This window comes from Pogoniulus pusillus, chromosome 6 (genome assembly GCF_015220805.1).
Source record: "Pogoniulus pusillus isolate bPogPus1 chromosome 6, bPogPus1.pri, whole genome shotgun sequence".
NCBI classification, from domain to species: Eukaryota; Metazoa; Chordata; class Aves; order Piciformes; family Lybiidae; genus Pogoniulus; species Pogoniulus pusillus.
Window position 1 is genome coordinate 5,319,942 of NC_087269.1, and position 144,179 is coordinate 5,464,120.

At 43.6% G+C, this 144,179-nt stretch overlaps 1 protein-coding gene and 1 long non-coding RNA gene across 5 annotated transcripts; one reads left to right on the top strand and one right to left on the bottom strand.

Annotated features, from left to right (window-relative positions):
• Positions 1–36,607: 36,607 nt before the first annotated feature.
• LOC135175890 (uncharacterized) lies at positions 36,608–62,183 on the bottom strand. The gene is made up of 4 exons (XR_010302489.1): positions 62,128–62,183; positions 56,464–56,597; positions 37,429–37,473; positions 36,608–36,861 (listed from the first exon to the last, which is right to left on the bottom strand). It is a non-coding gene; the product is annotated as an uncharacterized LOC135175890 (long non-coding RNA).
• On the top strand, positions 56,205–101,196 carry RAB11FIP2 (RAB11 family interacting protein 2). 4 transcript variants are annotated; one of them, XM_064144287.1, is made up of 6 exons: positions 56,205–56,774; positions 73,159–73,253; positions 73,521–73,601; positions 74,953–75,412; positions 89,966–90,011; positions 95,481–101,196. In XM_064144287.1, exons 1-6 carry the CDS (start codon positions 56,422–56,424, stop codon positions 95,706–95,708), a joined length of 1,263 nt encoding a protein of 420 aa, XP_064000357.1. In that variant the 5' UTR covers positions 56,205–56,421; the 3' UTR covers positions 95,709–101,196. The 4 variants fall into 4 exon arrangements, with proteins under 4 accessions (XP_064000357.1, XP_064000355.1, XP_064000354.1 ...); XM_064144285.1 differs by having other exon boundaries at positions 56,211–56,774; positions 73,159–73,601; positions 95,481–95,709; positions 95,954–101,196; XM_064144284.1 differs by having other exon boundaries at positions 56,211–56,774; positions 73,159–73,601.
• The last annotated feature ends 42,983 nt before the right edge of the window (positions 101,197–144,179 follow it).

The following is a 144,179-nucleotide window of genomic DNA, read 5'->3' on the forward strand; positions in this document are numbered from 1 at the left end:
TGCTTCTTGTCCTATTCCAGGGAGCAAGTGACCAGAGCCTCACTCACTCACCCCTCCTGATCCCCAGCCCTTAAATATTTATAAACATTAATTAGATCCTCTCCAAGTCTTCTCTTCTCCGGACTAAACAACTCCATGTTCCTCAGCCTCTCCTCACCAGGAAGAGACCTAATTATCCTTGTAGTCCTCTACTGCACCTTCTCCAACAGATCCCTGTTCCTCTTAAACTGGGGAGCCCAAAACTGAATGCAGTACTCAAGATGCCTAAGCTACAGGTGCCTAGACCTGATGCTTCCTTCATATGTTCCTCCTGTGTTCATTTGATACATGGTTTGCATGTTTCTCTTGGAAGCTAGTATCAGGTTCTCAATAGGAATGTTGTGTTTTCTGTTACTGCTTCTGTTCTCTGTTCAGTAAAGAACATTTCTGCAAGAGTTTTAGCTAAGAGAAAACTTGTTCTGGACTGGGATTTTTGATTCTGATGGTTTTCTTTGACTTCTGATTTACCTTTAAGGATCACAGAACACTGGAACAGGCTGCCCAGAGAGGTTGTGGAGTCTCCTTCTCTGGAGACTTTCAAGGCCTGTCTGGATGCATTACTCAGTGACCAGAGCTAGGTTGTATGGTCCTGCTCTGGCAGAGGGGTTGGACTCGATGATCTCTATGAGGTTCCTTCCAACCCCTGACATCCTGTGACCTACTCATCTGCTCAAAGCAGATTGTTACTGCACAATTCAAACCCAAGCATTTTCTTCAAGAGTATCAGCTTGAAGTTGTGCAGTTTTGTGGCTGAGCACATCCACCCCAAAGACTCAAAGTCTACAGAACTGAGGCCTTCTTTGAAGGAAAGGAGAATTCTCTGAGTCAGGACTGCAGGCTCTGGCTGACACCTGACTTGCATTTACAGCAGAAGCAGCACTGCTGAAGGTGGTGTAAAGGGTCCTTACAGAAACTGCGGATTTAAAGCCACTGTAGCAGCAGTGAGAGTGGGGGTTGCAAAAATCCAAGTGGAATGGTTCCTCTCTGACCTGACATGGATTGTATGGTCGTGCTCTGGCGGGGGGGGGGGGTGGGGGGGTGGGTGTGGGTGTGGACTTGATGATCTCTTTGGGTCCCTTCTAAACCCTAATGTCCTGTGATCCTGTGATCTTCATGCAGCGCAAGGAATGTGGTGACAATCAGTACGGTAGCAGGACCAGCTGCACTCTCCATCTTGGAGCTTCAAACCACAGTGTTTCTGTGGTCAGCACTCAAGGAGTTTTCTGGCTCCAACCCCAGGAGGATTCAGTGCCCAGTTCCAAACTGCTCTCATTTCTTTTCCAGGCTGGAGAAGCTCAGCACCCTGCCACCTTTGCCTGCCAGGGTCTGACAGACCATATCCTGGGCAGCTGTCACAAAGCCAGTGAGGTTTTGCTTCAGGGGATGGACTCAGCGCTTAGAGAAAACTAATTGTAAAGCAGTGCTCTCCCTGCATGTTGATCCCACTGAAAGGCCTTCTCTGATAATCTCAATAGCCCTAACTTCTTTAGACATTCCAGGAGGATTTTGTGTCTCAGTCTAGACACACTTCATCCCTCTTTTTTGAGAGAGAAAGCCTTTTGAAACTGCGGGAGCTCCTTTGTTTTCCTATTCTGAAGGCCTTCGGTGCCTGTGAACTAAGTAGGATAGGCTAGGATGAAGATGAAGTCTTCAAAGATCACTGTTCCCCTAGAAGTTTTCTTAAGGTGCAGGCTGCATATCTGGAGTTCTTAGTCTCTTTCTGCTTCTCCTTTCTTAGAGTTGCCTATTAAAGTCAATCAAAGCCTGCGCTCTCGAGTTCTAGCTTTGCCTCAGCCTCTCTGACCCACTGCGAAAGTTCCCTCCTCCTCCTCCTCCTCCTCCTCCTGCACTTTCCTACAAATATTCCTTTTATTGTGCAAATTAGCCACGTAACCTCTGTACGGTGTTTAAAGCATTAGCCAGAGTCAAGACTAGAAAGGCACAATCACGTCTGTTTCCGTTTCCCCGTGCGAACTCCTCCAGTCAAGACTCAATCTCGGAGGGTATAAATACATTCTTCTGGGATTCTGAGTATTCCTGACGTCAAACTGAACGAGACCTGATTATAATTATTTGTTGGGGTGTTTTTTTTTTTCCTCTCTGCTCACACAAGTGGTCACATATGGAAGACAAAAGGTACTGTTTTAAAGGCAGAGTTAAGTAAGCCATCGCCTGGAGCCGGCGAGCACTGACAGCCACCGGGGCTGGGTCCACCCTTGCGCTGGGGGTCACTTGGCAATGAGTAAGTCAGCAGCGTCTGAGAGGCAACAGCAACGCAATCTGCTCTCTTATTTTCTTACCTTTCCACACGGTCCTCCTGAAAAAATACATCCCTGACTGTGACTCATCACATCTGCATGAAGTTATGAAAAAGTAAGCCTTGTTAACCTGCTGTTTGAAAACCAGAACACTTTTATCAGTTCATATAATTGCTAACCCCTTATTCACTGTTCAACACTGAAGGGTTCTTTGGCTCCTAAGATCCCACTAATTGCTGACAGATTTGATTTCTCTGTGACAGCAGGAGTCCTGTTTCTGGCCTTTACATCAAGTAATTGCTTTATTTTTCTCCCTCTGCTCTGAAAAACGGAATTCCCTTCTCCCCTGCTTGAACCTCTGTAATGACTTCTTTCTATGTTATTAAATCCCTGCCATTTAAATCACATTTAGAGATGTTTTGAATAACTGATTCCAATTACTAAGGCTTTTACTAAGGAGCAGCTGAAAACGCAAGTCATTACTTGCCCACAGACAAGCAGCTACACCTTGCAGCAAAGTCTCTGGTGGACTGTATTTTATTCCTGCTCAGTAAGGTGCAATTTATACTCGCAGGAGGCGGGTGTTCAACAAATATACAGCTGCTGGAGTCCTCCTCACTTGTCGCTTGTGCGAAGGAGAGACATGGTTTGATATTTATTTTACAAACAGCCCTTATTCCTTAAAGAAATCATCTGCTCCTTCCTGCAGCAGCTCAGGAAGTCTGCTTGGAACAACAGTGGAGATGAGCAGTTGACCGACAAATGACCCACGTGAGGTTACCATCCCGAGATCTAATAAAACAGCATGGCAGGGTAAAAGGAAACAGGACTACAGGTCGTGCATTCCTCCCCTGAAGTATGATCAGCTTCTGTTGTTCTTAAGGTTGTTTTTACACAGGTCACGATTCCTTGACTGTACCAAGAACTTCCTGGCAATAACAGTTTACTTCGGTTACTAATCATACTTGCAGTCATTAGCACCTTTGTAGAAACAAAAAGAGATGTGCCAGGAGATGATTATTTGACAAATTACTCCGGGGCCTCAGCGTAAGAGCTTTGCTGATACCATCAGCATTGAGCCATTATAAAAGCAAAAGAATGAAATGAAGCAACTTCCAAACTGTTTATGAAAAACACTTCCCTGTCAGCCGAAGGGGACTGACATCTAAGCAGCCAGCATGAGCTGTCTTCATGAGCACAAGCTCAGGTCTTTTTACATACAGTTACTACCATGGCACTTGTAAACAGCTAATAATAAATGGGGATAATTAATAATAATCAAGGAACTCGCAGTTGTTTCTAATTCAAGGGGTTTTAGTGGTGCAAGTGCTGCAAACTGAGCTCTTGCTGCATCTCTACTGGAAGTCGCTGCTTCGTGTCCTGGGAGTCTGTGTGCAGCTCCCAGCTTGTGCTGGTGCCTTGGAATCTGTACAAGAAATAAATAACCCCTTCTGTACTTATATATTAACTTTCTGGTACTTCCTTTAGTCTAGCCCTGATAATTAGCCCTGCTAATACATGCTAAGGCTCCGGTTCACTTTTGACCAGCAGAGTAAAACAACTGCCAGGTGGAATAAAAGGTATGCTGATAAAAGCACAGCCTGACCGCTAAGCTTGCATCAGTGGTCAGGACTTCTGCCAGCACAGCTAAGCTGTAATAAGGATCTCTCCATTCTCCAACCCTGACAACACAGAAACCAGCAGAACTTCTTGGGGTTTAGACTCCTAGGCTGTTTATGGTCAGTGAGACCAAACTTAGCCCTCGGTGTGCAGATTGTTTTCATGTACCACTACTCTGCTTAATAAGTAGATATATTCAGTATTTCTATTGTGTTTATTCTGAAAGGTTATTTGGTGTAGCATAAGGAGCTCTTATATTTGGTTGGAAGTATACCCTGCTTCTTCATACTGCCTGAAGGTGTAAGCAGAACAGTATCTGTACATCCACTTGCAGTCACTGCTCTGTTTTCGTAGAATCAGAGAACTGTTTGTCCAGACAGATAACTATTCACTAAGGTCCAGCCTCACTGGCACTGAACTCATAGAATCACAGAATCAACCAGGTTGGAAGAGACCTCCAAGATCATCCAGTCCAACCTAGTACCCAGTCCTATCCAGTCAACTAGACCATGGCACTAAGTGCCTCAGCCAGGCTTTTCTTGAACACCTTCAGGGACAGCAGCTCCACCATCTCCCTGGGCAGCCTATTCCAATGCCAATCACTCTCTCTGCCAACAACTTCCTCCTAACATCCAGCCTAGACCTCCCTTGGCACAACTTGAGACTGTGTCCCCTTGTCCTATTGCTGTTTGCCTGGCAGAAGAGACTAACCCCCACCTGGCTACAGCCTCCCTTCAGGCAGTTGTAGAGAGCAATGAGCATTTTCCCATTGGCTTCTTCAGAAAGCAATATAGACCCAGAACACCACTGCCAATACTAATATTGCCTCAAAAAAAAACCCCAAACCCAAAACAAAACCCAACCAAAGAACAAACTCCACTTCATGCATATAAAATTATAGTTAATGAGCAAACTAAAGCAGGTGAGTTCATTTGGTATTCAGAGATAAGCTTCCTAAATGTGTAAATTAAAGCAAAACTAAAATGGTGATGAGTATAAATGTTTTCCATTCTTCTGTGCTGATATTATTCACTTCCTATGCACAGAAATAACAGGAGATGGGAAATAGCTGCTGTTGTTTTAAAACACACCCAGGGCAGCATCAATAAAACCAACAGTTCTGATGCTCATCTTGTCACTGTGAGCACAGACCAATCTACCTTGCAACACTTATGTGGTCAGTGGGCTGGAAGACCTCAGCCCCAGGCTGATGAAGGGACTCACCTGCACATACTGAGCAGAGACTTGAGAAGGAAGGGCTGGCTCAGGGCTGAGCATTCTGCTCTTCATGTCTTTGAATCAACCCCATTACTGTTTCTAATTCCAGACGCTGAAGAGAATAATCTCTGAGTTTGATCTGTTCTTTCTAACCTGGCATCCAAAGCGGTCTCAGTAGCTTCCCTCCTGTCGATATCATGAGTCAGCACTTCCAGAGGGCTGTTCAACCGCTTTCTATGTGGGAAATTTCAGCAGGCTAAAATTTTCCTGCCCTTCCTGTGCAACATGTTGGAAGTCAGCAGACTGGAAACCAGCGCTGGAGCTCAGCAGCAGCAGCAGCAGCAGCAGCGTGAGGGGTGCCCGAGTTCTGCAGGATGCCAGCATGGAGCACTGGCAGTTCAGTGCTGGAACCAGTTATGTAGCTGTACCTTGGGGTACCTGAAATTAGGCCCATAAGGGCAGGCTCTCCAAAATGTTTTAGAAAAGAGCAGCAACATTATCAAAAGAGCCAGGATGTCAAACTTCACTTTTGAAAGTCTCCCCAGGAATCCCATCTATCTGCCTTTTTAGTCACTTTGAAGGTTGGTGATTAAATCCATACTTACAGTGTGATTCTCCCACACATGGGGAGCAATGGGAGCTTTGTCATCACCACTAATGGGGACGGCATTGCAAGGAATGAAATATGCAAGAGTATGCGAAGGGGTGGGGGGAAATAGGCTTGAAAATCATCAAATGAAAAGAGCCAGCCGAGTTTTTAATTACTGAAAACGATAGAAACACTTGGCCCTTTTCAAAACGCTGGGGTTAAAAAGTGCCTGCAGTTGGTTGTTTGTTTCTTTTGGAAATGACTTGCAACAAGCAAGAGATATAAATCAAGCTATGGTTTTGCTTTTCTTTTCTTTCGCAGCCGCAACTTAAACAACCAAACAGCAGGGCAGCTCCTCGGCAGCTCCGCTGCTCCCGCAGCGCCTGGGAACGGCTGGCGCAGGGCAGGCAGCGCTGCTCAGCCCTTAGCGGGCAGGAGGGGCTGCCAGCCTTGCCATCATGGGCTGCTCATCACACGCTGGCTGCCCTCCTGGTCAGGGGCCCAGCAGAGCCTCCTGAAGGGGATGATTCCCCTTGGCTATCTTCTTGAGACCTTTCCCCCCTTGGCTATCTTCTTGAGACCTTTCTCCCCTTGGCTATCTTGAGACCTTTCCCCCCTTGGCTATCTTCTTGAGACCTTTCCCCCCTTGGCTATCTTCTTGAAACCTTTCCCCCCTTGGCTATCTTCTTGAGACCTTTCCCCCCTTGGCTATCTTCTTGAGACCTTTCCCCCCTTGGCTATCTTCTTGAAACCTTTCCCCCCTTGGCTATCTTCTTGAGATCTTTCCCCCCTTGGCTATCTTCTTGAGACCTTTCCCCCCTTGGCTATCTTCTTGAAACCTTTCCCCCCTTGGCTATCTTCTTGAGACCTTTCCCCCCTTGGCTATCTTCTTGAGACCTTTCCCCCCTTGGCTATCTTCTTGAGACCTTTCTCCCCTTGGCTATCTTCTTGAAACCTTTCCCCCCTTGGCTATCTTCTTGAGATCTTTCTCCCCTTGGCTATCTTCTTGAGACCTTTCCCCCCTTGGCTATCTTCTTGAGACCTTTCTCCCCTTGGCTATCTTCTTGAGACCTTTCCCCCCTTGGCTATCTTCTTGAGACCTTTCCCCCCTTGGTTTAAACAGGAGTGGTGCTGAAAGCTGAAAGATAGTCCAGATTTGGTGATCATAAATGCATGGCCACATAAAAAATGTGTATTTTATATACACATCGTTTACACAGTTGGGGGTTTTATTTACAAATATCGTGATAAATATATATACAGATTATAGATAGGTAGAGAGAGGGCAGATGACCTCTGCTTTAGCAGGGGGTTGGACTTGATGACCTCTGGAGGTCCTTTCAAACCCCTGTGATTATTTTGGGTGAATTTCCTACTCCAGTGTAGCAACTCCACAGGGCTTGGTACCAGGTCAGGTTCCCAAACCTTCTTCTACTTCCATATCTCACTCCATCTTCTCTCTCCCCTAGCCCACAGAGGGATCAGATTTTTACCTGCTCCTCTCTCTTTTGGTGTGGAAGCCCACAGTGCCCCCTCATCCTTAGGAAAGGAAGTTCACAGACCATCCCCAAACATGATCAAAGCAGCTTCCTTGGGTACCAGTGGCATGGCAGCTGTGCTGAGTGGGAGGCTGATGTAAGCCAATTGCTGCATAGGCACTTTGCTGGTGTCATGGACAATATGTTCTAAGTTGTCTTGCCTCTACTAGCTACAGGGTCTGTCACAGTCTGGTTACGTCCCTGAGCAGCTCATTCCAGTCCCTGAATACTCTCTCCAAGAAAAACTTTTTCCTAATGTCCAGTCTAAACCTCCCCAGCCTCAGCTTGAGGCCATTCCCAATTCTGTCTCCAATTACCTGTGAGAAGAGCCCAGCAGCAGCCTCTCCACAATGTCCCTTTAGATAGCTGCAGACAGTAATGAGGTCTCCCCTCAGCCTACTCTTTTTCACACTATCCATCCCCAGCTCCCTCAGTCACTCCTCACAAGATTTATTCTCCAGGCCCTTCCCCAGCTTCATTGCCCTCCTCTGGACCCACTCCAGCACCTCCACATCTCCCTTGTATTGAGGTGCCCAAAACTGAACACAACACCCGAGGTGTGGCCTCACCAGAGCCGAGTACCATGGGACAATCACCTCCCTGCTCCTGCTGGCCACAGCATTTTTAACCCAAGCCACAGTGCAATCAGTTGAGAATGTGAGGAGAGGAAGGAGACACTACCATTTCTGTGTTAACTGAAGAGAGGTGGAAGTTGTTTCTTGATAGAAAGAGATTCAGGGGAGTGAAAGGAGTAAAAAGAATTCAGTGGAAATGCCAGTGGATATTTGCATTTCCCTTGGCTTTGCTTCAACCAAGGCATGAGGCTCTTGTGATAAATTTAGTCATTTGCTGGAGGAGACCAAGCAGCTGGGGACTCATTGTGCTAGTTTGAAGCTAGCTAGAATGTTTTGGTGAGAAGAATTAGATTACAGGCTGTGAAAAGAAAACAATGGTGATGTCTACTTCACTCATAGGCTTGCTGAGATGTATAAGAACAAGAATGTAAATACAGATAACAGAAACTCTCTCTGTCTGGGCTTTGGGCTGCATCTCTCTCTGTCTAACCTAACCTGCCATGTCTGTGATTAATCCACCTGCTTCCTAACCCCCCCATGGCCAACCCTCCATACTACCTTAAATGTGAGGCAAGATCTTGGGTAAGGTTGAGGGGTAGGGGGAAGGTGGAAGGGTCCCTCCTGGGGACTCAGCTTTCTGGCAGGGCTGTTGTGTTTCTGTATTACCCTTTTAACTTGTATGTTTCTGTATGTAACTGTACAGATTGTAAATATCTGCTTGTATATGGAATCATAGAATCAACCAGGTTGGAAGAGAACTCCAAGATCAGCCAGTCCAACCTAGCACCCAGCCCCATCCAGCCAACTAGATCATGGCACTAAGTGCCTCATCCAGGCTTTTCCTGAACACCTCCAGGGACAGTGCCTCCACCACCTCGCTGGGCAGTCCATTCCAATGGCAAATCACTCTCTCTGGGAAGAACTTCCTCCTAACATCCAACCTATATTGAGCTAACTTGCAAATACAAGCTTCATTCAATTTCCAGAGCTGGCTGAGTCTAGTCTGAGCGATTTTCCAAAGTGTGGGGGGGCAGGGAACACCCAAACCATCACACTCTTCTGCTGCAGCTCCACCCTACCACACATGGGAATGGGAGCTCAGCCTTGCTGTGCGAGATGTTACACATCCTTAAGGTGGTGGTGTGCACCTGTACTGGACTGTGAGTCACCTGCCCCAGGAACAACTTCTTCTTTCTTCTGCAGTCTCACCCATGCAGTCACAGCTGCCTCAAAAGAGGGTTTGTGTGGGGGGTGGGTTTTTTTCTTGCCTGAAACATTTGACTAAATCACACTCACAGATATTTCCATTTTTTCATTCACGTGACACCTGAGCTTTATTTACTTTTGAAATAAGTCATCTCATTAAGAGAATTCATTATCCATTATTACTGTCATGTCATTCTCCTAATAAAAAGAATGACTGTAGAAGCATTCAGTGGCTTAGCTGGTAGCATAGTGAGCTATTATGCTGCAAACCTGCATTCGAGCTGTACATTGGTATGCCAAGGCTGGCAGAGACTGGGAGCATCAGTGAGGTAAGAGTCTTAATCTCTGAGGGGAGGATTATATTGTGCTGCACTGCAAATACCTCCTACTGCTAGCAGGATAATACTTCAGATGGAGCTATAAATTGTCCAACAAATACAGACAGGTGTCGGGAAGAGGGTGAAAAAAACCCCAACCCAAGCCCTGCAATGTTCCACCATTATCTCCAGATAAGAGGTGGAAGAACTGCAATCATTGTTTCTCCATTTAATTTGCCAGCCTGGCATGGCCAGGCACTTTAAAGTGAAGTGCACTGACAGCAGTTGAGTCTCCTCTTCCTACAACTGTTATTTGGTTTTGCTGGCTGACTGAATGCTGGTTGCAGATACATATGGTAGGAAATGATCATGGGTGAGGCACCCCAGCCATGCTGTCCCCTCCTCTCTGCATGAGCTCTCTACCCTACAGTGCTGTGGCACATCTGACCTAGCTAGACTATGCTTTGCAACATTTTCCTGCTCAGGAGAGCTGATAGCATCCATTACTGTCTGTGGCATGGTGAATCATGGAATCACAGGATTGGAAGGGACCTCTCTGCAAATTGTGATATCATATAGTGCACCTAACCAGGAATACAGCAGATTTCCAGAACTGCAAAAAAGTTAAATCAAAACTGAGGGATCTCTCTCTAGCTGCTCCAGAATCATAGAATTATCAGGGCTGGAAGAGACCTCAAGGATCATCTATCTCCAGCCTGCCTGACATGGGCAGGGCACCTCACACTAGATCAGGTTGCTTAGATCCCCATCCAGCCTGGCCTTAAACACCTCCAGGGATGAGGCTTCCACCACCTCCCTGGGTTTCACCAGACTACAGGTTGACCTGCTGATCACTGCAAATTGATTTCATCAGATGGAGACAATCTTTTTTATCAGGAACCTGTTTTGATAGGTCAAGTTAAAAAACATCTTTAAACTAAGGAAGACATTTATTGAGGTGAAGGTGGTCAGACTCAAGGGTAGGATGCCCAGAGAGGTGCTACATGGCCCATCCCTGGAAGCATTTGAGGTCACATTGAACTTGGCTCACTCAAGTGATCTGATCTAGTTAAAGATGTCCCTGCTGACCAAGAGTGGGGTGGACTAGATGATCTTTTAAGGTCCCTTTCAACCCAAACCATTTTTTGATTCCATGATTCTTTGTTTCCATGTCTGCATCTTCCTTTCCAGAACTTAGCTTTTTTCTCTTGCCCTTTTGCTGTTCCCCACAGAAATGCCTGTTTTAATTTGTGAGGAAGTTAAACAGTTCTCATCAGAGATGCAAAGACAAGAGAAAAAAAAAATGTTCAAACTGGCAGAGGGGAGATTTCAACTGGATGTTAGGAAGAAGTTCTTTCCAGTGAGGGTGGTGAGACATTGGCACAGGTTGCCCAGGGAGATGCTCAGGACCAGGTTGGATGAAGCCTTGAGAAACCTGTTCTAGTGGGAGGTGTCCCTGCCTATGGCAGGGGGTTGGAACTGGATGATCTGTGAGGTCCCTTCCAACCTAAACCATTCTATGATTCTGTGACTCTATCTACTCACCTGCTCAAAGAAGCTTGTTGCTGCACAACTCAAACCCAAGCATTTTCTCCAAGAGTGTCAGCTTGAAGTTGTGCAGTTTTGTGGCTGAGCACATCCACCCCAAAGACTCAAAGCCTACAGAAGAACTGAGACCTTCTCTGAAGGAAAGAGGAACTTTCTGAGACAGGACTGCAGGCTCTGGCTGACACCTGACTCACATCTGCAACAGAAGAAGCACTGCTGAAGGTGGTGTAAAGGCTCCTTACAGAGACTGTGAATTTAAAGCCACTGTAGCAGAAGTGAGAGTGGAGGTTGCAAACATCTAGGTGGAACCATCTGCCTCTGGTCACCCTGCTGCCAAGTGAGAACAGCTCAGAACCAGCTGAAGATCACAGAATCATAGAATGGTTTAGGTTGGAACTGACCTCAAAGATCATCTAGTTCCAACCCCCTGCCATAGGCAGGGACACCTCCCACTAGAACAGGTCACTCAAGGCATCAGGACATGAAAATTCACAGGGAAAGCCAACCAAAGGCTGCTTTGCCAACGCTGCAACAAACCACCCATCAAAGACCATCCAGTTCCAACCCCATGCCATAGGCAGGGACACCTCCTACTAGAACAGGTCGCTCAAGGCATCAGGACATGAAAATTCACAGAGAAAGCCATCCAAAGGCTGCTTTGCCAATGCTGCAACAAACCACCCATCAAAGACCATCCAGTTCCAACCCCATGCCATAGGCAGGGACACCTCCTACTGGAACAGGTCGCTCAAGGCATCAGGACATGAAAATTCACAGGGAAAGCCAACCAAAGGCTGCTTTACCAACACTGCAACAAACCACCCAGTGCATCCCTGTCCTTCAGCTGGTTTCCAGCAATCTTTGGAAGAGTTTTTATCTTGCTGCCATTCTGATTTAAGAGACAGTGTTCCTTAAACCCCTCTAACAGCCAAGTGAACGTCAAAAGATGATTTTTTTTTCCATCAGCCTCTGCTTTTTATAAAAACATATCAATTTAATAACTTGGTTTAAAGAAAACCAGAATGATCATGTTAAAATGCTGCCAAATTTATCAACTTTGGCAGCCCCACATACTGAGATGAACAGGCAAATCTATTTAATAAGAAATACAATACATTTTCTCCCTGCATTCATGGAAATGAAAAGACACATCTGTCCCAGATTTCTTTGAAGGGACAGAATGGCTGCTGGTAAGTAGAAAGCACTGCCTTTCTGCTGGCTTACCTCAAGAGAAACTTACAGCTACACTGCAGCAGTATCAAAATTCAGACTGTAATCAGTTCAAGTAGAATGAGATCAAACGTTTCTGTCCACATTAACTCTTTGATGTCGTGATTCAAAATGCAAGGAAGTTTATGTCAGTTCTTGCTGTTCTCAAAGCTAGAAATAAAGGAATCTGTGAGGTCTGTGATGTGGGGTTTGTACAGCCCCAAAAGAATGTGTGGTCAGCACTGAATCCTGGAATCACAGAGCCTCAGAGGTTGGAAAGGGCTTTCAGAGATCATCCAGTCCAGGTGGGTTTGGAAAGTCTCCAGAGAAGGAGACTCCACAACCTCTCTGGGCAGCCTGTTCCAGGGCTCTGTCACCCTTACTCGAAGGAAATTTCTCCTCATGTTGAGATGAAACCTTCTCTGTTCCAGTTTGTAGCTGTTGCTTCTTGTCTTATTGCTGCTGATCACAAAAAAGAGCTTGGCCCCAGCCATTTGACACCCACCCCTCAGATATTTGTGCACATTGATCAGATCTCCTCTCAGTCTTCTCTCCTCCACACTAAACAGCCCCAGGGCTCTCAGTCTCTCTCCACAGGGGAGATGCTCAAGTCTCCCAGTCATCCTCGTGGCTCAAACATCCTCGTGGCTGGGATGCACCTGTGCAGTCCCAGCAGTATGAAAAAGCTCTAAAGTGCTGATTTTGGAGTCAGCCAATGTGATATTTGGCAGAGAGTTTGCTTTAGACAAAATGGGAGGTACCAGCCTAGATCTCACTGCCGCTGCTTTTGCCAACCTCCCTTTTGCTACTTCCCCACTTCTTAAGCTGCATCCTGATGGGGACTGAATCTTCCTTACTCCACCTTTTCTTAATACTAAAGTAGATTCATATTAGAGCATGAGGCCAATTTGATTTAGGGTGGGTGGGAGTTGGTATTTTTTACAAGCATTCAGCACCAAGCCTTCTATTCATTTTCTGTAGCACAACATCCAGTTTGCAGCTGTTGCTCCTTGTCTTGTTGCTGTGCACCACCAAAAAGACGTTGGCCACAGCCACTTGACACTCACCTCTCAGTTATTTGTGCACACTGGTCAGATTTCCTCTCAGTCATCTTTTCTCCAGACTAAAGAAGAAGGTTACCCCAGCACAGGAGACACAGAATTCCATGGATTTTGAGAGGTGCAGCTCCTACCATTGGCAAGGCCTCTCAAACTTCATAGTCCAGTAGCTGCTTAGAGACCTACCACAATATGTTAGGGGTTAAAAATTTCCCAGGTACAGTTCTGTGCAAGATGTTTGTGCAGTTAGAGCACTAAGCAACTTCAAAGGTGCTTCAGGAAAAGGATTATTCTTCTGTCATCTGACCTCAGAGGAGGGATAGTCTAATCTCAACCCAAACCAGAGCAAAAAACAATAGTTGCAGCTATAGGGAAGAAAAATGTCACATTGTTCAGATATTCAGGTGACAGCTTCAGATAGAGAAACTGTTCTCAATCACAGCAGTTAGGGTTGCTGCACAAAGTCTCCCTACACCTCCACAACAAGAGATTTGTGCAATGCCTCACATCAAATGGAAAACCCTTCCTCATGCATTTCTTCTCTCCTCCCAGACCAGGCATTTCTTCTTGATCTAAAGTCTTTGGTCCTCTCCAATTCATTTGGTCTTCTCAGAAAGTACCAAGGGGCTACCAAGGAAAAACCAGCAGGGAGTTTCCTCATTTATGAGGTTAGAATTAGATCATGCAAGCCAAAGAAGGACACAAGCAACTGTTTACTGTACTGTGTCATTCCGTCTGTGAAGGAGAGACACCATAGTTTGAAGACCTGGGCACTAAGAACCTGAGCTTTAAGAAGAGTTTAAAAAGACTAAAAGCAGAAAATGTGCCCCAATCCCTTGCTCTGATGGGGAACCTTCCTGACGAGAGCCAAGAAGGCAAAGAAGGGTCAGCAGAAGGGGCTCAAGCACCCTATTGGTACTACTTGATGAAGCCCTTGTTTGTGGGTTGATGTGACCCAGCTGCAGCTGCCTGGCAAGGTTGGGCTGTGTGTGCCCTGGCACACATTCAGCTTGTGCTGGCCCCAAAGTGCTTTTCTGCTCTAGCCTGAAACAGTTCTGCAAACAAGGCAAGTTGTATGAAGCAAAAATCACTCAATGCCAGTATAAGCTGTGTTGCCCTGAAAGCTTTTGCCAGTGTGAAGTGTTCTTAAGAACTGCAAAAACAACTTCCCCCCCCAAGTGTCACACCCTTGGCTGGCATTGGCAGGTGTGCAGATGTTTCAGAGATATATTTGGCCCAGGTCTGTTTTTGCTGGACAAGGCTGCAGCAGTGTAATTAAGAAGGTTCTGTTAATAAGAAATGTCATGTGTATTAAGATATTTAACCACGCCAATTAACGGGAAGCTGCCAGACTGGTGTTACCCTGAGCAAAGACCATAGGCTAAGTGGCAAGTCCAGGGGACTGTGGGAAAATGAGAACCTTTCTTCTGATGGATGTGCAAAGTAAAGGGAACAATAATGCAGCAGCAATCCTAGCTTGGTGAAGACCACCTCTGAGATATAGAAGGTCACTTAGCAGGGTCTAGAAGACAGTGAAAGCAGGAAAGGAAAGAGAACTGAGTTGGTGCTGAAGCAAGTCCAGCTCTCCAGATTCCCAAAGGCTATTCCTTTGCTAATGGAAGTCATTTTTGTCCCTGACACAGAGGCAGTGTACTGCCTGTCTACTGAGAAGCACCTGGAGGGATTTAACCTGCCACAGAGAAATGAAGACATCCATGAGAGAGTCCCAGAGGAAAAATTAGTGGCCCTGAATATCTGTCTACACCTAACTGAAGGGACATTGCAGAGAGGCTGCTGCTGGGCTCTTCTCTCAGGTAATTGGAGACAGAACAAGGGGAAATAGCCTCAAGCTGAGACTGAGGAGGTTTAGATTGGACATTAGGAAAAAGTTTTTCACAGAGAGAGTGGTCAGGGACTGGAATGAGCTGCCCAGGGAGGTGGTGGAGTCACCCACCCTGGACATGTTTAAGGGTCTTTTGGATGTAGTGCTTAGGGCTATGGTTTAAGGTGAATATTTTAGAGTAGGGTTCTAGGTTGGACTTGGTGATCCTGAGGCCTTTTCCAGTTTGGATGTTTCTGTGATTCTATGATCCCTGCCTGGGACAAAGACTCATATCCTACGAGGGATAGGCAGGGCCAGACTCTGCTTCTGCCCCAGCAGCCTGAATACAACCCCTTGAAAACTAAAATTTGAAAGTAATTGCCTGACTGAGGAAGAGACCTCCAAGATCATCCACTCCAACCTAGCACCCAGCCCTATCCAGTCATCTAGACCATGGCACCAAATGCCTCATCCAGTCTTTTCTTGAACACCTCCAGGGTCAGTGCCTGCACCACCTCCCTGGGCAGCCCATTCCAATGCCAATCACTCTCTCTGACAACAACTTCCTCCTAACATCCAGCCTATACTTCCCCTGGCACAACTTGAGACTATCAAACAGCACAAGCAGGACCTACCATAATCCAACTACATCTCAGCTGTATATAAAAAGCCACAGCTTGCTTTGTGTGGAGCTGCCTGGTTTTCAGAGCTTTGCTAGCACTGGAGCCCAGCTTTGCTGGCACAGACTCCACTCAAGTGACCTCCTGCCTCCTCCCCAGCTGCCATATAGGCAGGGACTAAACAGTTGTGATTCAGAATGGATCATTTTCCCCACTGCATTTGCCAGTTGAAGGTTGGAGAAGGGAGGATTTAAATGTATTTTAGCACCAGTTCAGCCTGCACATTTCTCCATAATTGCCTGCAGGTTGGGAGGACATTTGGACCCCGAACAGACAAAGCTCATGAGTGTTTCCAAGTTAAGAGCATAGAAGTCAGTAGGATTACTCACTGGAATGAGAGCTCAAAGGAGTAAGGGATGTAAGGCATGTAGAGAGGGATCATGTATTTTGTAAGGAAAACTGCTATTGCAGGAAGCAATGGACAAACTCTCATGGACACAGCTTCTAAGTGTGATCCCTGTCTAAGGCTTTCCTCTCTGGTGCAGATGAGTTTCTTGGTTCACACTTTCTGTTGCACTGAAACACCTCAGGGCCAGTTTCCATCCACTGTCAGGCACTTGGCTGCAGTGCCTTTTCCCACAGCTTCATCACTGAGATCCAAACTGCTCTCTGGAGGTACTTATCTGGTTTTTTTCTTTCCCAGGGCTCCTGAGGCACCTCCTGAATTACGTGCCCATAATTCAGGGGGATTTAGGACACCTGACGTGTCATGTAATGTTACACAATTACATCCCAGATCCTGGCTTTCAACATCTAAAATCCAGCAAACCTAGGTGAGGTGATTTCAGGTTGAGTTTCTTTTGTGCTTCCATTATGCCTTTTTGGACAACATAAAGCAAATCTGGGAGGAAAAAAAAAGAAAAAGAAAGTAAAAAAAAAATAACAATAATAATAATAAAAAATCTGGCTCTGAATTCTGTGTCTGCTCAAGCTTCTAATCCACCTCCACATAATCTGTTCTATCACACAGCCCTTGGTGTAGGTGTGTAGTTCAGATCTGATGATTGAACACCATTATGTGAACACCCACACAGCACCAGCAGACAGAGGCGATGATGCAGCTCTGCCCTCTGCACAGCCGTCGAGCTCCAGCATCCTCCCTGCCCACCTCCCCACACCCTTTCATCCCATCTGTGCTCTCTTCTTTAGCACGCTCCAGTGCCAGGGAAGCAGGTTCTACACTGGTGCCTGTGCTCCACTCCCTGCTCTCAATCTACCCAGCAAGATGGAAGAAGAGATGCTCATTTGCATTTGACGTCAGCAGCACAGCAGGATCCCAGCTCTTGCAGGTGAGAGTGGAAAATGTGATGTGGTGTGTTTCTCCTTGTGCAGAACCATGAGCTCACAGTTAGTTTGTGTGAAGTTGAGTAAGAGAAGAGGGCAGGCATAAGGAATTCAATTGTGTGCTCTCCAGATATACCACTGCATTTGAAGCCCCAACACAAGAGGGACATGGAACTGTTAGAGCAAGTCTAGAGGAGGCCATGAAGATGCTCAGAGGGCTGCAGCAGCTCTGCTATGAGGACAGGCTGAGAGAGTTGGGGCTCTGCAGCCTGGAGAAGAGAAGGCTTCCAGGAGACCTTGGAGTGACCTTCCAGTATCTGAAGGGGGCTAGAGGAGGTTTGGGAAGGAACTATTGACAAGGTCTTGTAATGACAGGATGAAGAGTAATGAGTTCAAACTGGCAGAGGGGAGGTTTAAACTGGATGTCAGGAAGAAGTTCTTTACAGTGAGAGTGGTGAGACACTGGCACAGGTTGCCCAGGGAGGCTGTGGCTGCTCCCTCCCTAGAGCTGTTCAAGGCCAGGTTGGATGAGGCCTTGAGCAACCTGTTCTAGTGGGAGGTGTCCCTGCCTATGGTAGGGGTTCAGAACTGGATGATCTTTGAGGTCCCTTCCAACCTAAACCATTCTATGATTCTATGTGAGGTCTTCATTTAGCTCAGCTCCTGTTTGGTAGGTTTAAGCCCCACTAGAAGCTGTGTTGGCAAAACAGCTGATTTTACAATATGTGTCCAAGAGCATATTCCCATTTCTTGGCTCTAAGATAAAATCATGCCTTTTGCTTTCATGTAGCAACACTCCTAGTTCCTTTCTCCCTCAGTATACATTATTTATGCTAGAGCTGTAACTTTGAACCCAAGCATCCTCTTACACCATTTCTATTTGCCAGCCTTCACAGGAGTGAAAAAAAAAAGACTGCTGCACAAAAGCTGGTGCCTGCCAATAAAATAAGTTGTGCTACAGAAAATCAATTGAAGGCTTGCTGGTGAAAGCTTGTAAAATAATACCAACTCCCACCCACCCAAATACTAAATAAACAAATTGGCCTCATGCTCTAATATGAATCTACTTTAGTATTAAGAAAAGGTGGAGTAAGGAAGATTCAGTCCCCAGCAGGATGCAGCTTAAGAAGTGGGGAAGCAGCAAAAGGGAGGTTGGAAAAAGCAACAGCAGTGAGATCTAAGCTGGTACCTCCCATTTTGTCTAAAGCAAACTCTCTGCCAAATATCACATTGGCTGACTCCAAAATCAGCACTTTAGAGCTTTTTCATACTGCTGGGACTGCACAGGTGCATCCCAGCCACGAGGATGTTTGAGCCACGAGGATGACTGGGGGACTTGAGCATCTCCCCTGTGGAGAGAGACTGAGAGCCCTAGGGCTGTCTACTATGGAGAAGACTGAGAGGAGATCTGATCAACGTGCACAAATACCTGAGGGGTGGGGGTCAGTGGCTGCGGCCAAGCTCTTTTTGGTGATCAGCAGCAATAAGACAAAGAGCAACAGCTACAAACTGGAACAGAGAAGGTTTCATCTCAACATGAGGAGAAACTTCTTTCGAGTAAGGGTGACAGAGCCCTGGAACAGGCTGCCCAGAGAGGTTGTGGAGTCTCCTTCTCTGGAGACTTTCCAAACCCACCTGGATGCATTCCTGTGCAGACTCCTCCAGGGGATTCTGCCTTGGCAGGGCAGTTGGACTGTATGATGTCCAGAGGTCACTTCCAACCTCTAAGGTTCTGTAATCCTGTGATTCTACACTGGATCTGGATGACTTTTGAGGTCCCTTTCAACCTAAACCATTCGATGATTCTATAGGTTGCTTCTGGCTTAGTTGAGTCAAGATGACTTCTTAGGGAAGACAGAGGACCCCACATCAGGAGTCTGTGAGCACTAAGGAAAGAACAAATCAACATGTGCCATAAAGCATCTTTATTGTTACAGCACCAACCTCAGAGGTTCCTTTGTGAGCTATGGAGGTAACAACAGAGCAGTCAAGCTCCTGCCTATGCAGTTCTTAATCAGGCTGGCCTCTCATCACTGACCCCAAAATCCAAGACAGATGAAGAAAGTCTTTCTATTCACATAACATTTCCAAGAAGAAAACAAAAAGCAGTTTGTGTTGTAGGTAAACCTAGGTGGATATTAATCCTTTTAAGAGTTTCTCTTCTTAAAGTAATAACCATCCTGATTCTCAAATCCATGACTGCATCATTTAATGGTTGCAGCTCGTGCCAGCTCTCTAGATTAATAAATCAAAATGATGAAATGGTGAAATACCTTCCCACCATCAAGAAAAGAGGGAGGGAAATAAAATAGTAATAATAACTTAAAAAAGGAGGTTTAGGTTTAGGGCTCTCCCAAGCATTTGCAGTGATTAGCTTGCCAATCAATTCTTGTTGTGTAGTGAGCAGAAAAGAACTAATTATGTGTCTTATAGGTTTGGGTTTGTTGGGGTTTTTTTGCTTTTAATTTCAGAACAAAGAGCATATAATAATTGTTGGTCCTGGGAACTTAAATTTAGAACATGTTATAATCCAGAGTTCATTATGACTTGAGGGACTGGTGATAATAACAATAATAAGGCATTATGTAGTCCTAAGGAGCTTCATATCTAGAAGGTAAATACTTAAAAGCCATGGCACAACAGCAAATCCAGAGGCAGGAACAGAGATTATTATGGGTTTAGGTGAAGGAACATTATCATCCTTAGTTTTAAATAAGCTTTAAATCTGAGTGCAGGAAGAGTTTGATTGCAAAAGGGAGATTTGGTATTCAACAACACGAGAAGGACCTGCATGGCAGAGACACTTTCTACCACTTGTCTGTTGGAATTCCACAGTGGGGGAAGAAGTAATGGGATTTGAAAATCATTAAGAATCAATCAAACTGAAGTTGAAAGCTTTGATGAGGGAGCTGGGGTTGTTTAGCCTGGAGAAGAGGAGGCTCAGGGGTGACCTCATTGCTGTCTACAACTACCTGAAGGGAGGCTGTAGCCAGGTGGGGTTGGTCTCTTCTGTCAGGCAACCAGCAACAGAATGAGGGGACACAGTCTCAAGTTGTGCAAGGAGAGGTCTAGGCTGGATATTAGGAGGAAGTTCTTCACAGAGAGAGTGATTGGCATTGGAATGGGCTGCCCAGGGAGGTGGTGGAGTCACCATCCCTGAAGGTGTTCAAGCAAAGCCTGGCTGAGGCACTTAGTGCCATGGTCTAGTTGAGTGGCTAGGGCTGGATGCTAGGTTGGACTGGCTGATCTTGGAGGTCTCTTCCAACCTGGTTGATTCTATGATTCTATGATCACATAATGGAAACAGGAGGCAGACAAGTGTGTAGTGTTTTCCTTCAGTGGTCTGCCCTCAGAACAGGACAAGTGAAATTGAAGTCATTGTTTGCTGATTTTTTGTGTAGCTACAGTGTGTTGATTATCTCAGTCCAAGTCCTCATCCAGAAGGATTGCAAAAAAGTCACCACAAAACTGCCCCTCTTTTGACAAGCTACAAACCCTGAGTGGTTAAAGTTCTCAAATGACATTATTAAAGGGATGGATAGCACCTGAACCACAAGTGTACATCAATAATAACATAGTCTATGGGATATAACTCTAAGTATAGACTCTAACTATACTAAATACTACTAAATATTATATTGGTAACTAGGTGAGGGTTGCAATAGGATGTTTTGCCTCCTGAAGGGCCTTATGTCAACTATCCTGTGCTTTGCTTTCACTCTGAACAATGCAAATCTTGTCCAGGAGAAGGAGAGGAGAGATCACCTCTTGGGGCACATCCAGTTTGCCTCTTGGAAGTGGCAGTGGTTTCATAATCCTGCTGGAAATAAGATAGAGGGTTTCAACCCCAGAGCACCCTTGTTCCACTTATGTATGCTGGAGAGAGGGACTAGGGGAAGATTTGCTCTTTGAAATACAACGTTTGGTTAGAAATGGAACTGGCTTTCCTGCCTCTGAGCAGCATTTTAACTAGCTGCACTGCTGTCAATCCTCTCTTTGAGATGTCATCTCTCCACAAGTACCAGGAATCATAGAATCATAGAATCAACCAGGCTGGAAGAGACCTCCAAGATCATCCACTCCAACCTAGCACCCAGCCCTATCCAGTCAACTAGACCATGGCACTAAGTGCCTCATCCAGGCTTTGCTTGAACACCTCCAGGGATGGTGACTCCACCACCTCCCTGGGCAGCCCATTCCAATGCCAATCACTCTCTCTGCCAACAACTTCCTTCTAACATCCAGCCTAGATCTCCCCTTGCACAACTTGAGACTGTGTGCCCTTGTTCTATTGCTGGTTGCCTGGGAGAAGAGACCAACCCCACCTGGCTACAGTGTCCCTTCAGGTAGTTGTAGACAGCAATGAGGTCACCCCTGAGCCTCCTCTTCTCCAGGCTAAATAACCCCAGCTTCCTCAGCCTCTCCTCATAGGGTTTGTGTTCCAGGCCCCTCACCAGCTTTGTTGCCCTTCTCTGGACATGTTCCAGCACCTCAACATCTCTCTTGAATTAAGCAACCCAGAACTGGACACAGCACTCAAGGTGTGGCCTCACCAGTGTTGAGTACAGGAGAAGAATAACCTCCTTCATCCTACTGGCTACACTATTCCTGATCCAGGGTAGGATGCCATTGGCTTTCTTGGCCACCTAGGCACACTGCTGGGTCATCTTCAGCTACTCTCTACCACTTCCTCCAGGTCCCTTTCTTCTTAGCTGCTCTCCAGCCACTCTGACCCCAGCCTGTAGCACTGCTTGGGGTTGTTGTGGACAAAGTGTAGAACCCTGCACTTTGTCTTATTAAATCTCATAGGAGTAGCACCAAGCTCATTAGCACAAATATTCTGTTCCTATAATACTTGACATTGGCTGGAGGTTGCTTTTTTTGGCTTTAGCACTGATGAAGTGACAAAGAGTGACTGCTTGAAATGAGCTTGCTCCTGTAGCAAGGGACTCTGCAAAACCTAAGGATGGAAAAGACAAGGTGAGGAAAGCATCCCAAAGAAGCCCCTGAATTGAGGGAAAGGTACCAGCTGGATTAATGTTCAACTGCTTCATTTTGGGGTTTGCCATGAATAATTTAGTGTAATTAATAAACAGTGCCCTGCAGATAGGATCAAACAGACTTTGGGTGTGGTGCTTAATCCTTCCTGAGTTGGGGAGCAAGGCCAACAGCCTATAATGGATTTAACTAATTCTCTTAATTGCAGCTTCATTTGCCTGATCTTTCTAAATGGTATTAATCTAGTGATTTGCAGAATAAGCACATGGAAAAGACTTACCAAAATCACGTTAGGATCTCAAAGATATGTTTCTCTCCTTAGATGTGTTATTTTTTTGCAGTGGGAGATTTCACTGAGAGTGCAAATTCTCTTAATTTGGCTAAGCATCCACAGCCTTTGTTGGTAGAAAATAAGGATTTTTTCATTGGCATTAACAAATTCAACCTCTAGAATCAGCCTTGGCAGTGACAAATTCTCCATGGCTCCTAATGAGTCATTTATAGCTAAAATTATTTTGTGAAAGAGACAACTGCAGCATTTCACTCTGATTTCCACACTGGGTGCTGAAGCATTGCAGAGATTTCTGCGCCTCACAGAAGCATTCACAGCAAACACCTCCCACGTGTTGCTGACCGCGCGGGGAGACATGAAGATTATCACATTTCTTGATCAACCTTTGCCTGGACAACAACAAACCTGCACAAGAAGCCTTCAGCTCTGAGGAAATTCCAGCTAATACAAGTTATAGCTCATGTCCTCAGGTTTTCCATATCAGATCTGCCTTCTGCTCCTACCACACACCACCGCTCAGATGTTCTGTTCCCTCTCTAAGCTGAGCCCAGCAGAGCTAAAACAATTAAGGAACTCTTACACTGCAGTAGTCTACAGCCAGCAGCTTCCCTCCTTGGGCACAACGGAAGATTTCTTCCCTGACAGTGGTTTGATGGAGAAAGAAAACAAACTAATGAAAGAATCTAATCTCACGTGGGAAGGAGTGAAGCTGAGCAAACGCTGTTGCCTTGCTGTAGGTGACTGCTTCTGCTAATCTTGACTCTTGAGCCATTCTGATCCCGTTCACAAGTACTGCAGAGGCAACTTCTCCTTGCCCGAAACTCAACAACATCATTGGTGCTTTATCCATGTAAACAAATGGCAAAGGTCCCTCTGGCTCAGCAGTGAAGAACCTACCAGCAAAGACCAGTTCTACCCTGCCTTTAGCCAGTGAAAAGGATTCTTCCAGCTTTTAATTACAAGCTAAGAATAAGATACATTAATAAGCTTAATGAAAGTAACATGGACTGTCCAACCATACACAGCTCTGTTGGCTCAGTGTATGTTCAATGCTTTTCCTTTTCTTTCCTAAGGTTTGTTGCCTCCATTGCTGTGTTTTAGAATCATAGATTCATAGACTCACGGAACCATAGAATCACAGACTCATAGAATCAGACTCATAGATTCAGAGACTCATAGAACCATAGAATCACAGACTCATAGACTCATAGATTCACAGACTCATAGAACCATAGAATTATAGACTCAGAGCATCATAGAATCAGCCAGGGTTGGAAGGGATCACAAGGATTATCTAGTTCTAAATCCCCTGCCATGGGCAGAAACATCTCACACTAGATCAGGCTGTCTACAGCCACATCCAGCCTGGCCTTAAATGCCTCCAGGGATGAGGCTCCCTGGGTAGCCCATTCCAGAGTCTCTCCACCTTCATTCTTCCTAACATCCAGTCTGACTTTACCCATTTCCAGCTTTGTTCCATTTCCCCCCAGTCCTGTCACTCCCTGACATCCTAAAAAGTCCCTCCCCAGCCTTCTTGCAGGCTTCCTTAAGATACTGAAAGACCACAACAAGGTCACCTGGGAGCCTTCTCCTCTCCAGACTGAACAGCCTCAGCTGCCTCAGTCTTGCCTTGGGTTGATCTGTAAGTTACCAGGAAAGATTTTTCTTGGGGTTTTTTTGCTCTGTGTTTGTACAGCATCAGGCAGCAGTGAGCTTCCAAGGGCTCACTCTTCTACTAACAATTTTCTTCTCCTTATCAAATCATAGATACAACCCTGCTGCAAAGCTGCAGATGCTGCTGCAAGTAGCAAAAGTGCTTGCGATACCCACGGCCCTTTTGCTGCTCTTAGCTAGCCACTAACTCACTTAATTTTGTGTAGTTTAGCACATTACAAGATTGTTCAAGAGTGCCATAAATGATGTCAGGCACCATCAGAAACCACTTCAGAAAATCATAGCCTGTAGCCAGATCAAAAGGTGAACACCTGGAAACTTGCAGTTCTGGGAAAGCAGAATAAATCTTTTTTCCCCTCCTTTCTTCCCCCCACTCCCCCCTTCCCTTCTCTTCCTTTCAGAGATTTGTTTCTTTTTATTTTTTTTTTGCCTTAAAGAATTTGAAAGGTTTATTTACAGCTTTTCAAATGACCCCTAATCTATTTAGAAAAACATAGCATGGCAAATTCATCTCGGGTGTAACTCCATTTGTTGATTTAAGCAGGCTTGTGCCAGAAGGGAGCCTGGCCCAGGAGTTTCTCCGTGGAGAACAAGAAAGCATTTGAACACAACATTTAATTGGCTTCTTGAGTCCCATCACAGACAGTCCTGGCATATATTTATTAAAGGTAATTCTTTTAGTTTGCTAAGATTGTATCAGCAACTGAAACTCACAGGATTAGCTTTAAACCTTTGTCTTGCCCCCCCAAGCTTCGCTGCTCCAGGCTGATAATTTTCACAGCACCTGACAACATTTACAGAGACATTGCATTATGTAGTTTGGTGAAATCTAAGCCCATAAATAACAGGGAAAGTTGCTTATTCTGTCAGGTATCAGCCATATAATTAATCAAACAATCCATCAGGGTCAACTTTTGCAAAGCAATATAAGAAGGGATATGTGCTGGTGCTGGTGCAGAATTTAGAGCTATGCTGGGAGTCTGCTGCAAAGACACACAGAGTCTGTAAGTAATGCTAAAAGGATGTCTGCTGTAGATAATTTAATCAGAATGTTGTGGTTTATTTAAGCATACAACTGCTGATGGTCTTCTCTTGGTTAGCTATCTGCTGATTCATTGAATCTCGCACCATTAATTCTTTCATCAGCGTATAAACCCCAGAAAAAGAGTCTGGGCCACAAAGGGATCCATCAAAATTGGTTGCTGATGCTTTTCATGTGAAACAGGACAGGCTGAGAGAGATGCAGCTCTTCAGCCTGGAGAAGAGAAGGCTTTGAGGAGACCTTGGAGTGGCCTTCCAGTATCTGAAGGGGGCTACAGGAGGGCTGGGGAGGGACTATTGACAAGGTCTTGTAATGACAGGAAAAGGAGTGATGGGTTCAAACTGGCAGAGAGGAGATTTAAACTGGATGTTAGCAAGAAGTTCTTTGCAGTGAAGGTGGTGAAACACTGGCACAGGTTGCCCAGGGAGGCTGTGGATTCTCCTTCCCTGGATGTGTTCAAGGACAGGTTGGACGAGGCCTTGAGCAATCTGTTCTAGTGGGAGGTGTCCCTGCCTATGGTGGGAGGTTGGAACTGGATGCTCTTTGAGTTCCCTTCCAACCTAACTCATTCTGATTTTATTATTGTAAACACAAAATGTTTATATATATATACATATATATACATATAATCTCTATATATAATATATATAGCATATATTATATATATATATCATTATATATATATATATAGCATTAGTTTGGCTGCCTGAGCTCTCTCTGTATGTTGTACATGAAAGCAGGGCACAGAGGAAGAGTGGAAGGATGTTAGAGGAATCACAGAACCACAGAACCTTAGAGATTGGAAGGGACCTCCAGAGATCATCGAGTCCAATCACCCTGCCAAGCAGGATCACCCAGGATGGTTTGTGCAGGTGGGCTTTGAAAGTCTTCAGAGAGGGAGACTTTCAAAAGGAAAGGAGTGGAAAAAATAATAAGGAAAAGAGGCAAATCAAAAGCAAGAGAAACATGGAAAGGGGGAAATTTGGAGATGTTTTGAAAAGCAGAAATAGGCAAATGAGATTGGGAGGTAGAAATGAGGCTAAAGCATCAATGGACAATCAGCTCTCTTCTCTGTGTGGCTGTTGAGCAGACACACTAGCTTGTAGCATGGTTCTTCCCTGTCCTGTCCCAAGAAATAAGCCCTAATTAACAAAGCAGTGGTGGAAGCCCATAACAAACTGTTGAACAAGCTGGGTATGTTTTGAAAGAATTGGATGCTTTGCTTTCATTCAGAGGCTAACAATGTTGTGATTGAGTTAGAGTAAGCTGGGCTTTGGTTTTCTCAAGCACAAAAACTTCTGCACAGTCTTCATCATTTTACTGTGAATCATAGAATCATGAATCACAGAATGTCAGGGGCTGGAAGGGACCTCGAAAGATCATCTGGATCACATAGAGCAGATCATACAGGAACACATCCAGACAGTTCTTGAATATCTCCAAAGAAGGAGACTCCACAACCTCCCTGGGCAGCCTGTTCCAGTCTTCTGTCACCCTCACAGGGAAATAATTCCTCCTCAGGTTCACATGGAACCTTCTATGTCTCAGCTTCCACCCATTGCCCCTTGTGTTGTCACTGGGCATCACCCAGCAGAGCCTGGCTCCAGCCTCCTGGCACTCACCCTGCACATCTTTGTAACCATTGCTGAGGTCACCTCTCAGTCTCCTCCAAGCAGCACAGCCCCAGCTCCCTCAGGCTCTCCTCATAAGAGAGATGTTCCATTCCCTTCAGCATCTCTGTGGCTCTGCACTGGACTCTCTCAAGCCCCTTAGAGTGAATGAGCTCCCTCAGAGCTTTGTGTAGATTTGTAGAAGATTTACCATCCCTTTTTCCCCTGACTGTAATACAGCAGTGTGAGGGTTGTGCTGGCTGCACTGCTCTGCCCTTTCACCGTGGCTTTACTGATAGACTTTAACAACCTGTAAGGGAACCCCAAGACCACAGAGGGGATGTAAATGCATAGCAGGCTGAACTAATGGAGACAGCAGTGAGAGGGAGGATGAGAGAGGTTCTCCTGCCCCTCTACTCTGCTCTGCTGAGGCCTCATCTGGAGCACTGTGTCCAGTTCTGGGCCTCCCAGTTCAAGAGGGACATAGAACTGCTTGAGAGAGTCCAGCATAGAGCCACAAAAATGATGAAGGGAATGGAACATCTCTCTTACAAGAAGAGACTGAGGGAGCTGAGGCTGTGCTGCTTGGAGAAGAGGAGACTGAGAGGTGACCTCATTCATGTAAAGGTGAGTGCCAGGAGTGTGTGCAAGCAAACAGGTTTGCAGCAAAACCCTAACAAAACAGAGGCTTAATGACACATCCAAGCATGCTTTGTTTTTCCTTTCACAAAGCAGCTCCTCACTAAAGAAGCTGCCTTGGCACAGGCACATGTGCTGCTGCAAAAACCAACTGGTTTACTACTCATACTACTAATACATGTGTATTAGCAGCAAATCCATGTGCTAATAATTCAGCTGGGGTGGGGAGGGGGAAATAGATTAAAGAACAAAAAAAGACTAGTGTTCTGCAGAAGGCTGGTTCAATATATCTGAGAGGCTGAGGGAGCTGGGGTTGTGCAGCCAGGCTCAGGGGTGACCTCATTGCTGTCTACAGCTACCTGAAGGGAGGCTGTAACCAGGTGGGGGTTGGTCTCTTCTCCCAGACAACCAGCAACAGAAAAAGGGGATGCAGTCTCAAGTTGTGCAGGGGGAGGTCTAGGCTGGATGTTAGGAGGAAGTTCTTCCCAGAGTGATTGGCATTGGAATGGGCTGCCCAGGGCAGTGGTGGAGTCACCGTCCCTGGAGGTGTTGAAGCAAAGCCTGGATGAGGCACTTAGTGCCATGGTCTGGTTGACTGGATAGGGCTGGGTGCTAGGTTGGACTGGATGATCTTGGAGGTCTCTTCCAACCTGGTTGATTCTGTGATATTCTATGATATTCTATAACTTTTAATTTGTACACTGCCAGACAGGAAAAAAAGAATGGTTTGGGGTTTTGTTTTTTTTCCTCATGTGAAACAACAGCAGGAAATTTAAAATCAAGAATAGAAGCAGCATCAAACCCCAAAACTGATCTAGGGTAGGGTGTCCCTGCCCTGGCAGGGGAGGTTGGAACTAGATGATCCCTGTGGTCCCTTCCAACCCTAATTGATTCTATGATTCTAAAACAATTCCTTTGAGCTGAAGTAAATCAAATGCCCAAATTTTTGCTGCATACTAAATATGATCCAGTGCAAAGTGGGATTTTAGAGCTGCCTGAATGAGAGCAAGCTCTGTCAACAACAACAGTACTACAGATGCTATTTCAATCTGGAATTGCCAAGTCTGAAAGCCTCTGCTTTCAGTCTGGTGAGCTCTCCTGTGGAAAGCACACTCACAATCCTTCCAGTGGTTGCAGGTTACAGGCAACAAAGCTGATCTGAAGAGAAACATTTACGTGTTTGATGTTAGCTGTAAAACAAAACAGCTTTAGTCAGTTAGACCTCTTAAAACCTCTTGAATAAAGCAGGTATTTGACACTGAGCTTTTGCTTCTTTTTTACACTAGATGTATCCCCCCCCAAAAGTTCAGAGTGATAAATCTGAACAGAGAGTAATATTTCTCACTATTTGCCATACAGTTTGTAAGTCTTAGCAGTGCATAACAAATAGATGGTTTAAATATTTGTTCATCCAGGTCTTTGCTTGAACTCAAGCATAAGTTATCTAAACAGCTGAAAAAAGATTTATAGTTATGAAGAGGCCTATATGTCAAGCAAAGGTTTATGATATGTTGCATAATAAATTAGCAATAAATGGATACAGGTGACTGTGGAATTTATGGCCTTTAATGTTTTAATGCTTCACTAAAGAAAAGCCTATTATTAAGGTCCTAAAGGGTAATACAGGAATACCATCTACAAATTGTCAAATTAAATAGTTGTTGCCAGGTATTTGAACATTTTGCCTTGACCAGCAGTGGGGGTAGACAGCAAAGAAAGCTGGAAAGGAAACTGGATCGTTTCAGAAGGCTTTCATCCTGCAAAGCCTACTCCAGCAGGTCACCTCTGCTCCAACTGCACTGAAAGCAACGAGCCTGATCCTTTGCCACATCCCAGCTGAAAAGTAGCTGTAAGTATCCAAGCACTCTGTGTTTACTCACAGGGCTCTGAATTACTCCTACCAGTAAAGGCTGTAGGATTCACAGAATCACTGAATTAACCAGGTTGGAAAAGACCTCCGAGATCATCCAGTCCAACTTATCTCCTAACCCTTCTAATTAACTAAACCATAAACACCTAACTGAATCATAAACACCTCCAGGGATGGGGACTCCACCACCTCCCCTGGCAGCCCATTCCAATGCAAATCACTCTCTCTGGGAAGAACTTCCTCCTAACATCCAGCCTGAACCTGCCCTGGCCCTGGCACAGTCTTGAGACTGTGTCCTCTTGTTCTGTCCCTGGGTGCCTGGCACAAGCGACCAACCCCACCTGGCTACAACCTCTCATCAGATGGTTGTAGACAGCAATGAGGTCTGCCCTGAGCCTTCTCTTCTCCAGGCTGAGCATCCCCAGCTCCCTCAGCCTCTCCTCACAGGGCTGTGCTCCAGCCCTCTCACCAGCCTTGGTGTCCTTCTCTGGACACATTCCAGCATCTCAACATCTTTCTTAAATTGAGGGTCCCAGAACTGGACAGAGGACTCAAGGTGTGGGTTCATGCCAGTTTAATTGCTAGCTAAAAAAAAACTGTGAGTGAGCCCTTGGCTGAGACCTTTTCAAATGTTTCTGTCCATGTGAAAACTAGGTTTGACTGCAAGAAATACCAGACTGTAGGAAAGAAACAGATTCCAGTCCTGGAACAGGCTGCCATGGGGAGTTGCAGAGTCTCCCTCTCTGGAGATATTCAAGACCTGCCTGGATATGTTCCTGTGTGGTCTGGTCTAGGTGATCCTGCTCTGGCAGGGGGAGCTGGACTGGATGAACTTTGGAGGTTCCTTCTAGCCCCTGACATTCTGTGATTCCGTGACACTGTGAACCCAGGTAACACAAGAAATTGACCTAAAGCAGATTCAAGCAGATGCCAAAAACTAGCCCTTACACCTACCACAGACACCTGCAAAGCCTTTCTGCTAACATTTCTGGTGTGGTTAAACTCCATCAAAAGATAAAAACAGGGAGAAAGCTGATGAGAATCCAACCAGAGATTAAACCAAACCTTTGGGTGAAAACAGGGATGGTATTCAGAGGACTAAAGGGAGAGAAATTTATCTTTGAAGCAAATCCAGACCTAACAGTAAAGAGTTAAGATCCCAGAGCCATTTGGCAGCACCTGCCTGCTCATGAGGACCACCCCCATACCCTCCCACACCCCTGAGAGACATAACACAGACCCAGTCCAGCACTCAAAGCACAGACTGGGTCAAAATTGCTTTGTAAGATTAGGCATATCCAAGCCATTAGCACACTGTCTGCACGTTAACACATCAGCACAAAGACAGGGCAAGGGGGAGAGGGAAAGAGTTATGCAGAAGTGCTCTGCGACTGCCACTGGGGCAGTTCATCTCTAAGAGGAAACACATGTGAGCCAGCCCTGCCCCTCATGGCCTGGGACACTAATGAAAAAAGATCTTTTATTTGGAGAGCTGGGTCTTGAAACTACCAACTCACACCATTCATCTTCTTGATCTACTGCAAAGAGCTGCAGCCAGGGTCAGGGAGCAGGTTCTCTGCCATTTCTAGAGGGACAAGCAGACTGGCAGTCAACTGTAGGCCAGGTATGGCCCCCTCCATGCAGTTGCTGACTCTCAGTTCACAGATTCCCACTGGAATGGGCTGCCCAGGGAGGTGGTGGAGGCACCGTCCCTGGAGGTCTTCAAGAAAAGACTGGATGAGGCACTTGGTGCCATGGTCTAGTTGATTGGATAGGGCAGGGTGATAGGTTGGACTGGATGATCTTGGAGGTCTCTTCCAACCTGGTTAATTCTATGATTCTATGATTCACACAACCTCAGAGGTTGGAAGGGACCTTCAGAGATCATCGAGTCCAACCCACCCTGCCAAGCAGGATCCCCTAGAGTAGTCTGCACAGGAATGCATCCAGGTGGGATTGGAAAGTCCCCAGAGAAGGAGACTCCACAATCTCTCTGGGCAGCCTGTTCCAGGGCTCTGACACTCTCACTGTAAAGAAACATCACCCTTACTGTAAAGAAACATCACCCTCACTGTAAAGAATCATAGAATCACCCAATCAGGTTAGAAGAGACCTCCAAGATCATCCAGTCCAACCTATCACCCAGCCCTGTCCAAATGAAGTTTCTCCTCATGTTGAGCTGAAACTTTCTCTGTTTCAGTTTGTAGCTGTTGCTCTTTGTCTTGTTGCTGTGGACCACATTAAAGAGCTTGGCCCCAGGTGCTTGACACCCATCCCTCAGATATTTGTACACATTGATCAGATCTCCTCTCAGCCTTCTCTTCTCCAGACTAACAGCCCCAGGGCTCTCAGTCTCTCTCCATAGGAGAGATGCTTAAGTTCTCCAGTCATCCTTGTGGCTCTCTGCTGGACTGTCTCCAGCAGGTCCCTGTCTCTCTTCAACTGAGGAGCCCAAAATTGGACACAGTAATCCAGGTGTGGTCTGGTCAGGGCAGAGTAGAGGGGGAGAAGGGAAAGGGATTGGGATAGTTGTTGGGAAAGAGTTAGTATGGTAACTATCACCTGGTCACATCACCCTTGGCTCTCCTGTCAGCGGTCTGCTACAGGTGAAACACCTCAAAAAGTACCAGCAGCTTCTAAGAAATAAAAATTAGGTAATGCATTTGCACAGGGAAATGATTGAGATTGAGTTGGAAGCAGGATTAGGGCTCAGGGAAAGGTATCATTGCCTTCAGGCTGCCCTGTTCTGCTCATCAGAGGTGTCAGAGCAAAAGCTACTGCTAGGCTGGACATCTTGAGATCAGCTCCAGACACCTAGAGTCTCACATGTGACTGTGTTAAAATGGGCTGTCTAAACTCCAACCCACACCACCTCAGCTGTGCCATGACAGCAAACCCAACTCCTCTGCTCCACACTGCATACTCTTCTCCCAGCACTAACACATCTCCTGCTCCACCAAATGGTTATGCCAGCCAGATTTGGGGAATCCTTCTGGTCTAAAGCACCTTTACTAGCATCCTCTGCTGGTAAAACTAACTCTGCAGTGGGTCTGCTAGCAGTATAAGCAGGCAGTTCTGCTCAGGGGAGAATATGTCCTTACCTGGAACAGTCACTAAACGTCCATTTCACAGCAGAGCCTGGAGAGAAGGATTTTAGCCAGCTGCTGAGGCTGTCTCCAAAGATCTGTCAGTTAAGCCCTGTTGTCATACAATTAATCCCAGCCTGGCTTCAGTAAAGAAAGAAGCTCTCCACTCCAGATAGCTGGGACAAGCATTGCCTAACCCATTAGTCTTGCTCACTTCACAGTTCCTTTCCTTTCTGTCCTCTGCTGTCAGGACACCACCAGAGATGATTTTCCTTTATTCTGACAAGGCCAAGAATCTCTCCTTGGGATTGAGTTCTCTGGTTTGTTCTGTTTACCCCATTTTGGGGTGTTTTAAAAAGAGAAATTGATTAACTCCTGTCATTTCTTTCTGGGAGTTGAAGAGTTACCTTCCAGAGCACCCTCCCCTCCATATGTCTATCAGATGTGTTGGGCAGGGTGGAGGTTTCTTCCCTATGCACTATGATCCTATCTGCCCCTTAGCAATGACTGCTGCAGGTGAGTTGTAAAGCTGTCTGCTGATCAGATAAGACTCAGGTACAACCTCTCTTCTCAAGAGTCTTCTCTTGTGCTCTGTTTAGAGGGCTATGAGCTATTCCCCCACCCCGGTAAAGGCTCCTTTGTCCTGAGGGACCCTTACCAGCTACAGCAGTGTCATTTCTTATGGGAACTCTGAACAATTGCTGCATTCCCTTCTGCTGTTGTTTGCTGTTCATCACTTTCCATACAAATTCTGTACCACTGTCGAAGATCTATTATCAAACAGAGATCTTTGAATTCTTTCTCCCTCAAGCCAGGACAAACTGAGATGACTGCATGAGCAAAGGATTAGTCTAGCTTGAACAAGTGTCCCCAGCTCTTGCTCTAGGGTATAATATCACCTTTCTGTTTTCTCTGAAGTACTTCCACTCAGGAAAGACAGTCTCACAGATACGTCTTCTTTCTTCTTAGACAACAGAAGTTAGCAGATTTAGATCTAATTATGATCTCTTTTAGGTTAATAGTGGCTTTATGACTGACTTCAGCAGCTGTGATGAAGAGCCCTCATACAGAAATAGTCTGGAAAGCTCAGTTCAGAAGAAGGCTCAGCTTCAGAGGACAGGGTAAGTGAAACAACAGCTGATGTCTTCTTCTAAAGAAATAGCTACACACAAATTAAATTACATTTTCTGGTTCAAGACAACCTTGATTTAAACCACATATTTAGGCAGCATACTTCTGCAAGCCAGACACAAACATGCACTACTACCACAGGTAAGGTTCTTTGTCATAACCACAGGCTTCTAAAATAGGAGTTTCAGGCTACTCTGCCTCTATCTACCATGATAGATCTTTAAATGACACAGCTCTGTTTCTTGAGACTTCCCAATCTATGGGTATGTTAATGGAATCTACAGCAGTGTTTAAATGAGTTGTAAGGAAACAAAATTTATGGATTTCAGATGCTCCTGAGTTTCCAGAGAAGGGCCACAAGGATGATCAGAGGCATTTTCTACTACCATTTTATATAATAACCAAGTTTGGGGCCATTTCTCTTTTTATTTGTTCTTCTGACAATTTCTCTTTCTTTCTTTCTTTCTTTCTTTCTTTCTTTCTTTCTTTCTTTCTTTCTTTCTTTCTTTCTTTCTTTCTTTCTTTCTTTCTTTCTTTCTTTCTTTCTTTCTTTCTTTCTTTTCCTTTCTTTTTCTTTCTTTCTTTCTTTTTCTCTCTCCTTCCTTCCTTTTTTCCTTCTCACTTTCTTCCTTTCTTCTTTTCTTCTTTTCTTCCTTTCTTCCTCTTTTCTCTTTTCTTTTCTTTTCTTTTCTTTTCTTTTCTTTTCTTTTCTTTTTTCTTTTCTTTTCTTTTCTTTTCTTTTCTTTTCTTTTCTTTTCTTTTTCCTTCCTTCCTTCCTTCCTTCCTTCCTTCCTTCCTTCCTTCCTTCCTTCCTTCCTTCCTTCCTTCCTTCCTTCCTTCCTTCCTTCCTTCCTTCCTTCCTTCCTTCCTTCCTTCCTTCCTTCCTTCCTTCCTTCCTCTTTCTTTTCTTTCTTTCTCTCTCTCTTTCTTTCTTTCTCTCTTTCTCTCTTTCTTTCTCTTTCTATTTCTCCCTTTCTTTCTCCCTTCCTCTCTTTCTCTCTTCCTTTCTCTCCCTTCCTTTCTTTCTCTCTGATTTTTAACAGCAAAACAAAGCATTAATATGCTTTATGTAATGGTCACTGTGATGCTGGAAAGACATCTGGGACAAATTAAATCCAAGTTACTCCAAGGAGACACCTGACATAGTTCATAATTTTTGAAGTGTCACTGAGCAAACTCAGACAGCAACCTGAAGCTCACTCAGATCTTACCCTCACCATAAGCTCTTATTTCTGCTGCTTCAGCATGAGGGTCACCTACATATTTCTGTAGATTGCACACTACAAGTGCCATTGAACATCCTTCAGGTAAAGGTGAGGAATTCAGCATGAATACTTTGCTGAAACAAAGCATGAGGCAAAAATCAACTGCTAACAGTTGTTTGTCTTCTCTGAGGATGACATGATATTTTCCCCTTGCTTATTTCAACTCAAGAGGGATTCAGGAGGAAAAAAAGCAATAAAAGTGGGAGCTATGTTAATGAAACTGTTTCCCTTTTAAAGATGCAAGCACAATCTTTCACTATCATGCTTACTGCAAACTCAAACAGGCAGGATCAAAACGCAAAGTTCTTCACTCTTTCAAAAATAAACCCATTAAAATGTCTAGAACACAAAATTAAATACATTAAAATCTCTAGAATACAAAAGAAAACCATTAATATCTCCAAATCACGAAATGAAATGCATTTTAAAACTCTAGAATACAAAAGAAATGCATTAAAATCTCTAGAACACAAAATAAACACACTAAAATCTCTAGGACACAAAATGAAATGCATTAAAATCTCTAGAATACAAAATAAATACATTAAAATCTTTAGGACACAAAGGAAATGCATTAAAATCTCTAGAACACAAAATGAATGCATTAAAATCTCTAGAATACAAAATGAAATGCATTAAAATCTCTAGGACAAAAAGTGAATACATTAAAATCTCTAGGACACAAAATAAATCAATTAAAATCTCTAGGACACAAAATGAAATGCACTAAAATCTCTAGAACACAAAATAAACACACTAAAATCTCTAGGACACAAAATAATTCAATTAAAATCTCTAGGACACAAAATGAAATGCATTAAAATCTCTAGGATAAAAAGTGAATACATTAAAATCTCTAGAACACAAAATAAACACATTAAAATCTCTAGGACACAAAATAAAATGCATTAAAATCTCTAGAACACAAATTGAAGCAGAATCAAAATGCAACATTCTTCACAGTCTCAAAAATAAACACACTAAAAACTCTAGAACATGAAATAAACACACTAAAACCTCTAGAGTGCAAAATAAATGCATTAAAACCCCATGGACATAAAATAAATACATTAAAATCTTCTAGAATGCAAATTGAAGCAGGATCAAAATGCAAAGTTCTTCCTACTCTCAAAAATAAATACATCAAAGATCTCTGGGCCACCAATTTAAATGGCAGCAGACAATACCTACACCTTGATATCAATAGTGAAGTTCAAATACAAACCTGAAATTCCACCACTGGTGGAATCCAGCCCAAGACTTTTGCCTGTAGCTGCACATTATCAAACACCCCCAGCCAGGCCTGGGAGAACAAAATGACAGCAGAGAGTCACCTCTGCAGGAACTAAACCCACTGCAATTTGTCTGGCAGTGGATGTCTGGTTCTGGTTTTGTTTCTACAAGGCTGAAAAGTTAAATTGTATGTTCTTGCCCTCTGCCATTTGACAGAAGGATGCAAGCTTTGCACCGCCTGTCTTGCTGCCATGGTTAAGAGAACCTCCTGCCTTGTAAAACTCTAACTACACGTGTTTCATAAAAGCCCCTACTAAAATAACAACATCTTTCTGGAGCAAATGAATTCTGAAACGAGCATCTCTGCTTCTTCCTCCTGCAAACGGATCGAGTTACGTTTCACTGGGTAATAAAGTGTGGTACAATCCCCTGCCCCAATCTGTTTTCATCTTGTCCTGTGCAAAGCCTCAGATATACTCGCTCATTACTCACCCTAATGCACCTGCATTTGGCACGTAGTGAATGTTAACTCTCTTCTTGCAAGCTGCAGAGGTTAACTGCTCCTAACAGTCTCTTTCCTTCCTTTCTGGGCACGTTTGCAACATGAATAATAGAAACAACCAAACCAAGTGTCACAATGCCCTAGAAAGAAGGTGCTGGTCCAAACCACAGCGATGAAGTAATGGTAGCAATTTTTCTGTCCCAATCCCAGATCATCCCAATGGAACCCAGTCCATGCCTGGAAATATTCTGAAATGTTATCAGGGAAGGAATCTGCTCCTGCCAAAACGCTTGCAGAACTGAAGTTAAGCATTAATGTCATCTTTATTCACTTTATTGGTAGAGTTTGCATGACTCTGGCTGCGCACAAGAAAATAAAATGCTGCCAGAAGCAGAACTGGAGATGTTACATCACTCAATTAGCATTCCAGAGGAGGGGGGGGAGGGTGGAAAAAAATCTTTCTAAATACAAATGACCTAATTTAATGTCAACTATGAGCTAAATTGTGGTCGTTGGAGTCCTTGACGCAATCCTGCTGTAGCAAGTTAAAAATAATTCCTATTGAAAAGAGAAGATTGTTAAATATTTGTGTATGATTCCTAGGCTCTTTAGCAAAGAATTACACAAATTGCTAATCAGGCACCCACACACACAAAAAAAGAAAGGAATAAATTGTTGATACAGCTGAAATGTTTTCTTTGCTCTCATTTTGCACTCTAATATTTTTCTAGTCCCTGCACTCCGAGCAGATCCATCACATTTTGATGCAGTTAGGCTCTTTTCAAGGTGTCAAATTGGTAAGTACCAACACCAAAGGAAAAAAAAAAAACCACCAACAACCTTCTTTTAATACTGTGCTGTACCACTTGAAGCAGTATTACCCTTTGGCTTCCAGCCAACAAACTCCAGTGAGAACTATTTTATGGCACATGACTACAATAAAAGCCGTTTAAACACGGCCTAACAGTGGATTAAACTAGTAAGACATAGTTTGTGTTAGATCCTAAGGATGAATATCAAAAATAGAGGCAATAGTTTTGAAACAACAGCCAGCAGTGAAAAGTTTATTTCTAACACAAACCAGACAGTCCCCCAAAAATAATTTGTGGTTTGTTTAATTCTTACCGTTCGTCTTGGGTTCCTTTGAGTAAGCTCAAGTAAGACACCCGCCTGAAAACAACAGCTGGTTTAGATTTGCATTCTGGAGCTCTAGTGAGCTGAACAACCCTCATCTGCATCTGCAAGGGTGGGCAGCCAGTGCTGCCCCTTTACTCTGCTCTCCTCAGACCCCATCTGGAGTACTGCGTACAGTTCTGGAGCCCCCAACACAAGAAGGATATGGAAATGTTGGAGCAAATCCAGAAGAGGGCCATGAAGATGCACAGAGGGCTGCAGCAGCTCTGTTAGGAGGACAGGCTATGAGAGTTGGGGCTCTTTAATCTGGAGAAGAGAAAGCTTTGAGGAGAACTTAGAGTGGCCTTCCAGTATCTGAACGGGTCTGCAGAAAGGCTGGGGAGGGGCTATTGACAAGGTCTTCTAATGACAGGATGAGGAAGAATGGGTTTAAACTGGCAGAGGGGAGATTGAAACTGGATGTTGGGAAGAAGTTCTTTCCAGTGAGGTTGGTGAGACACTGGCACAGGTTGCCCAGGGAGGTTGTGGATCACAGAATCACAGAATGTGATTGAAGATCACATTCTGTGATCCACAACCTCCCTGGAGATGTTCAGGATCAGGTTGGATGAGACCTTGAGTGACCTGTTCTAGTGGGAGGAGTCCCTGCCTATAGCGGGAGGTTGGAACTGGATGATCTTGGAGGTCACTTCCAACCTAAACCATTCTATGATACTATGATTCTATGCTCTGAGCAGGAAAAAAGCAGGATTTTGCTGGAGGAGGCGAAGGGCAGTGTATGAGAAGGTGTAATTTGGGAGAAGAGAGACAAATCAACCCAGCTAATGCATTCCAGAGCTCTAGTGAGCTCAACAACCCTCATTTGCATCTGCAGGGGTGGGCAGATTCTGTCCTCTCCTATGAGGACAGACTGAAAGAGTTGGGGCTGTTCACTCTGGAGAAGAGGAGGCTCCCAGGTGACCCTTGTGACCTTTCAGTATCTGAAGGGGGCCTACAAAAAAAGCTGGGCAGGGAGTTTTCAGGATATCAGGGAGTGACAGGACTGGGGGAAATGGAGCAAAGCCGGAGGTGGGGAGGTTCAGGCTGGACATGAGGAGGAATTTCTTTCCCATGAGAGTGGTGAGAGGCTGGAATGGGTTGCCCAGGGAGGTGGTTGAGGTCCCATCCCTGGAGGTGTTTAAGGCCAGGCTGGACTGGGCTCTGGCCAGCCTGCTCTAAGGTAGGGTGTCCCTGCCCATGTCAGGCGAGTTGGAACTAAATGATCCTTATGGTCCCTTCCAACCCTGACTGATTCTATGATTCCAATAAATTACTGTTTGGTTATTATCTGCTTCTATTTGCACAAACACCAATTGCATGTGAGGCCTGGAAAGATAAATAAATAAATAAAAGAATGTCTCCTTGCCTTTAATACGCACTGCAGTGCTGTAACATTACTGTAACAAAACCAGCTGCCTGTAATAGAAAGCAAATGATTTACAACGTTATGAGAAGAAACTACTTTATTTCGTATTATCATAAAAAGAACAGCACTGAAAATTTGCATGACAAACACAAGAACCCAGGAAATTCCCAATCTCATTTGGTTTTGGGTTTTGGTTGGCTTTTTTTAGGCTTTATTAGGTATTAACAGAGGTGAATCGTTAAGAACTTTTCTGGAAGGATATTTCTAGAGAGTGTGGCTGAAATATTGGGACTTATTTTTAGTGAAATGCAAACTGGGCCAGCAGATGAAGAAAAGGCAGAAGCCTTAAATAGTGCATTCACTGCTGGACCTGAAAAAAGTGTATTTTTATCATCATGCTGTGGCTGGAAGTTAGGGTTTACCAATGAATAGGTTGCCCAGGGTGGCTGTGGATGCTTCCTCCCTGGAGATGTTCAAAGCCAGGTTGAATGAGGTCTTGAGTGACCTGTTCTAGTGGGAGGTGTCCCCGCCTGAGGTAGGGGGTTGGAACTGGATGATCTTTGAGGTCACTTCCAACCTAAACCATTCTGATTTTATCTTTGTAAGGACAAAATGTTTCACTAAATAGCATTAATTTGGCTGACTGAGCTCTCTCTGTATGCAGTACACAGAAGCAGGGCACAGAGGAAGAGTGCAAGGATGTTAGACGACTCACAGAACCTTAGAGGTTGGAAGGGACCTCCAGAGATCATCGAGGAGGTTGCAACTAGATGATCTTTGAGGTCCCTTCCAATCTAAACCATTCTGATTTTGTTATTGCAAAGACAGAATGTTTCACAAAATATATAGCACTAATTTGGCTGAGCTCTCTCTGTATTTGGTACATGAAAGCAGGGCACAAAGGAAGAGTGGAAGGATGTTTGAGGAATCACAGAACCTTAGAGGTTGGAAGGGAACTCCAGAGATCATCAAGGAGGTTGGAACTAAATGATCTTTGAGGTCACTACAAACCTAAACCATTCTATGATCTGTCTCTAAAGTCATTGGGATTTAACTTCTCTGAACAATGACAGATGGATCACAAATCACAGAAGGTTAGGGGCTGGAAGGGACCTCAGAAGCTCATCCTGTCCAATGGGATCACCTACAGCAGATCACACAGAAACACATCCAGGCAGGTTTTGAGTATCTCCAGAGAGGGAGACTCCACAACCTCCCTGGGCAGCCTGTTGCAGTGTTCTGTCACCCCCACAGGGAAAAAAATCCTCCTCACGTTTCCATGGAACTTCCTATGCTTTGATCAGGCTCTGTTCTCAAAATTTCAATTGTTATCAAGCTGCAGAGTTACAGTTTTCAACTGTGGTGAGATCATAACACATAAATGTGCAGCTTCAACCCCATGCTCTGCCTGCTGGTATGGAGAGGTTTGGTTTCTCAGCTGATGCAGCAGATTACAAAGGATCAGCTCCCAACTGCCACCAGGCACGAAACAAGGCTCTGTTGTATTGTGGAAGGTAAGCCTATTTTATGTAACTTTCCAAGGAGATAACAGATGTCACCAAAAAGGTGGCAGGCTTGCAAAACCAAAACTAAAGTCTTGAACAAATGAAGCTTTATAAGACCCAGGCAGGACTCAAAACAACTGTTCAATGAAAGTCACTTTTATGGCTCTACTTTGGTTTATCGCAAGGCAGTAATAAATGTGTCTCATTAAAAGCCAGTAAAAGAACACCACCTACACCACCAATTGCTGTAACTGCAGATATAGCAGATCTGGAATAGTTACCTAAAGACCCTCATTTCCTAGCATTTAATGCTTCCCTGTCCATATAAAGTAGCCTTCTGTGGATTTAAAGACTGTTGGATGCTAAAAGCAGCAGCTGTTGCTGGGAAAACGACACGTTCAGAGCCCTGTTTCTCAAGGTGAAGTTAGAGGGAGGCTGAATGAACATGGAGCAATCCTTGGCTAAAAGAAAGAAATTCCAGAGTCAAAAATGCCAACAGAAAGACAAGAAATCATAGAATCATAGAACGGTTTAGGTTGGAAGGCACCTCAAAGATCATCTAGTTCCAAACCCCCTGCCATAGGCAGGGACACCTCCCACTAGAACAGGTCACTCAAGGTCTCATCCAACCTGGCCTTGAACATCTCCAGGGAGGGAGTAGCCACAACCTCCCTGGGCAGCCTGTGCCAGTGTCTCATCACCCTCACTGGAAAGAACTTCTTCCTAACATCCATTTTAAATCTCCCCTCTGCCACTTTAAACCCATTGCTCCTCATCCTGTCATTACAAGACCTTGTAAATTGTCCCTTCCCAGACCTCCTGTAGGTCCCCTTCTGACACTGGAAGGCCACTCCAAGGTGTCCTCCAAGCCTTCTCTTCTCCGGGCTATAGAGCCCCAACTCTCTCAGCCTGTCCTCATAGCAGAACTGTTGCAGCCTTCTGAGCATCTTTGTGGCCTCCTCTGGACTTGCCCCAACAGTTCCATATCCTTCTTGTGTTGGGAGCTCCAGAACTGCACAGAGTACTCCAGGTGGGGTCTGAGGAGAGCAGAGTAATCCCCCCCATTCTGGCTAGAGCCCAAGTATTTTGCCTCAGCTTTATTTGCTCAGCAGGTCAGATTCGCTCCTGGTAAAATGGCAGCTCCCAAGGATGAAGCCACAAGAAAGCTCTGAAACCTTCTGGCACCTGTCAAGAAACAGGGATGTGAAATTTGGGGGTGGGGGGAGGAACTGGCATGCAGAATCTGGGATTAAGGGTGGGAGCCACCATATAAAAGGTTATTCTTGTTCCTGTTGTTAGAACTCATTTTTTTAATTGTGTAAAATTTACATAGATGCTTATTAAGTGGTTTAAAAAAGAAGCCTGACAGATATTAAACAGCATGCCATGCTCTTTATGCTGCTGCCATACAGATGTGGCCAAAGCATAAACAGACTCACAGTCAGCACTTGCTTGCTCCATGGGAGAGTATCTCTGTGGTAAATTTCTCCAAACTGTTCAGGACAATTAACTTAAGAATTGGAAACTTTCCCCCCATCCCGCTCCCCCAACCCATATTTGATCCTTTGCTTGATCTCTCACTGCTTTCTAATTATACAGGGGAAAATACAGAGCAAGTGTTTTAATACCCTAGATTGAATTTCCTCAACCTAAGCTAGCAGCAGAATTGCTGGGCCAGGGGTTCTGGCACAAGAAGTACAGCTGTGTGTGAGCTGGTGGGAAAACTACTGGAATATCATGACTAGTCTTGGTGCTCACACTTCAAAGAAGCCATGGAAAATTGAAAATAGATCAGAAAAGTATGATTTCAAGACCTGGAATATCTGCTGTGTAGGATTAGATGCATGCAGCCTAACCTGTTTATCAAAACAAAGGTTAAGAGACTTGATCGTGATACATTAATACCTACACAAGGAGAAGATCCCTAATGGTTCTGACACTTAGCATTTAAAAATGATTCAAGACCCAGAAGCTGAAAATGGTCACACTGTCATTATGGATAACACAGACAGGATTATCAGTGAGGTTCATCAGGAAAATATCCACAAAGGGCCCTGAGGTGTTCACCTCAGAGGATTTGCTGTCAAGACTGGATGGCTCTTTGGCATGGGGATGTCTGCGAGCTGGGCTGGGGACATAATTCCCAGGTGAAATATTCTGTCTGGGGCAAATTTGTTCATCATTATGATCCTATGAGGAGAGACTAAGGGAGTTGGGGCTGTTCAGTCTGGAGAGGAGAAGGCTCCCAGGTGACCTTATTGTGGCTTTTCAGTATCTGAAGAGTGTTTACAAGAAAGCTGGGGAGGGACTTTTTAGGATGTCAGGGAGTGATAGGACTGGGAGGAATGGAACAAAGCTGGAAAGGGGTAGATTAGGAATGGATGTTAGGAAAATGTTCTTCAGCATGAGGGTGGTGAGAGCCTGGAATGGGTTGCCCAGGGAGATGGTGGAAGCCTCATCCCTGGAGGCATTTAAGGCCAGGCTGGATGGGGCTCTAGACAGCCTGATCTAGTATGAGGTGTCCCTGCCCATGGCAGGGGGTTGGAATTAAATGATCTTTGTGGTCCAAGCAACCCAAGGGCATGACATCTCTCTAGAAGGTCAATGTCTCCTGAGAGGACTGACATCCCCCGTGAGGAGTGATCTCTCAAGGGGACAGGGGGACATTGGCATTCCCTGTGAGGTTTGGTGCCTGCTCTTGCAGGGGTGTTGGACTAGATATCCTTTGAGGTCCCTTCCAGCCCCTGATATTCTGTGATTCCATCTCTTCTAACCCTGACTGATTCTATGATCCCTGTGATCAAGGATACGTTGGGGCAACTCAGTCTTATTCAGTTGAACTAGTTGGCAAGCTCAGGTTTAGCATATAAACCCCAGTAAACCCCATATGCCAAGCAGTCCCCTCTTCACAGCAATGCCCATGCTTTGGGAAGCTATCACCCTCGTGTGACCTGGTGCACAGCTCCATCTCTGCTTCCCAACACTCTCCTTGCCTGGACTTCTCCCTAGAAAATACAAAGCTGAAGCCAGATTATGTTTTGTCTGATACACTGGTGCCACCAATAACTCAACTTCTATAATCTCTCTTCTCTCACAGACTCCTAAATTTCAGACTTGCCCCTGGATAGAAAAGTCTGGAAAAAATGTCCTCTTTGGGAACATGTTGGATGTTTAAATGTTGAAGTGAATTTGTGTTTGTGTGATTTCAGGGATGAGTTTGAAGAGTAGCATCTTGTCTGAGATAGTTAAGTAAGGACTTAAAACTTCAGGTGAGTTTAGATGAGTTAAAGGCTATCTGCACAGTAAAGTTGCTCTGCAGTCTGCTCAAATCCAGAAATGGAGCAATCATTAATTTAGCCTTACCTAAAAGTTCCTGTGACTTCTTGATGTTGCCACTAGGCATGGAAAGACCCACGTAGTAGCAGGACACTGATCCTGAGATAAACTAATTAGCAAGAATACCTGATTGTTAAAGTGTACCGTTTAATTACACAGACTTTTCTATCACTGCATCTGGAGGTGGACATGCTGCTGCAGTAGTATGGGGAAGAGTAAAAATAAGATGCAGCAGCAAAGAAACAAAAGAGAAACTGAAGGAAAACAAAATATGGAGATGATTTAAAATCTCTTCTGAGACCTGTGCCTGCTAATGCATTTTTTCAAATGATTATGACTTACATAAAATAACATTCAGACATCTTCTTCTCATTAGAAATACTGAGTTTAAAAAGATATCAGCAATATCCCAGCAAGCTCCTCTTACATGCTTTTGAACCACAGCTACGAAGCTGCATCCAGCATTGGTCTGCCTCAGCATATGCTGCTGGATGGTGAGACCTAGCAGTTCTTCTGTGGACAATCAGCTTTACTCCAGCATCAGTGAGAGCATTTCTAGAGAACAACTGCTGATGTGTTTGCATGGTTTCTACTTTTCCTAGCAAGACTGGGATGCATCATCTCTGATTTCATCATTTTCTTACCAATGTAAGCAAAAAAATCAGTTTTGCCAAGCAAGGTCCATTCAAAGCAGGGGGTGAAGAAGCTCAGAAGGTGACTTGCATATGCTAATGTGGTCAGACATTTTTAGTGCTATGCCAACATGGTTAATTAGACTGTTTTTAGTGCTATGCTAACATGGTTAGACTGTTTTAGTGATATACTAACACAGTTAGACTTCTTTAGTGCTATGCTAACACAATTAGTTAGATTTTTTTAGTGCTGTGTTAACGAGATTAAATAGACTTTTTTAGTGATATACTAACATGGTTAAATAGACTTTTTAAGTGTTACATTAATGTGGTTAAATAGACTTTTTTAGTGCTATGGCAGCATGCTTAGTTAAACTTTTTTAGTGATACACTAACGTGGTTAAATAGCCTTTTTATGTGTTACATTAATGTGGTTAAATAGACTTTTTTAGTGCTATGGTAGCATGGTTAGACATTTTTAGTGATATACTGACATGGTTAGTTAGACTTTTTATTGATATCTAAAATGTTTAGACTTTTTTAGTGCTTTGCTAACATGGTTAGACTTTTTTAGTGATATACTAACACGTTTAGACTTCTTTAGTGTTATGCTAACCCGGTTAGACTTTTATAGTATATGTTAACATGGTTAAATAGACTTTTTTAGTGATATGTTAACATGGTTAGACTTTTTTAGTGTTAACATGGTTAAACAGACTTTTTTAGTGCTATGTTAACATGGTTAGTTAGACCATTTTAGTGATATACTAATATGGTTAGACTTTTTTAGTGATATACTAAGAGGAGGCTCAGGGGTGACCTCATTGCTGTCTACAACTACCTGAAGGGAGGCTGTAGCCAGGTGGGGGTTGGCCTCTTCTCCCAGGCAACCAACAACAGAACAAGGGGACACAGTCTCAAGTTGTGCGGGGAAAGTATAGGTTGGATGTTAGGAGGAAGTTCTTCACAGAGAGAGTGATTGGCATTGGCACTGGAATGGGCTGCCTAGGGAGGTGGTGGAGGCACTGTCCCTGGAGGTGTTCAAGAAAAGACTGGATGAGGCACTTAGTGCCATGGTCTAGTTGACTGGCTAGGGCTGGGGGATAGGTTGGACTGGATGATCTTGGAGGTCTCTTCCAACCTGGTTGATCCTGTGACTCAACCTGTGGCAAACTTGCACAGCAATTCCTCTTTTAGAAGCCAAGACAAAGAAGCATGAAGAGCAAAGTTATATATTCAACAAGAGGCTGAAACACCAACTGTTTTCATTCCTATTTACTCAGACTTTAAAAGGACCAAGTGTAACTGCATTGCTTTGACAAGCACATTTTCTGAGCACAGCTCTAAAGTGACAGAGGATGAAGAGGCAGAAGAGCCTCAGTAGATTTCTAGTGTAGGGAAAAGAGCTTCAGAGCTGCAAATCATCAGAGGTTAAATTCTGCACTCCATCACACTGCAGAAAACACAAAGTAATTACCCCACTGACTTCAGTGGAGTGATCCTCGATTTATATTACTGTAAATGACAGCAAAAATTGGACCCAATGTAGAAATAATTTATCTAAGGCCTTGAGTATAGTTGCACAATTCAATCTGTAAATAATGCCACTAATGCACATATGGTTAATTTACATCCAGACTATGAGAACGTAGCCAGCGCTGATTTCCAGGATGCCTGAAGTACAAGGCAGTGCCAAAATAAATTTACAGTATTCCCATAGCCTTCACAATCCTTCCAGCTTTTGGTGTTGGGAAGGAGATGCACTACAGATATTATAGAAGAGTGAAATTTTATCTGTTCCATGACTAGGTATTGGATAATTCTTGCAGAACAACAACAACAAAGGCTTAGAATGCTATCAAGCAGCACTCCATGACTTACTTGCATGAGCATTGCAAGCTCCCTCCCCTCAATAAGTTGTTTTTATCTAATTTGCCTCTTACTGGGAGCAGAATTTTAGGAGCAGCTTGAGTTTTCCAAGAATAAACCATGCTTCAAAGAAAGGAGGGTTGTAACTAGCACTGGGGAAGAGTGCTTGGAGTACACACATTTAACGCACATAAAATTTAACTACAGCAATTTAATTTAGATTCCTTCTCTAATCACATATTTATATTAAGACCTTGCTGAAGCCAAATTGAAATTTATATTGCTAGGAGGCAACGATGATATAAAATCAGAATTATTCAGCAACTCAGCAAGAGGCAAAAACTCGCCCCAAATACCCAATATCGTTTTGGGCATTGTGACACAGGGTGAAGAATGTCTTAGTTCACCAGCGCTTGAAGGGACACACATTAAGCCAGACCAACTCTCCTCCATTCCTTCCTTCTTTCAGAAAGTTCTTTATTTTATTTCTCTTTTTTTGTTGTTGTTTTGTACCATCAGGAAGGAAGGGTTCTCCTGTTACCAACAGGCAGGAGGTGTTGAGGCCCTGCAGCTAACTGCAGATTAATCACGGCTGACTCAGTGCTGCAGGTGGATTCCATTAGGCTCTCCAACAACAGAAGAGACGTGGGGTAGTCCTCTGGTAGAAGAAAATCCCTGGGAAGAAACTTTTGGGGGCAGCTAAGCCTGGGAAAAATTCTTAGGAATGAGCAGGAAGCTTAAGTGTGTTGTTTTAGTAAAGAAGAGCAAACTTCCAGGAGGACTTTTCACTTGAGGACCACACTACACTTTGAGGTGGATAGGTTCTGTACCTGCTTGCTGCTACTGCTAACTCAGGGCAGAAAGGAATGGTTTAAGTGTAGCAATTTAACCTTTGTGCAGACAATTCTGTCTGCCTCATATGGGGTCCTACTGATGTTGAATGTGTAAGGTCCTACAAAGCACTTTCACATCTTGAAGAGGGGGAAAAAATTGAAGACATTCAGAATTTCCACTACTAAGAACTTTTCCTTGAACATAATTTTCTGGTATTTGCTGAAATTCTCCTTAAGGGAGTTGTTAACTTTGGATAATTTCTGAGGTGAAGGTCTCTCAGGTCCTTGGAGATCTATACAGACAGAATAAATGCATGAGTTATTTAAACCCAGGAGAAATACCTCTGAAGAAGCCTCATACTAATACAATGATAAAAAACTCTTTACTTTTCTCTCTTTATCTGCTAGTCCAACAAAAAAGCAGAAAGAAGGTCACAATTTTGAAGTAGTTTGTTTCTATTACTAATGTTTCTAAGGTTCAGTCAAGAACTAAAAAGATTATGCTGGATGTTCTTAAGGCCAGACTGGATATGGCTCTGGGCAACCTGGACTAGTGGAGTGTGTCCCTGGCCATGGCAGGGAGGTTGGAACTAATCATAGAATCAGTTGGAGTTTGAAGGGATCACAAGGATCATCTATTTCCAACCCCCTGCCATGGGCAGAGACATCTCACACTAGATCAGGCTGTCTACAGCCTCATCCAGCCTGGCCTTAAACACCTCGAGGGATGGGGCTTCCACCACCTCCCATTCCAGGCTCTCATCACCATCATGCTGAAGAACTTCTTCCTAACATCCATTCTGAATCTACCCGCTTCTAGCTTTGTTCCATTCCACCTAGTCCCATCACTAGCTGACATCCTCAGAAGTCCCTCCCCATCTTTCTTGTAGCCCCCTTAAGATACTGAAAGGTCACAATCAGATCCTTTGGGGCTCTTCCAACCCTGCCAATTCTGTGCTTCTCTGCAAAGACAGCAAAGTTAGCCTTGTGTAGCAGTTTAACAGCAAATGCTCTATTTTGGTGGTGAATTATAAACAAGAGGGAGGAACTTTCTGGACATTCCTTTGAACACAGAATGAATGAGCAGAGTAATAAAGTCTATATCATCATTCATTGGCTTGCTAAGAGGGATAGAAAAAGGCAATGTATAAACAATGTCTCACTCTTTGTTCTCTTTGCTTTCTGTCTTCCACCTCCTCCCCTGCTCCTCTGTGCATAACTGAATGCTAACCTTGACTGACCAGATAACACAGAATCAGTCAGGGTTGGAAGGGACCACAACAATCATCTAGTCCCAACCCCCCTGCCATGGGCAGAGACACCCTACCCTAGATGAGACTGGCCACAGCCTCATTCAGTCTGGCCTTAAACACCTCCAGGCCTCAACCCCCAACCTGAGCAACCCATTCCAGGCTCTCACCACTCTCATGGTGAAGAACTTCCTCCTCACGTCCTGTTTGAATCTACCCACCTCCAGCTTTGCTCCATTCAACAGGTGAGATCTAGATAGTTTTCTGCCTCCCAGGGGGAGAGAAGGGGAGTTGGCCCTCTTCTGGGCTTTGTCTGGGGGGGAAGGATTGGATTTCTGTATTACTTTTAAATTGTAAACCATAGAATGGTTTAGGGTGTAAGAGGATGTTTGGTTTCAAAGTTGCAGCTCTAGCATAAATAATATATACTGAGGGAGGAAGGAACTAGGACTGTGTGTTATATGAAAGCAAAAGGCACAATTTTATCTTAAAAGCAAGAAATAGGAATATGCTCATGGACACATATTGTAAAATCAGCTATTTTGCCAACACAGCTTCTAGTGGGGCTTAAACTACCAAACATGAGCTGAGCTAAATGAAGATCTCACATAGAATCATAAGCTGGAAGGGTCCTCAAAGATCATCTAGTTCCAACCCTCAGGAGGTGCAGGGTCACCTCCTACTAGAACAGGTCTCTCAACTGTAAACACATGCAAATATATTCTATAGATATACTTGCCAATTTAGCTTGCTGAAAATTATAGCTTCATCTTACTTCCAAGCCATCTGAGCTGGTCTGCTAAATTTTATTCAAGAAGGGGGAAGTTCCTAACTCACCACACCTTGACTCTTCTTATATTTCTTAGGTCCATTCCCAATGCATAGAAGTTGTTGGTGACCTTCAAACATCAGACATTTACTGAACACCAGAGAAGAATGTGACTATTTAGGTCTGAAAATGGATGTCATACAGCCAATTTCCACTTCTAATGTATCTCTTTAGTTTGAGCCTCAGTTTGTTTTTCTATAATTTTTGAATGAGTACTTCTCTAAGGGTCAGCCTGGAGGTTTCAATGAAGTTTCAGGAGAAGCAATGGTAAATCTGAGAGTTTTGGAAGAGTTGTATAGTATTGGTCCTGTTGGCTGTGCAGGTTCTCCTGAAGGCAGTCTGAATCCTACCGGACCTAGAGCAGGGTGATGGCCTTTCAATGTGCCTGAGGTGTCACCTGGCTGACTCAAATTAGAAGTGCACAAGGTTGAGAAGAGCAGATTTAGATTGGATATTAGGAACAAGTTCATTACTATGAGGGTGGTGGAGCACTCTAACAGGTTGCCCGGGGAAGAGGTTGAGGCCCCTTCCCTGGGGATATTCAAGGTGAGCTTCGCCAGGGCCCTGGGTGACCTGGTCTAGTGGGGATGTCCCTGCTGACTGCAGAGGGGCTGGACCAGATGACTTCTAGAGGTCCCTTCCAGCCCAGCCCATTCTATGATTCTAAGGAGTTTTCATCTTGGGAATGCTTTGACAGAAAAGCAAAATGGTTTGCCCGCTTACAATTTGTGCACAAGCTGAGAGCCAGGTGTCTTCACGCTTTTAAGGGCTGAAGGGAAACCTAACCCTGACAGCTGACTAACACCTTCAGACACAGGCAGTTTGGGTCAAATCTGGATGACTGGCAAGTTTAATTATAGCATCTGATGATTGTTTTACAGCATTTAAGCTTCTTTGAACTCCACAATGGATGACAGTGTTGAAAAGCTGTGAAACAAGTTCAGCTAAAAATGAACCCAAAAAAAAAAAAAGATGCTTCCAACACTTAGTGGTACCTGGCATGTATTCCAAGTCTGATATTGCACACAGTCCTGCTCTGTGACTCCAGATTCCTGGATGAAAAGTACAGGATTTCTACTGGGACAATGGATAACTGGAGAAGATTCAGGTCTAGTGTCAAGCCTGATGACCTGCTGAGGCCAAATGCCCCCTCCTCTTGAGGAGAGATTCCATAAGAGTGAATGTGAAAGGAAAATGAAGAGTGCTTAACACCCACAGCCACAGAAAGCCTTCAATACCTTGGGATACAACACTTGCTTTCAGGACAGAAATGTGATGAGCATCCCCCTAACTTTCAATATTTAAAATTACATCAAAGTAACTCTACTTTAATGAATCCTCAAACCAAGAGGAGACAAAAACAGTAGCTTGACAAAAGCCTTCCAATGCACTGTGGTCGGTTTGAGCCCAGTTATTTGACTTCTGCAGTCCATTAATTCTAGTGGATCCCTGAAGAAGTCACTAAGTGAAAAAAAAAAAAAAAAAAACAGCTAAGATAAATTTAACAGGCAACAGCATTCAGTCTCAAAATTTGCAGAATCTCTCCAGAAAATGCACAATCTGGACAGCTGCAACAGCTACTGAAAGTCAAGAGTCAGCTAGGCAGAAAGCAGAAGGTTGTTGCATGTCTAGACAAACCCAGTCTGTGCATCCCAGCTACAGAACCTTCACAACAAACACACCACCCAAGATCTGCCAACAAAGAGCTATTCAGCAGATAATTTCAAAGAGGAGTCAGCATTTTCACAAAAAACATAACACAAACAGAAATCAGGGAGAAATTAAATCATCAAATTATCTGCTACAGTTTACCACTGTAAGCAAAAACTGCTCTGATCCTCTTTAGCAAGTACGTAAGTGGCAATGAAAAGCAGAGGACAGAAGTGTCTCAGCAGCACAGGCAAAAAGATCTGCCTTGTGTTTCCTTTTGCAAGGGCAGCCAGAATCACAGAATGTCAGAGGCTGGGAGGGACCTCCAAAGCTCATCCAGTCCAATCCCCCTGCCAGAGCAGGATCACCCAGGGCAGATCACACAGGAACACATCCAGGTGGGTTCTTAATATCTCCAGAGACATAGACTCCACAGCCCCCCTGAGCAGCCTGTTCCAGGATTCTGTCATCTTCACAGGGAAAAAAAATCCTCCTCTTATTTCCATGGAACTTCCTATGCCTCAACTTCCACCCATTGTCCCTTGTCCTGTCACTGGGCATCACCTAGCAGAGGCTGGCTCCAGCCTCCTAGCACTCACCCTTTACATAAACACTGCTGAGGTCACCTCTCAGTCTCCCCTTCTCCAAGCAGCACAGTCCCAGCTCCCTCAGGCTCTCCTTGTAAGAGAGATGTTCCACTCCTTTCCTCACCTTTGTGGCTCTGTGCTGGACTCTCTCAAGCAGTTCTACATCCTTCTTGAACTAGGGGGGCCCAGAACTGGACACAGTATCAAGCCTGATGTTTAATCAGATGTACTGTTGGCTCAGAAGGGAGAACTGAGAGGGTAATTTCAAATTACTAAAATTGAAAAAGATAAAATAATCCATTGTAATTCTTGGAATTCCTTCTTTTAAAAAAAACAATGAAGCTCTCCTGGGCCAGAAATGCCTGGAAGAATGCGTAATGGAGATAGATGGCACACATGAGGTTCACAGATCTGTGATAAACACACCATAGATAGCTGTTGTCTAATAAACAATCATTTCACAAACTCATTCTCATCACGGTCTCATGTTTTCTGTCCAAGCTCATTCACTCTGAGGATGTTTTATTGTGGATTTTCCAGGTTTTGTTTTTGTTTCTTTTAGAGGATTTCAAAACGTTGCTGGGAGCTTGCTATCCAAAGTAGCTCCCTTGAGTGTTACAGTCTAGTTGAAAGGATTTCTCTCTGAGGACAGTTGATAGCTTCTGTATCATTATCTGCCTTGTCCCTTTTCACTGCCCTGCCTTGTCCCTTTTCACTGCCCTCCCATCACTTAAGGTTGGAGAGCTAAGAACAGCAAGCCCAGAAGTTTTGATGCTGAAAAAAACACCATCAAAGCCAGAATGTCAGAAAAAAATGGCCTCAGAAAGCTGGTTTCACATTTTTGATTTGCAATATCTGCCCTATGTTCCTTGTGGCTGCTCCAATGCCCCCTCTCCTTACAGACAACATCCCTCCTTCAGCATGTTGTTAGCTCACTTAGCTGTTTCCTCCTAAGCAAACTACAGAAAATAAACTTCTGGGATTAAGATCCATTTTGACGACGCCAGCCAGCTAGAAGAAGGAATGTGGTGACCTTAATCCATAAAAAGCTGTGAGTCCTTCTCTCAGAGAAAGCATGAATTACAGATCTTGCCAAAACCCCAATCTAAGAAGAATCCCTCCCTTTACCCAAGAGACACTTGAGTTTTAATTATCTCTTGCACAGTCCCAAGTCTTTCCTTCTCTTGTATCTATTTTAGTTTGCTCATTCTAAGCAGCAAAGAGACAGCAAAACCAGAATTTGTCCATCACTTCTGTCAGCTTCACAGGATCCTTCCCCACATGAACTGTTGTTTGGTTAGTACCCACTTCAAATTCAGGCAGGAAGAAAAAAAACCTGGTTTCTCACAGATTAGTCATCCTCATTAGCATTCCCACTGTACTGCTAAGGCAAAGTATTTAATATTAATGACCACCCCGTTTGTCCAGCACCCACAGTGCTTGATCTTAATCTTGGGAGGAAAAGCAGAAGTGAAAGGATGGTATGGCCCTCATGACCAAAGTGGTGCACAGAAAACAAAATGCATTTTCTACTGTAGCATTCACTGGATCACCGACAGAGATGAACAGAGAGGTAGCAGCAGTTTAGCAAGCAAGAATCCGAGTCATTTCTGGGTTAATGCTCTAGCACAGTGCCAGGGGACACTGTGTTGCTGGAGATATCATTATTTCCCTGAGACGTTTTGTCATTTATATCACACTTCACATTCAAGAAGATGACAATGTTCCTATTCCAAAGAGGGCAAAATCAAAAGGCCGGATTGCAACTTGACCCTAGAGGGGTACAAGAGAAAATAAACCAGAGCTGGTGCACTTCTGAGCTGAATTCGCTTCAAGCGCAGGGCTGGGGGAGTTGAGAGAGCATCTCCCCAGCGCCCGCTCCATCAGCTGACATGAGAAAGACCGAAGGGCTCTGCTCTCCTCTCACATGCCAGCCTCTGCATAAGGAGTAGAGGACTAATAATCTGCTTAGTTTTGAAAGCAGAAAAGGGAGATTGAGTATTGTATTGAGAGGTACAAAAGTCCTTCCACCTTTCCCTCTTCAGCTGCATGCAGATGTCTTCCCGTCAGCCCCTTTTCAGAAAAAGAGGGTAATAAGAAATTACAGAATGCCAATAAAAGCCAAAGAAAAAGCACAAATCTTGCCTGGTATAAGGACACATAAAACTTTTGCTAAGACACAGCATGACAGACATGATGTTCAACTTAAATTTCTGATTAAGACACTCTGCCTACCTAAAATAAATGTCTCATTTTGATTCGATGAGTGCAACAAAGAATATTCTATCCAAACAGAATTTATGTGTGGTAAAAATTCATTTGAGAAATGATGTGATGCACACATGTCTCCCTCGTTTCCAACAAGAATCCCGTGGCTTTCCCCTATGGCTTAAGACTCCTGCAGAACACTGTGACCACAATCCTTCCCAGCTCCTCCAGCTTGTAATGCTGCTACTCTTTCCTTAAGCAGCCTGGGAGCTTTGTGGACACCTTACTACGAAACATTTGGGAAAGATATCACAGGATATGGGATGTTGGCAACTGGAGAGGAGGGGAAGTGATTCCCAGATGAGGAGGGTGGCAATTTATCCCAAAGGGCTGATATCTGGCCCTAATTTGTGTCTCACCATTACAAACCAAGGCAGATAACCCTAACATTTATAACTTTAAGAAACTACTACCCGAGATAATCCACTTACATGCTTCTGCCTAACCAATCATAGAATGGTTTAGGTTGGAAGGCACCTCAAAGATCATCTAGTTCCAACCTCCCCCATCATAGGCAGGGACACCTCCCACTAGAACAGGTCGCTCAAGGCCTCATCCAATCCGGCCTTGAACACCTCCAGGGAGGGAGTAGCCACAATCTCCCTGGGCAACCTGTTCTGTGTCTTACCACCCTCACTGGAAAGAACTTCTTCCTAACATCCAGTTTGAATGTCCCCTCTGCCAGTTTAAACCCATTACTCCTCATCTTGTCCTTACAAGACCTTGTCAATAGTCCCTCCCTGGCACTCCTGTAGCCCCCTTCAGATACTGGAAGGCCACTCCAAGGTCTCCTCCAAGCCTTCTCTTCTCCAGGCTGCAGAACCCCAGCTCCTGTAGCCTGTCCTCATAGCAGAGCTGCTGCAGCCCTCTGAGCATCTTTGTGGCCTCCTCTGGACTCACTCTAACAGTTCCATATCCTTCTTGCGTTGCGGGCTCCAGAACTGCACACAGTACTCCAAGAGGGGTCTGAGGAGAGCAGAGTAAAAGGGGAGAATCCCCTCCCTCGCCCCGCTGGCCACACTGCTCTTGCTGCAGCCCAGGACACCAAGATGTGCGCTGAAGTATTTCCAACGGGACCACTTATTTTCCAGCATCGACAAAAATCAGTTGCAATGTGGAAGCAGAAAGAAGTGTGTTAATTATCACAGCATGTAGACTAATTTCAACTCCTAGTCAAAACTTAAAGGTTATTTAAATAGTGCATGGAAAATGAAACGTGAGTTGAGGCTCTATGTGCAGCCTGGTGATCCTCAGCCTTTTCTGACCCTGGACAATAACTCGCTCAGTGTTAAGTGTTGTGGGCAGCTTCATACTTTACTCTCCGTAATGGCCTCCAGCTTTAACGTTTTAATTTCCTGTAGGTCTCAGAAGTACGAGGAGGTCTCCCAAGCTTTTTGTTGCTCACCAGCCCGTGAGCCGTAGGCTGCAGACTCATGAGTGAAAGGGTGGTGGATGAAGTATTATCTGACTTGGCTGCTGATTTCCCTGCTTGTTATGGTTTGCAGGGGTGTAACACACAGCCTTGCAACCCTAATTGTGTGGGGGCTGCTTTTTGTAGACTCGAAGTTAATACCTGTGACTGCCCTTACAGGTGTGCATGCACGTACAGATACACACATAGCCTCCAGCCGCACATCAACAACATTCTGCATCCCCCCAAACCATCTGGCAATTATTTTCGCTTTCTCGCTTAAACCCAGGGCGGGTGGATGGGAATTTAAAGGAGGACTTCCCAAAACCTTCTCTGATGGGCCGCCTGAGAGCTTGCTCCGCGGCAGCACAAGTCCGTAGGTGGCTGGCTGGCTGCATGGCCACCCCCGAGCCCCTGAAATGTACTATTCAACAATAATAGATGTCTACAGAAGCTTCCTCCTCCTCCCCACAGCTCCAGTGGAGCTCTCTCTCTCTCTCTTTTCTACCAATATAAATACTGACGAATTAATTAACAGAACGGGCACGTCAGGCGGCAAGGGGTCCCGGGAGTCCAGCTTCCCCGGGGAGCACCCCGGCCTCTCCCCGCCCTGCCCTCAGGTAATAGCACCGGGCGTGGGGAAAGCTCTCCACGACAGCGGCCGCTGCCCCTGGCAGCGCCTGCCCCGGGTGACCGGCCGCGGCACGGCGAGGACGTGGAAGGAAAGAGAGGCGGTCGGCGGCGGGGTGGGAACGAACCCTGCCCTCTGCCCTCTGACCGCCGCGGAGGCCGCCGCTGCCGCCGGCAGCATGGGGAAGGCGGAAGCGGCGGAGCCGGCCCGTCAGGCCGGGAGGCGGCGGGGGGAGAGCGCGGTGAGAGGCTGAGGCAGGCGGCAAGGAGGGAGAGCAGTGCCGTGACGGCTGTGCCGGCCGCGGCGGCCCGGCCCGACACCCCTGCGGGGCGTGGGGCGGCGGCGAAACCCCCTCCCCCGCTGCCCGCCGCCCTGAGGCACCGAGCTGCGAGGGGCAGGGGGAGGCCGCCGGCGGCCTGCGGGGCCCGGGCTGGGCCGCATTGAAGGGGCCGCGGCGCGCCGGCCGGCAGAGGGGCCCTGCCCAGGGGATGCCGTGGGTGCGGCGGGGAGCCGGGCCGGCGGGCAGCGGGAGGCCGGGGGCAGGGGGGAATAGCCTCGGTGCTGCGGGAGAACCCGGCAGCCCCTAGCCATGGAGTCACAGGTAGGGCGTGTGGGGTGGGGGGAACCCGAGGAGCTGTGAGTGCCACCCGCGGCGAGAAGCATCTGAGGAAGGACCACGCTGAGCCCCTGACAGGTGTCTCCACCGTAAGTGCCCTTAACGCAGCAGCTCGATGACCTAGAGACTTGGCGTTTGTTATTGCTGCTGTGATCTTCAAAGATGATGTTGGCAGAGCAAGCCCAGAAGTGGTTCCCAACTCACGTGCAAGTTACAGTCCTTCAAGCCAAAGGTCTGAAGCCGAAAGGTAAAAATGGCAGCAACGATGCCTACACCATCATACAGCTGGGCAAGGAGAAGTACTCCACCTCAGTGGCTGAGAAGACCCTGGATCCTGTCTGGAAAGAAGAGGCCTCCTTTGAGCTCCCTGGATTACTCATGCAGGAGAATCCAGAAAAATACATCCTCTACCTGATTGCCATGCATAGGTCGCTGGTGGGGCTGGACAAGTTTTTGGGACAGGTGGCAATAAGTCTGAACGATATATTTGAAGACAAGCAAAGACGGAAAACAGAGTAAGTGACGGTTGGGGTTATTATCCTTTGTATTTTACACCTCTGCGTGGGGAGGGTGGGAGAGAGTCCTTTGAAATCAAGTTGGAGCATGCATTTCTTCAGTGATGTGCTCAGAGGTCCTAATGCATACAGTTCTGTCATTGAGACCTGACCTCTTTGAGAGAGGGTTTACTGTAATCATAGTGGCTGCCCTGAACAGGGCAGGACTGTCAATAACATTAACGTTTTTTGACAGATTCTTATGCGCAACATTAGCTCGCTGTGGTCTGTTTTCCTAAAGATTTTTCTTTATCCTGCATGGAGCCATATTCCCAGTCAACTCCTACTCCAGTTTGAGCCATGTACGAGCTAAAGACTCCCTCGAAGCCTGGTACCATTCTTTTTAATCATGCTTTCCTTCCACTGCTACAGCTAAGCATCTTTATAGTTTAGTAGCCAACAGACTGTGGCTTAACTAAGGTTTACCCCAACAGCATGGTGCTTTTCTGATCCTGATTAGGCTTAGGCCACAATCTGCAGGCTGCTCCCTACAACAGGCCTCAGCAGAGAAGGCTGGAGAGAAATTGCTGTTGTAGCCTCCATCATTACCTATGTAAGCCTCTGTCAAAAAAGAATTTGCTTTCCAGTAATTCTGACAGCAAAAGGCCAGAATATTTTTTTAAAGCAATCACAGAAGTTCATTAGGCTGAACTCTAAACATATCAAAGTCTCTGAATTTTTCAACTCTGCAGTGAAAACTTCTACAGTTTCTAGTTAGAGCATGGCTACACCAGTACCAGGCAATTTCATGTAATTTATTCTCCAAAGAGTATAGGAATAAACTGCAGGAGTATGCATACAGCAGGGATGCCTGTGAATACATGGTCTGTGTTTTGGTTTAGCTGTGAGGTAGTCTGAGACCAGCATGGAGACCTCCAGGCTATCTGTTCACAGACAGCAGTGTACGAGCACTGACAAACTTTTCTGCAGTGGTTCCAAAGTCCCTGACCCAGGTGTCTTTCCTTCTTTAGCATCTCAGCAGTAAAGTAGAAAAGCTCCCATGCCAAAATCTCAGCTGCTAAAATGAAAGTCTGGTACCTCTATTAGTGATGGAGGGCCTGCAGTAAGATGCTAGCCATTGCACCGCTTGTCTGTCACTGTATTGGCAAGGTGTGAACTTCCAGCAGAATCAGAGCGGGCACTTGGAGGCAGAAATCAGTACAGCTCACCAGCCACGTCTTGTTCACCAGACAACTGTTTCTGCAGAAACTATCTGAAAACCTGGCCCTGCTTACATGCCGTGGCTGAGGTTGAAGGAACACCAAGGACAAGTCAAAAGTTTTGTAAAGTAAATTTTTAGCAAAGCAGTCTATTCACTAACCATTTCATGGGGAAAAACACATCCGTGCAGCATCTCTTGTGGCTTCATGGTCTGAAGCAGTTATACTTTAATTGCTTGTCTTTTAAGGACAAGCTGGTTATCTTGATGCAATACACAGTAATACCTGTAGCCTCAGGGTCTTAATTTCTATTTACACTTGATTCCAGAAATTTCAGTGCTCTTAAATATTCTTTAATCACCAGTTCTAATTATCTTGAGTCAGTAGGCAGCTGCCTTAGTTTATACACCTAGCTGCTCTACAGAAAAAAAGAAAATGAACAAAGTAAAAACACTACTGTAAAACCTTCTTGTAAATCTAAGTAGGAATATGTATTCAGAAACAGGAGGGAAACGTGTAAATAATTAATGTATTACTGTAACAAAACCTCCTCTTTGAGGACCCATATGCTTTTGCACCAGATTTAGCAAAAGTACTGTTGGAGTCTTACAAAATTATGGCAGAACTTTGTGAGATAATTGGCGGAGATCTTGTCATAGTTAACCATTCATCTCTCTTCAATATTTCTCTATGAAGTTGTGCTTAGCAGGGGTTCTTTGTTTTTGTCTTAAGTGAGAGAGGAACTTGCTCTATGACCACCACTGAAATTACCCAAGAAAGCTGCACACTTCCTTGAGCTGTACAGCAGAAGATGGGGAGCCTGTGGGGGCATTACTACAAAGCTTAACTCCTATTTTCAAAAATTGCTTGAGCATGTAAGATCTAAAATCACATTAAAAGTCGATGGATGTTAGGCTTCTTGAGCTGAACAGCCAACACACTTGTAAAAGTCTCTTAAAAGAGTAAAGGCGACTGCTGGGATTTTTGGCAGCACGTTCTCACTTAATCCCAATTTGAATTTTTGAGAGATGGGAGCCATTGAAAGTCCAGATTTCCCGTTGCTGCCTTAAGGTGCTTTGAAGCCTAGAAAATGTCCTTGTCGAAACTCACTTTTGGAAAAAAAAAAAAAAAAAATCAGCGTCCTTGAGCACTTCAGTGTTTTGGAGAAGCTGTCTTAGCTCTCTACTTGTCTGCCTTCGTGGAATGCGGGTGTGTTGCTGCTGTCTGGTTTAAGCATTACTTAAGATGTGACTGCAATATTTGTGTCTGTGTGTTGGAGGAGGGCAAACTTTCAAGAATATATTTGCAAATGTGATCTCAAACAAAACACTCTTTCTTTCTTCTTTTTGCCTTTTATTAAATCCTTTTTGATACGAGATATTCTTAGCCCTGTGTTGGCAGTAAACTAGGAGTAATATATTTGGACCTGAAGACCTTCTAGCTGTAACTGTGGTGTGGGAACTGAGACACTCAGTGCTTTTCAAGACCAAGTCCAATGTCTTTGTTACCAAAGCATTCTGATGGTTGAAAGCTATATTCATTGTTTCAGAAACACTAATCTGTTTTATTAAGCAATGTTTTTACTTTCAAATATGTTCAACAGGCTTGTGGCATTATTAAATCCAGAGTTATTTTCTTATGTTGATGTAACCTTACCATTTCTTGCTCTGTTTGGGGATGAATGAGATCCAGTTATTTGATGAAGTGTCTATTGGTAATATTTCTACTTTTTAATATATTTAATAGCTTCCTCTTTCCAACACAGCTGTACATATGGTGCTGTAAGAGACAGACTCAAGAGTCACCAGGGTATTGCAAAAAAGATATTTAATATTCTGCACAATGCTGAACCCTGTCAGCAATTCCCTAGTGGTTTTTCAGTAAAGAGGTATGAGAATTGAAGGCTACCAGCTGATTTTGAATTCCTCAGAGGACCTTGGGGTGTATTTTTAAAATAGTTTTTGTAATTTGGAAGACAGACTTTTTAAAAAATGATCTGCAGCTTCAGAAACATGATGCTAGTGAAAAATAATTCTGGTTTGCTGTATAACTTTTTGTTACTTATCACATCTTTAAAAAATACTCTCTACTCTAGAGTTTCCAGGCAAAGGCCTCATGATAGGATTGATGCGTCTTGGTGTTCTAATAAACTTACTCTGGCACAAAACTTAATGAAACAAAGCAGTGTATTTACTAGGATTTGATAGTGAGTGTTCTGTATGCTCCAGCATTCCATGGCCTTTTTCCTCTCTGAAACTGGTGATTTCTCAAATTCTTCAGAGTGAAAATTGCTGGAACTGTTCATTCCAGATGTAGCTCAGATGGTCCCTTCCAGAGACTTCAGCCAAAACATCTGCAAGATCCTGGTTAATTTTCTTTCTATCTTGGCGCAAAAATGCCCATCATGCTGTACTAACTAAATTCGTGCCTCTGGCATTGCTGCTGCACCTGGAAATGGACAGGCACTTTACTTCTGCTCTTTCCTCCAGAGATGAAAAGCTAGGCTTGAGATGGTGAGAGTGTACTGAGGTTCTCTAACTGGTCAGAAAGCTCAGGTGATGCTGCTTTTTTGAAAGTGTAGCTAGCATAAGTTTTCTGACTTTTTTTGCAGTAGAATCTTGTGTGCTTTTAAAATGCCTCCTGAGAAATGCATGACAGTTTTTCTTGTTCTGCTGTTGCAGAATAAACACACATCTTTTGCTCTTGTAGATTTGAATGTAAATGATTAATGAATGTGTTGGTTTAAGGCATATTTACATTTTTGTAATAATTTCAGTTCCCTTAATAATGCTGATGATCCAATAATGCATAGCATTATCCATTGCCATGGATTAAAAAAAATACTCATTTGCAGTAGTTTAACTTGGTATCAGTAGTACTTCTTAATGACTGATGAATTGGGTTTTTTCATCCTATGTGCTAAATGAACATAGCAATAGAAGAACTAATTTCTCTTAGCTTTCATTGTGATGTTACTTATTTCATCATCCTATGCTTCATCCTTGTTCTCTAATTCTTCTCTATTTGTTGTCTGATCCTTTATAAACTTTGCTGGAGAGCTGCTTTGGTTGGATATTCAGATGATTTAAAGTGCAGCACATATATGAAATACTACAGGTCTGAGGAGGGCAGGCAACAGGGTTTTCCATTCTTAGAGAATTTTTCTTGGAGAAGACATGTATTTCTGACAGTTCCTTATCTCCCTGGTTTCCTCAACAATACACACATGCCCCTCAGACTGGAGAAGAATTGTGAGAACACTTATTTGGCCTTAACACAGTGAAGGAATCTTGGCCATATCTAAGATACTTCTCCCCTGCTTACACTGACCATACAAAATAGTCAAAGCCAGCTTCTCAGCAACAAACAAAAAGAATTCATTGACCACAATCAATACACTCGGAGATCATCAAGTCCAGCCTAGGACCCAACACCACCACATCAGCTAAATCATGCCAACTGCCACATCCAGTCTTTCCTTAAAGACCTCCAGGGGTGGTAACTCCACCACCTCCCTGGGCAGTCCATCCAGTGCCTAAGCACCATTTCCCTGAGGAAGCGCTTCCTAATATCCAGTCTACACCTACCCTGCCACAGCCTTGGACCATGCTCTCTTGTCCTGTCACAAATTGTCTGGGAGAAAAGCCTGACCTGCACCTGACTACAACTTCCTTTTGGGTAGTTGTAGAGAGTGGCAAGGTCCACTCTGAGCCTTCTCTTCTCCAGGCAAACCCAAATCCCTAATTCAGAGACACAGCTATTTTCTAATCATCACAAAATTACACCATTTTGGCCATGCCTACAATTAGAGGTGGGGGAAAAAAGCAAACTCCTTTCTTTTTATGAAAGGCAGTGAGCCCACCTGGAGTGCTGCATCCAGTTCTGGACCTCCTGCTCTCTCCCCGCTTCCTTCACTCAGCCTAAACAGCTCTTACACCACCATTTTTATACTCGTCCCAGAGCCTGGAGCAAAACCCTCAACAGCAGAAATACCACACAGAGGAGCTCAGTCCCACTAACAAGACCAAAGCAGCACCCGTGGATGATGTTGCAGTTGCTACAAATTGTCTTCCCTAGCAAACCGGGGGGCCACCAGGCCCCCCGGCCTTTTGAGAACCACTCCCATTCACCCAGTGCGCACCATGGGGACTCACCAGTGACGACAGGAGCAGGATCCCTCTGCCCACTTGGGCAAGCTTGAAGCTTCTGCCTTTGCTGGAGGGGTTATGAAGGAGAGTGGGGATGGAGGGCAAAGTGGCCACACCTGGGGTGGGAGGAGACTCCAACAGAGCCCAGGTGCAAGTGAAAGCAGCCAACTGCCACTAGGAAAGCTTAGCAGGTTTGCCTCATTTAGAGAGCCTAGGAGGGAGCCAGCCTACCAAAACATCTACAGCTAAGAAGTGCCATGTCCTTGTCACTGGGGACTCACTTCTAAAGAGTGTTGGGGGTCCTACATGCAGTCCAGATCCACTCTCTAGGGAAGTACATTGCCTCCCTGGGAACAGGGTTAAGGACATAGCAAAGAAACTTCCTACCCTCATGTGTCCAACAGACTACTACACATTGATTATTTTCCAAATAGGCAATGATAAAATCTCAAAAAGAAGGATCACAGGATGCTAGGAGTTGGATGGGGCCTCCAGAGATCATTGAGTCCAAACTTCTTGCCAGAGCAGGGCCATAGAATCTAGCTGGGGTCTCACAGGTACACACCCGGACAGGTCTTGAAAGTCTTCAGAGGAGGAGACTCCGCAGCACCTCTGGGCAGCCTGCGCCAGTGCTCCACGAGCCTCACAGTAATGAAATTCTTCCTCACATTGAGGTAGAACTTCCTATGCTGTAGTTTATACCCATTACCCATTGCCCTGTCACAGTGTGCAACTGAGGAGTTTGTCCTCTCCCTTTTGACACCCAGCCCTTGATTATTTATAAACATGTATTAGATCCCCTCTTAAGTCTTCTTTTCACCAGACCAAACAGCCACAGGTCCCTCAGCCTCTGCTCCAGCCCTTTCATCATCTTCCTAGCCCTCTCTTGGACTCTTTTGAGTCCCTCTCCCTCCTGAATTGGGGAGCCCAAAACTGAAGGCAGTATTCCATGTGAGGTCTCACCAGGGCAGAGTAGTAGGGCAGGAGAACCTCCCTCGATCTGCTGGATATGCTTCTCTTCATGTGCCGCAGGATCCCATTGGCCTTCTTAGCCATGAGGGCACATTGCTGTCCCATGCAGAACTTGTTGTCCACCAGGACTCCCAGGTCCCTCTCCACAGGGCTGTTCTCCAGCAGATCACTTCCCAGTCTGTACTGGTGCAGCTTATTGTTCCTTCCCAGATGCAGGACTCTATGCTTACCCTTGTTGAACCTCATTTGGTTTCTCTCTGCCCAGCTCTAAGTCTGTCCAAGTCTCGCTGAATGGCCTCACAGCCTTCAGGTGTCTCAGCCAAGCCTCCAGTTTGGAATCATCATCAAGCTTGCTGATGTCACTGGTGAAGATTTTGGACCGGACCTGACCCAGCAGTGATCCCTGTGAGACTCCACTCTTTACAACTCTGCAGCTGGACTTGGCACCGTTGATCACCTCTCTGCACTCTATGATGTAATATTTTTGGTCCATCTCACTGTCTGCTCTTCTATTGCACACTTCCTACATGTGAAAATTGTGTGACTTCTTCCAAATAGTTGTGAGGTGTTTTTGACAGCCTCCCTCTTGGATATGGGCAGGTTGCCTCCTCCACTGCCTCTGGCATGTCCTCTCACCTGTAGAAGCATAAGCAAGAGACAGGTGCTGGAGTGAATGGCTTCAAATACAACTTGTATTATGAACAAGTAGATAATTAGTAAATAGATATTGGGTCATGGGCTCAGTGCTTCTAGATTATTAGTGTCTTAAAAAAGAAATAATTCTACAGAACAGAAAAAAAAAAATAAGTTCCTGGCTTTGAGTCTTTGGTTTAAAACAGAAAAAATGCACTTTAGATGACAAAAGTCAATCCCAGCAGAAGAGACATGGTAAAACAGAAATTGCCAAAGTAGCTAAAGTAAGAGAAAAAGAAATCTTTCCATTGCAGTCAAAAGTGAGAAGATTAGCTACTGAGAGATTTGCTAAAGGCACAGAGGTAATTAGCAGCTTGGAGGATCCATACAGATTTGTGCTGTGGCTGTTGTGGTACCATCCATTACATGTGATAAAAAATGAAGGGAAGTTAATAGTGAGGAACAGAAGAGAAAGATGGTTCTGGAGGGTAAAGCAACAAGTTGGACCCAGTTGTAGCTTAATGGAGTTAGAGTAGTGTTGTCAACCTATCAAGCAATATTCCCAGCCTTTACATTTCAGGAGCAAATGGAGACACAATTCTGGGTGAGTCTGAGTGCCATCTGCACTGATCTGCTGCTCCATTTTCTGTGCACACACATGTACCACTGAACTAATTTGCCTTACTTCTCATACCTGGAGTTATTTTATTTCTGAAATAGAAGTATTTACACACAATCTTTAGCCAAAATGAGAAGTAATCTAAGACCACTTCAATTACTTTGATTCCAGCTGATTTTAGCTAACCTCTTAGTAAGGCTGTTGTGATATGTCTCAGTTCCCATATGCTTTGTGGTGTTACAATGTCACTCTGTAATATTTATTTTTAAACTCTACTTTGTATATATCATTTTAGTTGGCTTCCAGAAAGCAATAGCATTGATCTTTGTGAATGTCATCACTTATTTTAGAAACAATACATTTTCTTCCTGATTTCCCTTCATTCAGGGCCTGAGTCTGTGCTCAGCTGCTCGCCTTAATCTTCCCACTTGCTGACTTTTGGTATGGTATCTGAATGATTTACCACAAAACACACTTCTGTGTTTTTCAGAAGTGCATTTGCTGCTAGTGAAAATGTTTGACAATTCTGGGCTTTGGATGTTTTATTCATTAGCTGTGGACATTTATTTTAGTGGGGTTGTGTGAAGCAGTTTTCTTTAGTATGTCTGGCTTGAAAGTGGACATCTGAGATGAAGAAATATGTCCTTCCTGTGACAGCTAATGGATATGTTCTCTTGTTGGGATTCTGATGGTGTTTTACAGGGTTGATGTTAGAAGTACCTGCTGATGTAAAATTTATCTTATTGCTGCGTAGTACATTAAAGTTGCTCAGCAGATGAGGATGCTGATTTTACCTGTAAAATCAAGATTAGAAGCCTTGTGAATGCTGCAGCCTGTCATTTTTTTTTTTCATAATTTGCAGAATCACAGAATGTCAGGGGCTGGAAGGGACCTCCAAAGCTCATCCAGTCCAACTCCCCTGCAGGATCATTTAAAGCAGATCACACAGGAACGTTTTCAGATGGGTTTTGAATGTCTCCAGAGAGTGAGACTCCAGAACCCCTCTGGGCAGCTTGTTCCAGTGTTCTGTCACCCTCACAGGGAAAAATTTCTTCCTCATGTTTACATGAAACTTCCTATGCCTCAGCTTCCACCCATTGCCCCTTGTGCTGTCATTGGGCATCACTCAGCAGAGCCTGGCTCCATGCTCTTGGCTCTGACCCTTTACATCTTTATAAGTATGAATGACATCACCTCTCAGTCTCCTCCAAGCAGCAGAGCCCCAGTTCCCTCAAGGTCTTCTCATAAGAGAGATGTTCCATTCCCTTCATCATCTCTGTGGCTCTGCACTGCTCTCTCAAGCAGTTCTATGTTCTTCATGAACTGGGGGCCCCAGAACTGGACACAGTAATCCAAATGTAGCATCACAGGGGCAGAGTAGAATGGGGAGGAAGTCCTCTCTTAACCTACTACCCACAGCCCTTCTAATACATCCCAGAATGGCATTGGCCCTCCTGATCACAAGAGCTCATTGCTGGCTCGTGGTCAACTTCCCGTCCATTAGGACCCCAGATCCTTTTCCCCTTCGCTACCTTCAAACAGGTCAGTTCCTAACTTATACTGATCCTTGGGGTTGTTCTTTCCCAGGTGCCACACTTGCCCTTGTTGAATTTCATTCTCTTTCTCCCTGCCCAACCCTCCAGCCTGTCCAAGTCTGTCTGAATGGCAGTTCAGCCTTCTGGTCTGGCAGCCACTCCACTTAGAATTGTGTCATAATTCCTTCAATAATTTGTGAATTAAAAATAAGGTCTTGGGGAAAAAAAAGAAGATTGGATGCAATCTAATGATTTTAGCAAAATTCAATAGATATTTGCTGGTAGAATGAAGGCCAAGTGGTACATTTGAGAAGCAGCAAAATAAGTGAGAAAATTCCTTTAGTACTTTGAATCTTCAGCACTGGTAAGAAGATGGAATCAGAAGATCATCTGTCTAGTTGAATGTGCTGTTTAGAAGACATCTAATTCCTGTTGTAATTGGTAGCCAAGTATCCCAGTGGTTTTGGAGGCTGTTAAAGGTTTAAGTACATAATGAAAATGTAATTAAAATGAAGTAGTGTTTTTTGATGCTCACGCTGTTACTGCTTTATTTTTCTGACTCATACTGTCAGCCTGCCCTGCTCACTGTTACATGATGAGCAGAATAGGTTGAGTGATTCTTTTTCAAAGAGCTAAGACCTGGAATTGTCAAATTTCATGGCAGATTTAGAGGATAAGGCATAACGACATCAGCTGTTACCAGAAGAGAAACAAGACACTGGTTTCCTAATACTTGTTGAGTGAAGGAGGAAGGGTGCAATGAGAGTAGTACAGATAAGTGAAAGTGAGTTGGAAGACCAAGTTAATGAGAAAAAAATCAGTAAAAGGGGAGGAAAAGAACAGTTGAAGAGCTTGTATTGAAAAGTATGTTTGTAGATCACTCACTGTTTAGATTGAATAGACAGAACAGCATTTTTTTCACTTGCTCATTTATCATAACTTCAGTTTTCTCTCTCATTCTTCCTGTCTATCTTGACTAAGGTAAAGGATTCAGTACTTCTAATACTGCATAATTCCTTTTTAATAGCATGCAGAATCACAGAATGGTAGGGGCTGGAAGAGACCTTGAAAGATCATCTAGTCCAACCCCCCATGCCAGAGCAGGATGACCTATACCAGATCACACTGGAATGCAGAGCAGGATGACCTATACCAGATCACACTGTTGCTTGTTTCCTGTGCTTCTTGCATTGGTATAGAGACGCTTCAGAGAGTTAATAGAAGAGTGTATGTAACCATTGTGGATAACACAAAACCAGGTTGGAAAAGACCTCCGAGATCATCAAGTCCAACCTATCGCCTAGTGCCTTCTCATTAACTAAACCATGGCACTAAGTGCCTCATCCAGTCCCCTTTTAAACACCTCCAGAGCTGGTGACTCCACCACCTCCCCAAGCAGCCCATTCCAATGCCAATCACTCTTGCTGTGAAGAACTTCTTCCTAACATCTAACCTGAAACTACCCTGGTGCCCTTGGGGCTGTGTCCTCTTATTCCGTCCTTGGTTGCCTGGCAGAAGAGACCAACCTCACTTGGCTACAGCCTCCTTTCAGGTAGTTGTAGACAGCAATGAGGTCTGCCCTGAGCCTTCTCTTTTCCAGGCTGCACACCCCCAGCTCCCTCAGCCTTTCTTCACAGGGCTGTGCTCTGTTCCCTCACCAGCCTTGTTGCCCTTCTCTGGACACCTTCAAGCATGTCTATATCTTTCTTAAATTGAGGGGTCCAGAAATGGACACAGCACTCAAGGTGTGGCATAACAAGTGCTGAGTATAGGGCCAGAAGGAGTTCCCTGGTCCTGCTGGCCACACTGTTGCTGATCCAGGCCAGGATGTCGCTGGCCTTCTTGGCCACCTGGGCACGCTGCTGGCTCATGTTGAGCTGGATGTCAACTAGTACCCCAAGGTTTCTCTCTGCCTGGCTTCTACATCCCCTACTCCATCATGCCTTACATTCTCTGGTAGCAGTGAAGCTGGTTCCCCACATCACAGGTTTTTCTTCAGCAGCCCTGTTTTTCCATTGTGCCTCCTTCAAAATTAAAGAGCTTTCAATCAGCCCTGCTAGCTCTCATCCCAAGATTCTTTTTCCTCTTAGAGACAAGCATTTCCTATCTGTAGTCAGCAGGCCTGGAGTCTTGTAGAGCAGCTTGTGATCAAAGAACCCAAAATTCTGCCGTTGGCACCAGTCGCACAGCCAAACATTAATCTGCTGTGTTTTCACATCCATGCCCTCATCAGGCATAGCTAGTGGTGTGACAGAGGTAAAAATTACTTAATTACTTGTGCTGTTGACCCTTTCACCATTTCAGGGCTCTGAAATCTTTCCTCATTGCTTTCAGACTTCTTTTTGAGATTTCACCATTGCCCATTTTTAAAGCATCAATGCACAGTAGTCTGGCGCAGCAGGGTAGAAAGTTTTCTCACTGTGTCCTTAACGCTGTTCCCAGGGAGGCAATGTACTTCCTAGAGAGTGGATTTGGTCTGCATGTAGGACCCCCAACACTCTTTAGAAGTGAGTCCCCAGTGACAAGGACATGGCACTTCTTAGCTGTGGATGTTTTGGTAGGCTGGCTCCCTCCTAGGCTCTCTAAATGAGGCAAACCTGCTAAGCTTTCCTAGTGGCAGTTGGCTGCTTTCACTTGCACCTGGGCTCTGTTGGAGTCTCCTCCCACCCCAGGTGTGGCCACTTTGCCCTCCATCCCCACTCTCCTTCATAACCCCTCCAGCAAAGGCAGAAGCTTCAAGCTTGCCCAAGTGGGCAGAGGGATCCTGCTCCTGTCGTCACTGGTGAGTCCCCATGGTGCGCACTGGGTGAATGGGAGTGGTTCTCAAAAGGCCGGGGGGCCTGGTGGCCCCCCGGTTTGCTAGGGAAGACAATTTGTAGCAACTGCAACATCATCCACGGGTGCTGCTTTGGTCTTGTTAGTGGGACTGAGCTCCTCTGTGTGGTATTTCTGCTGTTGAGGGTTTTGCTCCAGGCTCTGGGACAAGTATAAAAATGGTGGTGTAAGAGCTGTTTAGGCTGAGTGAAGGAAGCGGGGAGAGAGCAGGAGGTCCAGAACTGGATGCAGCACTCCAGGTGGGCTCACTGCCTTTCATAAAAAGAAAGGAGTTTGCTTTTTTCCCCCCACCTCTAATTGTAGGCATGGCCAAAATGGTGTAATTTTGTGATGATTAGAAAATAGCTGTGTCTCTGAATTAGGGATTTGGGTTTGCCTGGAGAAGAGGAGGCTCAGAGTGGACCTTGCCACTCTCTACAACTACCCAAAAGGAAGTTGTAGTCAGGTGCAGGTCAGGCTCTTCTCACAGACAGTTTGTGACAGGACAAGAGAGCATGGTCCAAGGCTGTGGCAGGGTAGGTGTAGACTGGATATTAGGAAGCGCTTCCTCAGGGAAATGGTGCTTAGGCACTGGATGGACTGCCCAGGGAGGTGGTGGAGTTGCCATCCCTGGAGGTCTTTAAGGAAAGACTGGATGTGGTGCTTGGCATGATTTAGCTGATGTGGTTGTGTTGGGTCCTAGGCTGGACTGGATGATCTCGGCAGTCTTTTTCAGCTTCTGTGATTCAGGGCTGACTAGTCAGCAGGATTTTTCCTGTTCAGCTTTGAATGTTGATCTTCTCTGTGTTAAAAAAAAGAGCCTTCAGTGTACAGAATAGCAATTTATATAATCACTTACAAAAGAAAAATGACCCAAAACCTATGCAAGACAGGTGAAGGCTATTAGTACACTCAAAAACAGATTGAGGGCGGGCGGAGCAGCATGGGTTGCCTATGAAGACCATAAGGGAGAAGTCAAAACTGGAGTGTGTGTGGAGGGTGTTGTCCTATAGGACATCTGAAGGTGAAAGCAAGAAGTATGAATGCAATTCAGAAAGCAATTGGGCTTCTTTTGAAGTCAGGAAAACTTGCCAGACTCTGTACAAGGCCTGTTTAAATAAAGACTGTCTGCAAGACTGGATGTAATATTTGGGTATTAAATAAAAGGGCATCTGCTCTCACAAAAGCCACCCTGTTTTGTTCCTGTATGTTATTGGCTACTTTCCTACTTTGTGCAGGCTTTCTATAGAATAAGTTCATGGCAGCCTGACAAATGAAGCATTTATTATGGCAAAAAGAAAAAGCACTGTAAACAAAACCAAAATAGCAAATTTATTGGCTTTTATAATGCATTACCATTTTTTCAATTGGCAGCAGCATAGTGAAATTTTGTATTTTAGGACCCAAATATTGTTATCTGAAAACAGTGGACTTCATCTTCCAGTTCTTTTTTTTTCCTCATTACATACAGTGCTGTTTTTTCTATTTGTTGCTCACACTCAAGTGTTGCAGGAGCAGATTCTAATAAGAAACATTTACAGACTCAGTTGCTCATTCATGTGCACTGCCTGCATTTATTCTCATCTGTTTAAAACAAAATAATGGTTTGCCTTTGAATTTGAAGAAAATCATTATTTCAGTCTGCTTTTCATATTGTCTTATGAGCTGAAGCATATGGAGCCTTAATTATAACTAAACCAAGATAAAACTCTTGAAGGTAACAATGAAACCTTCTTGAAATCATAGAATCTGGAAGGGACCTCAAAGATCATCTAGTTTCATCTGCTTGTCATAGGCAAGGACACCTCCCACTGAACAGATCACTCAAGGCCTCATTCAATCTAGCCTTGAGCACCTCCAGGGAGGGAACTTCTAAACCTTCCTGGGCAATCTGAAAACTAAATGCTTTTTATACAAGGTTTTGATCCAGCAGTTGTTATTCAAATAGAATTTCCACCAAAATCAAGAGGGTTTTTTTTCTGTTGTGAGAGTTTAGGATGAAATTCTTTTGGAACCAGTAGCAGTGTTGAACCTGGTGGCAGCAGGTAAGAGGTACCTTCTCTTATGCTATTTTGTTACCTTCCTGCAGTAAGGGGAGTTCTTTGTGGTCCCAGCTGAACTTGCTTTTGGTGTCTGGTTCTCCAAGGTCTACTCTGCAAACAAATGTGCAGGCTGCTAAGGCACAAGGCATGTGTTTGTCTGCTAGAATACTCCTTCAGACCTGATGGATGTCAAAATAGTATGCAGAGGTACACCACTAGCAGACAGTGACACAGTAGTTGTACATTCAGGATAAGAATGTCAATAATTCAGTTAATGGTTTTAAAAGGAAAGAGCTTTCTTCATGCAACAAAAGCTTAAGAATTTGTGTCTTGGTATTGTTCTGAAACAAATTAGTGAGTCACATATATCAATTAAAGAATTTGTTAATTCCAAAGTTAGAAGCACATGAGAATTTTTAGCAGTCTTATCAGAGATACAGTATTAGTATAGGAGATGAGGGAGGAGAATGTTTCCTCCTCCAATGGCTGAGTCATTTCATTTGAATGCCAAAAAGTGAGATCCTCTCTGCCTGTCAAGCGTCTTAAAACACTGATAAGCTGTACTCATATTTATATTTCTGTTTAGTGTCTATCTAAGGAATGATGGAGAGGACTCTCTCAGTTTCAAGGTGGTTTTTGGTTTGAGGATATTTTTCTGCACAGGCAAGATCTGTCTGAGCAAAGGCTTGCTCATGATGGGTCTGTGTTTTATTGTTTGAGAATATATGAACACAGTTTCATCTAGGGAAGTGTTGTAAAGAAAATAGGCATCTTGTAGTTTCTGATTCTTCTAGGTATCACAAAATATTTACACTTGGTTCTGCTGGGTGTTTTCTGTGCTGACTTAGTGTTTCTGGAATCAGCTACAGAGAAGTGAAGTGTTAACTAGAAGGAAAACCAATCCATCTTCTTCAGACACACAGTGAATCTCAGGTTTTGCATTTGATTTAAAGTGCTTAAATGAAGTTCTCACAACAGAAGAAAACTTTTTTTCCTAAAGGTTTAATTTGGGACTGTTGGTCTGGATTCATGTTGTTCAGTGCCAGGACAGAAGATTTGATGTTCCTTAATTACTCTGATCTAGTGTGGGACATTAAACCTTTTGGACATTACAAAGCAACAACAAAACTCCATCACAATTCTCTTTATCCTTTTATTTCTTTGTCAAGTCAGTTTTGGAAGTATTTTCATCACTCAAAACATAGTATCTCTGCCTAAGCATTTGACTTCAGCTGTCACCTTCAAATATCTTAAAGTTGGGGGTTATTTTTTCCTTTCTTGACCTTGTTTGCTATATTTGGCAGTACTGAATAATTTATGTGTAACTGCATTATCAATTTTGCATCTCTGCTGAGAGGCAATTTAATTGCTTTGTTTCCAGTTCAGAAGTTACTTTGTGATAGTGAGCTGTAGTGTTGTATGTGTGTATGTGCTTCTGACAGTGGGTTTTGAGTACTTCTTTGGAGATGGAGGATCAGAAGTGTGTCCTCGAGTCATTCTGAAACAGCAAAAGGCTATTGATGATGGTGTGGAAAGGACTGTGGGTCATTTATTAGTGAAGGAAAGACAGAGCTATAGTTCAGCAGATGCTCCCATGGGACTGTAGATAACATTAGGGAATCAATATGACACTTGGATGATGACACAGCCTTTGAACCTGGCAAAGAAGCACACTTGGCTGTCTGAAACAGGTGCTCACACCCTTGAGCTCTTTTCATGGAGTGTTATGATTCTAAAGCCTGTGGAAATATTTCTGAAGACCTGCAGTAGAAGTGGCTGTTAGAGCTATGTGCTCACTGTTTTACCGCTGGTGCTTGGGGAGTTACCATCAACATCAGCACGGGTTGCAGTTGTAGAACTGAAATGATGCTTGACTACTCAGGGTCTCTGATATTTATTCATTAACACTAATATAGCTGATGTAAATCTCAAACAGTAGTTCAAAGGAAGGGTCAGAGGGGGGGAAGGTGGTAGCGTATAAACCTGAGCAAAATCAAAGGAGAAAAGGTTACTACATGGAGTATTTACCATGTTGTATGCATTCAGGTGGTACACATCACTGCTAAATAAAGGTCACTTGAAAAAGATCAAGTGCTCTTTTAAATATCAAAATAAAATATATTTGCAATTAACATTAGATACAGATTCTCTCTTGTAGGCAAATGTGAGCCTGTTAGCCATGATGAAGTTTAAGCTTCCACAGAGTTGATAATTTTTGGTTCTCCAAACAGTTGAGCACTACATAATTATTACATTTTTGCTTCAAAACCAAGCATAGACAAAACATCTTTCAGTACAGGAATATTGTAATTGTTGGTATGGAATTTGGTGTTCATATTTTCAATTGTACCAGCCAGATTCATTAACCAGAGTTGAATGAGTAGCCTCCAGGAAACACAACTTACTCTTTCTCTCCTTTAAGGTGGTTTCCGCTAGAGTCTAAACAAGGGAAGAGAACTAAAGACAGAGGAGAAATAAAGGTCAACATTCAGTTCATGAGGAACAACATGACAGCAAGTATGTTTGACTTGTCAATGAAGGACAAAACCAAATCCCCTTTTGCTAAACTAAAAGACAAAATGAAGGGTCGAAAACCTGATGGGACGTTTCTGGATACATCCTCTGCAATCATCCCAAGTACTCACATACCTGATGCAAATGTAGAGATCTGTAGTGGTGAAGTACAAATGAAATCAAAACCAAAAAAACCTTTCCTTTTGGGACCTCAGAGGCTCTCCTCAGCTCACTCCATGTCAGACTTAACAGGATCTCATGTCTCCTCAGAAAAGCTCAAGTCCAGCACAGTTGGCTACCCTCATCTTTTCAGGCGTCAGCTGGAATCTTTTGGTTCAGTTGATGAAGGTGGTAAGTAAAGCTCCTGACTATTGCAGTTCACTGCTATTACAGCATTCAGAAATCTGTTTCTTTACTGTTTAAGTACAGGTCCAAAAAGCTACTACTGGCCTACTTTGTTTTTTTGCCCACCTCTGTTAGTTGCTGGTGACTCAATTGCTGTTTTTAAGCATAAGAAATAACTTGCAATGGCCATAATGTATTGAAGTTTAGCATTTAGATGTTAGGATCAAGCTCTTTATTATGAGGGTGGTAGAACACTGGAACAGTTGCCCAGGTAGGTGGTTGGGTCCCCATTCTTGGAGGTATTCCAAGTGAGTCTCAACAGCGCTCTGGGTGACCTGATCTAGTTGAGGATGTCCCTGCTGACTGCAGATGAACTTTAGACGTCCCTTCCAACACAGACCATTCTAGGATTCTATGTTTTTTATTATGTCCTCATTTTAGAGTATGTTGTATTGATCCACTGCATTCTGAAAGGAACTCAGGGCAAAACATCTTGTGAAAATGAAAAGGTAAAGAGTTGAAAACTGCCCAAGTTCTAAACATGATTTATACAAAGAACCGAAAATGCTTTGCATTGTTCATCGTGCAGCAATAAGCTACTGTTTGTTTCTGGAATCATAGAATTGGTCAGGGTTGGAAGGGACCACAAGGATCATCTAGTTCCAACCCCCCTGCTGTGGGCAGGGATGCATCACAGTGCATCAGGCTGTCTAGAGCCTCATCTAGCCTGGCCTTAAATGCCTCCAGGGATGAGGCTTCCATCACCTTCCTGGGCAACCTCTTCCAGGCTCTCACCACCCTCATGCTAAGGGGGCAACCTCTTCCAGGCTCTCACCACCCTCTTCCTAACATCCAGTCTAAATCTACTCATTTCTAGCTTTGTTCTATTCTCCCTAGTCCTGTCACTGCCTGATAGCCTAAGAAGTGCCTCCCCAGCTTTCTTGTAGGCCCCTTTAAGATACTGAAAGGCCGCTATAAGGTCACCTTGGAGCCTTCTCCTCTCCAGGCTGAGCAGCCCCAGCTCCCTCAATCTCTCCTCATAGCAGAGCAACTCCAGCCCTCTGATCATCCTCATGGCCCTCCTCTGGACACACTGGAATGGCACAATAGCCATAGCTGTCACATTTAAGAACTTGATATTTGCACAGGAAACAAATTTGCTATAGTATCTATCCATAAACAGTTCTGAACCAGAGTTAATGCTGAAGCAGTTAACTTTTGTTTCAGTAGCTTACATTGCAGCATTTTGAATGGGGATTTGGTTGCAAAGCTTGCAGGACTAAGCTGTGATTTCTCTGTATGTCATGAACTATGATCCAGTGTCTTGATGAAAATACTAATGACAGATTGTTTGCAGGGAGTCTAAAATCTCCACATAGAAGGACACTAAGTGTTGATACTTCTAAAATGAACCAGCCTGACAGCACAGTTGATGAAACTGCACTTGAAGCACAAAACGACCCATTTACCAATGTGAGTGCTTCATTACCCCAGAAATTTGCTACACTGCCAAGACAGAAGAATCCCTTTGAAGAAAGCCCAGCGACATGGGATCCAAACATAAGTCTTTTTTCCAAACCTGTTGACATCAGAAAAGAAATTAAAAAAGAGAAAAAAGAGAAAGTTAGTCTTTTTGAAAGAGTGACTGGAAAAAAAGATAGCAAGAGGTCAGATAAACTTGGCAATGGAGGATCAGAGAGCTCTACTGACTTGAAATCACCTAGTGTGTTTGAAACTCATCAGGAGAGTTTTGATCATGAGTCAACTAATCCCTTTCTGACCAACTTCAAGCCGACAAGCATGTTACCATCTTCAAGGTAGGTTTTGGCTGTATTTTGATCTGCTGTCTTGAATGTGTTACATAAATGAAAATGAAGCATTGGAGAACACAGTTTTTGTGCTTTATATACATTTATATTGTTGCTTATCTAAAAGTTAAGAGCTTTATATATAGTTGCATCTTTTCCTGCTTCGTTTTGGAATTGCATTCACATTACTGGTGTGTTGCAAATGTTCTTGGGTATTTAGATTTCTGGAGGATCCTTTTGTGCTTCAGAACGGCCTCTTCCTGAGAGTCTTCTGCTTTCACTGGACACTTGTTGCTAATTGCTACACTGCTCTAAATCCAAGTTTTTAGAGGGAAGGATTTCAAGTTTACAGGCCAGATGAAACAGAATAAATAAAGTTGAAAGAAAAATGTGACTGGTGCAAACAAGTCCTATGAATAGCACCACTTAGGGTGAAAAATAGATTTAGATTTTATGTTAAGTCACCAGAATAGAAGACTGTTCTGTTTCTAAATGGCAGCACCCACATGGGTACTTCCCCTGAATTCTTTTAGTTCACTAGACCTTTGAGTTCCTGTGTTCAAGCTATGGCATGAAGCAGCAGTTTGCTAAGAGCAATTTTAAGTTACAGGGACTGATGATAGACAAAGATAAAAATGGATTCTTTAAATCAGAGTTTATCAACACTGAACACATTTTCCTTAAAAGGGAGTATCCCACATGTCTGACTTTCATTTTCCAGTGAGGAAAATATACATGCATACTGTTGCTAAAAGCTAATTATTTAAACACTTTTCTAAATTTCATTCATTTACATTCTTTTTTTTTCCTGTAAATGCAAGCAATTAACAGTCCTCTTTTTTCAAGGTAATGATTCATTTCTTTTTAATGACTTAAATTTGATAGAAATTGAATTTGACATTAAACTGGAGCATTAAGGTTGTGAAATAAATCATCATTTAAAGTGGAAAACATGGTTCTAACAATTTGCTTCCCCTGCCTGTTAATGTCTTGGTTAATGACACTGTAGTATTCTTCTTATTAAGAAAAGGTAATTTGTCTTGTTCTTGAAGATTTTAGAACAGATTGATCTTATCTTATGCCAGCTCAGACTTATTCATGGGTTAGAATGCATGCACTCCTGATTTAAACTTACAACTGGTTTCTCAGCAAAACTAATCATGTGAATTAGGTAAATGAACTGGAATGGAACTGCTGTAGGAAAGATTCAGTTGGTAGAAATTCACACAGACTTCAGTGAATTGTCATCTTACACTTCAAGTCAGATCCCAGTGTCTTTAACATGTTTATAGGCAGTGTCTTAGAATGATATTCATTCAATAGAGGATTTCCTTAGATTAGAGTAAGGTTAGGATATAGCTCTGTTTGTCAGAAGTTAGACTTCCATTTAAATAAGCTCCTTTAAAAAAGAAGTAATTTGAATCACAATTAAAAGTACATAGCATTTAATTTTTTTCTTAAATGAAAAAAGTGTTGAGGCAGATGCCAGCTATAAGGAATGAAATCTTTTTGAAGTGCTTGGATGCAGCAGATCTTGATAAATATAAATCTTTAACAGTGATCATGATAGACTTTTTTCCTTTGTTTTGTAATTAAAAAGCTCATCACAGTGCCCATTCAGAAGGACTCTAGTCATTTGTTCCCCTTCATTGTATGAGTCTCTTTTACTAGTTCTTGACTTTTATGTAAACAAACTTTTGATAAGACAAATACATATATTGATTTGAAAATGCTCAAGAGTAAACATTTTGGACAATTGTTATGGAATAATACCTATTGGCAGGTGGCAGGAGAAGTGAAACTGGCCTCAGATTGCACCGGGGAGGTTTAGACACGGCAAAGTTCTTCACTAAAGGGCTTCTTAGAGGCTGCAGTAGGCCCCCAGAGAGGTGGTTAAATCACCATCCCTGGAGGTGTTTAAGAGGAAGAGATGTGGTGCTGAGGGACATGATTCAGCACCAGCCTTGCCTGATACAAAGTGATTAGACATGATGATCTTAGAGGTCTTTTCCATCTGTAGCAATTCTATGATTCTAGCAAGCAGTCATTTTGGAAGCTCTCAATTCTTATGTCTCAGTATGATTTGTGGGAATCTCTTAGAATAAGTTCACTTTCTTTCAAGTGTATCTCATGGACAATGATTTCCTTTTGAAGTAGAAACTAATACAAAATGTGCATATTTAATAAGTATACAGTTTAAGTTTACCTTTTATCTCTGGAGGATTTGTTGAATAGAGTCCCTTTTTTTTCAAACTAGCAATACTGTGAAGAAAGAATTGTGTAAATCTGTGGGCACAAAATTAATGAGGTTGAGTAACAAATTTAGTATGCAGAAAGCATACACAGAGAATGTAGGCTTTGAGTTGCTTTTTATTTACTCAACATGATATTAAATTCTTTTGGGTGGATACCATTTCCACAAGTAAACCAGGAACTACTATAGAATGGCCTGGGTTGGAAGGGACCTCCAAAGGTCATCCAGTCCAACTCTTTCTGCAGTCAGTAGGGACATCCTCAACCAAGTCAGGTCACCCAGAACCCTGTTGAGCCTCACCTTGAATATCTCCCGGGATGGGACCTCAGCTACCTCTGGGCAACCTATTCCACTAAACTCATGGTGCAGAACTTGCTCCTGATGTCTGGTCTAAATCTTCTCTTCCCTTTCTGTTGAGGTATGTTCAAAATGTGTTTCCTAGTGCAGATCAAGAATCTGCTTTGCAGGTGGATCTCCTAGTTAGCTGAACCCTTGTTCAAATGGATGGAACATTCCTGGAGCCTGAGAATTGGATCCTGTCTGATGAAAATCAGTTGAAAGATGTGTTGCAAAAGCACACTGTAGCCACAAAAGGGTGTTCAGTCTGTGGCACCAGGCTGGAAATTGTGCCAAGTGGAAGAAAAAGTCTCCATACCAAACCTCTTCCCCCATCCTCCAAAAATATGACCACACTCCACTCTTTCATGAGCAGAGTATGGAAGTCAGATGCTTAGCACCAATAAGCATGTGTCTGTAAAGTTCATGGGAGTTTTTTCAGTGGCTTTTAGCTACAAGTGAGGCTTTAGTCCATCCTAGTTAATTGGAAGTAATGTTGACTGAGCAGTAATGAGCCAGCAGCTCTTAAGATCAGTAACTGCTGCTTAGGTGGGTTGCAGATCGGAGTTGCTGTGTAGCCTTTCACCTAACGAATCATTAAGTCCTAAATGGCTGCATGCATACTCACTAATTACTCTTATTTGCTAATTAAAATAATGGAGGTACATATATCTTTCAGCTGATACAGGGAAAAAAGTAGTAGTGGCTCAGCTATGTTCTTAAAGGCAAGAAAAATCCTAGGGTTGCTTTAAAATCATTTTTATTACTATTACTTCAAGGAGCTTTAAGAAGTATTTTGGACCAGCAAAACAAGACCTTCTTGGTTTGTGTATAATACTAGATGTCAGGAAATCACAAGCTGTGGATCTCTAATTTCTATTCATCTCAGCTCTGGCAAAAGCTTGATCTGTGGTTTTGGCTGAATCACTTACTCTCCTCGCTCCTGGTGGAGAGAGTAATATTTTTGTTACATCTTACAAATCCTGAGTGGATAAATTAATACTAAGGCTGTTAGAGATCTGATTTTTTTACATAAGTGTTAAGGTTGAGAAGTGTTATTGTCTGGTATAGGTGTAATACAGATATTTATGAGCTGATTTCTTGACAGTTGAAAAATGCTTCAGTTTCATAGTGAAGCAGAAGCACTGTTTGTATAGAATACAGAATATCTTAATTTTCAGGGGTTTTATATCATGCAGCCAGTGGAAAAGGCTTAAGTGTACAGTACAGCTAATATTTTAGCCAGCATTTACCAGTAGTAGTTTTATCTTTGTACTTCCTAATCCATAGCATTGAAACTTTTGCCTAATGCTGTGTTAAACTGCTTTCATTCTTAACTGTTAGTGCTATTGTCATGACTCTCCAGAGGTTAATTTGCAGTTGGGAGCCACGTGGATATTTTTGTTTTGAAGACAGTTAAAGAAATTGAGAGTACTCCTGGAAAACAAAGATTGTTTTGTGCTGTGACCAAACCTTGTGCATTAATTCTCTGAAATTGTGTGTGTTTGGGCAAATGCAACTACAGTAGGCTAATAAACTGATGTGAAAATTTCTCAATTTACACCACTTGACAAGTGCTAAAAGAAAAGCATCTTTAATTTTAATGTGTTATTAGGACCTTTTTAGAGAGATTGTACAAGTTATTAACAAGGTCCTCAGAGACAGGAGACGGGTAATTAACAAGACCTACAGAAAGAGAGTTTAGGTAATTAACAAGATCTTAGGGACTGGACACAGGGAAACAAATAGTCCAATATTTAAAACTGACAGGTTGTTACTAGTCTGATCAAATTCCAGATCTGGAAATCAAATTGATAGGTGTTTGGGAGATTTCTAAGAAGCATTGTGTGTAGTCACAGACACAAACAATCTGTATTAAACAATCAAGTATTAAACCTTTTAATGGAGCACTTCCATGCTATTATGTATTGTTCAAGAAGATAAAGCTTCTACTTACATGCTGGTTTTACATTGTCTCAAGTGGAATCACAGAATTGTTAAGGTTGGAGAAGATCTCATTGAATCCAACTATTAACCTCTGAACTGCCAAGTCCACCACTAAACCATGTTCCGAAGTACCGCATCTAAGAAACATTGAGTTGTGCAGGAGAAAGAAATGTGGCTTAGTAAGATTCATTATTAGGAGTAATGCTCATGTTCATAACCAAAGTATTGTTTAGTTTTTGTTCTGGGCTCTTTTAATGCTTTATCCTTTTTAATGAACTGTGATTCAAAAACCCCAACCCAGGCCTTAAGCTCATCTCTTTTGCATCTTTTTCCTTTGTCTGTCATCTCTGTATCTGGTTATTTTCTTCAGTCTCTCTCCCCCATGCTGTCATCACACATAGCTGTTAGAGCTGTCTGCCATTCCAGTGCTGCCTGCTCCAGACAAATCACTGCCTGCAGATTTATTTTTCCCAATGGATGCAGTGCTTCAAATAAGCAATGTCTCACCATTTTGATGCATTCATTATAAGATCTGGGGGGGAAAACCAAAAAAGAGTTGCCATGAAAACATGAGGCTCTTTAACTGTGCAGGTCACATGAAGGTGTTGAGTCTAAAGAACAGCTGATGTCTGCATTTCAGCAGGTATTAAACTTCTGTATGTGTGATGGGCAATGAGTTAAGACAGGCTTTATATGAAATCATGCTGTTCCTATGACTTGCTGGGTTACTGTTTGTCAGTAAGATAGCTGCCTGGCTGTGGTAGGCTCCAGTTGTAAGGTAAAACCTGTTAGCTTAATCAAAGAACCTTAGAGGTTGGAAGGGACCTCCAAAGGTTGAGTCCAAGCTCTCTGGGCAGCCTGTTCCAGGGCTCTGTCACTCTCAATGGAAAGAGATTTCTCCTCCTGTTGAGGTGAAACTTTCTCTGTTCCAGTTCATAGCCATTGGTCCTTGTCTTATTGCTGCTGATCACCAAAAAGTGTTTGGCCCCAGCCACTTGATACCCCTCAGATATTTGTACACATTGATCAGATCTCCTCTCAGCCTTCTCTTCTCCAGACTGAACAGCCCCAGGGCTGTCACTCTCTCTCCATAGGGGAGATGTTCAAGCCCCCTCATCATTCTCGTGGCTTTCCACTGGACTCTCTCCAGCAGGTCTCTGTCTCTTTTGAGTTGGGGAGCCTGAAACTGGACATAGTATTGCAGGTGTGGTTTCACCACGGTGCAACAGAGGGGCAGAAGAACCTCCCTAGCCCTCCTGGACTTGCTTTTCCTGATACAGCCCAGGAAGCTGTTGGTTCTCTTGGTCATAAGGGCACATTGCTGGCCCATGCAGAACTTGCTGCCCACCAGCACTCAAGGTCTTTCTCCACAGAGCTGCTTTCCAGCAGGGTAGCCCCAACCTCTACTGGTGCCTGTTTTATTCCTCCTCATATGCAGGACCTTGCACTTGTGCTTACTGAACTTCCTGAAGATAAGCTATTAGTGCAATAGTTTCAACATCATCAAAGATAAGTGACTTTAAATGTTTTCACTCTTACCTGTTACCATAAGTGTAAAAGTGCAGAACCCTGCACTTAGCCTTGTTAAATCTCATCCCATTGGCCTCTGCCCACCCATCCAGCCTGTCAGGGTTCCTCTGCAGGGCTCTCCTACCTTACAGCAGATCAACACCTGCTCCTAGGTTGGTGTCATCTGCAAACTTACTGATGCTGGACTCAATCCCCTCGTCGAGATCATCAGTAGAGATATTGGACAGGACTGGGCCCAGTATTGATCCCTGGGGGCCACCACTAGTGACAGCTGCCAACTGGATGTGGCACCATTCACCACCACTCTCTGGGCCTGGCCCTCCACAGTCCTATTGCTACCTGACATTCTAAAAAGTGCCTCCTGGCCACAGCTCCATTGGAGTGAATCCCAGAAGCTGTCTGCTCTCAGTAAAATGTGAAATGGTTGAATATGTCTTTACCACGTGGATTATCCATTCCCAGCATACAGTACAGCTCACCATTGTTAATTTTTGTGTGCCCAGGTCAGAAATGCTGACCTACAACAACTGTATTGCTCTGCTTCCTAGGGTAATAAAATCTCTTACAGCATTTCAATATCCACTTCAGGTAGTCACAAACTTACATCAGGTGAGCTATGTTATTTTGAGAATTGTATTACCCCTGTCAGTCAGCATGTCTTATTTTAAGAACAGGGTACTTCTGCATTGCTTTTCTTGAGATGAAAGGAGGTTTTTCTCTTCTCTACTGAAATTTAACTATTTATTTGCAGTCAACTGTGATTATAGTCTAGGTAGAATATCAATTGACAATGAAATAATTAATTTCTTTCTTGATTCAGTGTGGTAAAGCTGCCAGTAAAACATTATTTCAACAAAACAGATCTATTTATGTGTATGAGATTGGTGATGGGGAAGTGTAAAACAAGCAGAAGTCATGCAGAGATTTTTACTGTGTCCTGCCAGGGTTATTATCTGATTGAGGAAGGTCACTGCATGCAATGACACAACAATGAAGTCTCTTGCAAAGCAATGGTCACAGTACTTGGGATACTACCAAGGTGGTTTGGAGCAATCAGTTAGAATCATAGAATCATAGAATCATAGAATCAACCAGGTTGGAAGAGACCTCCAAGATCATCGAGTCCAACCTATCACCCAGCCCTAGCCAGTCAACAGTTGATGGAGAGAGATTGTAGAAATACTTAGTATTTATCTTGAGTTCTGCAGACTCTTCACAAGCAATCACTCTTAATTAGTTGTCTGTTGTAGCAACACTGTTTTGGAAGTTCATCCTGCTGGCTGCCTGACAGGATTGTTTTTTTAAGCTTTCATTGTCTGTTGGTGCATATTAGGGCATGTGAAATCTTTTTTTGGAGTGGGTGCATGAGGCTTATTATCTATCCCAAGGGGGAATGCACTGCCTGTTCTAATTTCTTTTAAAATAAAATAATTAGTTTTATCCATGTTTTTAAATAATGGCTGTAGAAGCTATGTAAAAAGGATGCATTTTTTTTTTATTCTTGCAAGTGTTGGGTTTGTTTTTTTCACTTCTATGAGTGCTAAGAATTAGTGCTGGATGTTTTTTGCACTCCAAAATGATGCTGGAAGGTTACAGAATTTTACTTTGGGCTTGTTTTATTGTTTCTTTTGAGGGGCAGAGGGTGTTTGTGTTTTTTTTTTTGTTAACTTAGAGACCCCTGATTAAAATAGGGTCTTGTAGAGCACAGCTTTGAATATAATAGTTCTTTGCAGCCTCTTGAGAATCAAAGTTCATTTTTTTAGCTGCCTAGGCAAATGCTTAAAAATACTAACATTTTAACATAAAACTGTTGTTGTTTGTTTCCAGGAACTTAAGTTAAAATTGAGCTGAGTATACTCTGTAAGCTGCATTTGTATTTTAGGATGTCTTGTAAGTCAGAATAGTAGATGAATAGGAGTAATGCAGCTGGTGGTGTGCAAGTACAAGTGCCATTGTTTTAAGAGTCTTGTGGGTTTGGAAGAAGGAGGTTGGCATTCTGGTAGAGCTCATAAATGCAGCTCTTTATGCCTATGCTACCACTGATTTGTCTCCAGCAGCATCGGGCATCTCAGAGTTGGTCACCAGCCTATCACAGGTCCAAATCTCTGAGTTCTCAAAATGAAGGTGGAAATAAATTAAGGCAAAACTGGTGTTCTTCAGGCTCTTTTAACTGAGAGTTCTGTGCTTCTATAGAGTTGCACTGTCATGTTTCTGTGGCACTGAATGGGATACAGGTGAGCCACAAACTAAGTGTGCTTTGTTGAGGTGTATATAATTTAGGACTGTTACTGAGGACTGTGTGCTGAGACTGGAACTCCTTTCTCTCGTGGAACCTTCTTCTGTCTTTAATGGGCTCTGTCAAGTGTGGCACTATGCTCAGGAGCTCCTGAGCTCCATATGCAAAAGGCTCCAAAGAATGTGTAGCTTGAGAATCACATGCAAGAAAACTGTCTTGCATTCAAAGTTCAGAGGGTTTGGTCCAGTTCACTAACTCGTGGCAAGAGATTTTTGTAGTAGTAATAAGGAAATGGAATGATAGCAGCAAAAACTGATACTCTTTTTGTGTCCTCTTGAGGTTGCACAAACTCTAGGAGGCCTTGGAGCACAGCTTGACAGCAAGACAATTTATATAGTGAAGTGTCTTAAGTGATGTTCCCCAGAATCTGATGGGGAAATAAATGGCCATATGCTTACTCCATATTTGCTTAGCTGCCAGGCATGACAGTCATTCCTTCCCAGAGCATAAAGTGATGGTTGCATTGCCAGACACAGCAGGCTAATAATATTCCACAGCAATCTAAGTTTCTGAATTTCATTAACTGTATCTGATTTTATTCATTTATTTTGTTTTTCTGCTACATTGTAATAACTTAAATTTCATCCTAATATTTCAAGATTCTGGTATGCATTGCAAGGATGCAAATTAAAATATGTAAGCACTGTAATAAGAATCAGTCCAAAGACTGAGAAATAGGGAAAGGAATAATTAAAGGGAAAAAAAGCTGAAAGCTCACAGTGAGCTTATTGGCATAATGGCTGTTTTGCAGGATGTCAAGTTAACATGGAATTCCCAAATGTTTTGAGGATCAGTGTAAACATCCTGGGTTTAATTTCTAGTAGCATACAATGCAACAATCACCTAACTAATATGAATAGCTAAAAATAAGTAAAAGAAGCTTTTGGTCCTTCAGAAAAATCTGCTTTCCACACAGCATAATTTAGGAGTCTGATTCCCATTCATTATGTTGTCAGAGTAAATGGTTCAGGCACTAAAATGTTTAAATCAGTTGCAGGAAAGGTAGGGTTTTTTTCCCAAAACTTTTTTAATCTCTAGGCATTTAGAAGCTAAAATATTTAAGCAGCCTCTAGACCCAATGCTTGAGTTTTTAGCTACCATTAAACATCAAAAGACAAAATTACAAGCTCCAGTTGTAAACCTGAGCTTGTGATACATCCTAAACCGAATTCTGCTGTGCTGAAGTTTCTATACAGGCTGCAAGTAACCAACATGCAATGTTAGATGCTTAACTACCTCATAAAAAAGTAGGTGTTTGGAAGGAAATAGTAGATTTCATGTAGTTCTGTATTTAAATAGGAAAAATAACAAAGTACAAAATGTGCTTGCTGTGATTGTGAAATCAAATACTTCAAAGCACTCCTCAGAATCAGCATTGTAGGATGTCTGTCTCCATTATGAGAAATAAAAATAATAAACTACTAATTTTTCTCCCTCCAACATGATGATTGGAAAAGGTTCTCACCTCTGCTGAGCTAAAATTGCAATCTGAGATAATACCCCCCCAAAATTCAAACAACCTTTAATTTTAAGTAAAATTATACATGTAAATAAAAGGTTATGGCTGAATATGGTTAAGCAAATCAATTCCATTTGCAGAGGTGAAATGGAAGACATGACTGATAGCTGTGCTGAATCAAGGAAATCTGTTCTGCCTGTAATGTGGTAGGGAAACTGCACAAGTTGGATGGCTTGCTTAGTCAGTGTCACCTGCATGATCCTACTACAGTTGGTTTTGAATCTGTGCTGCTGCGGCTTACCTCCCTTTTACTGGTTTCTAATGTTATTGATTGTCTCTTACAAACTTTCACTACAAACTGAAAATCATAATTGGATCTGGAACATGACCTTGAGGTATGTGAGACTTCACCATGGTGGAGAGCAAGGGTTTTTGCCCGGTCTGGATGTGTGGAAGAAGTGGAAAATCACTTCATTAGGTCATCTGAAGGACACAGGAGCAAAAAGGCCAGAGTTCTTTTCAGTGAGCAGAGAGAGGAGCAATCACAGAATGTCAGGAGCTGGAAGGGACCTCAAAAGACCATCTAGTCCAACCCCCCCGCAGTGCAGGACCACCCATACCAGATCACACAAATGCATAGAGGTGTCAGAGCTGGATGAGACCTCAAGGATCATCTAGTTCCAGCCCCTCTGCCTTTGGCAGGAGCACCTCATGCTACACTGCGTTGCTTAGAGCCCCATCCAGCCTGTCCCTAAAGACCTCCAAGGTTGGGGCTTCCACCACCTCCCTGAGCAACCTGTGTCAGTGTCTCACCACCCTTATGGTGAATGCATCCAGGCTGGTTTTGAGCATCTCCAGAGAGGAAGCTTCCCCAGCCCTCTTGTTCAGCCTGTTCCAGTCAGGGCAGGCTGTGTAGGTTGGAGGGTATGTAGAATCCTAGAATCAACCAGGTTGGAAGAGAACTCCAAGATCCTTCAACCTATCACCTAACCCTATCCAATCAACTAAGTGCCTTATCTAGTCTTTTCTTGAACACCTCCAGGGACAGGACTCCACGGCCTTGGGCAACCCATTCCAATAATGTCTGGTGAGGAGGCATTTGGCTTGAATATGGCAACACCTGGGGCTTGCACACAGGCATAATGAGAGTCAGAGAAGCCCAGTTTGTCTGTAGGTCTCAGAGTGAGTAGGCAAAAAGTCCATTTGTTAGGAAAACCCCATCTTTTTTCCTTTTGAACCCTGCAAAGTTAGTTTGAGCATGAGCAAGAAGCAATGATCACAGAATCTCACAATGCTGATTGTTGTCTGGTTTCTTTTTCCACAACCACTGCTCACAGTACACTATGTTAAAAACAAAACCCCAACAAAGCAAAACTAACTTTCCCCCCCCACAGGCTATTAATTTTTTTTTTGTGCATCCATAACAGAAGTTCCCTGCTAATGTATTAAACCCTGGGGGGAAAAAAACAAAGATGGGGCTATAACTAGCACTGTCACTAGGAACTGTGATGCAGTAAAACAGAGGTCATTGTTTTTAATAGTTGTTTGCATCAATGCTTTCAGAATGCTTGTGAGAAGTCAGGGAAATGGCTTCTGGAAGGAGGCTTATGGTGGTTGTACAGCCTGTGGGCTGTGGTCCTTGAGGCTTGTTTTCTGTCAGCTCTTACCAGTACTCAAGTGAGCTGGTAACATGAGTGGGGCGGTTTGAATTCAGAAAGAAATGCTTCCATGGATTTCACTATAACAAAAATGCATCTCCCCTTTCTGTATTCATTCAGGATTCTACAGTACTTTCTTCTGAGCTATTGTCCTCAGTGAATTATGGGTACAGTGGTGAGAGCCTGCATCTGCTCACCATCACCTCTGGCTGGAAGCCCTGGCAGGAAAGCCTCTGGGGTTCAGCGTGGCTGCAGAGCTCCCACCTTACTTAGCAGACAAAAAATGTTCTATGCAACCCCAGCACCTGTTTCTTCCTTGAGAGGCAGTATATTTCCCCCATATCTCTTTAAAATATGAGTGAAGAATATTCATGGGCTTTGTGGGTTTTATTGGGTAATATTTTGTGTAATGGCTCCTCTTTTTTTTTTTGCAAGCTTATTCCAGTTGCTTCATGTAACATGCACAGATGTGCTCTTTTGTAATTGCACTTGTAATGTCCTCCATGTTATGAAAATGACTGCTGATTTTTAAGCTGAAATAAATAAAATGTCTAGTTTATATTGCCAGTGAGTTTTATCCTTCTGATTTTCAAATGCAAGCTTTCATAGTCAGAACTGCTACTTTTCTTTTAAGCCACTGCTGTGAAAAAGAATCCCACAACTTCTTTCACATGAAACTAAAAAGTCATTCGAGGCTCTTTTTTTAACCTTTCAGAAAGTCACTCAATTGAGCAGTCAGGTTGTATTATTCTATATCTTGTCTAACATGAGGAAACAGTCCCAAAAGAAAGATATCCCAAATTAACGCCACACTTTGTTAAACAGAGACATTCTTGGTTTTCACTGAGCTAATTCGATCCAGTTCAGTTAACTCCCTTTTTTTGTGTGCTCTCACATCACAAAAGGCAGGCATGAATGAAGCAAGTTCATCATGTGTTTGACACATCACTGTGAAACTAAGAGGCGGGCAGTGAGGGAGGGTTCCTGCCTTTAGCTTTCCAGACAATGCCTCATTAAAGAGGCCTCTGATTCAAAACCCATCTCTAGCAAGCTAGACAGGCTGCTGCAGATCACTGCTACAAACAGGTATAATGGGAATTAGCCAGAAGTTGGTTCATCAGGCACTCTTGATTCCTAGTTGTGACTGTCTCTGTAATCCAATCTTTAGCTACTGTCCTCAGTCCAGCAGCTGGTTGGCAAGACTTCTGTATGAGGAGAATAACTGTGGTAGTTTGGGAGTTTCACCACTGCCATGACTTTGTTTCTTGTTTTTGCATCTCCCAGCAGATAGAGACATCACTACTATTTTTCTTTTTCAAAGCCAGTGTTCTAATTTCTCTCATTAAAATATTCCAGTTAGCCTCAAACCAGCACAATAATGTGCAGGATATAAAGAAAGGTTAATGGAAAAGAAAGTAGATGTGGTGAGTTTGGAGCTTCCCCCCTCTCCCACTATTGAAGTTTACCAGACCAGCTCAGATGGCTTGGGATGTAAGATGAAGCTCTCTTTACAGCAAAGCTAAATTTACAAGCATATATACACAATGTATTTACAATTATATACAAGTAAGAAATAATACAGAAATCCACAAACTCCTTCCTGGACAAAAACTGCCCAGAAAGGCTCCAGCTATCCCCTCTTTCTCCTCCTACTTCCCTACAGTCAAAGCAATCAGTAAAGCTTACATTCTTTTCTGTTAGCCAAGCTTAATGGAAAGTTAGGAGGGAGATATTAAGGAGGGAGAAGAAAGAAAATAGATCCAGCATCCCAGACCAGAGTGGGACAAACTGTTGATATTTTGGCTTTTTATCCCTCTCAGCTAAACCACTGAATGATACAGACTTCATAATTATTGTCTTTTCACTGCCAATGATCTAATCTCTCACATTATAATATTCTAGTTAGCCTCAAACCAGGACAATAGACCAAAAAAATGCTCTCAAGAAAGAAATGAATTTTACAGTTTGTATCATTTGTTTGTTAATTGTAGTCCTTATAGACCATGAAGTATATGGCTTATAAAGTCAGATTGACAGTTATAAAGTGCAAAATACTTTAAGCTACCTTTAAAATCGTGAAAAGTATAAATACAGGGTGGGGGTTGTAACATTTTGCATCCTCCTTAGTCAGCAAACACCACCCAGCACATGCAATCAGACTAAACAGTAGAACGATGCCTGCTGTGGTCCTGCCAAGCAAATAGCATTTGTGAGCCGTGTCCAAATCCTGAACACAATTTCAGAGAGTTTTGCCTCCAGACTTGCTGTAGGAAGCACACAAGGATGTAGCAGCACCGATTTCTGAAGATGCTTGCTAATAATTTCATCAGCTTGACAGACCAATGCACCGTTTCTTAGTCTGTGACACTTGAATGCTGCCTGCTTCTAGCAACATCAGCTGCACTTCTGCAGGGAAGGAAAAGAAAAGCTCAAGACAACAACATAACGAAGTAGCTTTGTTTTTTGGGATGTGGGGGCTAATGACTAGGTTTACAAAATAAGAAGTGACTGAGTTTTAAGTATGAAACAAATGCTGCAGAGAGAAGCTGCCTTTTCAGCTCGGACTTAAGCTGGTGATCTCACTGGATTTTCTAAAGGACATTCCTTCTCTACCAGCTGCTATGAAAGCTGGGAATGCTGCATGGTAGTCAGTAGGGGGCTGTTATTTAGCAATCTCGTCCCAGGGACCTGTTTCCAGAATATTTAAGTAGCTCCTTTTTTTGTTGTTTTTAGAAGCTTGAGGTGAATCTAGAGATAAGAGCTGGGGAAGCCCTATCTGCAGTATCCTCTTTTTGCACTGCTTTGTTGCTTACTCAGATTTGAAGACAAAAAGAACATGAAAAATAGACAAGAAATGTGAACAAATAAGCTGTGAAGACTTCCATTAACTTTGAATATTTTCCTGCTTCTCTTAAATTCAACAAATTGAAGAAAATCACTTCTATTAAATAGCTTATTTATTCCTAATGTGTTCCTAATACATTTATTCCTAATATATTCCTAATTCAGTAGTGTCTTTTGGTCTGAGAAGTATGAATGGCTAACACTTGGAGTTTTGTTTGTTTTTCTTTTCTCCCCACAGTTTTAACATAAATCCTTCTGGCTTTGAGGACCTCAGGAAAACAATGGTGAGTTATGAAGTGTTGTGGAAAGCCATCAGTAATTACCAACTCATTTGTGCTTGTTACAATATAAGCTGTTATTCTGGTTTAACCTTCTATAATAAATGTTGGGTTTTGGGGGGTTTTGTGTTTATTTGGATGCAGCCAGATTGGAAAATTACAGGAATCTGTTGGATTCTCTCTAGATGCAGTCTACTTCTGGTGTGATGTAGAAAAGAAAAAAAAATAGTTAGGTCTTTGCACATAAAGTCAAAAGAAAACTTGCTTTGGGGTATTTCAAATGACTTCAGAAGAGTAATAGTCAGGTGAGGAAATTTGCATTAGGTAGTGATGGATTAATTGACCTAACAGGAGTTTCCTGTTGCTGTAGTTGGAGTCTTGAGGACAGTCTTTATATGGCAAGTCAAAATGCAAGTAAGGGACTGATTCATGACAGGATTAATAATACAATCAAGGAGCAGTCTGTCTGGAAACACTAAAAATAGAAGTACTGTTACTCTGAATATTCTTCTATGATTCTAAGTTCTTTACAGTGAGAGTGGTGAACAGGTTGCCCAGGGGTGTTGTGGATGCTCCCTTCTTGGAAGTGTTCAGGGGCAGGCTGGATGAGGCTTTGAGAAACCTGTCCTAGTGGGAGATGTCCCTGCCTATGGCAGGGGGTTGGAACTGGATGAGCTTTGAGGTCTTTTCCAGCCTAAACCATTCTATGATTCTTTTGACTCTAAAAGTACCTAGAATAAACTGTACATTGAATAAATTGAACCTAGAATAAATTGAACAGTCTATGATGAAAAAAAAACCAACAACCCAGACTCCACAGCTCTCCTCTGCAGTGTCTTTGTTTGAAGGAAACTGTGGTTGTACTTGAATTCGTTCTGTGAAGAGATGAAATCTCGAGGAGTGGTTTTGTTTTGAGTCCTAAAAATACATAGAAGACAAGTTTCACAAGCAGATAGGACTCACAGCTGCTTGTTTTCCCCTGATTTATGTAAATGATTTGTAATAACATTCGATGCCATTGTAAATGCCCAAGCTTTTATAACTTAAGTAACTGGTGGGAGATGTCAGAGTATGTGAAGGCTGCCTTTGATCAGATAGTAAACTGAATTCTACCAGGCAGTGACTTAATCTCTGACAAAAAGCAACATCAAAAAATTGATTTAACTTAGCAGCTATTGTCTGTAAAGTAACCATAATTACAGCTTCTAGCTGCTCACAGATGTACCACTGCAAATCATGTCATTTATTGCTGGTAAAAGCATTGGTTTAATTCTTTTGAGCAATAAGATGTGAATTGTTTTCTTTAAAGGATTTAAAGGTGATAAAAGAAATCCTTGATGATTTTTTTCTTTCTTTTGGAATACCAGCTCTCCTAAGTGTCAGTTGTAGGATTATGAGGTGGTGCTCATTTAATACAAAATACAAATCAAGAGGAGCAGAAACTATCTCTCTCCCTCAGTTTTGAATGAAACCATTTGAATTGATTTGAAAAAAAAAAAATCCAAGATTGCTTTCTAAGGTGTTTGAAGTAATTTATTATTAGTTCTGCAATAATAACCTTCACCAAGTTATTATATTTCTTCCTTGTGCATCACATTTAGTAATTATGTTTGTATGTCTTCTGCTCTGGTGCCAACACCTGTCTCTGAAAGCACTGTTTAAATGGGAGCAGTAGCCAGTTGAAAGGGCAGTGTGAGCTCTTTAAGGCCTAATTAAGAGCTGAAAGGGAGATGAAGGAAGTAGGACAAAAGATGTGAAAGTATCTTAGATGATATTCCCAGCGCAGAATTCCTCATTAGAACAATAAAGAGAAGATCAGAGATTGCCAGGCCTTCATTTGTTCTAATTCCATTTCCTCTGGCTGTCAGTGTGTACCCCAATAGTACTTTGTAGCTGAGGCAGTCACTCCTTGCATGCCTTATTATTTAGAGTCTTGTCTTCTTAATAACTGACTGTAAGATTAATGGTTTGTATTATAATGGTAGTATCTGGTTTTGTAGAGGTACAGTTGTATCACTTAATTGCTCAAATTGAAGATGTTATTCCACTCAATAAGAAGGCATCTTTAAAGCATATGTATTGCACACAGTTTCCCAGTAAACTTTATAAAAGAAAGACCTCATTGCAGCTTAGTTTCTGGGGTTTTGACAAATCACAAAACTAGGCAAGCCCTCTCTTTTAGACTTGAAGTGTTAATGATGTCTTTTCCAATACATACCACCAAGAGAAGATTTTGCTCCCCCCTTGTAGAAGAATATGTGCTAAAAATCACAGAATCACAGAATGGTTAGGTTGGAAGGGACCTCAAAGATCATCTAGATCATCTAGTTCCACCTCCCTGCCACAGGCAGGGACACCTCCCACTAGAACAGGTCACTCAAGGACTCATGCAGCCTGGTCTTGAACACCTCCAAGGAGGGAACATACACAGCCTCCCTGGGCATCCTGTTTCAGTGTTTCACCACCCTCACTGCAAACAACATCTTCCTAACATCCAGTTTCAACCTCCCCTCTTCCAGTTTAAACCTATTACTCCTCATCCTGTCATTACAAGACCTTGTCAATAGTCCCTCCCCAGCCTTCCTATAGGCCCCCTTCAGATACTGGAAGGCCACTCCAAGGTCTTCTCAAAGCCTTCTCTTCTTCAGGCTGCAGGACCCCTTCTGAGCATCTCTGTGGCCTTCCTCTGGACTTGCTCCAACTGTTCCTTGACCTTCTTGTGTTAGGGGCTCCAGTACTCCGTTTAACAACCAAAAGTGAAGTTACTTTTCTATACTTGTTGGAAATCATGGAATCTCATAACATAGCAGGTTGGAAGGGACCTCTAGGATCACCTAGCCTGACCTTTCAGGGTAAGAATGTAGTTGAAATGAGTTGGCCCAGCACCTTATTGAGCTGGGCCTTGAAGCTGTCAAATGCAGGGGAGCCTACAGATGTCCGATTTTCATCAATTTAGCCATTTTAAGTGATCACTAACTCCCACTTTATTAAAATCTTGCATCTTGAAGCTTAAAAGATCAAATATCCGTACCCAAGTATGACATTAAATATCTCAAATGTAGTGAGAAACCCTTAAAAGCACAGGTTTTTGTGACCTACTATTAGACTATAATTGATGGAGAGAGGCTGATGGATGCGTCGTGCTTCAGCCTGTTTGCAGTGCACCATCACTTTTAATGAGGTTTATTTGGAAACTTGGGCCACCTGCATGTTTTAATGATTCCACACATGCCAGTGTGCAAATCTGGAGCTGTATGGAGCATGGAGAAGGAATGGATATGACTTTATTATGTGGTGGGTTTCCTAGCTGTGTGAGCATCACCGTTTCTACTGTAAACAAAAGCGATCTTGTGTTCTCCTGCGCTGTTAGAGGTGCAGAACCTTAGAGGTTGGAATTATCCTCCAGAGATCATCCAGACTTATTACTGCTGACCACCAATAAAAGATCATAGAATCATAGAATGAACCATAGAATGGTTTAGATTGGAAGGGACCTCAAAGATAATTTAGCTCCAACCTCCCACCATAGGCAGGGACACCTCCTGCTAGAACAGGTTGCTCAAGGCCTCATCCAGACTGGCTCTGAGCACCTCCAGGGAGGGAGTATCCATAGTCTCCCTGGGCAACCTGTGCCAGTGTCTCACCATCCTCACTGGAAAGAACTTCCTAACATCCAGTTTACCTCTTCCCTCTGCCAGTTTAAACCCATTACTCCTCATCCTATCATTACAAGACCTTGTAAATTGTCCCTTCCCAGCCTTCCTGTAGGCCTCCTTCACATGCTGGGAGGCTACTAAAAGGTCCCAGCCACTTGACACCCACCCCTCAGATATTTGCACACATTGATCAGATCTCCTCTCAGCCTTCTCTTCTCCAGACTAAACAGTCTCTCAGTCTTTCTCCATAGGGGAGATGCTCAACTCCCTCAGTCATCCTTGTGGCTCTCCACTGGACTCTCTCCAGCAGGTCCCTGTCTCTCTTGAACTGGGGAGCCCAAAACTGGACACAGTATTCCAGGTGTGGTCTCACCAGGGCAGAGTAGAGGGGGAGAAGAGCCTCCCTAGCCCTGCTGGCCACACTTTTCCTGATGCAGCCCAGGATGCCATTGGCTCTCTGGGCCACAAGGGCACATTGCTGGCCCATGCAGAACTTGCTGCCCACCAGCACTCCAAGGTCTTTCTCCACGGAGCTGCTTTCCAGCAGGGCAGCTCCCAGCCTGTATTGGGAGATCAGATTATTTTCCTTAACTAGAGGTTCCATACTTTTTTAATGTCTCCATTTCTGAATCAGATAAAGCAGTTTAGCACTGTTAGATAACAATGCTAATACTTTCATAAACCAACTCTCACAATCTTTTTCCCAATTACTCATTTCCAGATCTGTCATAGCCTGGTTGTTGATGATCCCAGCTAATTCTTCTTGACACAGAATAAGACATTCAAGCTTCCAGTGGTTAGGATTGCGTGTTGCCCTATGTTAAGGGATCTGATTTGTCCACCTCTGCTAATCCATGCACTTAACTGAGTTGTCAGAAGTGGTTACAGAGACAGTTCTGTTTTCCCTGGTGCTTAATTCTAGGCCCCCACTGCTTTAAAGTAAGCAAGGCATATACTCCAGTAGTGCACATTTCTGTGTTAAGTTCTCTGCTGCAAATAAGGTGCAGCCTTCTATCTTCACCTGAAATGGAAAACTGAAAGTTTTATGGTGTGATTCAGAGGCCAGTGTCTGGAGAACCATTTATGCCTAACAATAGAATATAGGAGACAGATGAGGGCTGCTATCATTTAGAGCTAAGTAAATGTTTTGCTGTGAGAACTCAGGAAAGTTACAACAGGACTTGAATTCTTAGGACTTCTTTGGTTTTGTTCTTATATACTTTAGGTTATCACATAGTAGATTTCCCCAAATTGAGCTGCTGTTTCTGTGGTTGCCACTGGCATAGGATGCTCAGAGGGCTGCAGCAGCTCTGCTGTGAGGACAGACTGAAGGAGTTGGGGCTGTTCAGTCTGGAGAAGAGGAGGCTCCCAGGTGACCTCCTTGTGGCCTTCCAGGATCTGAAAGGGGCCTCTAAAAAAGCTGGGGAGGGACATTTTAGGCTGTCAGGGAATGGAGCAAAGCTGGAGGTGGGGAGAGTCATCCTTGAAGTGAGGAGGAAGTTGTTGAGCATGAGAGTGGTGAGAGGCTGGAATGGGTTGCCCAGGGAGGTGTTTGAGGCCCCATCCCTGGAGGTGTTTTAAGGCCAGGCTGGCTGAGGCTGTGGGCAGGCTGCTCTAGGGTAAGGTGTCCCTGCCCATGACAGGGGGGGTTGGAACTGGCTGATCCTTGTGGTCCCTTCCAACCCTGGTTGATTCTATGATTCTAAGAGAACCTTCTTCTGTCAAGAAATGCACATTAAAAGCAGGTGAAAAATGATAAGCCATCAATTCGTTCAGAGCCCTGACCTATTTCATGAACTCTGGGTGTATTTATCCATAGGATGGGAACCCTTTCGACGCCACCGCGGGATACCGTAACCTTACTTACGAAGAAGTTTTGCAGGAGCTGGTGAAACATAAAGAGCAACTGAAGAAGAAGGACACCCACATTCGTGAGCTTGAGGATTACATTGACAATCTTCTTGTCCGAGTGATGGAGGAAACACCCAGTATCCTCAGAGTGCCATATGAACCTTCCCGGAAAGCCGGCAAACTTGCCAAAAGCTAAGGTGGTGATGCTTGGGGATACTTAGTGGAAGGAAATCCAACTTGTTACATTCTGACTTCTCTTCATTCCTTTTCATCTAAGAAATTCCAGAAATCAGGGGAGGACAGGACTACAACATGGGGTTGGTTGGTTGGTTTGGTGTATTTTTTTTATTCCAAACACTAGCAGGGACTGCCAAAGGTCATATTCTGTTAGATCAGCTAAATGACTTTGGGTTTTTTTTTCCTTTTTGAAAACACCTTTAGGTACAGAATACTTACAGCAATGTTAATAATACAGAATCACAGAAAGCATCTGCTTGGAAAAGACCTCAAAGGTGATCCAGTCCAACCTTCGACCCAGCACTGAGGAGGTCAATACTAAACCATCTCCCTAAGCACCAGGTCCACACGCTGCTTGAATACATCCATACAGTTTATATAACAGCTTTGTGTTCACTGTGTGACAGTTCCAGCTGGGAAGCCTATGCTGTTATGAATGTTTTCTTGAGTGATTTTCTTGTTATGATGCAAATAGATCAACTCTGATATTCCAGCATGCCATCAGGAGCACTGTTTTCAAGCCAGCGTAGTATGCTTTGCTAAACCTAACTGTGGTTTGCCGTGACGGAATGTAGTCTGTTCTACACAGGTTAGAGGAAAACAGTGATGCACAATCTTTGCAGAGTCAATGCTGTATTCTATACAATGTGCTCTTTTTTTTGTATACCAATGCCCAAATCCTGTGCCCATTTCAGTAATGGCACGTGCTGGAAACAGTTTATTTTGATGCTGAATGTTGTGTATAACGACTGAACTTCAGTAGTGAGCTCACAGCTTAAGGTTGGGGTTTGGTTTTTTTTGTATGAAGCTGTTGCATGCCTTTTTATACGTTAAAGTACTTGGAACAGTGTTAATGGAATCTGAGGTAGGACTGAAGAAAAGTAGGGAGTAAAGGTATGAGTACTTTGTGTTCAGTCAAAGTCTGCTACAGTGAAAACGTAGGGGAAGTGAACAGACTGACTGAAATAGGATAATTCAAACATTACAGACGTGGCTGAATTTAAAGTTGAGTTTTACATGATATGTAGCTGTCTTAGGGTTTTTTAATCTTATGACAATGAAGTGTATGCCTTTAGAAATAGGCCATGCTGCTTAAGCACATATAGAGTACTTAGGCTTTTCATTAAAAGAAAAATCTATCCCTTGTAAGTACTTCTAAAAGTCATTGGGGGCAAGTAAAAGAAGAATGTAGTAAATGTAAGTACTTCTAAAAGTCACTTTTCATTGGGGGCAAATGAAAGAAGAATGTAGTAAATGTAAGTACTTCTAAAAGTCACTTTTCATTGGGGGCAAATGAAAGAAGAATGTAGAAAAAATGTCTTTATGGTCATCTAATAATTGTTTGTGAAAAGACATTTTAAAAAGGTATCTGTTAGGAAGAAATTGGTGAATGTATAATGGGAAAATACCATAGGAGAATCCTCACAACGTTGAGATAAACAGATTTGAGTTTTAATTTCCTTCCTGAGAGTCTGAGGTGGATTGTCTGCTGCTGTGAAACAGTAAGCTGACATTAAAAGAAAAAAGCAAACAACCAAGGAATATGTTAGATGTGGATTTAAGAAAACTTACTGCCTTTTCTTCCGTGTCTTTTTCTACTCCTGGTCTGTCCTTGGTTTCTTACAGCAGTACTGAAGTGGCTGTTGGCTGAGGAGGAGGTAAAAAAAAAAAAGGTTGAAATTAAAATCCAGTTTCTTGTTGTTATAAAAGATGTAAATGTGTTTTCCTTTCTAAACCTGCAAGAAATTTGGCCCAGCTTGAATAATTCTGATTTGGAAAGGTTGAAAAAGTTTGCTTTTGGCAATGTCAGTGTTGTGTGACAGGATGGGATTATTCTGTTAGGGAAAAAAATACTTCTTTGTACAGTTGTGCTCAGATTTCAACTACTGCTCTTTGGATTTTCCTTTTTCTTTTTTCTATCCACTACCTCCCATCCTCCTAGCACTATGTCCCCAGAATATATGCAGTTGGTGTGTTCCCAACCTACCGTCTTAGTGTAGATCATGGTGCCTGAATGGAGCCTGAGTGATTCAAGCCGCACCTACTTGTAATGCAGCAGCAGCAGGCCCAGCTTCAGCAGATAGTCTCTCTTCTGGTGACTGTGGTACCTCATAAACCACATGAATGTCCTTTTGACCCACTTTAAGATCTGACTGACTGTAAATTTGTTGTATTGGATGTGCCAAAGATTATGTACTGAGTTATGGTACATTTGCTGTTGGAAGTTAGGTTTTGCACTCAACTGGATTTTAATTTCCTAGTTCCACCAAGATGTATTTCAGTTACTCAGTATTTCCATACAAGCTCCTAAACTTCTCAAATGTTTTCTTGGCCAAAGCAAGTGGTTTTCTCATATTGTTAAGGGAGAAGTGCTGTGCAATTGTTTGAGTCATAGAATAGAATCACAGAATGGTTTAGGATGGAAGGGACCTCAAAGATCATCCAGTTCTAACCCCTTGCCATAGGCAGGGACACCTCCCACTAGAACAGGTCACTCAAGACCTCGTCCAACCTGGCCTTGAACACCTCCAGGGAGGGAGCAGACACAACATCCCTGGGCAACTTGTGCCAGTGTTTCACCACCCTCACTGGAAAGAACTTCATCCTAACAACCAGTTTCAATCTCCTCTCTGCCAGTTTAAACCGATTAGTCCTCATCCTGTCATTACAAGACCTTGTCGATAGTCCCTCCCCAGCCCTCCTGTAGATCCTCTTCAGATACTGGAAGGCCACTCCAAGGTCTCCTCCAAGCCTTCTCTTCTCTAGGCTGCAGAGCCCCAACTCTCTCAGCCTGTCCTCCCAGCAGAGCTGCTGCAGCCCTCTGAGCATCCACAGTCTTTTTGAAACTAACTGGTGAGAGGCTACCTGTAGTATCTACAACAGTTAAATCATCCACACCGATGGGGTTTGACAAGCAAACTAACCAGAGAATATGCTCCTGTGACTTTTCACCTGCAAGCCATCTAACAATTATTAAAATGAAACTCCACTATATTTAGCACCTCTGAAATCACTTCTTTTAGAATGTAAATGTAGAGTCTCAAACTGCATAATTGCCTAAAAGCAGATCATTTGACATATTTGCATACCAAGAACGATAAGCAGATTAAAGGTAGCGAAAAGATCAATTTTTGTGCATTAGTGAAGAAATTTAGTGAAGCTTTGAATGTGCTATCTAGTCTTGATCTGATCTGCAAGTGAACAAAAGCACCTTTTGTTTCTAACAGTTTGTCAAGAAATGACAAATGCAGTTGAGGAAAAGGTAAAGTTCCTACGAGGCAGAATGAGATATTTATATCTATGAAGATACTTCTGTGCAGTTAAAATCATTGAATGGTCTGGGTTGGAAGGGACCTCCAAAGCTCATCCATTCCAACCTCCTCTGCAGTCAGCAAGGACATCCTCAACTAGATCATGTTGGCCAGAGCTCTGTTGAGCCTCATTTGAGTATCTCCAAGGTCAGGGCCCAACCACCTCCCTGGGCAACCTGTTCCAATGGCCCAGTAACCTCATAGCTAAAGGTGCAGGCTGCTTTTGGAGCAGCTCTGGAAGATGCCACATGTGTTATTTCCTGCTTAGAATGACCATTCAGACATCTTTCATTCAGATACCATTCATCTACCTGAAGGGAAGTTGTAGCCAGGTGGGGGACAAGGGACACAGTCTCAAGTTGTGTCAGGGGAGGTCTAGGCTGGATGTTAGGAGGAAGTTCTTCACAGAGAGAGTGATTGGCATTGGAATGAGCTGCCCAGGGAGGTGGTAGAGTCACCATCCCTGGAGGTGTTCAAGATAAAGCATGGATGAGGCACTTAGTGCTGTGGTCTAGTTGATTGGCTAGGGCTGGGTGCTAGGTTGGACTGGATGATCTTGAAGGTCTCTTCCAAGCTGGTTGATTCTATGTTTCTATGATCTTTCTGTGTTTCAAGATTATTTTTTACAAGCATCTTCACACATTCTGTTTTGAATGAAAACTTCTCACGTGGAATGACTGAAAACAAAGGAAGTTCTGTTTCTCTCATGGGACAAAATTGTTCAACTTTCTTGCAGGTGATTTTTAAACCATAATAATGTGCCACTTCTGGTCAGTCTTATTTTGTTTGCCCTTTAAAATGCAGGGATGAAAATTTGTGGACATTGAGTGATTTGGAATTTTTAATCTGAAAAATTAGGACCCACCACACTTGGAAATTATCCTTTGAAACTGCTCATAGCCATCTGCTTTCCTTTAAAGAACAAATAGCAAGGTCCTACTTCAGTGTTGTAAGTAGCAAGTTTAAAGTTTCTACCATTCAAGAAGGACATTTAATATTTATTTATGTTACCTCTTGCTGCTGTATTTTAAGTTTAGCTTGGGTTTTCCACCTACTAATGAATGTAGCATTCTCCCTAGATTACACATAACTACATTTATTGCTCTTGGCTCTGTATCAAGAACTATTTGTAATTTTCCAGCTGTGAAAATGTTGCCTTGCACTTAGAAAAGGCTTCATGATTTGAGGACCTACTGAAAATCGTGCTGGTTAGGTACTAGTTTGAGTTTCTTTCTGTGCAGGATGCCCTTTTCTTCTAAGAAGCAGAACTGCTGTCTTAATATGTTTACTGCTGCACTGGAGGTTTATTTACACTTCCAGCTTAAAAGAATTATTGTCAGCCATCAAGTATAGAAAGTAAGCTCATGCTTTTTTGTTCTCTGTGTCCGTTATGCTGTAGATGTGATAGAAGCATTAGCTGTGGGCTTTTAAAATGGTCAAGTTTAAAGCATGTTGACTAACTTCCTCTCTTTGAAGTACGTGGTGAAGGATGATAGCACTGCTGTGTTGATGATGCTAGATTTAAGGGTCTGTCAGCACTTTAAGTACAAGCCCCTATTTTCAGGGATTTATGGCTTCTAAATGTAGATGTGCAGTCGCTGGAAGTGTTTAATATGCAATAGGTAGCACTTTAATCTGTTTGTGAAGGGGGTTGAGATTTGCTTCTGTTGAACAAGTTCCAATCTCCTAAAGCATGGAGGGCATTTGCTTTACCTTTCGCAGTTTGTGCTTTGAAGCAGCCACTATGTGTTGCAAATGGTAGAGCCATTCCTGTTCATCTTAGAAGCTTCCAGATGTCTTGTATGACAGTGTACTATAAAAAGCTGAAGATCCAGGTTACAGAGGAGGTCTGTAAAAGAATTGAACATTATCTGTAACTTAAGGGTTGATTTCTGTCTCGTGCAACCAATGGTAGTTTGTCCACCTTTAATAACGGTACAGAATCATAACTGTATGCACATGTGAAAACTATCAACTTAGACTGCATGAAAACAAAAATTTGGGGTTTTGTTTCTTTATTGCAACTTCAGCTCCTTTAATTTGATTCCAGTGTTACCTTTCTCTTTTAATTTCTGCTCATTAAATAAATATTGCATGTCTGACACTAATAAAGCACCACGATGCACTACCGCAGTATTCCTTGCATTGTGCTGTTCATCTGTGTCACGCAAAGCATTCAGCTCCCCAGCTCTGCTGGAGTGTGTGTTTGGAAGAACCATGCTGGTAAGGCTCTCAAACCAAAGGGAAGTGTATTTCCTTAAGGCCAGCTCTGAATTAATTACCTCTCTGTTTGCAGGGTAGCCTTTAAGGGACATCTCTTCAGTGATGTCCAAATCTTCTAAATAGTGAAAAAAAAAAATAACAAGCTCTTAACTGTGCTATTTTGTGTGTGTGGTTTCGTTGTTTGGTGTTTTAATGTGACAGCAGCAATGCCTTTAAATGAACTATTCCTCTGATTCTGTGTAAATATTGCTAGGAGAACTTTGGTGCTGCAGGCCAGAACTGCATTTAGCTCGAGGACAAACGCAGTGAGGAAGTTTGGATACAGAAAACGTGAGGGGTGTTTCTCTTTAGGCTCCACACAATAAAAGCCAGCCAGGATGACAGGAAAATGGAGCATTCTCCCTCCACCTCTCTGCCCCATTTTTTTCACTGCTCCTACAAGTTGTTCAGCACACTTTCCTTACCAAAAAAATACTTTTGCCTGGTTTCTTTTCGCTCAGGCAGCGAGACAGCAAAGTCTGTCTCCCAGCACTAGCAGCTTTTCTGGGTGCTACAGGAGATATGAAGAGTGGTCCTGGCTAATGAGAAGAACATTGTAAGTAGCTCACCCACTTACTTGAAGGGTTGGATTTCAGCGAGATGCGATTCCTTCCCTTGCAGTTGTCTGGCTCCATGATGAGGTCCTTCACGGGGTTTAGGAAGGCTTCTGCTGTTTGAAGTGTCCATGAAATGTGGTGGTTACAGGAAATCCTGGTGGAATTTTGAGATGTACACTTACACATGCTTCCTTATGCAGAGTTCAGTCAGCTGCCTCACCCCTGCCTTACTGACTACAGCTGTCCCAGTGGGTGAGTAGATGAGGACAGGGGAAGAATGCAGGTTTCTGCAAGCATCGTGCCACGTATCATAGACCAGTTTCCATCTGCAATTCACGTCTGGTAACCAATCTCACTTCCTATGCCCATTTGAAAATGAAGCCAGCACAATTCCCCTACCTCACAGGCATAATATTTGTTAGTTGATACCAACTCTAATTCTACTGACAGTGTCAGAGCCCAGCCTGATTGAATAGCTTGCAGTTTCCCCAGCACGCAGTTGGTTTGAAGGAGTTTCATTATTTAACATCTCAATGCCCTAATAAAGTTTTCCAAGGATATTTTAAATACAGTTTAAGAGTTAGAGAGCTATTGAAATATTTAGATGCAAACTAGAAGGGTGATCAAAGACAATTCTCTCTCCAGTTACATTTATTAAAGTGAATTCTGCATGGAACCATGTAAAAGAAATCAGGATTTCATTTCCACATTTCCAGCTGTCTAATATGGTTTTATGGGGGGGTGTTGTGCCAGCTCTGCTCGTGGCTCACTTGGGATATGTTGCCCTTTTTGTGTAGCACTGGGCACGTTAGTAAAGTTATAAATAATGCTGATGAAAACCAAATCCTATCTCCTCTTCTGCCTTAATCAGTTAAATGTTGGATTATTTTGTTACCAGTGAGAAGACTACGACTGCCTTCTAAAGAAAGCTGTTTTCTCTTATCTGCCCTGCTTGTTGAGCAATGAAGATAGGAGACTGCCACACTAAGTACAGCCCAGTTGGCATTGTCTGTGTAATGTTTGTATGAATCTCAGTATATCCAATGCTGGAAGCCAATGGCTATGACATGAAGTTTATTGGAGTGTATTTATAACGTTTTAGCACAGCATTTAGCCACACAGATCAGTCTGTGATAAGTGGGTGATGATTTAGGTATGATAAATAGATGGTGATTTAGGACAGAAAAGCACCCTCCATGGCTAAATATTGGTGTGCTTATACTTGAAATGTAAGCAGCTTAAAGAGGTTTTAGGGACATCCAACATTTCAATAAAGCCAGATATTAAAAGGGGACAAAAGTACTTGAGATAGCCTTTTGTTTCAGCCCTAACAGAATCTGCTCTGTCACTTAGAGGGGATGAGCAGAAGCAGCACTGAGGGGAATCCACCACTGGAATCCAAACCCAAGAAAGTTAGTAGAACTAGGGTCCAGATTCTAAAGGATCTGTTTGCCCAGTGTGTGACAAGTTCAAATTAGTATCAAGGTGAACCCTCCCTCCCCAAAAAGAAAAGTGGGATTTTAACAGAAGGATTAGTTTCCACAGTATGAGGTGCAAAGCAGGTGTCAGGGAGAAGCACAGTGCTTTAGCCAGCTATCACCTTCACTTTTTCAGTCCCTCTGACACTAATATTAACTTTAGGAATTAAATGAACCACTTCCCTAGGAAAGTTAGGAAGTGTCTGAGGAAATTTGGTGTATGTAGCATGTGGGTGGCCAGATTGCTTCTGTTGTTAATGGAAGTGTCTGGCTTTGGAGACTCATGGAGCCCAACAAATAAACCACCAAAACATGTGCTCTCACCTCCTCTAAATGATTCATTCAGGGCCTTCTTGGGTGCTGAATGTCTCCTTCTCCAATAACTTGCTGCTTACATTATGAATTCCCTGAAAACTGACTCCCTGGAATGTCTTTACTGGGGACATTAGGGGTCTCCATTTAAATTCAATGAGTATTATGTTGTTTGCCAAGGACTTCCATGAAGGAGTAAGCAAAGCTGCCTCTTGGAGGATGAGCTTTGACCAAAAGAAAATTAAATATTGGAAAATAAACTTTAGGAAGAGCAACTGAGGGAGCTGGGGATGGATAGTTTGAAAAAGAGGAGGCTGAGGGAAGTCCTCATCATTTCATGCAGCGACCTGAAAGGAGGTTGTAGAGAGGTTGGTGCTGGTTTCTTCTCACAGGTAAATAGTGATAGAACAAGAGGGAATGGCCTCAAGCTGCCATTAGGCTAGATATTTGTGATGCTTTGGGTGTTGCCTGCCCCCCCACACTTTGGAGATCACCCAGACTAGACTCAGCCAGCTCTGGAGATTTGAATGAAGCTTATAGTTACAGCTTAGCTCACTATACAAGCAGATAGTTACAGTATATACAGTTATAGACAGAAATAGACAAGGTAAAAGGTAATGCAGAAACACAACAGCCCTCCCAGAAACCTGAGACCCCAAGAGGGGCTCCCAACCACCCTTCCACCTTCTCCCACCCCTTACCCCAGTCCCAAGGAAGAATGGAGGTTTGGCCAGGGGATTAGGAAGCAAAGTGGATTAATCAGAGAGATGGCAGAGAGGCTAGAGAGAGAAAATGCAGCTCCGAGCTCCCAAGCAGAAGAAGTGCCTTATCTATGTTTGGATTCTTGTTCTTACACCTCTCAGCAAGCCTATGAGCGAAGTAGACATCACCCTTGTTTGTCTTTCACAGCCTGTACTCTAGTTCTTCTCACCAAAACATTCTAGCTAGCTCCAAACTAGCACAATATTAGGAAACATTTTTTCCCATCGATTGTCAGGCACTGGAATGAGCTGCTCAGGGAGGTGGTGGAGTCACCAACCCTGGATGTGTTTGAAAGTTGTTTGGATGTGATGCTTAGGGATATGGTTTGGGGTGAAACTGGTAGAGCAGGGATATGGGTTGGACTTGGTGATCCTGAGGGGCTTCTCCAACCTGAATGTGTCATTCTGTGTGAAAGTAATGGCAGCTTAACAGCATCCTTTAAAACCAGCTGCTGACTCTCCAGCTATGAATGTTTTTTATTGCCTAGTAAAGTGTTTTCCCCATTAAAGCAGCTTATTTCATGAATTTACAGCTCACAGCTTAAACATGCTTATATTTTGCTAATTGTGGATTACTTAGTACTTACTTTTAAGGGACACTGAAGCACAAAATGCAAAATGTCAGAGGTTTCTTTGGGAGAAGTCTTGCCTTGTGCATAGCAATTGCATGTGGGTAAGCATTTCCCCATATGCTGTGTTTAAGGAGGTTTATCTACTGTTGTAAATCATTAGACCTGCATAATGAGACACATCGTAAGGTGTTCATGCAATGTGTAGTTTTTATTCCTTTCTAGGTGCCTGTGCAGATCTTTTTATAGCTGTGATTCAGAAGCTCTCACAGTTATGTGTTTTCAATTGTAAAGTAATCTTGGTGGACTTCCAGATTGTCCTTTTCCAACGTATCCAGAGCCAAAGTGTCTGGTACCTTCTTCTCTGTAGTGTAGAAGCTAAAAAAAAAAGGAGCTCTGGGAGAAGAGAGATAAAAAGATAGATGAAAGGTTGTGCAGACCTTTGTGTTGAGCTGTGCTGCAGCTAAGTTTGGGTCTGTGGCCTCAGACATTCTTTTGTCCATCAGGCTAGCATCAAATCAGCTTTATTTCATTGTAAACTGGAGGCCAAGAGAAGAGGGATGTGTTTACAACAGGTGCTAGGCACTGCTCTTAGGGACCAAGGGGGAAAAAATGTCAATGCTTTGGGAGTTTGGTCTTGACTTCTTGGTGGGTGAAGTATATTGAGGGTGAGTACCAGGTTTGTGTGATTCCAGGATCAGATACAGACTCATAGAATTGTTTTCACAGAATCACAGAATTAACCAGGTGGAGAAAGACCTCAGAGATCATCCAGTCCAAACTATCACCTAACCCTTCTAATTAACTAACCCATGGCATTAAATGCCTCATCCAGCCTCTTCATAAACACCTCCAGGGATGGGAAATCCACCACCTCCCCAGGCAGCCCATTCACTCTTGCTGGGAAGAATTTCTTCCTAATATCCAGGCTAAGTCAACTCTGGCACAGCTTGAGACTGTGTCCTCTTGTTCTGTCACTGGGTGCCTGGCAAAAAGAGACCAACCCCACCTGGCTACAACCTCCTTACAGGTAGTTGTAGACAGCAATAAGGTCTCCCCTGAGCCTCCTCTCCTCTCCTTTTGGTTGAAACAGACCTCTAAGATCATCAACTAACCATCAACCTAACACCACCATGCCCACCTAACCATGTCCTAAAGTGCCATGTGCTCATGTTTCTTGAACACCTTCAGGGATGGTGACTCCACCACCTCCTTGGGCACCCTGTTCCAGTGCCTGACCACTCTTTCTGTAAAGAAACATTTCCTAATATCCAATCTACATCTCTCCTGGCACAGTTTCAGGCCCTTTCCTCTTGTCCTATCATCTGATACTATAGAGAATAGACCAACCCCCACCTCACTACAGGCTCATTTTGGGTAGTTGTATAGAGCAACGAGATCCCCACTTCTCCCAGACCCCTCAGCCATTCCCTGTAAGACTCTAGACCCTTCAACATCTTTGTTGCCCTCTCCTATGAGGAGAGCCTGAGGGAGTTGGGGCTGTTCAGCCTGGTGAGGAGAAGGCTCCCAGGTGACCTTATTGTGGCCTTTCAGTATCTGAAGGGGGCCTACAAGAAAGCTGGGGAGGGACTTTTTAGGATGTCAGGGAGTGATAGGACTGGAGGAAATGGAGCAAAGCTGGAAATGGGTAGATTCAGACTGGATGTTAGAAAGAAGTTCTTCAGCATGAGGGTGGTGAGAGCCTGGAATGGGTTGTCCAGGGAGGTGGTGGAAGCCTCATCCCTGGAGGTATTTAAGGCCAGGCTGTATGAGGCTGTAAACAGCCTGAACTAGCATGAGGTGTCCCTGCCCATGGCAGGGGGGTTGGAACTAGATGATCTTTGTGGTCCTTTCCAACCCTGACTGGTTCTATATAACACTTCTATTTTTTTAGGTCTTCACATTAACTTTGTATAAATAGCATCTTTATTGTTAAGGGCAAGCTTATTGTTGGCTCCAATCCACGTAACAGTTCACTTGATTAGCATGACTGCTGTTGGAGAGCCTCTTGTAATTGGCCTCCTTGTAATCCACACACACAACACGCTGCAATAGTGTGAGTTTTAAGCTAAGAGACTAAATGAAAGGAACATCCAATAGCAGTGGGGAGAAACAAAATAGTCCTAATTAAGAAGGATGTGAATAGTGTGAGCTGAATTAAGATTCAGTTGGTGGATACTGAAAAGTTGGGTTTTCTATTCCTATTTTTGTTATAACCATCCCTCTGGGAAAGAAAAAAACACATCATCCTTGGGGTTTTGTCATAGAAACCTCACTAGCTCTTTATAAACCAATCACTAAGTTAAAAGACCTAAGTTTAACCTTAGTTTTGTCAGACATGACTTCAGAGAGAGTCAAAGCAGCATTATATGATGGAGTTGGTAGTGCCAGAAGTATATTTACCAATGGCATCGTAGCTACTCTTTGGTCTGCTTCAGCATTTGCTGTGTAGTTTCCAGTTCTGAACATTTCAGCACGATCTATTTGCAGCATTAGTTAAAACTTGTTCCAGTTCACTTCGTTCTTATGCATGCTGCTGTGCTAAACTACTCCAGAAACCAGCTTAGCTCTCACCATATTTGGAGGCTGATCCTCTTCTGTGCTCTTGGACTGCTTTGGATGGGGACTTAACATCTTAAAGTAACAAATATGTGACAAGAACTGACTGCCAAAACTGGGATCTAAGCAGTTTCTGAAGGGCTCATTGCAAAGCTGTCATGAACTTGGGAAGGATGACTCAAAGCCATGATCTAAACAGAGTAAAACACTGAAGTACACAGCAAGGTGAATATATACTTTTTGAGTCCAGGTGGAGGTATTTGTCCCTCTAAGGCTGGACATTTCTTTTAGTCTTAAGGGAAAGGAAGCAAAGGAGCAGACAGACTTCCAAACACACATTAATAAGGATGCAGTGATCAGAGTGTTCTTCATTTGCAAGCTCACAAAGCTTTGCAGTTCCTATTTGGGCTTACTACATGCTGAAGAGCTTTGAGAATAAAAGGTAGCATTTGTTCATAATGTCCTGTGGGACATCATTAACTTGTTTGAAGAGCTGCCAAGCTTAGAGTTGTGCTCTGTTAAATACATTCAGTGTCCTCCTCAGCTGTCTTCAAACTATGAGGACCTTCAGCTTTGATTCATTAGTTTCAACCAGCTCATCCAAATAAAGAGGAGAGCACATTTTACAACTGGCCTAAGAAACATAGACTCACAGAATCATAGACTGGTCTGGGTTGGAAGGGACCTCCAAAGGTCACCCAGTCCAACCCCCTCTGCAGCCAGCAGGGACATCTTCCACTAGATCAGGTTGCCCAGAGCCCTGTTGAGCTCCACTTGAATATCTCCAGGGACAGGACCCCAACCACCTCCTGGGCAACCTGTTCCAATATTCCACCAGCCTCATGGGAAAGAATTTGCTCCTAACATCCAGTCTAAATCTTCTCTAGTTTGAGGCCACTTCCCCTCATCCTATCACTGCAGGCCTTTGGAAACAGTCTCCATCCTTCATGCAGGCCCCCTTCAGGTACTGGAAGGCTGCTACTAGATCTTTCTGGAGTCTTATCCAGCCTGAACAACCCCAGCTCCCTCAGCCTGTCCTCATAGCAGAGATGCTCCAACCCTGTGATCATTCTCATAGCCCTCCTCTGGACCTATTCCAACATGTAGATTTCTCTGGAGACTTCCAGAACCTGCCTGGATGCATTCTTGTGTGAACTACCCTAGGAGATGCTGCTTTGGCAGGCAGGTTGGGCTGGATGATCTCTGGAGGTCCCTTCCAGCTTCTGAAGTTCTGTGATCCTGTCTTGCATAAGACAGCTGCTGTAACTGAGTGGATAGCTGCACTTTGCAGCTGAGGGGTGGGGAGGGTGTCAAAAAAAAAACCCTAGCACTGGAGTTCTCTGAAAAAATAAAGCTTCTCTCACAATCACAGCATCTCTCCAAGCCTTAAGAATTTAAGGTGTTCAGACATAGTAGGAGAAAAAGAATCAGCAGTGATGACCTGCAGCAGTTGGGAGGAGGGGGGAGTTAGAAAAACCAAACCAAAACAGGAAATGTTAATTTTATGAGAGGAACTAAGACAGTTTTTTGATAACTGCTGTCCTGGAGGTGAGTAAATGCTAATATATAAGGTAGATGTAAATGGAAAAGCATCTCTCTCAGAATATAAAAGGTGAAGAAGGAGCTTGCTGAGGCTCCCTGTGGCAGGCATGAGAAGCAATAACTACTTCCTTAGAGGAGGCAGTAACTGGCTACAGTAAGAATTGCACTTCAGGAGTGTGGTAGATGCTGTGAACACAAATAGTAACAGACCTGCCAGATTTTCTTTGTGCTTTGAAGACTTTTTTTCCCCCAAAGTAAATTACTTTAGTTATAAGCCTGCCTGCCTATCTCTATCTATCTATCTATCTATCTATCTATCTATCTATCTATCTATCTATCTATCTCTATCTCCATCTATCTCTATATCAATCTCTCTTTATAGCTCTATCTACCTATTTCTATCAATATTTCTATATCTATCTATCTCTATATCTATCTGTCTATCTCTCTCTCTCTTTCTCTCTATCTATTTATTACCCACAAGACAATTGGCAGATAACACGAAATGGTAAATCTTTTTTACTGCTTTAGTTCATTCCTCCCTTGCCTTGTCTTTGAAGGAATAAATAAGGATTTTAATCTGACCAGCAAATCTGGAAGTGGGTAGACTGAGATTGGATGTTAGGAAGAAGTTCTTCACCATGAGGATGGTGAGAGCCTGGAACAGGTTGCCCAGGGAGGTGATGGAAGCCCTGTCCCTGGAGGTTTTTAAGGCTAGACTGGATGTGGCTCTGAGCAACCTGATCTAGTGTGAGGTGTCCCTGCCCATGGCAGGGGAGTTGGAGCTGGATGATCCTTGTGGTCCCTTCCAGCCCTGACAATTCTGTGATTCTATCACTAAAGGCTAATAGTATCAATGTTTGCTCAGAGGCTGACGTATAAATGAAGAGTGATGCAGTTCTAAAGGGGAGATAGCAGACTAGCATCCTACCTTGCACAATTAAAAAGGTGGTCTTCTGACAGGAGCCCTTTTGATGATGTCCTGGGAAACATCCCTCAACAAATAGCTTGGAGAAGAGGAGCCTGAGGGGTGACTTCATTCATGTTGATGAATATCTGCAGGGTGAGTGTCAAGAGGCTGGAGCCAGGCTCAGCTGGGTGATGCCCAGTGACAGGACAAGGGGCAACAGGTGGAAGTGGAGACATAGAAAGTTCCATGGAAATGTGAGGAGGAATTTTTCCCCTGTGAGGGTGCCAGAACACTGGAACAGCATGCCTGGGGGGTTGTGGAGTCTCCCTCTCTGAAGGTATTCACGACCTGCCTGGATGCATTCCTGTGTGATCTGCTCTGGGTGATCCTGCTCTGGCAGAGGGGTTGGGCTGGATGAACTTTCAAGGTCCCTTCCAGCACCTGAGATTCTGTGATTCTGTGAAACCCCTGTGCAAAGCAGCTGTCAGTCTAGAAGAGTTACTGGTGCCATGCTGGCCAGCTGAAGTAACCTCTCACTGCAATCCAAGGTACAAAGTGATTCTTTTCCTGAACTGTTTTAGAAGGTCACAGCCCTTGGAGTCCACACAGGAGCAGCTCTCAACGTGACACCTGGATTATTGTTGTCCTTTGGCTACAGTACCCAGAGTCACCACTCTATATTACATCAGCTTGAGTCTCTCAACTGCTGGATAGTAATTATTTAGACCACTGGAAAACTGAACCTCTGTGCTTCCCTCAGGTATAAGATGTGTTTAGTTTGGATGTGGCTCTGGAGTCTACCCTGCCTGTTGGTGCTTGTGAGAAAAGCTGGCAGCATACCTGCTGAAAATGTGAATCTCAGACCACTTCTCATAAGCTTTAAAACTTGTTTCCCCTTTTTTTCCTCCAGACTCATAGTAACTAGAAAGTTGCAGAATTCCCCATAAATGTAATTAATTTTTTTTTCAAACTTTGACATAAATGCCAAATTTGGGCTTATAACCAGGTCAAAATGAGTTTAGAAGGCTACTAAATTCCAGCATTAGCAGTTATTCCCACTTTGCACTGGTTTTAATGAGACTCAGATCCACAGCAGCACACCTGTTTTCAAAGCAGGAGTTACCTTTGCTGACACAGAGGGAAAATTTAGGGCTGAGCATAAATCCTTGTTGGCTTGTCTGATGGTAGAGTTACACAGAAAATAACGTGTTTGCATCCCAGGGTACTTGTGAGACAGCAGTTAAGTGTCAATCTCTCTCTTTCTGAGGCTTTTGCTTTCTCTAGCACATAGCTGAGTGCTGGAAGATAGTGATTTAACCATCTCCAGTAAAGACAAGTGCAGAGTCCTGCATATGGGGAGAAATAACAACAGGTACTGGTACAGGTTCAGGCTGCCCTGCTGGAAAGCAGCTCCGTGGAGAAAGACCTTGGAGTGCTGGTGGGCAGCAAGTTCTGCATGGGCCAGCAATGTGCACTTGTGGGCAAGAGAGCCAATGGCATCCTGGGCTGCATCAGGAAAAGTGAGTCTGGCAGGGCTAGGGAAGTTCTTCTGCCCCTCTACTTTGCTCTGGTGAGACCACACCTGGAATACTGTGTCCAGTTTTGGGCTCCCAAGTTCAAGAGACACAGGGACCTGCTGGAGAGAGGCCAGAGGAGAGCCACAAGGAAGGCTGTGTGACTTGAGCATCTCCTCTGTGGAGAGAGACTGAGAGTCCTGAGACTGTTTAGTCTGGAGAAGAGAAGGCTGAGAGGAGATCTGACCTATGTGTGCCAATATCTGAGGGGTGGGTGTCAAGTGGCTGGGGCCAAGCTCTTTTCAGTACTCAGCAGCAATAAGACAAGGAGCAACAGCTACTAACTGGAACAGAGAAGGTTTCAGCTCAACACAAAGAGAAAGTTCTTTACAGTGAGGGTGACAGAGCACTGCAACAGGCTGCCCAGAGAGGCTGTGGAGTCTCCTTCTCTGGAGACTTCCCAAACCCACTTGGATGCATTCCTGTGTGATCCTAGGGGATCCTGCCTTGGCAGGGGATTGGACTGGATGATCTCTGGAGGTCCCTTCCAACTTCTAAGGTTCTGTGATTCATACAGCCTCAGTTCTAGGTGCAAGCTTTTCCTTCAGCTATTGAAGTGCCTCCTCACATGGTGCAGCTGTGCTCTCAATTTGGCTTCCAGCCCCCGGGGAGCATGTGCTGTGGTGAGTTTAGAAGTAGTTGAAGGATAATAAGAAGTAAAATGGCTTTCTGCCCAAGCACCTTGTATTTCCTTTACTAATGGGATGGCTTGCTGATCATGCTTTCCAGATACACTTCTGTGTGTTTAAGTATGTATCTGAATAACTGCACTTTCAAATTCCAGAGTCAAGTAGCTACTTTGTATGCTGTGCTTATCTTTAATAGAGTTTGATTTAAACCATTTATCTTCTCTGGTATCATCTCCCATGTCAAAGCACATTTAAATCATGCTCTGTGCCTAATATCCCTGGTGTTTAAAATGGCAGCTGAGCACACACACCAAAAAAAAAGAAGTTTGAGTGCTCCATTCTTTGCCCACTGTGTGGTTATTAGCTGCCCCATCATTGTCTTCAATATCATTAAAGTTGAGAAGGAGAAGCTTCAGCAAAGTAAACTTCTAAAAATTAAAGCCAGGATCAGACTCAGGGTTTGCCACACCAGGACACTGCAATTTAAGATGCCTCCAAGTATGCAAAATCCTGTGTTGAGTTATAGCTTTGAGTCTCCATTGGGATCTGTGAGGTTGCCTGGTTAAAAATACCAGAGGAAGCATCATCATAGAATCACAGAATGTCAGGGGCTGGAAGGGACCTCAGAAGATCATCTGGTCCAGCCCTCTCCCCCACCCAGAGCAGATCACACAGGAACACATCCAGAGGGTTCTTGAATATCTCCAGAGAGGGAGACTCCACAACCCCCCTGGGCAGCCTGTTCCAGTGCTCTGTCACCCTCACAGGGAAATAATTCTTCCTCAGGTTCACATGGAACCTCCTCCTATGCCTCAGCCTTTTAAGCCCAGGCTGAATGAGGCTCTGGCCAGCCTGATCTAGGGTAGTGTGTCCCTGCCCATGGCAAGGGGTTTGGAACTAGGTGATCTTTGTGATTCTTTCCAACCCTGACTGATTCTGTAATTCTACCTTCCACTCATTGCCCCTTGTCCTGTCACTGGACATCACCAAGCTGAGCCTGACTCCATCCTCCTGGCACTCACCCCTTACGTATGCATAAACATGAATGAGGTCACCCCTTAGTCTCCTCCTCTCCAAGCTAAAAAGCCCCAGCTCCTTCAGGCTCTCCTCATCAAAACTTACCACCACATTGTCTCACCTTTTCTGTGCACCTGAGGTATAGGACCTCATCATTCCAATCGTTGCTGTCTACTACTACCTGAAGGGAGGTTGTAGCCAGGTGGGGGTTGGTCTCTTCTGCCAGGCAACCAGCAACAGAACAAGGGGACACAGTCTCAAGTTGTGCTGGGGGAAGTATAGGCTGGATGTTAGGAGGAAGTTGTTGGCAGAGAGAGTGATTGGCATTGGAATGGGCTGCCCAGGGAGGTGGTGGAGGCACCATTCCTGGAGGAAAATTGTGTGGATTATTTTTATTTTAAGCAGTTGAATAGGTTATGGTAAGATTAAAAGTAACTAAAATATTCTGGCTTTGAAGCCAATTTGGAAGCACAGCTGCACCATGTGAGGAGACATTTCAATAGCTGAAGGAAAAGCTTGCACCTGAAACTGAAGCTGTAAGAATAACAGAACCTTAGAGGTTGGAAGTGACCTCCATAGGTCATCCAGTCCAAACCCCTGCCAAGGCAGGATCCCCTAGGAGTGCACACAGGAATGCATCCAGGTGAGTCTTGAAAGTCTCCAGAGAAGGAGACTCCACAGCCTCTCTAGGCAGCCTGTTCCAGGGCTCTGTCACCCTCACTGTAAAGAAATTTCTCCTCATGTTGAGCTGAAACTTTCTCTCTTCCAATCTGAAGCTTTTGCTCCTTGTCTTATTGCTGCTGAGTACTGAAAAGAGCTTGGCCCCATCCACTTGACATCCACTCCACAGATATTTGCACACGTTGAAGAGATCTCCTCTCAGCCTTCTCTTCTCCAGACTAAACAGCCCCAGGGCTCTCAGTCTCTCTCCACAGCAGAGATGCTCAAGTCCTCCAATCATCCTTGTGGGTCTCCACTTGCCTCTCTCCAGCAGGTCCCTGTCTCTCCTGAACTGGGGAGCCCAAAACTGGACACATGTTCTGGATATGGTCTCACCAGAGCAGAGTAGAGGGGGAGAAGAACCTCTCTAGCCCTGCTGGACACAATTTTCCTGATGCACCCCAAGATACCATTGGCTCTCTTGCCCATATGTGCACATGATGAGTTGAATGGGGAGAGACCTAAACCAAGAACCAGGAGGACATGAACTGTGCTCTGATTTCCACATGATCAAAACCACATTTGGCTTTTTTTGGATGCAAATGGTTTGAAAGAGTGGAATTCAGCCACAGTACTGATGCTCATAAAATAGAAATTAGCTTTGATCTTCACGTTTTATTATGCTTTTATCATTATTTAGTCCCTGCAAACTCTCCTAGAGGTGATACAAGCTTAGGCTGTAACTTGTAACCTATGTTTTGAGATCTTAAGTCAGTGAATCAAAACTAAGGTTTCAGGAAGGCAACAAAAGAAAAGGAGCAAATCTCCTTTTGAAATAGACTTTATTATTTGGGTTTGCTGGAGCTGTGTTTTTTTAATTCTAAGGCAGACTTAAGGTACTTAATGTACAGTAATTAAAATATTGAGGATTTATTATGATACCTCAAGATATTATAAAGGCTTATGCAAAAGAGAGTTCCACTTGCAATTGGTCTCGTTCCTCAGAGCTGTTTAAGCTAGAAAGGACTCATAAGTTTTATAATCCAGGGTGGGTTTTGGGGGGTTGGGGTGGTTTTTTTTTTAATCATATTATCCCAAATGGGTCAATCTGAAAAAAAAAAAAAAAAAAAGCCAAAATATCACTGTAGTAAGAACTTGTTATATTTGGCTGAGCTCTGCAGTTCTTGGGAGTCCCTCCAAAATTTGGTGAAGTCATGGATATGCATCGAGTCACTATAGATTAATCCAGACTTCTTCTGTCACGCTTCAGCCTGACAATGACCTTTCTTTACATGTATGTGCAGTCCCTTTCTGAATTAGATTACTAAGATATATGTCCCTTAAGCCCTGTGAAGTGCTTTTCTTGGGGAAAATACTTTGCCTGTCAATTTTCCAACCAGTGCTTATAAGCAGTTGTGGTAAATCCTGCAAGCTACAGGGAGCCTAATCCTGGGAGGGGGGAAAAAAAAGCAAAAGAGACCTGTGCAAGTATCAAGAGCACAGATACTCAGGGGTTTGGTTTTTCCCCAGGTCCATTTAGGCATTTAAATCATCCATGAACATTGGAAAAGATGCCCCAGAAAGCTGAGGGAGTTTCTTTGCATTACTTTTCCTGAGAAACCGTTGGGCTGATTTCCACCCAAATTTATCATCACATGCAAAATTGCTGCAGTTAAGCAAATTGCTGTTTGATGTATGAAGGGGTGAATTGTTCTTCTGAAAGCAAGATGTTATAGGCTTTGGCAGGCCTTATATAAGGGTCTATGAACTGTGAATGTTCTACAGTGTTCCCTTATACCTTTTGGGCTTGAGCTGTTGCTACATCTCCGAATGCATCTTGTAAGTGCTGGTCCCGTGGGTGCAGTCCAATTATGGATCCTTTGTTACTGCAAATGCAATAAAGGTTTTGATAATCAAGAAACATATATGCTCACTGTAGCAGGTAAGTTACACTACTCCTGGTTCTCTAAATTCACTTTCAAAATGCTTGATTGACACCACACACTTTGCATCCTGTGGCAGAGTTTTTTTCCGTGCACTGACCTACGTGGAAAGGTTTTTGCAGTGCACTGAAGATTATTCATTGATGTAAGTGAGTCTAAGAAGAGTGTTGAGGTATTTAGAACCAGAGAACCAGAGCTGTGTGAGTTGGAAGAGACCTTTCAGATCATCAAGTCCAACCAGTAACAAGCACTGCCAGGTCACCACTAAACCATGTCCATCAGCACATCTCCACAGCTTGGAAACTCCTCCAGGGATGGGGACTCCACCACTATCCCAGGCAGCCTGTGCTGGGCCTTGACAACCCTTTGGGGGAAGAAATTGTTCCTCATGTGCAACCTGGCACAGCTTGAGGCTGTTTCCCCTCCTCATCTTGTCACTTGCTACTTGGGAGAAGAGACCAACCCTTACCTGGCTCCAACTTCCTTTCAAGAAGCTGTAGAGAGCCAGAATGTCTCTCCTCAGCCTCCTTTTCTCCTGAATATCCCCAGTTCTGCTCCAGTTTCAGGACCAGTTTAAATGAAGTCATCAGCAGCCTGTGCCCACAGTCCCAGGAATGACCTGCTGATGTGACCACAAAGCTGTTTAGTCATAGATGTAGCAAAAACCTGCAAAGCCCATCAGGGCAGAGCAGCCTTCAGGCAGATTGACAAGTGTCTTGCAGTGCTTTCATCCACATGGACTGGTAGAAATAGGAAAAATTTCACAGTGGAGCCATGCTTGATGACCTCAGTCACCTGCCTCAAGTGACTTCAGCAGCACGTTACATGCTTCTCCCGTTCCTGCACAGTCTGTACTCCAGCTGTCCATCAGTCAGAACCAGCTGCAGCCTCTCTGCTTCCACAACTGCTGCTGAGGCCCTGGGGCTACTTAATCTCATTTGCATATTGTAAAATAATGAGTTAACAAGTATCAAGTGCATTGGATATAAGACAATTTGAGGGCCCAGGAAAGTATCTCAGAAATGGGACAGAGAAGCATAGAATCATAGAATCATAGAATCAACCAGGTTGGAAGAGACCTCCAAGGTCATCCAGTCCAACCTAGCACCCAGCCCTATCCAGTCAACTAGACCATGGCACTAAGTGCCTCATCCAGGCTTTGCTTGAAGACCCCCAGGGACGGTGCCTCCACCACCTCCCTGGGCAGCCCATTCTAATGGGAAATCACTCTCTCTGTGAAGAACTTCTTCCTAATATCCAGCCTAGAATTGTTTGGGTTGGAAAATACTCCTGAGGGTTGTTGAGTCAGCCTAAGACTGCCATGGCCACTAAATCATGTCCCAAAGTGCCATGTCCAAATGTTTCTTACACACCTCCAGGGACAGCGACTCCACCACCTTTCTGGGCAACATATTCCAAAGTCTGACTACTCTTTTAACAAAGAGATTTTTCCTAACATTCAAACTAAACCTGCCCTGGCACAATTTCAGGTCAGTTCCTTTCATTCTATCTGCTAATACTGGGTACAAGAGACCAGATTGGGGTGCACTAGGAGGAGTGTGGCCAGCAGATCCAGGGAGGTTGTCCTGCCCCTCTACTCTGCCCTGGTGAGACCTCACCTGGGAATATCGTCCTCAGTTTTGGGCTCCCCAGTTCAGGAGGGACAGGACCTACTGGAGGAGTCCAACAGAGGGCTACAAAGATGATGAAGGGGCTGGAGCATTGCCTTATGAGGAGAGGCTGAGGGACCTGGGGCTATTTGCTCTGGTGAAGATCTGGTGAAAAGGAGACTTAGAGGAGATCTAATCAATGTTTATAAATATATGAGGGCTGGGGGTCAAGAGGGAGGGAACAAACTCTTCCAAGATGTGCCCTGTGATGGGACAAGAAGCAAAGGATATAAACTACAGCACAGGAAATTTCACCTCAACATGAGGAAGAACTTCTTTACTGTAAAGATTACAGAGCACTGGCACAGGCTGCCCAGAGAGGTTGTGGAGTCTCCTTCTCTGGAGACTTTCCAGCCCTGTGTGGATGTGTTCCTGTGTGACCTGAGCTAGATTGTATGGTCCTGCTCTGGCAGGGGGGTTGGACTCAATGATCTCTGGAGGTCTCTTCTAACCCCTGACATCCTGTGATCCTGTGAACCCCCACCTCACTACAACCTCCTTTTTAGGTAGCTGCAGAGAGTCCTTAGAGCTCATCTCCTCTGGTTAATTGTTTAGGGGGCAGGGAGACAAGAAGAGGTAGAATTCCATTTCCTAGCATAGAGCACAGTACAGTCTGTGGGGAAAAAATGAGATGTGAATAATAAAGCAACATTAATTTTGTTATTTCTCAGCTTTGGAGCATTTGACTTACATTTACACTCCTAACATTTCTTAATTGTAATCTGGTATAATTTCAACATAAAGCCACTTTCTGCTGGCACTCTGAGAGGTTCTGAGCTCACTCTAATGCAGGTGAATTAATTGACACTTCTGGACAGAGGGAGTAAGTGACTTTATTAATGAATGTAGCATAATGATGGTGTTCATTCAGGTGTCAGCAAGGTCAGGAACCTCATGATGGATGCTTTGGGTAGCCTATTCTTACAGCCTTAAAAGGCATGAGCTGGCACTGGTGGTTTTGCCTCTGGGGATTCCTGCTGGAGCCATGCACTGTGTCAGGCTCTCCCCACACCTCCGGGTGCTGCTCCTGGGAGACTTTTCCCTGTGTGTGGTGAAGGTGCAGCACCCAGTCAGGCTCTGCTGCATTCCAGGAGTGCTGCCCAAGCCCGAAATAGAAACTCCTAACAACCAAACATGAGAACATTAGTAAGTCAAAGAAAAGTGTTAGTTACTAAGCTGGAAGAAGCCAGAAACAAACAGTTATTTAGCAGCAGATCTACTCTGGAGCATAGAAATATAGGCACAGAATTTATGGATTGTAAATTTGCCTGCTTTAGATGAAATTCTGTTCTTAACTTCAAGGAATTCTGTGCAAGAATCATAGAATCATAGAATCAACCAGATTGGAAGAGACCTCCAAGATCATCCAGTCCAACCTAGCACCCAGCCCTATCCACTCAACTATACCATGGCACTAAGTGCCTCATCCAGGCTTTGCTTCAACACCTCCAGGGATGGTGACTCCACCGCCTCCCTGGGCAGCCCATTCCAATGCCAATCACTCTCTCTGTGAAGAACTTCCTCCTAACATCCAGCCTAGACCTCACCTGGCACAACCTAAGACTGTGTCTCCTTGTTCTGTTGCTGGTTGTCTGGGAGAAGAGACCAACCCCACCTGGCTACAGCCTCCCTTCAGGTAGTTGTAGACAGCAATGAGCTCTGCCCTGAGCCTCCTCTTCTCCAGGCTGCACACCCCCAGCTCCCTCAGCCTCTCCTCATAGGGTTTGTGTTCCAGGCCCCTCACCAGCTTTGTTGCCCTTCTCTGGACACATTCCAGCACCTCAACATCTCTCTTGAATTGAGGGGCCCAGAACTGGACACAGCACTCAAGGTGTGGCCTGACCAGTGCTGAGTACAGAGGCAGAATAACCTCCCTCGTCCTGCTGGCCACACTGTTCCTGATCTAGGCCAGGATGCCATTGGCTCTCTTGGCCACCTGGGCACACTGCTGGCTCATCTTCAGCCTACTATCCACCAGTAGCCCCAGATCCCTTTCCTCTTGGCTGGTCTCCAGCCACTCTGTCCCCAAGCAACACTGACAAAAGCAGTATGGCTCTGTCTGAAGGGGTCATAATTTGCCCTCTATGACTTTTAGCCAACTGTGGATCTGAACTAAATCCTTGGAGCTGACCCTCCTTGGGTCTGCAAGAAGTCCAGATGAGCTCTGGCTTTGAATGTGGTGCACAGCTCCGAGCCTCCACTCTCATAGAATCATAGAATCAACCAGGTTGGAGGAGACCTCCAAGATCAAGTAAACATCAGAAGAGACATTTACTGCTCTTAGTTTACCTGTGCCTTTGCAGATGGGGAGCTGCAGAAGATAAAAAGCTCATATGATATAAATTTAGGGCCAACATGCTTGCACTGTGAAGGCAGAGTAATCAGCCTCTTAACATCCTGTATTTCCTCTGGCAAAGACTGACATTATGCTTCAATCTCATCACCCTTTTTTTTTTAACACTGCCCTCCAGGAAGATTCAGAAAAGATAAACATTTCCTTTAACACTTTCCCCCTCCCTCTCCCATATATGATTTATCTTTTAATGTGTTAAGGCCAGCTCAGTACTCCCTGCCCAAGATAATCTCTCACTGACTCCAGCAGGAGATTTCTTTCCCATGGCAAGAACATTAAACACCAATTTTACTTTCTTTTTTTTTAAATGTGCTCCTGACAATTTATTTCTTTTTTAATTTTATCTCTCTATTTTTTTTAAGCTTCCATTTCTGTCTCGGCAACACAACAGAGAGAATTTATCAGGGTATAGTTTCCACACTGTTGTTTCAGCCTTGCTTTAGTACCTGCCATGGATGATAAATGGGTACCCTGGCTGCTGGTGTAAATTATGGAAACCCAAGTGTTGCATTAGTCTTTCTAAAACACTGCCAGCCACAAATTACTTAATGGTATCCAAAGTTAATAGGTCATTAAGAGTATTGTTGTGGCCAGTGACAAATATGCAGCTGAATGTAGGGCAGGTGTTTGCATCACAGGTATGTAATATGCCCTGAAATGTGATTCTTCCGCCTGTACTTTGCTTCTAACTTTACTTCTCATGGCAGTCTTTGTGCATAAGCACTGAGCTGGGTCATTTTTAGCTGGCAGGATTGCTGTTATCAGTGATTCTTTTTCTTCCTTATAAAAGCACTTGGAATATTTTCTGTGAACTCCAAACCTCTTTCTCTTTTCTTTTTCTCTTTTTTTTTTGTTTTCTTTTTCTGTCTCTTTATCTTTTTCCCTCTCTCTCTCTCTCTCTCTTTTTCTTTTTTTTTTCTTTTTCTTTTTCTTTTTCGTTTTTGTTTTCGTTTTTGTTTTCTTTTTATTTTTTTTTCTTTTTCTTCATTTCTTTCTTTTTCTTTTTTCTTTTTCTTTATTTTTTTACTTTTTCTTTCTTTCTTTCTCTCTTTTTTCTTTTTTTTGTTTTCTTTTTCTTTTTTTCTCTTTTTCTCTCTTTTTCTTTTTTTTTTTCTTTTTTCTTTTTCTTTTCTTTTTCTTTTCCTTTTCTTTTCTTTTTCCTTTTTTACTTTTTTCTTTCTTCCTTTTTTCTTTTTCTTTTTTTCTTTCCATTTTTCTTTTCTTTTCTTTTTCTTTTTCTTTTTCTTTTTCTTTTTCTTTTTCTTTTTCTTTTTCTTTTTCTTTTTCTTTTTTTCTTTTTCTTTTTCTTTTTCTTTTTCTTTTTCTTTTTCTTTTTCTTTTTCTTTTTCTTCTTTTTCTTTTTCTTTTTCTTTTTCTTTTTCTTTTTCTTTTTCTTTTTCTTTTTCTTTTTCTTTTTCTTTTTCTTTTTCTTTTTCTTTTTCTTTTTCTCTTTCTTCTTTTTCTTTTTCTTTTTCTTTTTCTTTTTCTTTTTCTTTTTCTTTTTCTTTTTCTTTTTCTTTTTCTTTTTTTCTTTCTCCTCTTTGTCTTTGTCTTTGTCTTTCTCTTTCTCTTTCTCTTTCTCTCTCTCTCTTTTTGATCATTTTATCCCTGAGATTATGAGTTTCCAAGGACCCTCAGGCAAGATTGTCTTTTGTCACAGTTTGCTATCCTTATGTGTGGGGCCCATCACCAAAACAGTTGTATTTCTAGCCTGCTTAGTGACAATTATCACAGAATCACAGAATTATTGAATCTAGAAAAGACCTCTGAGATCATCGAGGTCAGCCTATAAACTAATACCATGACATCAACTAACCCATGCCACGAAGTACCACATCCAATCACCTCTTAAAGACTTCCAGGGATGATGAGTCCACCACTTCCCTGGGCAGTCCATGCCAGTGCCTATTCACCCTTTCCCTGGGGAAGTGCTTGCTAATATCCAGCCTAATCCTCCCCTGATGCAGCCTCCGACCATGCCCTCTTGTTCTGTCACAGGTTGCCTGGGAGAAGAGCCTGACCCCCACCTTGCAACTTCAAGTAGTTCTAGAGAGTGGTAAGGCCCCCCTCTAAGTCTCCTCCAGGCTGCACACTCCTAGCTCCCTCAGCCTCTCCTCATCAGACTCCCTCCAGACCCTCTCAGCAGCCTTGTGGCTTACTCTTCCTTCTTCATGTCAGCTCTCAATATGCTCAAGTGTTATGAACACAGCCAATGCAAAGTGACAGAAGGTATGAAAATCATGCTGAAAACTGCATGTGTTTAGTTCACTCACAGCCATTCCCAGGAAGGAGGTGATCTCTAGAAACACTTCTGTGCTTGCCCTCATTGCAATGCAGACTGAATGCCTCTGCATAAACAATTAATCTGACTCCTTTGCATCTGGCACCCTTTTGATAAATACTGCTGTTGCAACTTGTTTGCACAGGGTGAAGACCTATCACTTAAAAACATTTACTTCCTATATTTACATAGAATTCTGCATTCTCTCAAGACCTGTTGGCAGCATTAAGTTATGCTACAATGTCAGCTGTTACAAGGTTGTGAGCTTCTTGGCTCCTCACTGTTGCATATAAACAAAGCACTTGCAGATGCTTTGCCATTTGGCTGTAATGTTGCTTTCCACTGAACAGCAACGACAACAAAAAGAGGCATTTCTGGGATGTCATCTAAGCATCAGTGTCAGATTTCAGATCAGATCTGATCTAAGCATCAGTAACAGATTAGAGCACTCATAGAGGTAGATCTAAAACTGTTGTTACTGCTGGTGCGTACTAAAACCTTTAGTAAGGTCTTTGATGTTCTACCCGAGTGCTTACAAACTGTTGCCACCTTACTACCTCAGCATTTTTGATGTTCCAAAATGTGACAAAAATAGCCAGGTATCATTAGCAGCCTGTTGCTGTTCAAAGAGAAAAGGCAGCAATGGCAGAAGCAATGTTAGTAGCCGCACTTTTATCTAAGAGCCTGAGCTGTGCTGTGCACTAGGAATTGTCTTGCCATCCATTAGAACAGTTGATCACCAAAATGGCATGTTAATGAGGACTATAGATGGGTCTGTAGAAGTGATCCTGGGGTTGTTTAGCCTGAGGAAGAGGAGGCTCAGAGGTGATCTCATTGCTTTCAACTGATACCTGAAGGGAGGATGTAGTCAGGTGGGGTTGGTCTCTTCTCCCAGACAACCAGCAACAGAATTAGGGGGCACAGTCTCAAGTTGTTCCAGGGAAGGTCTAGGCTGGATGTGAGGAGGAAGTTCTTCCCAGAGAGAGTGATTTGCCATTGGAATGGGCTGCCCAGGGAGGTGGTGGAGTCACCATCCCTGGAGGTGTTGAAGCAAAGCCTGGCTGAGGCACTTAGTGCCATGGTCTAGTTGGTTGGGTAGTTCTGGGTGATTAGGTTGGCCTGGATGATCTCGGAGGTCTCTTCCAATCTGGTTGATCCTATGATTCTATGATTCCTTTGTGGCCCAGGCTGAATTCTCTTCTCACTTACAAAGAAGCAAAATCCAAAGAAATTCCATTGGCTGTGTTATTCTGAGAGAAGCAGGTGAATAAAACAGGAAAAATCCACAAAACTGATAATGCAAACAGAGTTGTGTTATGGAGAGGTTATTAATTAACATGAGATGATATTTCCCCAAAATTAATATTGTTTATTAATGTTGATATTCAGAACTCTCACCACCCCTGACCACTAATTTTAATAAGAATGGGTTTTTCTCATGGTCATGAAAACTTTATGCAGATAATAAAGTTGGATCTGGAAATAACCAGCAAAAATCTATATAAACATTAACTGAACTCAATTGAACTGGAAGAGAAAGTTCCCATGGTCAAATGCCACTTGCCCACTAGATGCACTCAAGGAGCATCTTTCTGCTTATGGCAGAAGGTTATAGTGAAGTAGAAGAGGCTCTAAATATTTACTCACAAAATATAATCTCTCAACTCATGGGGCTAGCTACAGCTTCAAACAATACCCAAATGCTTTCAGGGAGTGCTGTTACTTGTCAGCTGCTGAGGCTTCTGATTCTTCCCAGGCTTCTGAGGAAAGGAGGCAGACTAAAACCTTGTCTCTGCTTCTCTGGATAATTTGTGTATTCAGGACTTCTTATCTTGGCAGGAGACTTTCAGGTGTAGGCAGGATGTCTTGTGATGTGCAGTCTTAGCACGATGTCACGCTGGCCATGCAGACTGGTCACATGGAGGCATTTAGAGTCTGTTCCTGGAAACCTGAGGCAGTGGAGTTCCCAGGCAGACAGGATGCACAGAAGCAGTAAGCAATAGCAGCAGACAATAGCAGACATGAACACAATGGCAGAGCACAACTCTTTTATTAATACAGCCCAAGATTAATGGGCCTTTGGACACAGAACAGCTAATCATAACGGCAGTTAGCCAAGCTTGAACATGTTAGATGAAGCCATAGGCTTAATTTACCCAAATTTGTGAAAAGCATAGGCCTTGCACAAGGCAGGCACAAGCTAAGTGTGTATACCTTGTTTACCACAGGAGCAAAACAAGTGTGCACAGGCCAAAGTTCTTAGACTCAGTGGCTCCAGGTTGTTTGTCCTCTTTCCTGCAGTTGCTTCTCCCCACAACAGAAGGAGGGAGAGTAGAAACATATGTCTGGGCAAGCCAGTACATGTGTAAGCCTATTTTGGGCTATCAGGCCTACCATGACAAGTACTTGTAAAATGATTATCATAGTCAGTCCAGAGAGAGAGAGGGGGGAAAATAATGGGAACTGAAATCATTCAAAAATTGAATTTGTTAGCAAGAATCACAGAATGTCAGAGGGGCTGGAAGGGACCTTGAAAGCTCAGTCCAACCCCCCTGCCAGAGCAGGATCTCCTAGAACAGATCACACAGGAACATACCCAGATGGTTCTTCAATATCTCCAGAAAGGGAGACTCCACAACTCCTATGGGCAGCCTATTCCAGTGCTCTGTCGCCCTCACAGGGAAGAAATTCCTCCTCATGTTTCCATGGAACTTGCTGTGCCTCACTTTCCACACATTGCTGTCATTGGGCATCACCCAGCAGAGCCTGGATCCATCTTTCTGACATGTGCCCTTTACATATTTGCAAATATTGATCAAGCCCTACCTCAGTCTCCTCTTCTCCAAGCAGCACAGCCCCAGCTCCCTCAGGCTCTCCTCATAACAGAGATGTTCCATTCCCTTCGCCATCTTTGTGGCTCTGCACTGGACCCTCTCAAGCAGTTCTACGTCCCTCTTGAACTGAGGGGCCCAGAACTGGACACAATATTCCAGAAGAGGCCTCACCAGGGCAGAGTAGAGGGGCAGGAGAACTTCCCTTGAGGTTACTAAGAAGTAACTTAGGGCTGTGGTCGCAACTTGAGTCATCTGTCACTGAATCGCCTGAGACTTGGGCGATAGCTGGGGAAAGAAAAAAACCCTAAATGTTGATAGGAAAGGGCATGGAAGCAAAGTGCTTGGCAACAATCAGCAGAGATGACAGATTGTATTATTGCCCAACAATAAGGCTTGGAGGTATTAAAGGTATCACTTTACAGAGCTTTCTATGCCATCATTACCTGCCGCAGTCCGACTCTAATCGCAGCAACAGAAGCCAGGGTAGCTCCATGGGTGTTTGTGACTCTCTCTGAATATTTATGAAGGTTTAGAAATGAAATCAGGATCTTGCTCTCTGTTCTTAGCCCATCTGTATCACCACGAAGGCCAAATGAAGCTTTTAGTCATTATACTTAATTGGATGAATGGCCTTCAAAGCTGTCAATAAGTGGTGTGTTCACAGTAAGGTAATTAATAACGCTATTTCCTTTTGGAAGACATATCATTAGCCCTTATTTCTCCAGCTACAACACTGATGTCTTTATTCAAAGAGGTAATTGCAGGTTACCCACCCATTCCCCACCAGTGACATCATCTTTGCAAACTGAATCTCACAATCTGTCACTTTTGAATTCATAATTAGGATGATTTTTTTTTCTCCCTAGTGACAAATGAACGTCAGTGAAAGAAATACCTCCTTTGGCGTTAGAGGCGTAAGCACAGCCAGGCTGAAGAGTTGAGGGGCTTGTGACACAAATGAGGCTCGTGAGCTGTTAAGATTGAACATCTGGGACCTTCAGAGTGACCCTGTTGAAGGACCCAGCAAAAGGGTCACAAAGGCAGCCCAGCAACTCTGTCACCACCAGTGTGTCACCAGCAGTTTTGGTGACATACTTGGGCAGACCTGCTGTAGAATTCATTTGGTAATTCAGAGTAATTGCTGTAGTTAACAGCTACAGAGGTTCTGTTAGTTTGCTTCTACTCAGAAATTAGGTACTACATGGTGTGAATGTCCCTTTTCAGCCCTCTTAATTGGGTCCTGTTATGTTCAGCTTTGTTGGATTCTGACTCCTGTCCTGAGGGGTCATAAGCATGGACAGAATGACAGAATCATTGAGGCTGGAAAAGACCTCCAAGATCACTGAGTCCAGCCTATAAACTAACACTACAGTGTCAGCTAACCCATGCCACCAAGTGCCACATCAAATCCCCTTTAAAGACCTCCAGAGATGGTGACTCCACCATCTCCCTGGGCAGTCCATTCCAGTGCCTAATCACCCTTTCTGTGAGGAAGTGCTTCCTAATGTGCAACCTACAACCTCCCCTTGCACAGCTTCAGACCATGCCCTCTTGTCCTGTCACAAGTTGCCTGGGAGCAGAGCTTGACCCCCACCTGACTACAACTTCCCTTCAGGTAGAGAGTGATTAGGTACCCTCTAAGTCTCCTCTTCTCCAAGCTGGACACCTCCAGCTCCCTCAGCCTCTCCTCACCAGACTTTCCCTCCAGCCCCTTCCCTAGTCTCATCACTCTCCTCTGGCCCTGCTCCACCTCCTGTCTGTGATTCATAGTGCCTTTTAACTCTTGAACCTGCACCCAACTACAGGTGTGCTTTGAAAGTGAGCTGGCCTTCAACCCCCAAGCTTAGGGGCTGGACTTGATGATCTCCTTGAGTCTCTTCCAGCCCTTAGCATCCTGTGATTCAGATAGCCCCATGCCACCTTGCATACCCCAAGCCAATCAGGATGCAGATGAAGTACTCCAAAGGGCTAAATTTAGGACACTAACAGCATAGCTAATCACCAAACAGGGCACACAGTTTGGAGCAGGTCCTCATCAGAAGTGCTGATGGGCTTAGTATTAACCCAGGACAGGAAGATTCTCATTTCACCTGCCAGAAAGCAGGAACAGAGTGGGAACTCTGCAGTTTCTTTCTTGGTGCCTTAAAGATATGGTGCTAAGCAGTTTCTTCTGGTAAAATATTTTAAGCAGTGACATAATTTCCACATAATTCTCACTTTTCAAGCCCAATAGAAGTGAGATCTTTATGGTCTGCACTAACTGCAACAGCCCTATGGAGCATGTCTGACATTTCATGAATACCTATTGTCTGGGGTTTCTACCTACTCTTAAATAATGCAATACCTAACACCTGGAAATGTGTAATGATGTCAAGAAAGAAGCTGTAACACCTCATACTGCCTGGAATATCAGGCATCAGCTTTTCTCATTTGTAAACAATATTTTTCTTACAGGGCTTGCAGGCATCAGGCAATCCTTGTCTCCAACCTGCTGCAGGAGATGTTCAGACCTCCATCAGGTGTGCGCCCTATGACTGATGACACCCACAAAAAAAAACCCCATAGGCAGCTTGGTTGCAGATGGCTCTTGCAGAAGTGTAGTGTGAAAGATTATAGCAGAATTCTCTCGTGGGAATGAGGAGATGTGGTGTTTCAGACTTAATGCAATGAAAAATTGAGTTCAGTGTCTGATCTTTTTCTTAGCTGACTCTATTTGCCATCTAGCTTGCTATGGGGAGAAGATGACACTTTTTTTTCCTGCTGGTGATCTCATTTCTCTTTATCTTTCCTTTTTTGTTTTCCTGACAATATCCCTGTGTATTATTTACCTGTTCAAAAATCTAGGGAGACTGGTAGCACATGGCTGCATTTAAAAAGCAGCATTAAAAATACAGCTTGTCGGTTTTCTAAGCAGAGGAAAGGTGGATTGAGGCATAGGAAGTTTCATGCAAACATAAGGAGGATTTTTTTTCCCCTGAGAGAGTGACAGAACAGTGGAACAGGCTGCCCAAGGGGGTTGTGGAATCTCCCTCTCTGGAGGTATTCAAAGCCTGCCTGGATGTGTTCCTGTGTGATCTGCTGTAGGAGATCCTGCTCTGGCAGTGGGGTTGGACTGGATGAGCTTTCAAGGTCCCTTCCAGCCCCTCTGATTCTGTGATTCTGGTTTTTTTTTTCCCACTCTATCCTAAAGTCTCAAATGTCTCACAAATTAAAGCATGTGCTTGTAGAACAATTAAGGCATAATTATTGAGAAGTGAAAGCCTGGCAATAAAACTTCTTTGTATTTTGCATTTTAAATACACAGAGGCGAATCCTAGAAGTCTTTCTTTGGTAGGAATACTTGTGTGATGAAAGAGTGTTCAATAAATGCCCCTTTATCGAAGTGGATTTCCTAGATGATAGGGGAGATAAAATGATCAAGCCCATAAAGTGTTTTATTTGCAAGAATAAAGTGATTGTTGAGTGAGTGGCTTTCCACAGCTACGCCACTCAGCAGCTGCAGGCAGTGCTGCCTAGGGGGAATGAAACAGGAGGCCATGCACAGAGGAGCTGGGTGCAGCTAAGAGGGGGACACACTCCTTTTGATTCTGCTCCAACTGCCCTGCAGGCACAGTTTACCATTGCAGGACTTGTTCTTCCATTTCTACATTCTGGTGTACACACAGTGCTGCTGTGCACCACAAGCAAAACTTAAGACTAACTCCTACAACATTTTCTCTCCAGTATTTAGCCCAGCTGAATTAGCAGGATCACAGGAATTTAGGGCTTGGAAGGGACCCCCAGAGATCATAGAATCATAGAATCACAGAATGTCAGGGGCTGGAAGGGAACTCGAAAGATCATCTGATCCAGCCCCCTGCCAGAGCAGGATCACCTAGAGGAGATCACACTGGAACACATCCAGGTGGTTCTTGAATGTCACCAGAGAGGAAGACACCACAACGTCCCTGGGCAGCCTGTTCCCGTGCTCTGTCACCCTCACAGGGGAAAACTTCTTCCTCAGGTTCACATGGAACCTGCTATGCCTCATCTTCCACCCATTGCCCCATGTCCTGTCACTGAGCATCACTGAGAAGAGGCTGGCTCCAGCCTCCTGGCACTCACCTTTACATATTTATAACCATGAATGAGGTCACCTCTCAGTCTCCTCCTCTCCATGCAGCACAGCCCCAGCTCCCTCTTGCTCTACTCATAAGGAGTATGTTCACCTTCCTTAGTCATTTTTGTGGCTCTGTACTGGCCTCTCTCAAGCAGGTCCCTGTCCTTCTTGAACTGGGGGGCCCAGAACTGGACACAACGCTCCAGATGAGGCCTCACCAGTGCAGAGTAGAGGGGGAGGAGAACCTCCCTTGACCTTCTAACCACAGCCCTTCAAATACACCCCAGATCATTGAGTCCAACCCCCCTGCCAGAACATGACCATAGATTCTAGCTCAGGTCACACAGAAACACATTCAGACAGGGCTTGAAAGTCTCCAGAGACTTTGGGCTAGAGAACTGGAACTAAAGCAGGTACATCTACATTCTGTAGCCATGGGCTTTTGTTCTCATTCCAGCAATTACAGTGGTGGAGGGTTGAGCACAATACTGTGAAAAAGGATTGCAAAAGATGGACCTCTGTACTTCAAACATCATGAATGAAGGATAGGAATGGGTGTATGATGTCTGCCCTAAAAAGCTGTAGAATGGACTGGCTTGGAAGGGACCTCCAAAGGTTGTCTAGTCCAAATCCCTCTGCAGTAGGCAGGGGCATCCTCAACTAGATCAGGTTGCACAAAGCCCTTTTGAGCCCCACCTCTGCTATGAGGACAGGCTACAAGAGTTGGGGCTCTTCAGCCTGGAGAAGAGAAGGCTTCCAGGAGATCTTGGACTGGCCTACCAGTATCTGAAGCAGACCTACAGGAGGGCTGGGGAGGAACTACTGACAAGGTCTTGTAATGACAGGGTGAGGAGGAATGGGTTTAGACTGGCAGAGGGGAGATTTAAACTAGATGCTAGGAAGAAGTTCTTTGCAGTGAGAGTGGTGAGACACTGACACAGATTGCCCAGGGAGGTTGTGGCTGCGCCCTCCCTGGAGGTGTTCAAGGCCAGGTTGGATGAGGCTTTGAGTGACCTCTTCTAGTGGGAGATGTTTAGGGAGTTGGACCTGGATGATCTTTGAGGTCCCTTCCGACCTAAACCATTCTATGATTCTATCTGCAGAGATGGGGCCCCATCTCAAGGGAAGGATGTTTGGCATTTGGAACAGCTATTGAAGCTCTTCCAGATTCCTGAAGCAGAGCTTGTCACAGAGCAGTGAAGCTCTACCATGGTGCACTGATCAGTTATTCTATGATGATGCAATTAATTCTTGGTGAAAGACCTCAACATATAACAAAGTCTCCTACTTCTCAAAGGCTGCTCACAAGAGTAAATGTCAGGGAGCGTGCCCTTCCCTTCAAATCACAAACATCTTTCTTCTTGTGCTGCTCCTAAAGATCTGTTTCCTTGTCATTTAGATCAGTAGGAAAATCTTAGCCTCACAGTCTGGGCACTGTTGCTTCATAACTCACACCACTGAAAACATTGGCCCTAAGCACTGCAGTGAAGCAACTGGGTGGTTGCTTTGCACAATCCCAGTACATGCTTGCAGATGGCTTTGTGCAACAGTAGCTGCTGTGGGCTGATAGGCATGATTTGTGTCTCATATGGCTACAAATGCATCAGTAGAAGGAGATATTAATGATCATAACTCACAATTATCAGCAAACTGCTTAGCCCATTGATTATATTAAAGAGCCTCTTAGAAAGGTGTAAAGCAGGAGCATTATCCCCGTTGCATAATGCAATCATTATGTAATGAATATGTAATTATGTAATGAATAAATAATGTTAATGAGGCTGCCAAATGTTAACTGTGTTAATCACTAGAGGGCAGATTATAATCCATGCTGGGGATTTTCCTGCAGGCTGCTTGTGTCACAAGCAGACAGGCTGGGGAGCAGAGGGAATCACAGAATTTCAGGGCCTGGAAGGGTCCTCAAAAGATGACAGGATCACAGTGTGTCAGAGGTTGGAAGGGACCTAAAGAGATCATTGAGTCCAACCCCAAAATCATCTGGTCCAGCCCCCCTGCCAGAGCAGGATCATTTAAAGCAGATCACACAGGAATGCATCCAGATTGTCTCCAGAGAGGGAGACTCCACAACCTCCCTAGGCAGCTATTTTCAGCGCTCTGTCACCCTCACAGGTTAAAATTTCTTCCTTAGGTTCACATGGAACCTGCTATGCCTCAACTTCCACCCACTGCACTTTGTCCTGAAGCCAGTGCTCAGCCCTTCCCAACCCCAGCAACATCAAGATGAGGGAGAGGATGCAGCGACATGGCCCAGGCGCAGCACATCTGATGGACATTGCATCCCTCTGTTGAAACGAAGGGAAACCATGGACCATGTTACTTTCAGTAACAATCTGGTTTGTTGCTGTTTCTGGAGTTCTAGGAATGTGATTTTTCACCTTCTTTCACATTTCTGGCAGAGTCAAAGCTCCAATCCAGTGTTAAGTGCATTACAGAATCACAAAGTCACCATCCCTGGAGGTGTTCAAGCAAAGCCTGGATGATGCACTTAGTGCCATGGTCTAGTTGACTGCCTAGGGCTGAGTGCTAGGTTGGGCTGGATGATCTTGGAGGTTTCTTCCAACCTGATTGATTCTATTCTACTCTATTCTATTCTATTCTATTCTATTCTATTCTAAAAATTAACCAAGTTAGAGAAGACCTCTAAGATCATCACTAATTCTGTGCAGAAGGGTTTGCAGGGTGTAGGCATTTGTGTTTATTTGATAAGCCCACAGGTATTTTAGGTGCATCACACCCTCTCCTGGATTTTCCTCTCTTTTCAGAGTTTATGCACACATAGATATTGCTACAGCCATAATATAGACATTGCTGTAGTGATAATACAGATATTGCTGTAGTGATAATGTAGATATTGCTGTAGTGATAATACAGATATTGCTGTAGTGATAATATAGATATTGCTGTAGTAATAATATAGATAATTCTGTGGAAATAACATAGATATTGCTGTGACAATATATTGCTATAGTGATCATATAGATATTGCTGTGGCAATAATGTAGATGTTGCTGTAGTGATAATATAGATGTTGCTGTGACAATAACATAGATATTGCTGTGACAATAACATAGATATTGCTGTGACAATAATATAGATACTGCTGTAGTGATAATATAGATATTCCTGTAGCAATAATACAGATAATGCTGTGATAATAATATAGATATCACTATAGTGATAATATAGATATTGTTGTGACAATAACATAGATATTTCTGTGACAATAATATAGATATCACTATAGTGATAATATAGATATTGCTGTAGTGATAATACAGATATTGCTGTGACAATAATATAGATATAACTATAGTGATAATATAGATATTGTTGTGACAATAACATAGATATTGCTGTGACAATAATATAGATATAACTATAGTGGTAATATAGATATTGTTGTAGTGATAATACAGATATTGCTGTGACAACAGCAAAGATATTGCTGTGGGAATAACATAGATATTGCTGTAATGGCAATATAAGTGTTGCTGTGACAATAATATGGATATTGCTGCAGTGATAATATGGATGTTGCTGTAGCAATAATATAGATGTTGCTGTGACAATAACATAGATATTACTGTGACAATATATTGCTGTAGTGATAATATAGATATTGCTGTGGGAATAACATAGATGTTGCTGTAGTGATAATATAGATATTGCTGTGGGAATAACATAGATGTTGCTGTAGTGATAACATAGATATTGCTGTGACAATAACACAGATACTGAAGTGACAATAATATAGATATTTCTGTAGTGATAATATAGATATTTCTGTGACAATAACCAGCAACAGAACAAGGGGATACAGTCTCAAGTTGTGCCAGGGGAGGTATAGGCTTGATATTAGGAGGAAGTTCTTCCCAGAGAGAGTGATTGCCATTGGAATGGGCTGCCCAGGGAGGTGGTGGAATAGTTGTCCCTGGAGGTGTTCAATAAAAGACTGGATGAAGGACTAAGTGCCATGGTCTAGTTGACTGGATAGGGCTGGGTGATAGACTGGACTGGATGATCTTGGAGGTCTCTTCCAAGCTAGTTGATTCTATAATTCTATGATAGATATTGCTATGACAATAATATAGATATTGCTGTAGTGATAACATAGATATTGCTGTAGTGATAATATAGATATTGCTGTGATGATAACATAGATATTGCTGTAGTGATAATATAGATATTGCTGTGATGATAACATAGATACTGCTGTAGTGATAACATAGATATTGCTGTAGTGATAATATAGATATTGCTGTAGTGGTAATATAGACATTGCTGTGATGATAACATAGATATTGCTGTAGTGATAACATAGATATTGCTGTGATGATAACATAGATATTACTGTAGTGATAATATAGATATTGCTGTGATGATAACATAGATATTGCTGTAGTGATAATATAGATATTGCTGTAGTGATAATATAGATATTGCTGTAGCTATAATACAGATATTGCTGTGGCAATAATGAATGTATTCCCACAGTAGCAGTTTATGTGTCTCCATATTTTGAGCTTATTTAGAGCCTATGGTCCACTTCCAAAACATTCAGATGCAGTTTGGGTGCTAAGATAAAACCATCCTACCTATGCACATCCAGGACAACCACAGAGGGATCTTCTGTGTCGTATTTAACTTAAACAAACCAAAACCAGTGAAATGAAGGTTGAGATCAAGACAGTGCTTTTCTTTTCCTCCAAACTGTGGCATACTGATAAAATAAGTCATGTTTCCATCCTTTGGCTTTTTAAAGCCAAGAGAGACTAAATATAGATGCAGAGGCCTCTTGCTCAACCTGCTGACCCTGAACCAAGTGACTGTAGGTTGCAGGGACAAGAGACTCTTTGTCCTTTTCATTAATCCAACCCACTGAGCCAGGTAAATCTTTAAACGAGATGAATGGGCAGCATTTTTTAAAAGTAAAATAATTCTCCAGGCTTTGGATGTGTTTCTCTTTAATTAGTTTGATGAGCACAAAGTCTGAAGCCTTGTCAAACATCCAGTATTAACTTCTGATGCTGACCTAGAAAAGGAACGCCGCAGAGGTAAGGGAATGGGCAGGTGAAACTAACCGAATAAGAGATCTCTTCTGTTAAAGCCTTTTGCCAGATGAAAAGAATCATTACCACAATGATGCTTCTAATTATACTGTCATTAGGGTTCTACTGCTGGTTCCTACGGTGCATGAAGCTCTCCCTCTTTCAACAACTCGATCTGCAAAGGGTAAAACGCAGCTCTTAACCCTTTCGCTAGAAATCAAGGTGAATCTTTCAGCAAGCTGAAGGAATAGTTCATTTTAAAGGCAGGTAATTGTGTTTCTGGCATGTGTGGAAAACTCACTAGGGCTTTTTTAGAGTAAATTCGAGTAGTAAACAATGTTGGGGAGTAAATTACCTGCCCACTGTGCATTCTTGACAGAGGCCAAAGCTAGAGAAATGGTGATGTGTGACTCTCCACATAGCCAAAAAAGGAAAGAAAATGTTCTGGATGGTTGATCATGGATGGGGCCAAGCTCTTTTTGGTGGTCAGCAGCAATAAAACAAGGAGCAACAGCTACAAACTGGAGCAGAGAAGGCTTCACCTCAACATGAAGAGAAACTTCTTTACAGTGAGAATGACAGAGCCCTGGAGCAGCCTGCCCAGAGAGGTTGTGGAGTCTTCTTCTCTGGAGACTTTCCAACCCCACCAGGATGCATTCCTGTGCAAACTGCCCTAAGGGATCCTGCTTTGGCAGGGAGGTTGGACTGGATGATCTCTACAGGTCCCTTCCAACCTCTAAGGTTCTGTGATTCTGTGCTCTGAATGTTACCTGACTGGAAAGCATGAGGTGAAGTGTCTGGCATGAAGTTGTTGTCTAAACCACTGAAAATGAGTCAAGAGCAGACAATGCACTAGGCTACAGACAATAACATTGCTCAAGGTCACTTCAGCTCATGAAGCAGCTGTTTCATCTATGAAGTGAAACCAAAATCCATTTCTTTTATGACTTTAAAGCTGCAGATGATGCCATATCACAACCACAAGACTGTCTTAAGTAAGGAGGCATGGACAGCCAGCTCTTGGACCCAAAGTGCCTCCAAAATCACAGACATGCCTACAGCTACAGCCCAAGGTGTAGAAAATTGTACTCATTTTAATGCTTTCATAACACACTGCCTAAATGTTTCTAGACCTTGGATCTCATGCCCAAGTTGATCCAGGACTTTTGTCTGAAACTGATGCCATTTCCTAGCTGTGCCTGGTGCAAACATTGTATTCTCCTGCTGTTCTGGATGGAATCTAGCTCACATTTTGTTCTTCAGGAGCAGATGGTGGAGCAGTAGCCCATTCTGGCAGCACAGAACAAGATCTTGCCATCTGCAGTGTTTTGAGAGCAGCGAACTGGAACCTTGTGGAGCATTATTCAGATTGCAGCTCTCCCACCAGGAGCACCTAACTCAGTGAGGATGTACCCAGGCAGGGGTTGCTTACGGTATGTAACTTAAGCAAGTATTAGAGATACAAAATTAGAAGCCTGTCATCAGAGAAAAGGGAGACATGCCCAGATGAAGGAGGTTTGGAGCACTAAATTGTGCTTGAGGCAGGTGATGTGAATGCTGGGGTGAAATAATCTTTAGCTGGAAGGAATGAAAGAAGGCAGGTAGATCAGAGTAACAGACACAACAGCCAAATACTTAAAGACAAAAGCAGTAAATGCAGCTAAGAAGATTGAGACAAATTTACACAAAGGGAGAGAAAAATTATGCTGGTATGGGATCTTTTCAGGTGTCAGGTAGTGATGGGACTGGGGGAAAGGGAGCAAAACTAGAAGTGGGGAGATTCAGATAGTCAGATAGTGATAGGACTGGGGGGATGGATCTAAGCTATAGGAGGGGAGATTTAGATTGGATTTTAGGAAGAAGTTCTTCACTGTGAGGATGGTGAGACACTGGAACAGATTGCCCAGGGATGTGATGGAAGCATCATCCCTGGAGGTGTTTAAGACCAGGCTGGATGTGGCTCTGGGCAATCTAGTGGAAAGTGTCTCTAGATGGTCCTTGAGGTCCTTTCTCACCCTGGCAGTTCCATGATTCTGTGATCCCTATGTTTTGAGGGAATAGCTTTTTTGTGATGCTCAGCCAGTTATGTGCAGTTCCACAACACAGCTCACAGTGAGGATGTGGCTATGGAGGTTTTGTGAATCCTAGAAGCTCCTCTTTGATGACTAAGTAGTTATTAGCTCTTTTGAGACCGAATACCATTTGGATAATTGGTGAGTGGACTGTGACCCCCAAGTGCTGATAAACTGGAAGGAAATAATTCAAACTGCTTTTTCAGTTTTACTCCATACTGCTTTTGTTTCATGTTCACACGACTCAATCTTAGACATGAATCATTATTTTCATAACAGAAATCATAATTGGCATAATTTGAAGGGAAGGAGAAGAAAAAAAAAAGTCATAACACTTGCTAATATGGGCAGAATTCAATTAATAAAATGCCAAAACCACACACTGTGGCTGATTTGCTCCTAAAATTTCCTCTTTTCTACTTTAAATAGACAAATGTATTGTCTGCTGTGGTCAGTTTGTAAAGAAAGACAGCAGAATTTGTGCCTTCTGCTCTACATTTTTTTAATCTTTGCTTTTGTCTACAGCTTGGAAACAAGGAGCCTTCTCCTTTATGCCCCCAAAGTGGGGAAGTCATGAGTGACTTCGTGCATGGCTGTAAAGTGGTACTGAGTTTAGTGACACTGCAGCTCTACCTGGGGTGTGCAGCCAAGAGGCTTTTTCACAGGACAAGAGAAAACACCTGAGGAGGCTCAGGGGAGATCTCACTGCTGTCTGCAACTGCTGGAAGGGAGGCTGTAGCCAGGTGGGGGTTGGTTTCCTCTCTCAGGCAACCAACAGCAGAACAAGGGGACACAGTCTCAAGTTGTGACTGGGGAGGTCTAGGCTGGATGTTAGGAGGAAGTTCTTCACAGTGAGTGATTTGCCATTGGAATTGGCTGCTCAGGGAGGTGGTGGAGTCACCGTCCCTGGAGATGTTCAAGAAAAGCCTGGATGAGTCACTCAGTGCCATTGTCTAGTTGACTGGATAGGGTTGGGTGCTAGGTTGGAGTGGATGATCTTGGAGGTCTCTTGCAACCTGGTTGATTCTATGATTCTATGAATATATTCATGCTGAAAGAGTGCCTCATGCTGAGCTGCAGGCATAGTAAAATATCTTTGTACATATCCCTTGAAAAAGCCCTTTTTAAGCTACTGTTTTTATTTTTGTTTTTGTTTTTTTTAAAGTCACTTCAGGCTGCAAAGATTTTTTTTTCCCTCCTGATGTTTTTTTTATGCTCTCAGTGGCAGCCTTCAATAAACTGATTTCCAGGTACAGGAACTGCAGTACTACAGTCTTTGTGAGCTGCAAAATTCTCTCAGTTTTTAACCTGTCCACTCATTTCTTCCTGTTTGGTTAAGAAGTGGAAAACATTTTACAACTTTCTTTGGCTAGCATTCCTCCTTTTCAACATTTATGGAGCCTCTGTTGTAAATAATCTCTCCACAAGATAAGACTTGAATAAAGAACACTCAGGTTTTGTTAACATCAGTGTGTCTATAACACCTCTTTTGCCGATGCTTAGAGATTTTCAGGTGATTTTACTCTAATATTTTAAATTAAAGGGAGATGTGAAACTTCTTTCTGCTATAATTAGAAACCTAAATTGTTAAGTTTGCTCCCTGAAAACTCCATCTTGGAGTTCTTCTGCAATACAAGTTAATTAACTGGATTTAGATATTTGCAAGATGATATATTTAATGGGATTACCGCTCATATAATGTTCTCAGTGACTGATTTGGAATCTAAGCTCAGGGAACAGAATACTGAGTTTCCAGCTCTTTGAGAGTTAATGTTGTGTTAAAGAAAAGTACAATTTGAACCTTATTGTTCATGAATAGCCAAGTTATTCTGGTGAAATAGAGCCGGCCCCTACAAGGGCTACACGAGGCAGATGCATGAGCAGGAGTGCGCGGAAACCGACATTCCTGCAAGCGCTGGTGGTACAGATATACCCACACCTGAACTCCTGGCAAGTTCAAGGCAATTGCCTATCTCATCAAAACATAATGGGCCTTTATTCAGACCCTGTCTCCCAAGTGGGATCAATTAGATGCTCTGGTCTGCGGGCTTAAAAGTAAACACTCCTGTTTTCATTTATATTTAGAGTGAAAATGAAGACATGAGACCCGCTCCTGTCCGGGGTTTTGAAGCTACTGTTCATTTATTCTTGGAAAAAATCTCGATTGTCTGCTTAAGAGAGAAATGGGGGAAGTTAAATGATGGCTTGTTCTGGGGGTGGGGAAATACAGCCGCCCTGACAAAGAGTATTTCCATCTGACAATATACCCCACATTAGCTTCTATCTTCTTTTTAAGGCAAATAGATTTCCGTGTGTCAATTTGGTTCGCTACGATGCTAGAGTTTCATTCCAGTTTCTCTAATGAATATGATAATTTAAATCTGACCATCAGAGTACTACTTTTAAAAGAAATGTGAACAATTTTTTTTCTTTTTGTTTAAATGCTATTAAGTGTTTCAATATTAGCTCAGTCAAACAGCTATTAAATTGGGGCATTTATATCCTCTCTTTAGCAGGTGGCTGTGCAGTCCTGCAGCGCTTCTAGACTGTAATGCTATTTTATTTTTAAAGCACTTGATAAGTAAAATGATAATTCATGTTTAACCAGCAGGCAGTTTAAAATTTAACTCCAGTGAGTTCAAATGTCTTCACATTTTTTTTTATTTGTGAGAGCAATTTTAATGTTAAGCTTTGCTAAAATAAAGTCTAAAAGAATTAACTGGGTAAGATCGTTCAGATCGCAGTGCTTCACCAGCACACATGCTGGGATGCAGATCATAGAATCAACCAGGTAGGAAAAAAACTCCAAGATCATCCAGTCCAACCTAGCACCCAGCCCTATCCAATCAACTAGATTATGGCACTAAGTGCCTCATCCAGGCTTTTCTTGAACATCTCCAGGGACGGTGAGAGAATCACATTTAGTGGAGATGCAAAGCTGCGTGCATCTTCCCAAAAGCAGAGCTAAATTACCCTTGGAAGAGGAGATGCAAAGCTTCATGCATCTTCCCAAAAGCAGAGCTAAAATACCCTTGGAAGAGGAGATGCAAAGCTTCGTGCATCTTCCCAAAAGCAGAGCTAAAATACCCTTGGAAGAGGAGATGCAAAGCTTCGTGCATCTTCCCAAAAGCAGAGCTAAAATACCCTTGGAAGAGGAGATGCAAAGCTTCGTGCATCTTCCCAAAAGCAGAGCTAAAATACCCTTGGAAGAGGAGATGCAAAGCTTCGTGCATCTTCCCAAAAGCAGAGCTAAAATACCCTTGGAAGAGGAGATGCAAAGCTTCGTGCATCTTCCCAAAAGCAGAGCTAAAATACCCTTGGAAGAGGAGATGCAAAGCTGCATGCATCTTCCCAAAAGCAGAGCTAAAATACCCTTGGAAGAGGAGATGCAAAGCTGCATGCATCTTCCCAAAAGCAGAGCTAAAATACCCTTGGAAGAGGAGATGCAAAGCTGCATGCATCTTCCCAAAAGCAGAGCTAAAATACCCTTGGAAGAGGAGATGCAAAGCTGCATGCATCTTCCCAAAAGCAGAGCTAAATTACCCTTGGAAGAGGAGATACAAGGCTTCGTGCATCTTCCCAAAAGCAGAACTAAAATACCCTTGGAAGAGGAGATGCAAAGCTTCATGCATCTTCCCAAAAGCAGAGCTAAAATACCCTTGGAAGCAATACTGTGGTTTGGCAGGGGTGAGAATTTACCACTTTTAGCTTATTTGGTCCAGCATATTTTGCCTTTACCATAAAAGCCTGGGTTTGGATGTGGTTGCATACTCTGCTCTGTCATGGATGAGACACAGTGAGCTTACCTGTACGTATAAAGGCAAAAGTGAGCTGTCAGTCAGAGTTGTGCCAAAGGAACAAATGGAGTGAAGCTGGAGATAGGTAGGTTCAGACTGGACAATAGGAGGGGGAAGTTCTTCACCATGGGGATGATGAGAGCCTGGAATGGGTTGCCCAGGGAGGTGGTTGAGGCCGTGTCCCTGGTGGTGTTTAAGGCCAGGCTGGATGAGGCTGTGGCCAGCCTGATCTAGGGTAGGGTGTCCCTGCCCATGACAGGGGGATTGGAACTAGATGATCCTTGTGATCCCTTCCAACCCTGACTGATTCTTTGATTCTATGAACCTTGAAGTCTCATGTTTTACATGATTGCTATGTTATTTCATTGGAATTATTTTAGTACTTGAATAAACTGCTCTCAGGAAGCTAAATTTAAATCTGTTCTGTTTATGAATGCTTAAAAATATGCCAGCCTGTGTGTCATGATTTGTCTGCAGGCAAGACAACTGTGAAATGTGCCCCATAGTACAGGGCAATCATTAAACAGACCACAAGAGATTAATAGCTTACAGGAACCTCTTAAGACAGTCCCTGCTCATATATTTGTGAAGAGTTTGTGATCTTAAAGTATGATACTCTGTGATTTACCAGTAAAGGAATTTGAATTGTGCCTTTATATTCCTGGCCTGTAGCATGATGTTCTTATTTCTGGCCAAGGCTTTCACAGATGCAAACCCAGATACTGTTTTTCCTGGACTGAAGAGCAATGCAGTGCATGAGGACAAATTCTGGAGCTGAAAAAGGGATTTTCCTCTGTTCTTGAGTTTATCCTGTGCATATTACCACTGCAAGCATCATAAGGGAAGAAAAAATGGTCATTTAACAGCTTTCTTCCCACAGCATCAAAGCAACTTGGTGAATTTTCAAAGTCACAGAATCACAGAACATTAGAGCTTGAAAAAGACCTCCAGAGATCATCCAGTCCAATCCCCCCTCAGGCTAGTCCGCACAGAAATGCATCCAGGTGGGTTTGGAAAGTCTCCAGAGAAGGAGACTCCACAACCTCTCTGGGCAGCCTGTTCCAGGGCTCTGTCACCCTCACTGTGAAGAAGTTTCTCCTCATGTTGAGCTGAAACCTTCTCTGTTCCAGTTTGTAGCTGTTGCTCCTTGTCTTATTGCTGCTGACCACTGAAAAGAGACTGGTCCCCTCCACTTGACACCCACCCCTCAGATATTTTTACACACTGATCAGATCTCCTCTCAGTCTTCTCTTCTCCAGACTAAACAGCCCCGGGGCTCTCAGTCTCTCTCCATAGAGGAGATGCTCAAGCCTCCAGTCATCCTTGTGGCTCTCCAACAGACTCTTTCCATCAGGTCTCTCTGTCTCCTGAACTGCAAATCCCCAAACTGGACACAGATTCCAGGTATGGTCTCACCAGGACAGAGCAGAGGGGCAGAAGAACATCCCCAGCCCTGCTGAAAGATCAGGAGTTTGTAGCATTGGGCTTTCATCTTTAGGCATTTTCAAAACCCAGCCAGTTATGTGAAGGCCAAGTGGATGTGTATGAGTGCACAGCAGCATTGCATGTCCAGGAATGGCATTTGCAGCATTAATGTGGAGGCATAAGCAAGATTTCAGATAGGGTGCATTCAATGAATCAACTGATATTTGTCAAGGACTCCAGAACAAGCATTCAGAAGGCTTTTCTTTTACTCACAGTATGTGGAATCAGTGTTCTCCAGGATGAAGTTACAGTCCCAGGCACAGATAGAAGGGAGATAACAACCTAATGCTTGGAAAAAAAGAGATTTGATCAAGGTATGTGAATGAACTAGGCCAAGGATGGAGAGTCTGCTTTAATGGAGGGGACAGTGGGTGTGCTTGGGGAGTTTCTATCAGCTGAGAGTTAGAGCAGTTGTTTGTGTAGGGTTATAAAGGCAGCAAAAGTCACATTACAAATGCCATTGACTTGAATAGTCTATTGTTAAAGAGAAGTGCGAAATGACATCAGGCTGGGGGAGCTTTGAGAAGACCATGTACAAGACATGCTCTGTCAGAAGACATCATTTGTCAGAGCTGAAGTACATTGCACAGTCAGGTGTTGCCAGAATGTCTGAAAATGTTTGGAAGGTATCACAATGTCTCTTTTGGGATCAACTGATGATGCTGGGTGGGCTTTTTGGTTAGGCTTCTGAATTGATTTTGGGTGGGGGTTTTTTTTCAGTACTCTCTTACACTGGAAGTTGAACTGAAGTTAAAGGTAATGCAACATCTGTGTCTAAATTAATGTAGCTTTTCTCCAGTTTCAGAAAGAATAGCCATGGAGTGGTACACTCTGGGGAGAGAGTGGCTGAAGGGCAGCCAGGAAGAAAGGGACCTGGGGGTACTGGTAGAGAGTAGTTGAAGATGAGCCAGCAGTGTGCCCAGGTGGCCAAGAGAGCCAATGGCATCCTGGCCTGGATCAGGAACAGTGTGGCCAGCAGGACAAGGGAGGTTATTCTGCCCCTGTACTCAGCACTGGTCAGGGCACATCTTGAGTGCTGTGTCCAGTTCTGGGCTCCTCAATACAAGAGATGTTGAGATACTGGAACATGTCCAGAGAAGGGTGACAAGGCTGGTGAGGGGTCTGGAGCACAGCCCTGTGAGGAGAGGCTGAGGGAGCTGGGGTTGTTTAGCCTGGAGAAGAGGAGGCTCAGGGGAGACCTCATTGCTGTCTACAACTGCCTGAAGGGAGGTTGTAGCCAGGTGGGGTTGGTCTCTTCTCCAGCCACAGAACAAGGGGACAGTCTCAAGTTGTGACAGGGGAGGTCTAGGCTGGATGTTAGGAGGAAGCTCTTGACAGAGAGTGATTGGCATTGGAGGGAGGTGGTGGAGTCACCATCCCTGGAGGTGTTCAGGAAAAGCCTGGATGAGGCACTTAGTGCCATGGTCTGGTTGACTGGATAGGGCTGGGTGCTAGGTTGGCCTGGATGATCTTGGAGGTCTCTTCCAACGTGGTTGATTCTATGATTCTATGACAGATGAATTTTACAATTATCTTCTATATGGCACTTTCTGTCTACAGACAAGTGAGAAAAATGCAGAGTTGTACTATTGAAAAGGCAGCATCTGAGAACACACACACACACACACACACACACACACACACACAGAGACATTTGCATTGCTCTATTAATCAAAGAATAATTTAACTCTGTACTAATAACAATTTAGGAAACACAAAATGAAGCCAGAACATTTGTGAAATTATCACTTATTACACATATTAATTGACAGTGCACTCCAGGAATTAATTGATGTGGGCATGGGATCTGGCAGTTACAGCAGTCAGCGAGGCACTGCTCTGAGAAGAGGGAGCATACAGTGCCAGTGGAGCTGATGGCTTGGGCTGCTCAGTGAGCAGTGTGCATTGTTTCTCAGATCACAGGATCACAGAATGCCAGGGGTTGGAAGGAACCTCCAGAGAAATCGAGTCCAAACCCCCTGCCAGAGCAGGACCATAGAAGCTAGCACAGGTTGCACAGGAACATATCCAGACAGGGCTGGAAAGTTTCCAGAGAAGGAGACTACACAGCCTCTCTGTCACCCTTACAGTAAAGTTCTTCCTCGCACTGAGGTGGAACTTCCTCTGTTGTAGTTTACCCCCTTTGCCCCTTGTCCTATCACAGGACACAACTGAGAAGAGTTTGTCCCCTCCCTTTTGACCCCAGCCCTCAGATAAACATTTATTAGATCCCCTCTAAGTCTTCTCTTCACCAGACCAGACAGCCCCGGATCCCTCAGCCTCTTCTCAAAGGGCAGCGCTCCAGTCCCTTCATCATCTTCATGGACTCTTCCAAGTAGATCCCTGTCCCTCCTGAACTGGGGAGCCCAAAACTGAAGTCAGTATTCCAGGTGAGGTCTCACCAGGGCAGAATAGAGGGGGAGGAGAACCTCCCTGGATCTGCTGTCCACACTCCTCTTAATGCACCCCAGCATCCCATTGGCCTTCTTGGCCACAAGGGCACATTGCTGTGCCATGGGTAGCTTCCTGTCCACCAGCACTCCCAGGTCCCTCTCCACAGGGCTGCTCTCCATCAGATCACCTCCCAGCCTGTACTGGTGCAGTTTATTGTTCTTTTCCAGGTGCAGGATCCTGCACTTAGCCTCGTTGAACCTCATCATGTTCCTCCCTGCCCAGTTCTCAGTCT

Bases quoted from the DNA above. Each gene is read 5' to 3' on its own strand.
- RAB11FIP2 (XM_064144284.1), top strand. From the start codon at position 56,422: ATGATGTTGGCAGAGCAAGCCCAGAAGTGGTTCCCAACTCACGTGCAA. The intron at 73,602-74,952 runs GTAAGTAAAGCT...GATTGTTTGCAG, and splicing joins TGGTTCAGTTGATGAAGGTG to GGAGTCTAAAATCTCCACAT. The intron at 75,413-89,965 runs GTAGGTTTTGGC...TTCTCCCCACAG, and splicing joins AGCATGTTACCATCTTCAAG to TTTTAACATAAATCCTTCTG.